Genomic DNA, 144,179 nt, shown 5'->3' with positions numbered 1-144,179 from the left:
ATCGTGCATCATGGTTAGATTGTAGACGGCGTTGGGTTGAAAAAGAAAATGTCAAAATGGGTATGTTGAAACAAAAGGCGAGAGTTAAATTGATTCTTGATGGGGATGAAATTTCAAAATTCTTTCACGCTTCAATTCGTCGGTAGTACAATAAAAGTAATTTTCGTCGTATTATGGTTGATGGTGTATGGGTTGAGCATCCGGGAGTTGTAAAAGACAATGTTTTTAATCATTTTCAGAAATTATTCTCTAAAAATTCAGCTTGTAAGCCTCAATAAACGCCACTGTTGGGCTAACACACTCCATTGTTGGGCCTGTTGGTATTGGCAGGCTCGGTAGTCATCATTCTGTCCAGCATGGTCTTCGATATTCTGACATTGGGACAGAATTTCGGCTAACAGAGGATGAATCTAAGGGTCCTGAGGTGATGTTTTCGGAAGAGGAAATATGGGGAGATATAAATGAATGCATGTGTAATAAAGCGTCCGATCCGGATGGATTTAATATGCGTTTTTTCAAAAAAAAAATTGGGCCATAATTCCAGAAGACCTAGTGGCGGCTTTAAATTGGTTTTGGTCAACGGGCGAAATTTCGGAAGGTTGCAATGCATCCTTTATCACGCTTACTCCTAAGAAGACGGATCCGGTGAGCTTACATGATTATAGACCTATTAGTTTGATTGGAAGTTATTACAAAATCATCGTGAAGTGGCTTTCATTGAGGATTAGGAAAGTAAGACCAAGCCTTGTAGGTTTTGAACAAAGCGCGTTTATTAGAGGTAGGAATATAATGGATGGTGCACTTATAGCAAACGAATCTTTTGAGTTTTTAAAAATAATCGCGTAAAAAGTATGTTGTTTAAAGTTGATTTTGAAAAGGCGTTCGATAGCCTTAGTTGGGAATTTTTAGATGATATCATGGGATTTATGGGGTTTGGTGTTAAATGGAGGGGTTGGATTGAATCGTGTTTAAAAACGGCTTCAATTTCGGTTTTGTTAATGGTTCTTCAACAAAAGAATTCAAACTCGGGAGTGATGTGAGACAAGGTGATCCTCTTTCGCCTTTTATAACAACCCTCACATTTCTATACTTGAATTGACTAATTTGCCCCTAGGGTTGTTATCCATACTTAATATATGATTAAATTCGATGTTGATTAAATATTTATTTTTTGTCGACACATTTTGTTAACTAAAATTTATACTAATTATATAAAATAACTTTAGTTAATATTAATATTAATGTGTATTATATATAAAACTATATGTAACATAATTATTAATTAAATGATAAGTTATTTTAATCATTATTTATAATTTTAGCTTACAAAAAAAAGAAATAAGATTTTTTTTATAAATTAAATAATGAGCCCATGAATTTTGATTAAATATTTTCAAAGACAAAACATATTAAAAACATTTTTAACATGTTTTCTTTTTTTGTCAAAATTGGCACCTTTATTTTATTTATATTTTTTCTTTTCACCAACCATTTTTTTCCTAAAAATACCCACTTCAATTTCATAAAAACTTGTATCAAATCTTTGGAAAAACTCTCTCACAAACTTGGGAAACTACTTGAGGTATTTTCTATATATTTTTATCGAATTGCTTTTATTTTTTTGTATATTCTTTATAAATTCGAAATTAATATATATAAATTATGTTTATATGTTATAATTAGTATTATAAGTATTATGATGTATAAAAATAATTTTGATAATTTATGGAATATTATTTATAATTAAATACGAATTATGTAGTATTTAAACGTAAAAACAATGTAAAATTTGTAATAAATATTTTTAACCAAAAATAAAATATATATAAATTTTTCCGAGTTTATAAAACTTATATAGATCTGAAAAAAATTATAAAAATAATTACTTGGGTTAAATTGATAATTATTATATAATTAAAATCTATTATTATGTAATTTGAAGGTAAATTAAGAATAAATATAAAATTATAAAAATATTTTTTTTTAAATATTTTTTCTACAGGTTATTAGACTGATAGAAACTTATAAAAATTATAAAAATAATTGTTTGGATTTATTTAGTAATTATGTAGAATAAAACTTGTTTTGTGAATAAATTAAGGGTAAAAACAAAAATAAATACAAAATATAATAAAAATGTTTTCTTAAAATTTTTTACTGATTTATATGATTAAATAAGACTATAAAAATTATGTATATAATTTTTAGATATTTAATTAAGTATTTAGACATTTTTTGATAATGTTTGGTTAATAAAACACTATTATCTTTGAAGTAATTTAGGTATTTATTTAAAGGTAATTATATTTAATATATATAATACATACTAAGGTATAACTAAATATTAAATAATACTTAGGTTATATAATCACATATATAATTATTAAGTACATTAATAATTCGTTGTGTGTATACACCTATAACGTGAAGGTTATAATTAAAAGATAACGTGCACTTTATACAAACCTCACCGCTACTTGTGGCCTAGGGTGATCCATGTTACCATTACGGGATGCTTGTGGATCTCGAATGCCAAGACTTAGATTCTGGTCAAGAGATCGTGGGCCGCTCGGTAACAATAGATCATTCGAGTGACTTGCATGTTAGCAATGAAGTTTGGGCGAGATTGTACAACGTCTTTGTCAAGGATTATAACCCGAACATTCTTAAACTAGAAGCTTACTATAAGTGGAAGCTTTCCATAAATAGTAGGTTTCCAAAAATAGAAACTTATGAGAAATAGGAACTTTTCTCGAAAACCGTCACTGTTAATATAGTTGCTATATTAATAAATAAACTTTATGTCTGTTAGACATTAATTAATCAAAGATTATATCTCTAGGTTAAGATCTCCGATCACTTACTCCGTTCATTCTTCTTTGCGTGGAATAACTTACTTGCTACTAAGGTGAACTTCATAGCCCCTTTTTTACTATTTCATAACTGTTTACAACTTGGGGTGAGACACATACTTGCTTTATAATTGTTTTACGCTTAGACACAAGTACTAAATTGTTAACTATGCTGTCATGCTTTGATTCATGCTAAATCCCTACCGTAATATCATCAATTTCTACGTTTAAATGCAAACTTAATTATTGTGAGTAGGCCTATTGAGAGTAACATCCCTAACCATTCGACCGTTGGTCTTTGGTTACACAATAATGATTCCACGATACTGACAGTACAAGGTGTCATAGGGTAAATTGTTTAGTAGCGATATTACAAACTGCAGCAACACTTTTAGATTGATATATCTATATTGATCAATTTTAAACTAAATCTTGTGGTCTAAAACTTTGGATATTATTTATAAACCTGTGAATTTCACTCAACTTTTTTGGTTGACAATTTAAGCATGTTTTGTCTCAGGTGATGATTGAGCTAGCTGTTTGCAACTTTGTGATGATAGATTTGATGCTTGCATGGAGTCCACATCGCATATTATATTTTAGTTCATAAACATTTATTTTACATTTTAATAATAATGTAAACATTTATTACTGCTTCCGCTGTTTTATTAAAAAAGGTTTTATTTAAATAGTCTCATATAGAGTCGTTCTCATTTATACAACTGTGTTATGATATGATTGGTCACAATTACCCCTGGTCCATTATGGGGGTGTGACAGATTGGTATTAGAGCAGTATTGTTGTAGAAAATCAGGATTGCATTTTAAGTGTGCCTTATATATTTAGGTACCTTAGCAATGTAGGACTACAACTTTCCTTCACCATAGTGCCTTTAATTGTTGCCTTTACTTGCCAAATGTTACACTATACTTTAGAAACTTTACTTATCCTAGAATGCCGAGCTAATCTAAGAACTCTGCTCATTCTCCTAAGTACTATTCAATTCCACCACCACATTTAAATGCGACACCGTTCTCGACATTCCTATGTCATCTATCATGGTTTTGTGTATTACATATGTATTACATGAAATATTATCCATGAATTTTTAAAACTCCTATATTTGTTACAATTCATAATCAAACGTATATAACTCCCTTTTATATCACGTACCTATATGCCTTATGCCTTTATGCATTGGTTTGCGAATCGGAAAATGTCATTGAGTTATCGAGAATCTCAAAGACATTATAATGTCATCACTACTCATATTCATTACTTTTAAATCTTTGATTTCTCGTTATTTTTTATCATTGAAGTTTCTTGACTGATGGAATCTACGAAACTCTAGAATGGAAGGGTTTGGATTACCGATTTAAAGGATCCTATAGCTCAAGCCCCTAGACCTGAATAGGCCATTACGAATTGAAAGTCTTTAATCATTATCTGATTACATACTTATCATTTTTTAATCTAGACACGTCATGTAACACCCCGTCAAAATCGCCATTGACGCGGATGTTAACTCTGGTCCCAGTGTTTGGCTTGACTTCTAAGTAACAGTAGAGTTCTACAGCGGAAGCAAAATATCTAAGTACCTGAGATAAAACATGCTTAAAGTGTCAACCAAAATGGTTAAGTGAACAACATAGGTTTATAATATATAGTTTTAGACCACAAGATTTAGTTATAAAGTTTAATCAGTTCGTTAGTAGTGCTGAGGTATATGATATCGAAACTAACCATAAGTTACCCTAAACACATCACGTTCGTGTCGTTGAATCATTATTATGTATCCATTGACCAGCGGTCATCCGGATAGAGATGTCACTCTCAATAGCGCTACTCACAATAACTAAGCTTGCCAAAATTCTAGCAACTAACGATATCATGGCAGGGATTTAGCATGAATCAAAGGATGTTAGCACAGTTTGAACTAATCAAAATAAAGTTTTCATGTACTCGTGTCTAAGAGTAAAACAGTTTAAAAGCAAGCATGTGTCTCACCCCAAAGTTATAAAACATCTAAGAAATAGTAAAAAGCGGGGCTATGAAGTTCACCTTAGTAGCAAGCAAGAAATTCCACGCAAGTAGTATGAACGGATTATGTAATTGGAGATCTCAACCTAGAGATGTAATGTTTAATTAGTTAATGTCTGATAGACATAAAGTTTGTTTATTAATATAGCAAACTATATTAACAGTGACCATTTTCGAGAAAAGTTACTATTTTTCAAAAGTTTCTATATTTGAAACTTACTATTTATGGAAAGCTTCCACTTATAGTAAGCTCCTAATTTAAGAATGTTCGGGCTATAATTCTTAACAAAGATGTTGTACAATCTCGCCCAAACTTCGTTGCTACCATGCAAGTCACTCGAATAATCTATTGTTACCGAGTGGCCCAGGATCTCTTGACCAGAATTTAAGTCTTGGCATTCGAGATCCACAAGCGTCCCATAATGGTACCAAGGATCACCCTAGGCCACAAGTAGTGATGATGTTTGTAGTCTTTGTACGCTATCTTTAATTATAACCTTCACATAACAAGTTATTAATATACTTATTTTATATATATATATATATATATATATATATATATATATATATATATATATATATATATATATATATATATAGGTGATAATATTACTTAGTGTACTTAAGGTGTTACCATATAGATAGGTGTATAAGTTATACTAATAATAGTATTATTATTTACTTTAATAATCAACTATTATGTTACATGTATGAATATACATATATGATAGATACATATATATCCTTTATTATTATTATACATATATGTGTTGATAAGTATATAATATATGTATATATTATATGTAAGAGTTACATATACATAAGTATAAGATGATACATATATATATATATATATATATATATATATATATATATATATATATATATATATATACACACACTTATTACTTCTCTTTTTATATTTAAACTAACCTTATATAATTACACAATACACACTCATACATACACACACACACGTACATATACATACATATATACTCATACATATACACGTATGTATACATCTAAACATATACACAAGCATATATCTACAATGTATACATGTACATACGTACGTATGCAGCATGCATGTATATCGTTATTATTACTACTTTACTAATTCAAAATATCATAACTTTTTATCATAAGTATAACCTAATAACATTATACTACATGATTAATCATTACATTAATATTTATCAACTCTAATCATAATCTTTTTATAGTTAAACCTTTTCAACCATGTTCATCTTATTTATTAATCATCAATCATAATATTGACTCATATTCATAATCTCTAACTTAATAATCTAGTTTTATGATCTACATAATTATTTATAGTTTATATTCATAACACCTTATTCATAATAATTAACTAGTTCAATATCATAATAACTTAACCATAATACTTATAATTCAACATTCTTAATCTTATTTATCATAATCATAATCTTTAACTATTTTTATCAAGTTCATGATCAATTTATAATCATACCTATTATCACAACATACCAACTTAAAAGTAATAGATTAAAAAGCAAGATCAAATTAGGATCCTAGATATACCTCAACAAGATTAGAATCAAGAAGAGGTGATGAACATGGACCGAAACAAACACGGAAATCCAGCAGCAAAACACGACCCAAACAGGAGGGTTTTTGGGTTGATTTGTCACGACAGAAACCAGCAGGTACAGCAGCAAAACCCAAAAAAATGCAGCAACAATTCAACCCAATTGGGGTCTATTTTGGCTCGTCAGAAACAGCACAGGCAGCAGCAACAATAGTCGACTTGGAGGGCTGTTGGGTGGTGGTTTTTCGGCTGAATAACAGGAGGTAAAAGGGCTGTTGAGTGGTGACTTTTACAGCTAAAATTAGCAGATGTTGTGGCTCGAGCAAGGCAGCAGAAAACAGGAGCTAGCAGCTATTTTTGGACTGCACAAAAGTGGCGAAATAGGGGCTGTTTTGTGAGGTGTTGTGAGTCGATGCAGGTGATAGTTTAGAAGGCTATTTTGGACGTCAAAAAGGATGGTGATGATGATAAAAAGGCTGCCGAATATAAGCACAAATGAGAGGATTTTTGGTGAGTTTATTTGTGATGCCAAATAAGAGAAAACATGATGCCTTTTTATAGATGTTTAACAAGACTTGTGATCATGTTAGGATTCTAGGGAAACTTGATAATCAAGGACTTGGATTTAGATTAGAATGCAAGTAATTAGAGTTAGGCTAGGATTAGTTGTTTTGATCGAGTTAATTTCCTATTTTTTTACAACTAGCCGATTTGTTTGTAATTTATATATATATATATATATATATATATATATATATATATATATATATATATATATATATATATATATATATATATATATATATATATATATATATATATATATATATATATATATATATATATATATGTATATATATATATTTAAACCGGCATTTACTTATTTATTTATATTTTTTTATTAAAGTTACATTTATTTAAATTACATTTTATTTAATTATTAGTCCCTAACTTATTAACTTTTAAATTTGGTTCTAATTAGTTTTTAATTTTATAAATGTCACCATTTAATATTATTACATATAGTTTATATTATTAATTTAGTATTAGGGTTAGGGTTTAATATTAAATATTAAATGATATTAGGGTTTAGCATTTAATGCATATGGTTAGGTTTAGGGTTTAAAATAATATCAGGGTTTTATTATTAATTACTTTATTTATTTTATCTGGATAACAACCCTAATGCTAATACACAGAGTATATGTAATACCCCGTCAAAATCCACTAACGGAATATTAACTCCTGGTCCCACAGTTTAGCGGTCACGCCCTCTATATGAGACGTTTCCGAAAAATATTCTCATTAATCATTAAAACAAAGTCATTTATTAAAGAAAATGTAACTGGAAACATTTGACGCCAATGACTAATGTAAATGAACCCAAACATCTTAAAGAAAAACTGTTTAAATGCGAATATATGTTCTTGAAATGAAAATGATAAACATGCTGGACGTCGTCCAGTTCTAGCAGCAAACAGCATATAACTTCAAATAAAGCGGAACCACTAGCTCTATGTACCTGAGATGAAACATGTAAATGTCAATGAAAAACATTGAGTGAATCTACAGGTTTAGTAAATCATTTCTTAAGTTAGGCCACAAGATTTTCTTAGAAAACATCATTGGAAAAGTATACATTATCATGAGCACTTAATTATAAAGCTTTAACCTTTGCGTGAGTCGAGCACACGTCTTTAGTTTACCCTATACTGGTGATACACCGATCAAGTGTACGTGTTACAACTACATAAGCACCTGTTTAACGTTGCGGTGAGGTTTGTCAAACCTAACGGTACCGTCCCTATAAGTCGAGCTTACAAAGTAATTAATATAATCAAGCTAAGGGATTTTTGATCTGAACTCATATGTATATTCTTAGTAAGTTACTTGTGCTAAACACGTAAAACATTTGTAAAAAGCATGCATCTCATCCTTGTAAAAACGTAGTAGGGACTGTAGACTCACCTTAGCAAAAGCACTCGTAAAGATCTAAGCAAATCGTACTGTTGTCGAAACTCTCTACTGAACAACGCAACCTAATCAAGTAAATCCTCTTAAGTATACACTAATAGGTCAAACTTCGTCAACCCATAGTGTACGCAAAGTCCTAGTGCTCAGACTGACTCAACGAACAAGTAAAAGTCAACTAATCCAAGCAAGTCAACCAAAGTCAAACCAAAAGTCAACTCGGTCAAAGTGGTCAACAAAAGTCAAACATCTCATTAGGTCATGCAAACATGGTCAATAAGTCAAACCTAAGTCATCTAACATGTTATAGCTCGTAGTTTAGCAAATCGCATTTTCCGCATCTTGTAACATACTCTAGAAATTCATACATCGTAAAGAGATACATCCATAACACATAGCACATAAATCATATAATTATGATCAACTTCAAATCATAACTAGACTTAAAATCGATTACAAAAAGTCCAGCCAAAGCCTCATACGATGATTAAAAGTTAGAAGTCAGAAGGGATCAAGTCTCAGTTCATTACATAAATTTCTGCTCACGCGTCAGTTTTTAAACATTTTTCAAAAAATATAGAAAATATATTTTGATGAACGGCCAATTGGTGTCATCTCAAAACATCTCAAAATTTAAGTGATAATATAATCAGAAGCATTGCTTTATCTAATTCGTACAGATTTTCAAAACATTACAGACTCATCAGTTTTTGACCATCAATCTGACATATCATTTAGACGACCATATATCTCATGGAAAATCACGTTCTCGTAAGTTCGCATACAAAAGAAACATGTCAAGTAACATATAAAATAACATATTCAAGAAGATCAAAGTCTAAATCAATTCCTAGTTCATTCTATAAATTTTTATTTGAACTTAAAAACTGATTCAGCATACTTTACAAATCAAATATTCGTTTTATCATATCGGGAGCATTACATTACATAACTTTTCACAAGGAATATAATAGTACACTTTATATAAGCTAAAACAAAAAGCATGCAACTCAAAAAATTCGGATATAATGCAAACCCTATCGAAAACTTCGATTAAGCATATCTTGAGCATACGATAACGAAATCACGCAAAATCGGAGTCTAAAATCAATAACTTTTCGATATCTTTCTAATTAAACATATTAAAAAGTCAGATCTTATACTAATTTAATCAGATCATCAATAAACAAATTCGTTTTTCGATCATACAACGTTAATTACGCAATCAATCAACAATTAACAACACTAGACATCATTAATTGAGTACTAGACTCTAATACACTATGTAATTGATCAAAAAACTGAATTCATAAGATTCGGGTTTCTAGTTATACCTCAAATGATTAAATCGAACACACTAACGTGTAGAGAATGACTAAAGGAACGTCTTTCGTGTACGGGGTTTCTTCAAAAATCAACTTTTGAGAGTGGTGGTGGTGATGTGGTGGCCGACGGCCAAAGAGAGGGAGAGGGGAGGGAGTAATCGGCCAAGAAAAAAATAATGGAGGTCTCTCAAGTGCTCTAGCCTTTAATATGTTGGGTTAGGGCCTTAATTTAATCCAACTAGTGACCCACTAATCAAAATTAGTCCACTAAGGGGGTTTGGGTATGGGTTCGGCCGAATGGCCCTTCTATGGGGTCTCGGGCTCAGTTTTGCTTAATCAATCGTACGCGCGTGGTCCGTTTCGGGTGCCGTCAATCGTACCGGGTCTCCGGAACATTAACTAGTCGTTGAAACGCAATCACCGAGTTTAATTCATTAAATAAATAATAAATTAAAAATAATTTTCTTAAAGTCAATAATTATCGAAAATAATTATTGTGTCGTTTTTCTGAGTTACGTAAACTGAAAAGCTTTATAGACGATAAACTTAATCGTAACGTTTCTAGTTATTTCGCTAAATAAGTTCGTAAATTAATAAAACATGTTAATTCAAACATTCCTCTAATAAGTATGTATTTAAGTCAATTAAACACACAAATCTGAGTAATCACCGTTAAATACTTAATGGACAATTAACGATAGTAAACGAAAAAAGTCGGGTTGTTACATTACCCACCTGTTATGAAAAATTTCGTCCCAAAATTTTAGTGGTCATCTGCCGTAGTCGTCTCCTCGGGAAGCAGTTGCGGATACTTAAGCCTCATCTGATCTTCACGCTCCCACGTGAATTCCGATCCTCTACGGGCATTTCATCTAACCTTTACCAGTGGAATTATGCTTTGCTTTAGTTGCTTAACTTCGTGACCCATAATCTCAGCAGGCTCTTCAATGAAATTAAGCTTAGGATCAATTTGCACTTCATCTAAAGGAATCACCAAACTTTCATCTGATAAGCACCTCTTCAAACTGGAAACATGAAAAGTATCGTGAATCTCGCTAAGTTCCTGCGATAGCTTCAATCTATACGCTACCGGTCCAATTCTGTCGGTAATCTCAAACGGTCCAATATACCTCGGACTTAACTTTCCTCTCTTTCCAAAGCGCACTACACCTTTCCAGGGTGACACTTTGAGCATAACCTTGTCTCTAACCTAAAATTCCAAATCTATCCTTTTAAGATCTGCATAGCTCTTTTGACGATCTCGTGGTATTTTCATTCTTTCTCGAATCTGCACGATTTTCTCAGTCGTTTCATGTACAATCTCAGGACCAGTTAACTGACTATCTCCTAACTCAGTCCAACATAAAGGTGATCTACACTTTCTGCCATACAGTACTTCAAAAGGTGCTGCCTTTATACTTGCGTGATAACTATTGTTATAGGAGAACTCTACTAACGGTAGATGTCAATCCCATCCAATTCCAAAATCAATCACACATGCTCTTAACATGTCGTCTAGTGTCTGAATCGTCCTCTCACTTTACCCATCAGTCTGCGGATTGTAGGCTGTACTCATGTCTAAACGAGTTCCCATGGCATCTTGCAAAGCTTGCCAAAATCTAGATGTAAATCTACTATCTCTGTCGGATATAATGGATAGCGGCACTCCATGTCGTGAAACTACTTCCTTTAAGTAAATCTGTGCCAACCTCTCCATCTTATCCGTTTCCTTAATCGGTAGAAAATGAGAAGACTTGGTAAGATGATCAACGATAACCCAAATCGTATCATAACCTCCTATCGTTTTAGGAAACTTAGTGATAAAATCCATTGTAATATTCTCCCATTTCCATAGGGGAATCTCTGGTTGTGTCAACAAACCTGACGGTTTCTGATGCTCTGCCTTAACTTTAGCACAAGTCAAGCACTTACCAACATAAGTAGCGATTTCAGCTTTCATATTAGGCCACCAATACAGTTCCTTAAGATCTTGGTACATCTTGTCGGATCCAGGGTGAATAGAATACCTCGTCTTATGTGCCTCTTCTACCACTAGTTCCCTTAATCCGTTAAACTTCGGTACCCATATCCTGTCAATAAAATACCAGGTTCCATCATCTCGAATAACAAACTTCTTATTAATTCCTCGAAGTGATTCAGTAGCAACGTTCTCTTCTTTCAACGCCTCTAGCTGTGCGTCACGTATCTGAGAAGTAAGGTTCCTTCGAATAGTCAAGTTCAACACTCTAACTCGAATAGGCTTAACTCTCTCCTTCCTACTCAAAGCATCTGCCACTACATTAGCCTTACCAGGATGACAGCTAATGTTGCAATCATAATCGTTCAACAATTCAATCCAACGTCTCTGTCTCATATTAAGTTGTTTCTGATCGAAAATATGATGCAGACTCTTGTGATCAGTGAATACAGTGAACTTAGTACCATACAAATAGTGTCTCCACATCTTCAGTGTAAAAACTACAGCACCAAGTTCAAGATCATGAGTCGTATAGTTCAACTCATGTATCTTCAATTGTTGGGATGCTTAAGCAATCACATTCGCACGTTGCATCAACACGCAACCAAAACCTTGTCGTAAAGCATCGCAGTAGACTACGAAACCCTTGGTTCCTTCGGGCAAAGACAAAATTAGCACAGTCGTTAACTTCTCTTTTAACAACTGGAATACAGCTTCATGCAACTCGGTCCATTCATACTTCTTACCATTGTGAGTCAATGCTGTTAATGGTCGGGCAATAGTAGAAAATCCCTCAATGAATCTTCTATAGTAACCAGCAAGACCTAAAAATTGTCGTATCTGCGTTGGCGACCTAGGAGTCTCCCATTGCTTTACTGTCTCTATCTTCACAGGATCAACTTGAATACCATTGACTCGTACGATATGACCTAAAATTTGCACTTCTTGCAGCCAAAAGTCATATTTAAAAAATTTCGCGCACAACTGCTCCTTCCCGAGCAACTCTAGTAACAAACGGAGATGTTGCTCATGCTCTTTCTCATTTTTAGAATATACCAATATATCATTGATAAACACTATAACAAACTTGTCTAGATATGGCTTACACACACGGTTCATGAGGTCCATGAACACAGTCGGTGCGTTCGTCAATCTAAATGGCATTACGGTAAATTCATGATGACCATAGCGTGTCCTAAACGCTGTCTTTGGTATATCTGCTTCCTTCACTCTCATCTGATGATAACCTAACCTTAGATTAATCTTATAATAACATGCTGATCCTTGCAATTGATCAAACAAGTCATCAATCCTCGGCACTATTCTTGATAGTCAACTTATTTTGTGACAACCCGGAAATTTCCAACCAAATTTAAACTTTAATCTTTATATGTTTCCGACACGATAAGCAATATTTGTTAAGTTAAATTTCAAGAATTTTAAACTATGTTCATACATTCATTCTACCTCGACCAAGTTCCAACGATTCACGAACCATTAAACGAATATGATTATATATGTATATGTGTATATATATTATAACTTGAAACGTAAACAAAATATTAGATTAAATACTTTATATGATTGTATCTGTTTCAAAATGTTTATCAATAGAATTAGAAGATAAGATCAAATGATTGAATTATCAGATATATTGAATTATGATTACAAGTCTCTGTTGAAAGGCCCAAGTTGATTTGAGAAATCTTTCCATTTTAACAATATTCGGAAAATGGTAAAGTGATTTATAAATAAGAACAAATTGTCAATCATTGAGAACTAGACAAAGTATAGTGGAAGATTGAATCGCATAAAGACTCGATTGATCTATTTAGTTTCAAACGTACAAAAACATTTTCAGTTTAAAAAGAACTTTATTATTAAAACGTATATAACTTTTATAAATATCTAGAACCACCTTTGACAACTCATTACTTAACTAGTATGATAAAGATAATGATATTTATATTTTATTTTATATATATAACGATTTAAATTAATATTATATATATTTATACGCGTATTATACGTACATAGTTTTATACTTTTACTATACTTAAACTTTACCTTTACTTTATTTTTACTTTACTTTAACTTTAATAATTCACTTTAATAATTCATACTTTAATAATTCACTTTAATAATTCATACTTTAATAATTTACTTTAATAATTCATACTTTAATAATTCACTTTAATAATTTATACTTTAATAATTCACTTTAATAATTCATACTTTAATAATTCACTTTAATAATTCAAAAATCTATTATAAATAGAATTCAATAGGTTTCATTATTTCATAGAAACTTGAAAATATTTTTCTCTAAACTCTCTCAATCGATTTACATATATATATTTACTCCGTATTATTTCAAGATATTATTAATATACATAAAATATTACGACGGAGTGCTGTCCGAGTGATTTCGAAATTGTTTTTCGAGTGGGATAGGATTAAGGAAATTATGGGTTATAGCTATGGAGGTGATTGAGTATGGTTCATAGGTATGCTCGTGAGGTCATATTGTGTTTATCATTTCCGTTGCGTCTACGTACCTTTCCTGCAATATTAAATCTCAATATTGATACGTGAGTACTCATAATTTAACTTTTACATACTAATAGTGTATCCCTGACTAGTGCTCGAGTATTTAGGATTATGCATGCTTGTACTTTTGATATTGCCCTTAGACAGGTTAGGTTGAATGTTGAATTAGTTACACTTGCGGTTGAGATAAGGTATAAGATATGCATGTCCTTGGAAAGCTAGCGAAAAATTAAGAACTTTTCCTTTAGATATCGAATGGTTTCGATGAACGGATTAGAAGTTATAATCAATTGAATTTTCGATATTTTTATTAAAAATGATTATTATTATCGTCGTTTTTATCGTCGTTCTAGTTTTATCTTATTATAATCATTATTATTATCTTTATCAATAAAAGGGATTTATCATTAAAAATTGTTATTGTTTTTATTATTACTATCGTTATTATCGTTAAAGTTATAATTAGTATTATTATTATTATTATCCAATTATTATTATTATTATTATTGGTATTATTATTATTATTATCATTATTAATATATATATATCATTATTTAAAAATGGTTATTGTTATTGTTATTATTATTATTACTATATTATCATTAAGATAATTATTACTATTATCGTTAATAATGTTATAGTAACTATCATTATTAATATTAGTGTAATTAAAACAAATATTTGTAACACCTAATTATTTTGATTACTATTATTATCATTATTATGAACACGATATAAAAGACGATTAAAAGTTATTAAACGAAACGATTAGGAAATAATGGGTAAGAGTATCATGATGAAATTAAAATATTATAAGATATTGATTTAGATAAAATTATCGTTCTTATTATTTTTATCATTACTATTATTATTAAAAGTATCGTTAGTATTAAAACTATCATTTTAACAAAAATTATCATTTTAATAGAAATGTCATTGTTACTATAAAATACCATTATTATTATTATTTTAAATAGAATTATTATTTTTAAGATAATATTAAAAATTATCGTAAATATTAAAGTTATCATAATTAGAATTATCGTTTTATCTAATGTCATCTTAGTAATTATAAATATTGATATTTTTATAATAATAATTATTATTACAAAATAATACAACTTTTACTTACTATCATTATAGATATTATTTTATCAAATAAATATGTGATACAAACATATTTTACTACGTGTAATAACTTACTTTAATAATACCTATCATATTATCTTTATGATATTAAATGAACCCTATAAATTTTATTACTTAATATATATAAAAGTATATTTTATTATATAAATTTAATATAAAATTTTATTTATTAATAAATAAATTATATTATTTACTCCAATAAATCTTTTAAAAATATAAAACAACGATATTTAAACTATATATTAATCATGTATAGATTTTTGGAAATTATTTTGAGTCAAATTTACTTTTGTTGACTTTTGCATATTAGTCTCGAGCATTAGGATTGTGGTACACTATGACTTGACCTAATTTGTTAGACAAATATTGACCAACACATAAATATATATAATTAATTTAGGTTCGTGAATCCGAGGCCAACCTTGCACTTGTTCAATGACGTTATATGTATTTTTACTACGAAATACAGTATGGTGAGTTTCATTTGCCTTTTTACCCTGTATATTTTTGGGACTGAGAATACATGCGCTTTTATAAATGTTTGACGAAATAGACACAAGTAATTGAAACTACATTCTATGGTTGAATTATCGAAATCGAATATGCTCCTTTTTATTAAAGTCTGGTAATCTAAGAATTAGGGAACAGACACCCTAATTGACGCGAATCCTAAAGATAGATCTATTGGGCCTAACAAACCCCATCCAAAGTACCGGATGCTTTAGTACTTCGAAATTTATATCATGTCCGAAGGAGGATCCCGGAATGATAGGGGATATTCTTATATGTATCTAGTTAATATCGGTTACCAGGTGTTCACCATATGAATGATTATTTTTGTCTCTATGCATGGGACGTATATTTATGAGAACTGGAAATGAAATTCTTGTGGTCTATTAAAATGATGGAAATAAATGATTATGATAAACTAATAAACTCACCAACCTTTTGGTTGACACTTTAAAGCATGTTTATTCTCAGGTGTTAAAGAAATCTTCCGCTATGCATTTGCTCATTTTAAAGATATTACTTGGAGTCTTTCATAGCATATTTCGAAGAACGTTGCATTCGAGTCATTGAGTTCATCAAAGATTATTATTAAATCAATTTATAGTTGGATAGTGGATATTATGAAATGGTATGCATGCCTGTCAATTTTCGTTGTAAAGAAAGATTGTCTTTTAAAAACGAATGCAATGTTTGTAAAATCTATCATATAGAGGTCAAATACCTCGCAATGTAATCAACTATTGTGAATCGTTTATAATGTATATGAACGGGTCCTTTCAGTTGGTATCAGAGCGGTGGTCTTAGCGAACCAGGTCTGCATTAGCGTGTCTAACTGATAAGTCGATAGGATGCATTAGTGAGTCTGGACTTCGACCGTGTCTGCATGTCAAAAGTTTTGCTTATCATTTTGTGTCGAAAATTAATTACTTATCATCCTCAGGAAATTACCTGCTTATCATTTTTAGTCTAAGACACGTCTTGCTGCATTGATTGCATGAATAGTGTATAGACAAAAATTCATATCTTAGTATATCTGCTAAATCATATCTTATCGTATCTGTTACTTTAAACTTTGCCTGACATATCCCACAAAGTCCTCCGTAATCTACGAAATCTTTTGATCTATATATATATATATATATATATATATATATATATATATATATATATATATATATATATATATATATATATATATATATATATATATATATATAATTAGAATACCATCCGTTAGCCAAAATCATTTCATAAAAAAAAAAAAAAAATATTCTTTATCCAATCGTACGAAATGGAATTCGTCATCAGTTCAAGTCACTCAGATTCCGAAATGGAATCCCATTCAAGCTCCGAAAGCAGTGTGACCGGAATAGATCAACCAATCAGTCATCACCTATTCTGGATGAATTGGGGATAGGTTCGTAGCCTCCTCAATCATTGAAGACAAGAAGAAGGTGATCCCTTCCATTCACCACATTGCCCTCTTGAGGAAGAACCTGAAGCACTTACCGGCGAACCTGTCCGAAACACCATGTTCTCGCTCATTTCCAGAGTATCTCGTCACAATTATATATTACATCAAATTTTAGATTTTATTTATCCGCTCGTCCGAACCGACAATCACCCCGGTGTAATAGAAGAAGTCAACGAGCTTCGCGCTCGGGTAGTGGCTTTGGAGAATATGGTGCAGAGATTACAAACACCAGCAGCAGCATCAGCAGCATAACCAGTACCACCATCATCAACGCCAACAGTACCATTACCACCTCCAATCACAACCGCGTTGTAAACCTCAACTTCACAATCTGTCCCACGAGCATCAACGTCATACGCACCATAGATACCAAGGAGTACCAACAACAATAACTGACGAAGTATTAATTCATAACGTCATTGGAGAAACATTCTGCGGCGATTATGTAATCTCTAAAGTCTTAGAGATTATCTAATCTAGCCCTAACCATAAATCAGTTAAGCGAACCAAAAATGATAGAAGGAAGAGTAGAAACCCTGACAAAAATGGTGTGTGATTAACAAGCTAAACTTGCTTTACCAACAGCATCAGCAGTACCGTCAGAGTTACCAGCATCGTCAGTACAGTCAACATCCGAATCAACAACACCGATAACATCACAAACTCCGTCAGTTCAAGAATCACTGTGGACATCATTACGAATCAATAACGTGTATATTATATCAACGAGTTATGAAGAATTAACTCATTCCCTCTCAAGAAATTATATGTATATTATATATATTTATTTTGAAATAAATCTTTCCGTACTAAACTATTGTGTGTGAATCTTAACTACTCGGTTAATTCATATTATAAATATGCAATAATGTACGTCCTTCGGCCGCAACTTAACCAGCGTTAACTACAATCTCTGTCGCAATTCAACAAATTCCAATTCATAATAAATCAAGTATATATTTGATTTTACACTTTCATCATCGATGTACCCGAAACTTTTCAGATAACATCATTCGTACTTTGCGAAATTCACAAGAATTCCACGAACCGAACATCATACATCAACAAATAACGAAGTATTGATTCATAATTTCAATGTCATTAAAGAAATACTGCGTAAAAGTTATGTACTTTTTAAAGCCTTTAGGGATTATTAAATTCTAGTTTCAACCGTAAATCAAATGAGTTTAATTTAACATTAACTCATTAAATCTATGTTACATCTGAAGAAAATATACATATATATATTTTCATAAAGACTGTAATAAAATTCTTTTGTACAAAATATTAATTGTGAAATTTTTTTTTAACGGGTAGGTAATACCCGAGAGATATATAAATTCACAAATAATATATTACATTCTTAGAATCTGATTCAGCAAATTATCCATTATACTCCCTACTTTCACAACAATATACATTCTTTTATAGAAATCAAAACAACCATACTCATTCAAAATTTAATTACATATTCTGATTTTGAAATCTCAAAATTCAACTCGAGATATGACCAAAATCATCACTCTTAGATCCTAACATCTTTCACAAGCTATATTTTGACTTCAAAACTGTGTTAGAACATCAAATGTATGTTAACGATTACAATCTGTGTTCAAACCCTTCGAAAATTTCTGAAGACACTTCGAATGATGAGCAATCGAGATGATGATCCAACCACATGTTACCCACAGTTATGTACCCGAAAAACTCTTGAAACCAAAGTAAAAGTTTAAACAACGTATCCGCGTCAGATTCTTTGGCATTTATTAGCAAAAATAACTTTGCGACTCATATTCAAAGTAGCCAGTTTTGTCACAGCTCCAGCAAGTCAACTTCGACTTTTCAGTCAGACTAACCTTATTATAACCTTGAGATATACACCATCGTTACCAGGGAACCTTTTACATTCCACCACATTATTAGCAGATGTACCAATAACTTCATTACCCTTTGACTTTAGCCTCTCCAAAAAGTCATTATAATTATTTATTGAAACCCCATCATTTACTCATTCGCATCTTGTAATGAGAATTGCCATACGAATCATTGGGAATTAGCAATCAGTATTTTAAAATCTTGCAGCATGTCTACGCCAACAGTTATATGTGTATATATAACGTCTATCTTCTGGACTTAATTTGAATGTGAAGTTTCTGAAAAACACTCCGAACTAAGAATTGGTTCTCCGAAAATGGAAAAAATGCTGATGAAGCAACAAAAACTAAAAACGACTTTAAACGGTAAAAGCTGAATGATAATGATGAAGTGTGCTGGCAAAGCGCAGAAAAAGAGAAGTTTTGGAACTGGAAAACGGATTGAGCAAAGTAGGAAGGAGGCTTTGGACAAATTACAAAGACTGAACCTGACTTCAAAGGATCCAAATGATTCAGTACCTGCTGAAGTCATTAACGAATACCTTGCTCCTGACTCTAAACCCCTGCGAACAATATTCTTCATCATCCTCTGATATTAGAAATTCTAAAATATCATCATATCTTTCATTATAAATATCCTCCATATTTCTGAATATATTTTCTTAATTTTTCTTATTTGAAATCATTTACCTATTCGCACTATCTGTATTACATCATAAAAGAAAGTATTTTAGTTTCTAAATTCTGAAACATTCAAGTTTAAAATAGGAATATTTTGAAGTAGTGTTGGGAACTGAAGCATGAATTAGTATAAGATAATGACACTTGATCAACGTGATTATATTACAGTAAGTCATGCTGAGTTTCTAAATGGAACGTGATGATTCACAGATCATAATATCATCATGTGCCATGTTATACGACTCTTGTATTCTATTTAACCTCTAAAATTGTAACATCCCGCCTTTTTCCATTTACTTTTCCGTTATACTAATATAAAGTCCGTTATATGTTTATAACATCTCCCGTTGATACGCGTTTTAAATTATCTCGTTTAGGTAATTCACGCACCCGAACGAAAGTTGAGGGACTAAACTTGACAAGGGATCAAACCCTTGACTAGGTCAAAGGGTCAAACCCCTTTCACTCATTCATTATCATCTCCATCTCTCTCTCTTTCTCTCTAGCAAGAACACACACACCATTACCAAAATCATTCAATCATCATCTAAATCCGATCTAGGAGGCTTACAAAAAAATAAATTACATATTCGTAATCCTCTCTTCATCCTCTTCATTTTGGTACCAACTTCATCTCGTTTGGGTAACATTTCTAAAACTCTAGATTTCTCTAAATTCGTGTTTTTGACTTGAAATGGTGTTAGTTAGTGTCTATGGCTCATTGTGATGTCGTGTGTGTAATTTATATGCTCGATCTCGTTGTTTTAGTGTAACTAGCATGAACTTGAATTTTGGTGTGTTGTTCTTGAATTTTGGATGATCATATGTTGTTAGATGTTAAAATTTCATGTTCTAATTGTGTTCCTAGTATCACTAGCTTCAATTTGATGTGTAGGTTGCTTGAGAAAACTCCATAAACTTGATTAGTGATTTTGGTGAATTCGGGTTAGGGTTTGATAAGCTTGAAATGAATATTTGATGCATTGAATGACATGAATTGTAGTTAGTAAGTAGTTAGTTGTATTGTATGCTCGATTACCTACAAAACGGCATGTTATATGTATGCATTAAATGCCCGAATCATAAATGTGCACTTATCAAATTTGTGTATTAAATGTGTGCATTAATTAATCATTTACTTTGGAAAGCCGATTGTTACAAATAACATTTTTGGTTGGTGAAATATATTTAGTTGTGTTCTTTGTCAAATTACCTTTCCAACGATATAAGGTGCGAGTTCTAAGAGTTAGCGGTTTGTAATTTATGCTTGAAAGAGTTTTGATTTGGGACTTGAACAATTGAGACTGACCAGGTACCAGCGCACGGCCAATGCCTCGGCGCGGCCAGCTTATGTCGCGGCGCGACATAAGCCGTGGTCAGGTTCTGACCTCCATGACCAAAATACGAAAAATGTTTGGCATACTACGGACCTCCGATTCACATGAAACTTGTTCTAACATACTCATATATGATTAAAAACCGCAGAAAAATAGTTCGGGACCCGACCCGAACATGTTGACTTTTTCGTTGACTTTGACCCGACCAAGTTGACTTTTAATCAAACTTAACCAAATGGTTGTGCAATCGTTCTAACATGCTTTTATACTTGTATCTTGCATGAAACGTGACAATTTGATTCACATGCTACATAATCAAGTCGTAAAGAGCCATAGGACTAATTGAACATCTTTGACCTATCGTGTTTACCGTTATTGATACAACCTATTGTTTAGGTCAAGATTAGCATTGTTCTTTGCACACGTTTACTTGTTGAAGTACTTTACTACTCGTGCACTCAAGGTGAGATCATAGTCCCACTTTTACTCTTTTTGAACTTACATTTGGGACGAGAAAACATAAACATTTCTTTACTAAGTGAACACAAGTACAGGAAAACAAACATTCTACATACGAGTTTAGAACAAAATCCTCAATTCGATTATCATTAGTTACACTTGCCGGGTGTAAGCGAGAACTTATGTTGTATGGATCCATATGGGTTTGACAAACCCTCATTCAAACGGTTCGCTACCGTTTACGAATGAAATATATTTTCGAGAAACAGTGTATGTTCTAGCACTAAGTGATGGGGTTTTATGGAAGGAATGTTAAGCATTGATAATTAGGTGCTCGTGAAACAAACTTTTGGAATGTATTACTATTATTTTATTGATGCAAATCTTGTGGTTCACTGGTACTTACTTACTTAAACCTATGATTTCACCAACGTTTTCGTTGACAGATTTCTATGTTTTTCTCAGGTCCTTGAACGATACATGATACATGCTTCCGCTCATTATTTTGATACTTGCATTGGGTGTCGAGTATATATGCATACATGGAGCGTCTTTTGGCTACTTTTAAATTGTGTCGCATAAGTTTCATTTGTACTTAAAACTTTGTATCGTAACTTGTGGTGGAACTATTCTTGTAAACTTTGAACAATCTTTACATTTGAAATGAATGCGACATATCTTTTGGTCAAACGTTGTTTTAAAGACTTATGACCACGTAACAGGACCTAAGTAAACGACGCCGTCAATGACGATTTTGTCGGGTCGCTACAGATGGTATCAGAGCGTTGGTTGTAGGGATTTAGAGTTCATTGGTGTCAACCTCGAGTCATAGGGTACATTGGTGAGTCTAGACTACAACCGGCATATAGACTTGAAGTAGGAATTACTTGACTACTTGTGCATTTATACTCGAACGCTTCTACTCATATCTACTCTTAGTTCATCTTAATATCACGTTGTTTAATTTGATTGACACGCCACCTTGACTTTATAGAATAATGTCGAATGCACATATGAATCAGGGTAATATAATTTCCGGGATTATATTACGGTGACTCATATGAACGTTCCGACATTATGGCATAAAGAATTTAAGGCGAGTCGAGGAAAAACTTCTCTTTATCTTTATTCTATATCACGGTTAGTATTATTGAGAATACTAATCAATGATATTCTTGTGTCTTGAAGGAACAATGGCTCCTCGTCGTGTACGCCGCAATGAAACTCCCGAACAAGCTCTCGAACGGATGATAGCTACCGCCGTAGATGCGGCCATGGCCGGTCACTCATCCAACAACAACAATAATAACAACCACAATAACAACAACAACAACAACAACAATGGGGCCGGAAACTCAAACGAGGGATGCTCCTATAAAGCTTTCATGGGGTGCAAACCTCACACTTTTGATGGAACTGGGGGACCGGTCGTGCTCACCCGATGGTTTGAGCAAACGGAAGCCGTCTTTAGCATAAGCGGTTGTCGGGACCAAGAAAAGGTCAAATACTCCATCACACCTTCGCCGGTGTCGCTCTTACATGGTGGAATACTTATGTACAATCGGTGGGTACCGATGAAGCTCACGCCCTCTCTTGGGCCGACTTGAGGGAAAAGATGATTGTCGAATATTTCCCTCGTGAAGAAACCCGAAGGCTCGAACAAGAGCTAAGAACTTTAAAGGTGATCGGAAATGATCTCAAGGCTTACAATCAACGATTTTCCGAACTAGCCTTGATGTGCCCAAATCTTGTGAACCCCGAAGCTTTAAGGGTTGAACTTTACATGGATGGTCTTCCAAAGAGTATCAAACACGGAGTAATGTCATCCAAACCCACTAATCATCAAGAAGCTTTGAACATGGCCCGCAAATTGATAGAAACGGTTGACGAAATCGTAGTTCCGGCATCTAAGGCCGAGGATAAATCGGGCGGCAACAAAAGAAAGTGGGAACCCTCCCAATCAAGCAACAACAACTTTGCTAAGAAGCCTTACACCTCCGACGGCAAGAAAGGTTATGCCGGGAACCTACCTCTTTGCAACAAATGCAACAAACATCACTTTGGCGAATGTAGTAAGTTAATTTGCCACCGGTGCCAAGGAGTTGGTCATAAGGCCAACGATTGTAAAAGTGCCACTCCCGTCGCTCGAAAGTGGCCCAATGCACCAAAGACGGGCACTTGTTACGAATGTGGCCAAACGGGTCATTATAGAAATGCATGCCCAAAGAAGAAAGATAACCCCAATACGCGCGGCCGAGCTTTCAAAATCAACACCGAGGAAGCCCGGGATGACACTGAACTAGTCACGGGTACGTTTCTTCTCAACAATTCTTATGTCTCTTGCTTATTCGATTCGGGTGCCGATAAATGCTTTGTATCCAAGACTTTGACTCATTCTTTTAGCACTCCACCTCTTCCATTAGATACCACTTATACCATTGAAGTGGCTAACGGGAAACTATTAAGTGCCGACACATATTACCGGGGGTGTACGATAAACATTTTGGGTAAAGAATTTGAAATTGACTTGATACCCATAGAACTTGGAAGCTTTGATGTAATAATCGGTATGAATTGGTTAGTCAAAATGAAATCTCACATCCTTTGTGATCTTAACGCAATCCGAATTCCTATCGAGAATGGTGAACCTTTGATTGTTTATGGCGATAAGAGTTGCACCAGACTCAACCTCGTTTCGTGCCTTAAAGTTAGAAAACTACTCCGTAAGGGTTGTTTTGCGATCCTTGCCCACGTTAAGAAAGTCGAGTCCGATGATAAGCATATCGATGATGTGCCAATTGTTAGTGACTTTTCCGATGTATTTCCCGACGAATTGCCGGGTCTTCCACCTCATCGACCGGTAGAATTCCAAATCGATCATATCCCGGGAGCCGCACCCGTAGCACGTGCACCATATAGACTCGCTCCATCCGAAATGCAAGAATTGCAAAGTCAAATCCAAGAACTACTCGATCGTGGTTTTATCCAACCTAGCCATTCACCTTGGGGCGCTCCGATTTTGTTTGTTAAAAAGAAAGACGGATCCCTACGAATGTGCATTGATTATCGTGAACTAAATAAATTGACAGTTAAGAACCGATATCCTCTTCCTCGCATCGATGACCTCTTTGATCAACTACAAGGGTCTTGTGTATATTCGAAAATCGATCTCCGCTCGGGTTATCATCAATTAAGGGTTAAGGGGGAAGATGTCTCCAAAACCACTTTCCGAACTCGTTATGGTAGTTACGAATTTCTTGTAATGCCATTTGGTCTCACTAACGCACCGGCGGTGTTCATGGATCTTATGAACCGCGTGTGTAAACCGTATCTTGACAAATTCGTTATCGTGTTCATCGATGATATTTTAGTCTATTCAAAAAGCGAAGAAGAACACGAGGAACACCTCCGACTTGTGCTTGAACTTTTAAGACAAGAACAACTCTATGCCAAATTCTCCAAGTGTGAATTTTGGTTAAAGGAAGTTCAATTTCTTGGTCATGTTGTAAGTGACCAAGGTATTAAAGTCGATCCAACGAAAACTGAAGCCATTAGCAAATGGGAGACTCCTACTACTCCTACTCACATTCGTCAATTCTTGGGTCTCGCCGGATACTACAGTAGATTCATCAAGGATTTTTCTTTGGTTGCTCGTCCTCTAATCGCTTTAACTCACAAGGGAAAGAAATTCATTTGGGCGACCGAGCAAGAATCCGCGTTTCAAATCTTGAAGACAAAGCTAACCACCGCTCCTATCTTGTCACTTCCCGAAGGCAATGATGATTTTGTTGTATATTGCGATGCCTTGAAACATGGTTTTGGATGTGTATTGATGCAACGGAAGAAAGTCATTTCTTATGCCTCTCGACAACTAAAAATTCATGAACGGAATTACACGACTCATGATCTCGAACTTGGAGCCGTTGTCTTTGCACTTAAAATGTGGAGACACTATCTTTATGGAACCAAAAGTACTATCTTTACCGACCACAAAAGTCTTCAACACATCTTCGATCAAAAGCAACTAAATATGAGACAACGAAGGTGGATTGAAACCTTAAACGATTACGATTGCGAGCTTCGTTACCATCCCGGGAAGGCAAATGTAGTAGCCGATGCCTTAAGTCGAAAAGAAAGAACGGTGCCTCTTCGTGTCCGAGCCTTAAACATCACCATCCACACAAACCTTAATAGCCAAATTCGGGTAGCCCAAGATGAGGCTCTCAAGGATGAAAACCTTTCACACAAGCTCTTGAACATTCTCGTCTCTCGATTCGAAATTAGGGAGACTGGACTCCGATATTACGCCGGAAGGATTTGGGTGCCTAGTTATGGGGACCTACGAAGCCTTATTTTAGACGAAGCCCATAAGTCACGATACTCGATTCACCCCGGTGCCAATAAGATGTACCACGACCTTAAGGAACAATATTGGTGGCCGAACATCAAAAGGGACGTAGCTACTTATGTTTCCAAGTGTTTGACATGTTCCAAAGTCAAAGCCGAACACCAAAGACCGTCCGGACTACTTCAACAACCCGAGATCCCGCAATGGAAGTGGGAAAGAATAACGATGGATTTTATCACCAAACTACCAAAAACGACGGGCGGTTATGATACCATTTGGGTTATTGTTGACCGTCTCACCAAATCCGCACACTTCCTTGCCATGAAAGAAACGGACAAAATGGAGCATTAAGGAGATCGTAGCCCGACACGGTGTACCTTTATCGATTATCTCCGACCGAGATGGCCGTTTCGTTTCTAGATTTTGGCGTAAATTGCAAGAAGCGTTGGGAACGCGTTTAGACATGAGCACCGCATATCATCCTCAAACCGATGGACAAAGCGAATGTACAATTCAAACCTTAGAGGACATGTTACGAACTTGCGTGGTTGATTTGGGAAAAGCTTGGGACAAGCACTTACCTCTCGCCGAGTTCTCTTACAACAATAGTTATCACGCGAGTATTAAAGTCGCACCTTTTGAAGCGCTATATGGCCGAAAATGTCGTCCACCTCTTTGTTGGGCCGAGGTAGGCGACGTGCAAATTACTGGACCCGAACTCATTCACGAAACCACCGAGAAAATCGTTCAAATCCGAGATAGGCTTAGGACGGCCAGAAGTCGTCAAAAGTGCTATACCGACAAAAGATGCAACGACCTTGAATTTCAAGTCGGGGACCGCGTCATGTTAAAAGTCGCACCTTGGAAGGGTGTAATCCGTTTTGGGAAACGCGGGAAGCTAAATCCGCGGTATATTGGTCCTTTCGAAATCTTGGAGCGTGTTGGAACCGTTGCTTATCGTTTAGATCTTCCGCCTCAACTGAGTTCCGTTCATCCTACCTTCCATGTATCTAACTTGAAAAAGTGTCTTGCCGAACCCGATATCGTCATTCCTCTCGAGGAACTTACTATTGATGACAAACTTCATTTTGTGGAGGAACCGGTTGAAATTGTGGACACCTCCGTCAAGACATTGAAACAAAGCCGAATCCCGATTGTTAAAGTCCGTTGGAACGCCAAAAGGGGACCCGAGTTTACTTGGGAAAGACAAGATCAAATGCAAAGGAAGTATCCTCATCTATTCGTGAATTCGGAAACGCAAGATCTCGAGGAAGAAATAACGACTACTACGCCTACTTAAATTTCGGGACGAAATTTCTTTTAAGGAGTAGGTAATGTAACATCCCGCCTTTTTCCATTTACTTTTCCGTTATACTAATATAAAGTCCGTTATATGTTTATAACATCTCCCGTTGATACGCGTTTTAAATTATCTCGTTTAGGTAATTCACGCACTCGAACGAAAGTTGAGGGACTAAACTTGACAAGGGATCAAACCCTTGACTAGGTCAAAGGGTCAAACCCCTTTCACTCATTCATTATCATCTCCATCTCTCTCTCTTTCTCTCTAGCAAGAACACACACACCATTACCAAAATCATTCAATCATCATCTAAATCCGATCTAGGAAGCTTACAAAAAAATAAATTACATATTCGTAATCCTCTCTTCATCCTCTTCATTTTGGTACCAACTTCATCTCGTTTGGGTAACATTTCTAAAACTCTAGATTTCTCTAAATTCGTGTTTTTGACTTGAAATGGTGTTAGTTAGTGTCTATGGCTCATTGTGATGTCGTGTGTGTAATTTATATGCTCGATCTCGTTGTTTTAGTGTAACTATCATGAACTTGAATTTTGGTGTGTTGTTCTTGAATTTTGGATGATCATATGTTGTTAGATGTTAAAAGTTCATGTTCTAATTGTGTTCCTAGTATCACTAGCTTCAATTTGATGTGTAGGTTGCTTGAGAAAACTCCATAAACTTGATTAGTGATTTTGGTGAATTCGGGTTAGGGTTTGATAAGCTTGAAATGAATATTTGATGCATTGAATGACATGAATTGTAGTTAGTAAGTAGTTAGTTGTATTGTATGCTCGATTACCTACAAAACGGCATGTTATATGTATGCATTAAATGCCCGAATCATAAATGTGCACTTATCAAATTTGTGTATTAAATGTGTGCATTAATTGATCATTTACTTTGGAAAGCCGATTGTTACAAATAACATTTTTGGTTGGTGAAATATATTTAGTTGTGTTCTTTGTCAAATTACCTTTCCAACGATATAAGGTGCGAGTTCTAAGAGTTAGCGGTTTGTAATTTATGCTTGAAAGAGTTTTGATTTGGGACTTGAACAATTGAGACTGACCAGGTACCAGCGCACGGCCAATGCCGCGGCGCGGCCAGCTTATGTCGCGGCGCGACATAAGCCGTGGTCAGGTTCTGACCTCCATGACCAAAATACGAAAAATGTTTGGCATACTACGGACCTCCGATTCACATGAAACTTGTTCTAACATGCTCATATATGATTAAAAACCTCAGAAAAATAGTTCGGGACCCGACCCGAACATGTTGACTTTTTCGTTGACTTTGACTCGACCAAGTTGACTTTTAATCAAACTTAACCAAATGGTTGTGCAATCGTTCTAACATGCTTTTATACTTGTATCTTGCATGAAACGTGACAATTTGATTCACATGCTACATAATCAAGTCGTAACGAGCCATAGGACTAATTGAACATCTTTGACCTATCGTGTTTACCGTTATTGATACAACCTATTGTTTAGGTCAAGATTAGCATTGTTCTTTGCACACGTTTACTTGTTGAAGTACTTTACTACTCGTGCACTCAAGGTGAGATCATAGTCCCACTTTTACTCTTTTTGAACTTACATTTGGGATGAGAAAACATAAACATTTCTTTACTAAGTGAACACAAGTACAGGAAAACAAACATTCTACATACGAGTTTAGAACAAAATCCTCAATTCGATTATCATTAGTTACACTTGCCGGGTGTAAGCGAGAACTTATGTTGTATGGATCCATATGGGTTTGACAAACCCTCATTCAAACGGTTCGCTACCGTTTACGAATGAAATATATTTTCGAGAAACAGTGTATGTTCTAGCACTAAGTGATGGGGTTCTATGGAAGGAATGTTAAGCATTGATAATTGGGTGCTCGTGAAACAAACTTTTGGAATGTATTACTATTATTTCATTGATGCAAATCTTGTGGTTCACTTCTACTTACTTATTTAAACCTATGATTTCACCAACATTTTCGTTGACAGATTTCTATGTTTTTCTCAGGTCCTTGAACGATACATGATACATGCTTCCGCTCATTATTTTGATACTTGCATTGGGTGTCGAGTATATATGCATACATGGAGCGTCTTTTGGCTACTTTTAAATTGTGTCGCATAAGTTTCATTTGTACTTAAAACTTTGTATCGTAACTTGTGGTGGAACTATTCTTGTAAACTTTGAACAATCTTTACATTTGAAATGAATGCGACATATCTTTTGGTCAAACGTTGTTTTAAAGACTTATGACCATGTAACGGGACCTAAGTAAACGGCGCCGTCAATGACGATTTTGTCGGGTCGCTACAAAAATATCAAGAAAATATTTCTTGATGATTCGGCCTTTTCCAAGGTATTCTAGTAATTTGACAAGTCAAGATCGTGCCATCACAATTTTCTTCCTAGAACATTAACAATGTTCATTCTGAAATTCATATCTGTGAATTCTGGACCATTACAAGCGGTGCTTAATCGCAAGAAGAAGAAACAAAAGGACAAAACTCCGAAATAAAAATTGGGGTATAAATTGCAGCAAATAAAAGAGAGCATTAACTGTTAATGATAATGATTATAGAAGACAGAAGCAGAGACTTTGAAATATAAGGGAACCTATAAAGCCCAACGATAAACCAGAAATTATAAACCATATATATCGATGCATATAGCAATATAAAGACACGGGAGAACTAGAAACACTATAAACCCAAGAGTATAGTAGAAGTAAATAGATTCTTCTGGCGGTAGATGAAAAAGAAGAATGACCGATATGAAAGTTAGAAGTATATCGAGAATCAGAACTGGATGGAGCATATTGATGAATACTTTAAAATATGAGTTGAGGGGAAAAGAATAGAAGGTGATGAAACATGACTAGGAACTTAGAAATCAACAGATTTAACTCACACAATGGCGGAATAAGTGAATCAAACCCTCTAGTGAATAGGTTAATTTTTTTTGATTAATTTAGTCAAACCACAACTAAATCAAGTGTGATTAGATCAACACCTAGAGCTATTATTCACCACCTGGGTGATTTGGACTGAGAGAAAATTGGAGGAGCTTACTAGATCTGAGTGTGTGTAACAAATGAGAGGCTTAACCTAAAATGAAGAACATAAGACTTTATATACCCCTGATGTTGACTCACCCATACGATTTATTCATCACATGTACCAGTTGGCTTCATCAGCCGTACGGGTGATCACCCACTCGTGTCTTCTCATTTAGGTTGTAATTGTGACTTAGCTCAGCATCAACCGTGCGTATGAGCCTGTCAGCCGTACTAGTGAGGCTTCACTCGTACGTCTAACTAAGTCTAACATAGTCAAACATCTAAATCTCGTTCCTGCAGTTCCTGTAACCACATACAAACACGTATAGGATAATAACGAGCAATCATGGTGGCCTGTAAACTGTTGTACCTGCAATGGACGTGGGTAGATGTCTAGGGACTTGCATAAAATGCATCAACAGAAGGTGTGAGTTGTAAGGAAACGAAGGAGGTGAATTTATAAGAAAATCTCCGACAGATCAATTAAAATGGACGATCGCATTTAAAGCGGATCCTAATTCCCTTGATTACCAGAGAGTCAAATCTTATTAAGAAGATTTTCTTCAAATCCCTTGAAATCTGGGAATCAGTCATATCTACGTCAAATGATAAGATGAATCTACTCTTACTCATTTCACTCTTCTATGTTAGCTTCATTCGTACTCTTCATATAAATGGATTGTTTATCCAAATTATTCGCTGATGATAAAACTCTAATTTTTAGCCCGTATGCATCATGAAAACATACTTATTATCATTCACGACCTTTCCACTCAAATTTCGGGACGAAATTTCTTTAACGGGTAGGTACTGTGACAACCCGGAAATTTCCAACCAAATTTAAACTTTAATCTTTATATGTTTCCGACACGATAAGCAATATTTGTTAAGTTAAATTTCAAGAATTTTAAACTATGTTCATACATTCATTCAACCTCGACCAAGTTCCAACGATTCACGAACCATTAAACGAATATGATTATATATGTATATGTGTATATATATTATAACTTGAAACGTAAACAAAATATTAGATTAAATACTTTATATGATTGTATATGTTTCAAAATGTTTATCAATGGAATTAGAAGATAAGATCAAATGATTGAATTATCAGATATATTGAATTATGATTACAAGTCTCTGTTGAAAGGCCCACGTTGATTTGAGAAATCTTTCCATTTTAACAATATTCGGAAAATGGTAAAGTGATTTATAAATAAGAACAAATTGTCAATCATTGAGAACTAGACAAAGTATAGTGGAAGATTGAATCTCATAAAGACTCGATTGATCTATTTAGTTTCAAACGTACAAAAACATTTTCAGTTTAAAAAGAACTTTATTATTAAAACGTATATAACTTTTATAAATATCTAGAACCACTTTTGACAACTCATTACTTAACTAGTATGATAAAGATAACGATATTTATATTTTATTTTATATATATAACTATTTAAATTAATATTATATATATTTATACGCGTATTATACGTACATAGTTTTATACTTTTACTATACTTAAACTTTACCTTTACTTTATTTTTACTTTACTTTAACTTTAATAATTCACTTTAATAATTCATACTTTAATAATTTACTTTAATAATTCATACTTTAATAATTCACTTTAATAATTCATACTTTAATAATTCACTTTAATAATTCATACTTTAATAATTCACTTTAATAATTCAAAAATCTATTATAAATAGAATTCAATAGGTTTCATTATTTCATAGAAACTTGAAAATATTTTTCTCTAAACTCTCTCAATCGATTTACATATATATATATACTCCGTATTATTTCAAGATATTATTAATATACATAAAATATTACGACGGAGTGCTGTCCGAGTGATTTCGAAATTGTTTTTCGAGTGGGATAGGATTAAGGAAATTATGGGTTATAGCTATGGAGGTGATTGAGTATGGTTCATGGGTATGCTCGTGAGGTCAATATAGTGTTTATCATTTCCGTTGCGTCTACGTACCTTTCCTGTAATATTGAATCTCAATATTGATACGTGAGTACTCATAATTTAACTTTTACATACTAATAGTGTATCCCTGACTAGTGCTCGAGTATTTAGGATTATGCATGCTTGTACTTTTGATATTGCCCTTAGACAAGTTAGGTTGAATGTTGAATTAGTTACACTTGCGGTTGAGATAAGGTATAAGATATGCATGTCCTTGGAAAGCTAGCGAAAAATTAAGAACTTTTCCTTTAGATATCGAATGGTTTCGATGAACGGATTAGAAGTTATAATCAATTGAATTTTCGATATTTTTATTAAAAATGATTGTTATTATCGTCGTTTTTATCGTCGTTCTAGTTTTATCTTATTATTATCATTATTATTATCTTTATCAATAAAAGGGATTTATCATTAAAAATTGTTATTTTTTTATTATTACTATCGTAATTATCGTTAAAGTTATAATTAGTATTATTATTATTATCCAATTATTATTATTATTGGTATTATTATTATTATTATCATTATTAATATATATATCATTATTTAAAAATGGTTATTGTTATTGTTATTATTATTATTACTATATTATCATTAAGATAATTATTAGTATTATCGTTAATAATGTTATAGTAACTATCATTATTAATATTAGTGTAATTAAAACAAATATTTGTAACACCTAATTATTTTGATTACTATTATTATCATTTTTATGAACACGATATAAAAGACGATTAAAAGCTATTAAACGAAACGATTAGGAAATAATGGGTAAGAGTATCATGATGAAATTAAAATATTATAAGATATTAATTTAGATAAAATTATCGTTCTTATTATTTTTATCATTACTATTACTATTATTATTAAAAGTATCGTTAGTATTAAAACTATCATTTTAACAAAAATTATCATTTTAATAGAAATGTCATTGTTACTATAAAATATCATTATTATTATTATTTTAAATAGAATTATTATTTTAAAGATAATATTAAAAATTATCGTAAATATTAAAGTTATCATAATTAGAATTATCGTTTTATCTAATGTCATCTTAGTAATTATAAATATTGATATTTTTATAATAATAATTATTATTACAAAATAATACAACTTTCACTTACTATCATTATAGATATTATTTTATCAAATAAATATGTGATACAAACATATTTTACTACGTGTAATAACTTACTTTAATAATACCTATCATATTATCTTTATGATATTAAATGAACCCTATAAATTTTATTACTTAATATATATAAAAGTATATTTTATTATATAAATTTAATATAAAATTTTATTTATTAATAAATAAATTATATTATTTACTCCAATAAATCTTTTAAAAATATTTAAAAATATAAAACAACGATATTTAAACTATATATTAATCATGTATAGATTTTTGGAAATTATTTTGAGTCAATTTTACTTTTGTTGACTTTTGCATATTAGTCTCGAGCATTAGGATTGTGGTACACTATGACTTGACCTAATTTGTTAGACAAATATTGACCAACACATAAATATATATAATTAATTTAGGTTCGTGAATCCGAGGCCAACCTTGCACTTGTTCAATTACGTTATATGTATTTTTACTACGAAATACAGTATGGTGAGTTTCATTTGCCTTTTTACCCTTTATATTTTTGGGACGGAGAATACATGCGCTTTTATAAATGTTTGACGAAATAGACACAAGTAATTGAAACTACATTCTATGGTTGAATTATCGAAATCGAATATGCCCCTTTTTATTAAAGTCTGGTAATCTAAAAATTAGGGAACAGACACCCTAATTGACGCGAATCCTAAAGATAGATCTATTGGGCCTAACAAACCCTATCCAAAGTACCGGATGCTTTAGTACTTCGAAATTTATATCATGTCCGAAGGAGGATCCCGGAATGATAGGGGATATTCTTATATGTATCTAGTTAATGTCGGTTACCAGGTGTTCACCATATGAATGATTATTTTTGTCTCTATGCATGGGACGTATATTTATGAGAACTGGAAATGAAATTCTTGTGGTCTATTAAAATGATGGAAATAAATGATTATGATAAACTAATGAACTCACCAACCTTTTGGTTGACACTTTAAAGCATGTTTATTCTCAGGTGTTAAAGAAATCTTCCGCTATGCATTTGCTCATTTTAAAGATATTACTTGGAGTCTTTAATAGCATATTTCGAAGAACGTTGCATTCGAGTCATTGAGTTCATCAAAGATTATTATTAAATCAATTTATAGTTGGATAGTGGATATTATGAAATGGTATGCATGCCTGTTAATTTTCGATGTAAAGAAAGATTGTCTTTTAAAAACGAATGCAATGTTTGTAAAATATATCATATAGAGGTCAAATACCTAGCAATGTAATCAACTATTGTGAATCGTTTATAATGTATATGAACGGGTCCTTTCATATTTAACTCCCTATAATCAATACAGAGTCTCATAGATCCATCCTTCTTCTTTAGAAACAGTACTGGAGCTCCCCATGGTGATGTGCTCGGTCGAATGAATCCTTTATCTAAAAGCTCTTGCAGCTGACTATATAACTCTTACAATTCGGGTGGTGCAAGTCTATACGGTGCACGCGCTACTGGCGCCGCTCCAGGAACTAAATCAATCTAGAACTCTACATCTCTAGGCGGAGGTAATCCGGGTAACTCATCTGGAAAAACAACGGGAAATTCTCTAACAATGGGCACATCTTCAAGTTTCTTGCCTTCAGATTCAGTTTTGCTTACATGAACACATAGCAAGACAACCCTTTCTCATGTGTTTCTGCACCTTCAAGCAGTTAATGAAATGTAACGGCGTACTGCTTCGCTCTCTATACACCATTAAAGGTTCACCTTCAGTAACAGGAATATGTATCGCTTTCTGATGACAAACAATGTCGGCTGTATTCTCGGCTAACCAGTCCATTCCAACCACAAGGTCAAAACTTCCTAGCTTAATCGGTATCACATCTATCTTAAATGACATTCAAACCAAAGTTAAAGTACAATCACGGTAAACCTTATCAGCACTCACTAGATTACCATTTCCTAGCTCTATAGAATATAAGTTTTCTAATGACGATACAACATTCTTAAGATTATGGCAAAAATCTCTAGACACAAAGCTTCTATCAGCTCCGAAATCAAAAAGTAAATAAACATGTTGATTATCGAGAAGAAACGTACCCGTGACTAGCTTAGGATCATCACGAGCTTCACTGGAGTTAATGTTGAAAGCTCTTCCTCTTACAGGTTCATTAGTCTTACTAGCAGTTGGGCAATCCTTCCAGAAATGACCTTCTTTTCCGCACCCATAACACATATTCATACCAGTCTTACACTAGGCAGCCAAATGTCCACTCCTCTTGCACTTATCACACTTTCTCAAACAATCCCCCGGATGATGCCTATTACACTTAGCACACAACGGGAACTTTACCTTATAACCAGAATTAGCATTTGGCATTGCAGCATTACTCTTAACAGTATCTTGTTTCTTAAAGGGCTGCTGACTGTAATTCTTCCCTGAGTTATTGTTATTGTTCCATTTCCTCTTATTATCATGAGTTTTAGTCTCAATTGAGGCGGGAGTCTTTCCTCGCTGTTCAACTTGATCGATTAACTCACTAGCCATCTTGACAGCTTCTTGTATAGTTCTCGATTTCAAAGTAGTTACACCGCTTTGAATCTTCTCGGTCAAACCGTTCTCATAATGAGTGATCTTGCGGTGTTCGGGAGTAACCATATGTGGACACATGAGAGCAAGCTCAAAGAATCTCTTATTGTAACTGGCCAGATCAGTACCTACTAGCTTCAAGTTTTGGAGTTCCTGCTCCATCTTAATAGTTTCAGTGTAGGGACAATACTCTTCTATCATCCGTCGTTTCAAATCCTCCCATGGAGTCTCAAAAGCCTGATCCATACCTACGGAATTTGCATAAGTATTCCACCATGTCAAGGCGCCATCTGATAACTTAGAAGTTGCAAACTTCGTTCTATCCGCATCTCTACAGCCATTGATACGGAAAACTGACTCAAGCTTCTTAAACCAACGAGTCAAACCAACTGGACATTCGGTGCCATTAAAGGAGCTTGGTTCACAACTCGAGAAAGTCTTATACGTACACCCTGCTTATCCATTATTCTGAGTATTGGTCGTATCCTGGTTTTGCTGATTCGTAGCATTCACATTGTTGCTATTGGTTCCATTACGGAGTTCTGCCACGACCTTGGTCAATCCTTCGGTAATCCACCGACGAACATCAGCTTGGGAAACTTGCTTGGGCGGCATTATGTTTCTGGTCAAGATAATACATTCGGTTAGTGTCAATGAAATCGATATATAAAATATACTAGCAACAGAACGATGCATAGTAACTAATATTAAATCGTAACGATTTTAGTAGCACTAGTGATATGTAGTAGCGATACATAGCGTTTAGTAGTAGCAGCAGTAAGAACAATGTACACTAGTAACATTATCACTAATTTGCAATAGTAGTAGCAACACTAAGCATAAATCATCATTAATAAACCAATACTTAAAGAAACAAACTTTTCGTTCAATAATCATGCATAACCAACGAAAGTAACATATTCCTCATGTCATAAGTAAAACCACATAAGTAAAGCCACATCTAATAATGTATGTGCGAACATCATATAATAGACAATAATAATCAAATAATGTTTAATAGTGTGAAACAAGTCTAGTCGAGCGATCTCTATTTGCGTTTCTGGAGTTCCTTCAACAGGTACTCGACCATTTTCTCAAAATTTTGGACTCGCAACGTGAGGTCACTAGGGTTGTTGTCATTAGCAGCAGCAGTAGGGGTACTAGGTTTATAAGTAGATGTAGAAGCATCATAGGGATGGTAACGGCGACACATCTCAAGTGACTGGTTATAATAGTGAAAACTCTTATAAAATGGGTTATTACGCCAAGCAGGTCCTTTCGGTAACTTACGGTAGCCTCTCGGTCCGTAGGGGTTAACATAATCAGGTTTAACAAAGGGTGAATGGGGTGAATCGGGTACATCAGGTTCGGATTCGGATTCGAGCTCCGATTATTCCTCGAAATCCTCTGCCGGTTCCTTTCCTTTAGGCTTATTCTCATGCTCGGTTTCCATCTCGGGATCCGATTCGGTATTTATATTGCTTTAAACATACATATATTTCGACGCAATATCATTTATATTTCATCGGCTTTACCGAAAGGAAGACATTCAAATGCATAATTCACGAGAAAAACGGCAAAAGTAAACGCGATCGTGAAGTTTGAAGAAATGATAATAAACGACGGGTTTTAACCAAATATATATCGAGATAACATTTATCCGAATGAAAGTCCAAGATGATCGAAGAGAAAGAGTTCAAATGAAAAGTTCCAAGTCAATATACGTCAACACGGGATCAACAAAGAACAAACGAAAAAAATAAAATTAAGAAAACTGTCGATTACTCCTACGCGGATCGTGTGGTGTTCTACACGAAACGCGTAGTATTTTTTTGCCTTACGCGAAACGTGTGGATGGTTACGCGAAACGCGTAATGTCAAGACCAGATTCAGATTCAATTTCACATGGGACGGCTGCTTTTGGATATACTATTACTACTTTTTCACTTTACAGAATGAAAAGAAGAATATTACAGATCAAGGGATCAAATTCTCAGATGATATAATACGGAGTACTAGTGCAAGGGAGATAGACAGATACAATACACAAGAACGTACACAAAATAAAGAGCAGAGAGAGATATCCAATTAATTTTACTAGTATCTTTATACACTGTAAAATTTAGTACAGTTACAATTAATTCTCAAGATTCAATATTTAGGATAGTTTCAATATTAAGGGTGTATTGTTCGTGATTAAGGGTATTATTGAGCAAGTGTAAGGGTATTTTTATTGTAATTTTTCTACCGTTTGAAGTAAATGAAAGTGAAGATTTTCGTAAGTATATTCTATTAAAATTATCATTATCAATTTTTATCGTTGTTATTATGTTTGTATGTTTATATTTTTATGTTTACCCTAGTATAATGAGTAGCTAAATTTCCCTAGTGTTTGCTTAGATGTAGAGCCCCTAGTGAAATGGATTGTTATCATTTGTAAAAATTAAAATGTAATTTAAGTATTTTTAATATTGAGCCTAATTAAAAGAACCATTATTATGTACTTGGACATTTAACCCTTATCACTTAATTTATTAGATTCAAATAACGAAAGTTACTTTAATTTATATAAATTAAGCTTCAACATTAAAAGTGATTTAGACGAACTTATGAATAATTTATTAACACTAAATTAGATATAAAGTTCGGTGGTTTGGGTAATATCATTAGGTTTATAATAGCGAAATTGTAAAAAGGGAAACCGTTATGATTTGGGTTTTGGCGAAAGTCAAAACTGGGTTGGGTCTCAATTTAAATACTTGGGGACTAGTAATTATCTAAATAAGATCAAATGAAAATTAGACTTAATTTAGCTAATTGGAACTTTATTTATTCGAAAGAAAAATATAAAGTTTTATACTAAACATTTTAATAGAGCTTAAATTTAAAACAATCCATGGATCTAGAGGTGACACATTTAAGTAAACATGCCTATTTATATATTGAAAATAATTATTATTATTGTTTTTACGTATTATTATTCAGCTAAAAATTAAAATTATATCTCAAATAAACTTCAGTTTATACGTACTGTTTTGTCACATCAAACATAACATATGCGGATCGCGTATAAATTCACACGAACCGCGTATCTTTTAAAGTATACGCGAAACGCGTATATCATTACGCGAAACGCGTATGTATAACACCAGTACTGTTACGAAATTAGTTAAAATCTAAGTATTAATTAAATCTTTTATTATTATTTTTAAAGTAATTAATTTATAATTAGTTTAATTATTATCTTTAATCCACCTTTAATTTAATTAAAACTTATTATTTAGTTACTTTAAGATAATTTGTATTCTATTTTATTGTTTAAGTTAATTTGTATTTTATTTTATTGTTTTAAATAAATTCTTATTCAATTAGTTTTGTAAAAATTATTGTTATGCTTATTACCATTTAATAAAATATTTCTATCACAATTAATATAGTTTCAATTAATTCACTTTTAAGTTAATAATTATAAATCATGTAATCTGATAATTTTAATTAATAGTTCAATTTAATTAAGATTAAGTTATATTTTATTATTATTATGCTAAATATAAATTCCTAATTCAAAACCTCCTTTAAATAAGTTTAACTTCAAAGACTAAAAAAAACCATTAAAACACTCCATCTCCCTGTGTAACGAACCGGATTTACCAACAAACTAAACTACGCGAATAGGACTAGTTGCCTATATATGTGTGAAATCAACCTGAATTCATTAAAACACCACATATACAATAAATCAATTCGTGTAACAAAATAACTCAAATCCGTTCATAAAATAAAGGTACTGTTTCAACGCATCAACTTTTTAGCGCCGCTGCCGGGGAATTGGGAGTTAAATAGATAGATAATTTTTCTGATTCATAGTAGTAGTTGGATTTGTACGTGGACTGGGTTATTGGAGCCAAACAGTACTCAATTATATTGGGACCAAATGAATCCTGCCCCTCTGCTGCATCTTTTGGCTATTCGAAACGTGAGCAAAATCAGAAGGAAAATCTGTTTGTTTAAAGGTTTTTATCATTGTTTTTATGTTATTCGATCCTTTTAAAGAAATTCAATTCTTAGAAAAACTTTAGGTGTTGTGATTCAATAATAAAAATTAATGCATTAATTTACGTTCTTCCAACACAGAATTAACTCCTTCATATCCTGAACCCGAAAGAGAACTTCACGAACGCTTAAGAGCTCAAGAAGTAGAATCTCTTGCTAAGGATTTAGAATTACTTTCATTGGATTCTAACTCTGAACCAGATATTCAACCAATCATAGAGCCATTTATTAAAGAAGAAGAAGAAGAAGAAGAGATGGCTGTTACAAATCAAACGATGGAAGCATTAATGAAGGCGACAAGAACAGGTTAAGGCCACGCAATTATTCAACCTACGATGACTGACGGCTTTGAAATAAAAGGTCAATTCCTTCACATGGTCACTAATACATGCCAATTCGGTGGAGCTCCAAATGAGGATGCTAATGAGCATCTTCGTAAGTTTGTAAGCATTTGTAAGCTATTCAAAATCAAAGATGTCTCCGATGAAGTCACATGTTTGAAAATCTTTCCATGGTCCCTAAAAGATGATGCAAGAGATTGGCTAGACTCATTACCAGAAGGTTATATTGAAGATTGGAATGACATGATGGACAAATTTTTGTCAGAATTCTTCCCTGCTTCAAAAGCAGCAAAATTGCAAAGTGATATAAATCACTTCAAGCAAAAGTTTAATGAGACTCTTTATGAAGCTTGGACCCGATTCAACAAAATGCTTAGGGTATGTCCTCAACACGGGTTGAATACATTCCAAAAAGTCCAAATATTCTATAAAGGAGTCAATGTGGCTACTCGAAAGGATATAAATGTTGCAGTAGGAGGATCAATCATGAAGAAAACACCGGAAGACGCTCACACAATCATTGCCGATATAGCAGCACATTCTCATAATTGGCATCAAGAGATAGAATTCTCTAGATCATCAACCGTTGCTAATATCAAAAGCAATGATGAAATTGCTTCTTTAAAAGTTCAAATGGCAAATCAAGTAAGGCAAATTGAGAAAGTAACCAAGGAAATGCATGCTATCAGGGTAGGATGTGAAGTGTGCCAAGGTCCCCATCTTACTAGAGATTGTGATAAAACAACGATGGAAGAGCAAGCGAATTTCTTAGGTTAATTGCGAAAAGGTGAAATGAACTTCAACGATTTTCTAGCGATAGAAGAAAATAACCAAAAATATCCTCCAATTAACAACTACCAAGTAGGAGGACCTTCAGGTTTAAACAATAATTACCAAGGAGAAAATCCGATTTACCAAAATAACCGGAATTTCCCAAATCAAAATCAAAGAAATGCACCACCAGGTTACAATAACCTAAACAACTGAAATTAACCTCAACGAATTTATCAAAATAATTTCCAACACAATCAACCACAACCACAAGCACTTATACAACCACAACCCGAGAAGAAATCTGGTTTAGAAGATCTCTTGAGAGATTTTATGGTTAAACACGATCAAACTACGGAAATTCAAACTCAGCAAATTCGAAATCAACAAGCTACGATACAGAATTTAGAAAGAGATGTTGGAAGGATCTCACAGTTACTATCAGAGAGGCCACCAGGCGCTCTCCCTTCAAATACTCAAGTGAATCCCAACAACAATCAAACAAGGAAGGAGCATGTAAATGCTATAACTACTAGAAGTGGTTTAACTGTTAACCCAGAAACTAGTAAGTCCTCAGAAGTTCCTTTGTCTCTTTCTATTTTACAAGTACCTGTTGGTATAGATGATCATGTTGAGAAAGAACAAGAGACAGATGATCCACCTGAGATCAAGTCAAAGAAAATTGAAGAACCACCAGTGAAGGTGCACAATGCACCTATTCCATACCCTAAGGCATTAAAGAAAGACAAACTCGCGAGCCAATATCAAAAATTTGCAGATATGATCAAGCAAATTAGCATTAACATGCCACTCGCTGAAGTTCTTAGGGGTATGCCAAATTATGGAAGGTTTATCAAGGATCTCATAGCCAATATGAAGAAGTTTCAACCACATTCCTCAATGAGGAATGCTCAGAAATTTTGCAAAAGCAAATGATGCCACCGAAACTTGGAGATCCTGGTAGTTTCATTATTCCGTGTCTGATGGGAGATTCAGTAATGTACGATGCATTAGCTGACTTAGGCGCAAGTATCAATCTTATGCCACACTCCTTGTATTTAAAACTAAACCTAGGAGATCTAAAACCAACTAGGATGTGTATATGCCTAGCTGATAGAACTTTTAACTATCCTATTAGTATTGCCGAAAACCTACCGGTTAAAGTTAATCATTTAATCTTTCCTGCCGATTTCGTTGTCCTTGAAATGGAAGAAGATAGTAAGGTTCCCCTAATTCTAGGGCGACCTTTTCTAAATACCACCGACGCAATGGTGCGTGTTAAAGATAAAAAACTTAGTCTAGGTGTAGAGGAAGATAGAGTTACCTTAAACATAGATAAAGCTATGAAACAACCTATCTCCTTCGATGACGAATGTTATAAGGTAGACATTGTTGATTGTTGTGTTGAAAAAGAATTGCAAGAATTACTAAATGTAGACACCTCGAACTTCACCCCAATGAGTGAAAGTGATGAATTTGATGTAGAGCTTGAACATGACGAATTGTTAAAAGTAGTCATCGATGAAGATTTCTGTGAGCAAGAAATTCCCAAGGAAGATGAACCCTTTGAAGAAATTACCGATGGTAACAGGTTCCGAATAAAATCTTCCTTGGAAGAACCACCAACCTTGGAACTTAAAGAACTCCCGGAACATTTGGAGTATGCTTATCTCCAAGGTACGTCACAATTACCGGTTATAATCTCATCAAAACTCTCCGATAACGAAAAGAGTAGGTTAATGTCCGTTCTAAAAACTCACAAGAAAGCAATTGCTTGGAAAACAACCGATATTCCAGGGATTAACCCTGCTTATTGTACTTATAAGATTCTAATGGAAGAAGATTTTAAACCCGTGGTACAAAGAAAACGAAGGTTAAACCCTAACATGAAAGAAGTTGTCAAAAAGGAGGTTATCAAGTTACTTGATGCCGGGTTAATATACCCTATATCCGATAGCCCATGGGTTAGTCCTGTTCAAGTAGTACCCAAAAAAGGGGGTACAACTGTAGTCCTTAATGATAAGAATGAACTCGTTCCTACAAGAACAGTCACTGGCTGGAGAGTCTGTATAGACCACCGTCGTTTAAACGACGCCACAAGGAAAGATCATTTCCCACTTCCTTATATTGACCAAATGCTAGAACATTTGGAAAAAGAGTACTATAGTTTCCTTGATGGATTCTCAGGTTATTTTCAAATTCCTATTGATCCAAAAGACCAAGACAAGACAACTTTTACTTGTCCATTTGGTACCTTCGCATACCGACGAATGACGTTCTGATTATGCAACGCGCCAGGCACCTTTCAAAGGTGTATGATGGTAATATTTCATGACATGATAGAAGGAAGTATGAAAGTCTTTATGGACAATTTCTCTTTTTTTGGAGACTCCTTCGATTCATGCCTTTCAAACCTCGAGCGAATGTTAATTCGTTGTGAGGAATCAAATCTTGTTTTAAATTGGGAAAAATGCCACTTCATGGTGAAGGAAGGCATTGTTTTAGGACATAAGATTTCTCGAAATGGAATGGAAGTAGACAAAGCTAAGATCGATGTAATCTCAAAGCTTCCTCCTCCAACTAACGTTAAAGGAATTCGTAGTTTCTTAGGTCATGCGGGATTCTATCGACGATTCATAAAGGACTTTTCCAAAATTGCTCGACCCATGACTAAACTTCTTGAGAAAGACAGTACATTCGACTTCAATGACGAATACTTACAAGCTTTCTCCATTCTAAAAGATAAACTTACGAATGCGCCTATCATAGTATCTCCCGATTGGTCCAAACCATTTGAACTGATGTGTGATGCTAGTGATTTCGCACTAGGAGCCATTTTATGACAATGCCAAGATAACAAATTTCAACCAATATATTATGCAAGTAAAACATTAACAGGAGCACAATTCAACTATACAACTACCGAAAAAGAACTCCTTGCAATTATATTTGCTTTTGATAAATTTAGATCATATCTTGTGCTATCCAAAATGATTGTTTTTACCGATCATTCAGCCCTAAAGTACTTGTTCAAGAAACAAGATGCAAAACCTAGATTGATACGTTGGATTCTTCTCTTACAAGAATTTGATATAGAAATCAAGGATAAAAAGGGTGCTAAAAATCTCGCTGCTGATCACTTGTCTCGTCTTGAGAATCCCGACCTAGAAAAACTAAATGAGTCAGTTATTCATGACACTTTTCCCGATGAGTTTCTAATGAGAATAGAAACCGAATTTGAAGTTCCATGATTTGCAAATTTTGCAAACTATCTCGCTGCAGGAGTATTAATTAAAAACCAAACGTACCAGCAAAAGAAGAAATTCTTTGCTGACTTAAAGTTTTACTTCTGGGAAAACCCTAATCTTTTTCGAATAGGAGCGGATCAAGTTATCCGCCGATGCGTATATGGTAAAGAAGCTCAACAAATCTTGGAGCACTGTCATCAAGGCCCAGCGGGTGGTCATTTCAGATCGAGCTATAACGCTAAGAAAGTCTTTGACCCAGGTTTTTATTGGCCAACCATTTTTAAAGATGCACACCACATGGTTAAAACATGTGATGCATGTCAAAGATCTGGTAACATCTCAAAAAGAGACGAAATGCCACAAAAAGGCATTCTTGTGTGTGAAGTATTTGACATTTGGGGTATTGACTTCATGGGTCCATATCCCGCATCGAATAAATGCAAATACATCCTTGTGACAGTTGACTATATTTCTAAATGGGCCGAAGCAAAATCTTTACCCACAAATGATGCCCGTGTTGTTGTGAACTTTCTTAAAAACATATTTTCACGTTTTGGGATTCCAAAAGCATTAATCAGTGATCGTGGAACTCATTTTACAAATCAATTACTCAAGAAAGTACTTAAAAAGTACGGAGTTAATCATCGTTTCTCAACTTCTTACCACCCTCAAACGAGTGGCCAAGTTGAAAACACAAATCGAGGTCTTAAACGAATTTTAGAAAGAACGGTTAAAAATAATCCAAAAATCTGGCATCAAAAGTTAGATGATGTGCTTTGGGCATTTAGACCTGAATTCAAAACGCCCATTGGTACTACTCCTTTCCGATTAATTTATGGTAAGGCGTGTCATTTACCTGTCGAAATTGAACACAAGGCATATTGGGCTCTAAGAGAATGTAACACCGACCTTGTGGAAGCCGGAAAAAACCGATTCTTACAACTTAATGAATTAGATGAATTAAGACTACAAGCTTATGAAAACTCTAAAACATACAAAGAAAAAACTAAGAGATGGCACGATGCGCGATTAAAAGAAAGAAAAGAATTCGAACAAGGGGATAAAGTATTAGTTTTCCAATCACGTTTTAAGTTTTCACCTGGGAAACTTAGATCCCGGTGGACTGGGCCATATATAATAAAACAAGTTTTTCCATCTGGATATGCAGAGTTATATAGCAAAGAAGGTGGAACTTTCAAGGTGAACGGTCATCGAATCAAGTTATACTTTGACGGAATCAACACTACGGAAAGAGACGAAGTCACATTCTACCCTAAGGACAAGTAAATTCGGGGTAACTGATAAGGCTAAAAAGGAACATATATTTCATAGCAAAATCCCCCAAGAAAGACAAGATTTTAGTTGCAATTGTTCCATTTTCAAGTGATATTCGTTTATATTAAATAAGTGCGAAGACAAAAGGCAAAAATGAAGATTTGAAGACGGAAAGGTCCAAAATGCTCAAATGTACAAGATACAATTAAAATGGTTCAAATTATTGATGAGGAACGTCTAAAAATAACAAGAGTACAAGTTACGAAACGCAAAGTACACGATATAAAATAGTACGCAAGGACGTCCGAAAATCCGGAACCGAGACCCGAGCCAAGAAGAAACGCCCGACGCAATGGACCAAAAATATCTAGTCTACTATGCACATAAATATAATATAATATATAAATAATTATTAAAATTATTTATATTTTATATATATTTAATAAATATGTCGACGAACAAGAAGACAAAAGATATGTGAGCTGTCCAGCGTGGCCATGCGAGTCGCATGGCAAATAGGCATAAACCCATGCGAGTCGCATGGCAGTAAAAATCTGGCCAAATGCCTATAAAAAGGCAGTTTATGCACGAACTCAAACACATCTTTCTTTTCCTTCTCTGTAAACATATAACATAAATAAATAATTATAATTTTAATTATAATTTTAATAATTATGATTTAGTTTAGTATTGTAACAAATGATTTACGGGTTTTAAGTCAAGACTCTGCCCGTGTAATACTACGATATTAATACCCACTGTAAGTTATGTCTTTCCTTTTTAATTTAATGTCTCGTAGCTAAGTTATTATTATGCTTATTTAAAACGAAGTAATCATGATGTTGGGCTAATTACTAAAATTGGGTAATTGGGCTTTGTACCATAATTAAGGTTTGGGCAAAAGACCGACACTTGTGGAAATTGGACTATTGACTATTAATAGATGGGGGGTATTGTCTAATTGAGTGACAACTCATTGGAGTCTGTCGAACCTATCTTCAAATTAATTATCCTAATAATTAATAATGATTATGGTTGTCCTATTTAGTGACGTTCATATGGAATCTATTATAATCATTTAATTAATTATTCGGGTTGGGTAATTGATTATTCAAACTGATCAAGTGGGTAAATTAATATTCATATCTAATCAAAACAGGGGTAGATTACATACAGTGATAACTGGTGTAATTGTTGACAGAAGTGATAACTGCGTCACAGTTTAAATCCTTAATTAGTTGGAATATTTGACTTCGGGTATAAGGGTAATTTGACGAGGACACTCGCACTTTATATTTATGACCGATGGACTATTATGGACAAAAACCAGATAGACGTATCAAATAAACCAGGACAAAGGACAATTAACCCATGGTAATAAATTAAAATCAACACGTCAAACATCATGATTACGGAAGTTTAAATAAGTATAATTGTTTTATTGTATTTTTCATCGCACTTTTATTTTCTGTCATTTTATTTTCTGTCATTTTATTTATCGCAATTTATTTTACGCACTTTAATTTTTGTCATTTATTTTTACGCTTAAAATCGACAAACCGGTCATTAAACGGTAAAACCCCCATTTTATAATAATACTACTACTTATTTATATATATATTTTTACAAATAAACTTAATAATATAGCGTTAACTTCACCAGCTCCCTGTGGAACGAACCGGACTTACTAAAAACTACACTACTCTACGATTAGGTACACTGCCTATAAGTGTTGTAGCAAGGTTTAGGTATATCCCATCCGTAAATTAATAAAACTTGTGTCATATTTTGTAGTATTTCCTAGTAAAAATAATACTATTTCGTACCCTCACGCTACAACATCAAGTTTTTGGCGCCGCTGCCGGGGAGTCGGCGAAATATTTATTTACATTTTTAGAAAAACAATATAAAATCTATAAAAAAAAAAAATTTAAAAATTTAAAAACCGAAAAAAAAATAATTGCTTTTATATATTTTTAAGATTTTTATTTATGAAAATATAAAATATTTCTATTTTTAGTTTTATAAAAATATAAGTTTTTATTTATTTTATATATATTTTACTTTAAATATAAAACAAAATAAAAATAAATAATAAATAATAAATAATACGAACTGACCTGTCATTTTTGAACCCTTCTTGAACTGAACCAGCAGGTCATGCGAGTCGCATGACCTTTTCTCTTAGACCCATGCGAGTCGCATGAGGGGTTCTGACAGGCCCACTCACTTGACCTAAAAACGCATTTATTACGTTTTATTTTATTATTATTATTATAACCCTAGTTTTTATTATTATTATTATTATTTTTAGATAATTTAATTTATATTTACTTTTAATTAGTTTTAAATTCATAAACTTAATACTTTTATAATATAAAATATAAAAATAATATTTTTATAAAACTAATAATTTTTATAAACTTTTTATTAACTTTTATATTTTGTATCTTTTATTTATTTTTAGCGTAATTTTTGTATTTTTATCATTCGTGCTTAGTTTTAAGTCTAGTTTTTGCCGTAGTTTCATTTTTATTTCTAGAATTTTTAGGCATTGCCGTAAAATCCCTTAAGTGCTTATTCCTTAGACTAAGATTTAGGTGCCTTAAAATTTTGCGACGCCATTTTTCGTGCTATTTTCTTATTTCGTATTTTTCGACGCCTTTTACCTATGTATCAATTACAATTCCAATAAGTGATCTCCATTTGTAGCTTTAATTTTAAGATAGTAATCGTTATAAGGTTGGATTAACCGCGTGTTTACAAACCACTCTTCGTCTTTTTCATTTTTCGACACTTTTCGACGCGCAATCTTTTTCTCTCTTATTTCTCGCCATTCTAGTTTTTAGGACTTAGAATTTTTTCTACTTCTTCTCTAAATTTCTTAAAATTACGAAAATTTATTTTAAGTGGTTAAATTGATAGACATCAAAATTTTCTGGTTCGTAGTAATAGTTGGATTTGTACGTGGACCGGGTTATTGGAGCCAAACAGTCCTCAATTATATTGAGACCAAACGAATCCTGCCCCTCTGCTGCATCTTTTGGCTATTCGAAACGTGGGCAAAATCAGAAAAGTCTATTAATTGGATAACTTATTATAATTTTTCTTTCCTTTTTAAAAACTAATAGGATATTCAGTGAATGCACCGAGCAAAACGTTCACCACCTTTCATACGTTCACCACCTGTAACTCGATCAAGACATCTAGCAAATATTGTCGCCGTTGATTTTTCTTTAGAATCGTCATCTAGTAATCCAAGAACTCCAACTCAAAATTCCGATAATCCATCTTTTGGACTCGATTTCACTACTAAGAACCCAGAGGATATTTAAGGACAATTCCAAGATCCTGAACCACTAATTATTCCTCCTGAACCACAAACCATTAAATCAGAAACCTCTAGTGATTCGGATACAACACTTCCTATCATGGAAAATCTAGAACCTCTAAGTATGGAAGATCGAATGAGAGCTACACGCACGGGCCAAGGTCACGCCATTATTAAGCCAAACGTTAATGCACCAGATTATGAAATCAAAGGACAAATTCTACATATGGTGACTAACCAATGCCAATTCAGTGGTGCGCCGAATGAAGATCCTAACGAACACCTTCGTACATTTAATAGAATTTGTACACTATTCAAAATCCGAGAAGTGGAAGATGAGCAGATCTATCTCATGTTGTTTCCCTGGACTTTAAAGGGAGAAGCCAAAGATTGGTTAGAATCGTTACCTGAAGGGGCGATTGACACATGGGATGTTTTAGTTGAAAAATTTCTTAAACGATTCTTTCCGGCATCCAAAGCCGTGAGACTTCAAGGAGAAATTGTTACGTTCGCGCAAAAGCCAAATGAAACATTATATGAGGCGTGGACAAGATTCGGAAGGATGTTGAGAGGATGTCCTCAACACGGTTTAGACACTTACCAAATAGTACAAATATTCTACCAAGGTGTCAACGTTGCTACACGAAAAGACATCGACATAACAGCTGGTGGTTCCATCATGAAGAAAACCGCAACTGAAGCTTACAAAATTATTGATAATACAGCCTCCCACTCGCATGAGTGGCACCAAGAAAAAGATATTTTTCGTTCATCTAAAGTGGCTAGAGCCGATTCTAGCCATGACTTTGATTCCGTTTCCGCAAAAATAGATGCTTTCGAAAGACGAATGGAAAAGATGAATAAAGATATTCACGCAATACGAATCAGTTGTGAGCAATGCGGTGGACCACACTTATTGAAAGATTGTCACATTGAACTAACGATGGAACAACGAGAGAATGTTTCCTATATGAACCAAAGGCCAGAAAATAATTATCTGAATAATTATCAACCGCCAAAGCTAAACTTTAATCGAAATCAAAACATTCTTTACAATCCAAAAGGACCCGAAAATAACTGGTATAACCAACAAGGTCCGAATAACCAACCAACTCAAAACAACACTTTCAATCAACAAAGACCTGGCTTATATAAACCACAACAACAAACTGAAGAGAAAAAGTCAAATATGGAAGACGTGGTATTCAAGCTAGTTGAATCTCGAACACAATTTATTGAAACTCAAACCCAAACGAACGAGAGGTTTGATCAGTCATTAAGAACTCAACAAGCTTCCATTTTTAATCTAGAAAAACACGTAGGTACTCTTGCTAGCATGATGAGTGAGAGGGAACAAGGAAAGCTACCGAGTAATACTGAAGTAAATCCTCGGAAAGAGAATGTTAATATGGTGTCAACAAATTCTGAAAAACCAGCTCCAGAAGATGGGAAGGTTTTAGATGTGAGTAACAATGAAGAAGTTACACCACCACCACCACCCGAGTATGTAAAGCCAGTGGTGACACCATACAAACCACCCATCCCGTTTCCAAGAAAAGGAGTTGAGTATGAGCAAGTAATAAGTAATAAAGATTGTGATACTTCTGGAAAGAAGAAGAAGAAAAAGAATAAGAAAGTACAAGAAACAAAAGCCGTAGAAGTAAACCCGGTGAATACAGTTCCACCAAAACCTCCACCTAGGGTAGGTGATCCGGGTGAATTTATTGTTCCTTGTCTACTTAGTGATTGTGTCATGTATGATGCACTAGCAGATTTAGGTGCAAGTGTAAGTGTTATGCCTCTTTCCTTATATAAGAGATTAGGTGTAGGTAAGTTAAGTCCAACGGATATGAGTGTTCGACTCTTTGATCAAACCATTAAGCACCCAGTTGGAATTGCTGACAACCTACCCATTCAAGTAGGTAATTTAACCTTTCTAGTCGAATTCATTGTCATTGACATAGAAGAGGACCCAAACATTCCTCTAATTTTAGGTCGACCATTCTTTGCGTCCACCGGGGCGTTATTTGATGTAGGAAATGGAAGAATGACACTTAGTAGTGGTAACAAATCGATCACCTTTATGATTCGAAAGTCTAAATGTCCACCAACCAAAACCATTGAACCAGCAAAAACGATTGGTAACAACCATGTTGTTTTACCAACTCCAACGGTAGTGCTTAATAATAATGAAACGCCTAAGTGTGGGGAAAATGAAGTAACACCTAATGATGACATGATAACAAAGAACCCCGTTGTTGATACGAAATTAAATGATCTCGTTATTAATAGTTCAATGAAAAAACTTATTAAACGGATTCGCGATGCTAGAACCAAGGGGAACTTTAAGTTATGTAACCGGTTAGTATCCAATCTATCACCTAAAGAAAAGGAGAAACTAGTTGAAATTGTGGATATTACACAGGAATCCGACCAATGGCTTAAAGAAAAAGTCACGGATATGCAAGTTGATTATGGACCAAGAGAAATTAACGATGAAGTTAATCACAATTTTGACACCACGGCTACCTAAGTGTGGGGAGATTCAAATGTTCTAAAAAGAAAATGCTATCTAGAGTTAGTTGTTCTGTTCTCGTGTAGTTCCGAGAATGGAACCCGATTGGTCTTTTCCGCTAGCAGACACTAAAGAACTAGTTTCCTCCCACCATTCTGAATTTTTTTTTTATTTTGTAGGTTTTATATAAAAATTAATATGCTTTTTAAATTTAAGTTTTGTGTGATTTTAAAAACAAAATTTACTTTATTTCATTAAGTTAAAAAAAAAAATTTGATTTCTAAAATTCGTCGTGAGTTGAAGACTAGGTCATAGAGCCGAAATAGCTTTACCCGAGAGCGGGGCGAAAAATTTTGTTATCATTATTTTTAATTTTATTGATCTAAAGTATGCCAAAAAAAAATATTATATTTTATAAATTTTTGAACGTGGGGAAATATACCCAACTTCAAAAATATGTATATATGTTTGTAGTTTATATCATGAACACAACAGGGTAAAACAATGCACTTTCAAAGACTGTCATTAAAGTTCAGCAAAAGGTACTAATTTTGACGACAAGACGCAAAACAACAAATATGATATAACAAATGAAGGAATGAACGATGAGGCGCCATCAATCATTCGACGAGCTTTGTAATTACAAACTCGGTATTTTTAATCACTTTTCTACACTAATCACCCTCATGAATTTATAATTATAGTCTGATTTCATGCAAATGAGGGCATTGCATGATCTCAAGTGTGGGGAAGGGTTATAAATTCTCTCGGGTTTATACTTAGTTTAATTGCCAAATTTCATGAAAATTTGAAAAATTTTCAACTAAAATACTAGTAACGCAGTAGTTGTATTAGAATCTAGTGCTCTCTGATAACAAGGAACAGCCCTAGTCTTATATACTGACTACCCACTTCTAGTAAAATTTTTCAAAATTTTCAATTAAATGAAGTCAAAATCATGTTTATACATATTTATGAACGATGAAAACTAGGTGTTAATACTGAAATTATCGTTACCTCGAGGACATAAATTGAGAAACAACCCAAAACGCTTGAATTCATTTAAAAAGGAATAAAGAAGAATAAAAAGGCAAAGAAAGAAACTAAGTGTGGGGAGAATGTACCAAGTTATTCAATTAAAAACTATCTATCACATGTTTCTGTAAAGTTATTGCAGGTGCTTTTGTTTTGGACTTAATTAACAGTTTTACCCGGTTTATTGTAATATATTTGAAAGAAAAGATGGATCTACACGATGAATCAATTCCATCATTAAAAGGAAGTAAAGTCTTCCGAAAAAGACACGCGCTTCTTGATTTAGGTCATGAAGTTGTCGTCCAGACCAGCTGTAGGTTGACGAAAAATCTAGAAAAGTCATCTCTAAAATCAGCAGGAAATCCACGGACCTCAGCATCAAACAGGGTCGCCAAGTGGTCAGATTTATCCTAACCATGAGAAGGATTTATCTCGTACAATGGGGGGGGCACCGTGCAAATTAGCTTGATAAGACTAATGAATCAGATCCCCAGAAAGGATAATCTCCTTAAAGATTAAAAATCAGCTTTTAAGCCTGATATTACTCAATCCTTGAGATTGACCTTAAAGATTGAGAATTCAAACTCATGGAATTCGATGATATCTAAACTCGAGCTTGAACGAGAAAATATTTTGATCAAAATTAAAACCGATTTGTTTTCTGAAAATCCATTTTCAATGCGTTCATTACCATTGAACGTAAAATCCTGGGAATTCAACAGAATTCATTAGGTCACCTGAACCAAATCGGGTGTCAACCGTAAGAACGGTAGTTGCATAGCATGGTCGGAGACAGGACCTTGTGCCAGACCGAAAAATCATAGGATGATCTTTACTATTGCTCCTACCAAGGATAGTACTAGCATCCGACACGTAATTAGACCATGAACAAATGCATGTCATTAGACATTGCCTTAACAGTTTCTTGTTCATCGCTTTCCTTTACAACCGGACGGTAGTTTACCGAAAGGTAATATACGGAACAAGTAAACTGGATGTGTGCTTCCGATACCGGGATAGCAGTGGATTACACGAACCTAAAAGTTTTAAGCCAAAATATTGATCCACAAATATATTTTGCAACACCGATGATGGATCAAATCAGAAAACTTGTCTATGGTAAAATCTAGCTTGAATTTTTAAAAGATCAAATGTTTTCATAAAGATCCAATTTCCTTAAGGATCTACATTTTTATAGTCATGTGGGACTGTAAACCACCTTTCAAATGTGCACTTTGCTTTGAAAACCGAAAGTAAATCGGCTATTTGATTGCAAGTGTCGTTGACCTAAACCCAAGGCAACTGTGGATGACACACCCACCTTTAACCATGGTTCTATTGTTAATATCATTGTTTATACCGCTCTATCAAAATCACTGATGTACAAAGTGTGAAGAATAAAGAAGTGATTCGTGTGATGTATTATATTATTTCAAGACTGTATTGCTTGAGGACAAGCAACGCTCAAGTGTGGGGATATTGATAAGGCTAAAAAGGAACATATATTTCATAGCAAAATCCCCCAAGAAAGACAAGATTTTAGTTGCAATTGTTCCATTTTCAAGTGATATTCGTTTATATTAAATAAGTGCGAAGACAAAAGGTAAAAATGAAGATTTGAAGACGGAAAGGTCCAAAATGCTCAAATGTACAAGATACAATTAAAATGGTTCAAATTATTGATGAGGAACGTCTAAAAATAACAAGAGTACAAGTTACGAAACGCAAAGTACACGATATAAAATAGTACGCAAGGACGTCCGAAAATCCGGAACCGAGACCCGAGCCAAGAAGAAACGCCCGACGCAATGGACCAAAAATATCTAGTCTACTATGCACATAAATATAATATAATATATAAATAATTATTAAAATTATTTATATTTTATATATATTTAATAAATATGTCGACGAACAAGAAGACAAAAGATATGTGAGCTGTCCAGCATGGCCATGCGAGTCGCATGGCAAATAGGCATAAACCCATGCGAGTCGCATGGCAGTAAAAATCTGGCCAAATGCCTATAAAAAGGCAGTTTATGCACGAACTCAAACACATCTTTCTTTTCCTTCTCTGTAAACATATAACATAAATAAATAATTATAATTTTAATTATAATTTTAATAATTATGATTTAGTTTAGTATTGTAACAAATGATTTACGGGTTTTAAGTCAAGACTCTGCCCGTGTAATACTACGATATTAATACCCACTGTAAGTTATGTCTTTCCTTTTTAATTTAATGTCTCGTAGCTAAGTTATTATTATGCTTATTTAAAACGAAGTAATCATGATGTTGGGCTAATTACTAAAATTGGGTAATTGGGCTTTGTACCATAATTAAGGTTTGGGCAAAAGATCGACACTTGTGGAAATTGGACTATTGACTATTAATAGATGGGGGGTATTGTCTAATTGAGTGACAACTCATTGGAGTCTGTCGAACCTATCTTCAAATTAATTATCCTAATAATTAATAATGATTATGGTTGTCCTATTTAGTGACGTTCATATGGAATCTATTATAATCATTTAATTAATTATTCGGGTTGGGTAATTGATTATTCAAACTGATCAAGTGGGTAAATTAATATTCATATCTAATCAAAACAGGGGTAGATTACATACAGTGATAACTGGTGTAATTGTTGACAGAAGTGATAACTGCGTCACAGTTTAAATCCTTAATTAGTTGGAATATTTGACTTCGGGTATAAGGGTAATTTGACGAGGACACTCGCACTTTATATTTATGACCGATGGACTATTATGGACAAAAACCAGATAGACGTATCAAATAAACCAGGACAAAGGACAATTAACCCATGGTAATAAATTAAAATCAACACGTCAAACATCATGATTACGGAAGTTTAAATAAGTATAATTGTTTTATTGTATTTTTCATCGCACTTTTATTTTCTGTCATTTTATTTTCTGTCATTTTATTTATCGCAATTTATTTTACGCACTTTAATTTTTGTCATTTATTTTTACGCTTAAAATCGACAAACCGGTCATTAAACGGTAAAACCCCCATTTTATAATAATACTACTACTTATTTATATATATATTTTTACAAATAAACTTAATAATATAGCGTTAACTTCACCAGCTCCCTGTAGAACGAACCGGACTTACTAAAAACTACACTACTCTACGATTAGGTACACTGCCTATAAGTGTTGTAGCAAGGTTTAGGTATATCCCATCCGTAAATTAATAAAACTTGTGTCATATTTTGTAGTATTTCCTAGTAAAAATAATACTATTTCGTACCCTCACGCTACAACATCAGTAACTTTAAGGTTTTCAACTCCATTCTCGATCTTTAGTTTTATCTTTAAGAGTGGGGTTTGTTCGGTCTTTCCCTAGCAGACACTAAAGAACTAGTCTTCTCCCTCCATTCTACCTTTTTTTTTCTTTTTTTTTTATTATTTATTTTCAAGATGCGCAATCAATATGTTTACAACCACTTCTTTTTGATGTGCGATAAAATTTTACCGAGAGATGTGGTATTAGATATAAAAAGAAGATGCGATCAGGCGAGTAAAGAAATGAGACAAGAACTTAATGAAAAAAATTATGCCAAAGGCAAATCAAAATCAGCTAAGAAGCGTCGAGCGCGTCATTTGAGAAAATGTGTAAAATGTGGAAAACCGACTCATTACGGAAATTGCCCAAAGAACCGGACAGACTCTAATTACGAGTACGTAACCTTGTGCCGAGAAGGACCTTTTAAATATTCAAAGGAAAACCTCTTAAACCAACGAGGTTACGCCTACGAAGCCATGGGGGGCGAAATGGTACGACTCTACTATGAGGCGAGTCAACGCGGTTTCACAATCTAATTCTTTTTCTCGCCAATTGTGTGTTTGTGCATTTTTGTGGTTTTGTGCATTTTTGTGTGTTTGTTAATTTTTGTGTGTTTATGTTTTGGTGTGTTTTAGTTTGTATTTTTTTGTTGTTTGTTTTTATTAAAAAAGGGTCTACTATTTAAAAATGATGAGCCTTGAGTTCAACCTGTTTTCATTGAAAATGATAATGTTAAGTGTAACAACTGAATTGTCGTTCTTCAAATTGCACGAAATTTATTGTTGGATTCATAATATATCTTTTAAATAGTAAATCACAAAAACAAAAGAAAAAAATTAAAACTACTAAAAATATACTTTTTTATCAATAACCGTAAAAATATATAATTTTTAAACTTTGTTGTGTGTAATGATAGGTGTAACAACCGAGATTATCTCTACCTAGTTGATAGGAAATAAAGTTTTAAGTTTGAAAATTAGTTGGTTTGAAAGTATATATATATAAAAAAAAAATTAGAGTGTATTTTAATTTCATTTAATTTTTATTTTTCATTTACTTGTTTTAAAATTTTAATATATTAATTTTATTTTAATTTTAAAAAAATTTAAAAAGAAAACAAAAATAGAGTGTTTTGTTTTATTTCTAAGTTATTTTCGAAAAATATTAAAAACTTTAATTTTTAAAGAATTAAATTTTATAAATTGAATTTGAAAATTTATAAACAAATAAAGACTAGGTATAACAACCGAAATTTCCGTTACAACAAATATAAATTTATAAAAAGATATTTTAAAAATTTGATTACTTATAAAGTTGAAAAAAAAGGGGGCCTAACACTTACGCGAAACGTGTTGTAATCCACGCGAACCGCGTACAATCAATAACTACCCGGAACGCGTAAGTCTAAGCGAAACGCGTAAGTCTAAGCGAAACGCGTAAGTTGAAATGTCAGATCCCTTAACTGATCGACCAGCACTTCACCTCCACACTTTATTTTTTTTCTTCCTCTTTTCTGTTTGCTGTGGACGAAGGAGATACCCAAAAACCACCAAAATCACACCCAAAATTTAAATAAACACTCTCAATCTCCTCCAATTCTTCCATATTTCAACATGCCTAGATTGGTAAGGGTCCTAAACCAGTTTTTACCACTTGTTTTTCAACTTTTTCATTTATTATTTTTATAGCTTTAATCCGAATTAATGCATGATATTGTTGAGTTTTGCTCGATTATTGCTATAACCATGTTGTTAGTGTGATGTTAAACCCGATTAGCATAAGAATTTAATGTTTAATTGATTATTTCAAAGTTAGGGTTTATACAAATTGGGGAAAATTGAGGAATTGCTATTGAAGTGTGTTATTTTGGTTATAATTAGCTATTTTTAACTGTTGTGATAGTGGTTAGAACCTTTGAACATGAGTTTGATTGTTTGATTTTGTGATTTTAATTTTAGTCTAAATTTAATAATTTTTGTTATTTTCATGAATCAAGTAATGAATTGTAATGATGATAAAGATTATTTGGAAGCTGGAATACACGCAATCTGATTGAATTGAATTGTATATGCTTAGTTCATTGAATGTTTTCACTTGTGAATTAAACTTTGTTTATGAAACTTGATTTATGATTATGAATTTTATTTGTTTATTTTTTGTTTTAATTTTTAGAAGTAAACCTTTAACTGTTGTTGATATATTAGTTCCGGTGGTGTTGAAAACAAGCTTGTATGATGATTATGAATTCTTTGCTAATATTAACATACCCAATTGGGACGATTTTCTTGTTTTAAAATGTTATGCAGGGATTATGTCGAATGAGGGCTGTAAACCAACAGCAAGATGAGGAACAAGTAACACCACAAATGGAACAACTCCTCCAAACCTTACACCCGAACCTGAGATTCCCTAATGATTTACCTCAACGGGTGCAAAAGGTTAAGGACTTACTTTCTCTGATCAATAGAAACACATCTCCAGTATATGTTGTGAACTGGGCTCCCTTAGGACACCCAGTCAACATAGATACACAAATAAGGGAAATTTTAAACCAAAGTTTCATAAACAAATTTGGGATGAATTTGGTTTTTAATGATTTTGAGAGGTTGTTTAGTTTAAATAGTCCTGTATATAGAGAATGGTGCTTAGAATTCTATTCTACTGTTAGAATGAGCATACACCCAGAAACTATCGATGATGATAATTTTCTACAGTTTAGGCTGGGTGGGGTAGATAGAAGAATGTCCCTAAGCAATGTGACTAACGAGTTGGGGATTTACACCATCGAGGAGATGTTGACTCCCGGATTTAGGGAGTATATTTTTACTGGGGCTAGGTATACAGGTAATTATGATTCTGGGAGGATTTGGCAATCTTTTACTGATAGAAATAGATATGAGGCCGGCCAAGAATCATACCTAAAGATCACTGATGTTCGGTTTAGGATAATTCATAAATTTATAGCGAACACAATAAACCAAAGGTCATTTGGTAATACAGATAAAATTAATTATATCGACCTTTGGTATTTAGATGTGATCAGAGATAGGGATACCTTTGTTAGTATACCCTATGGAGTTGCCTACTTTTTAGCTCATGTAGGTAAGGGTGCTAGAGGATCAAGTGACATGTCGGAGGGTCACTATATCACTTGTTTAGGAAACTGGTTCGGACTCGACACGAGTGAATCAGAACCTCCAATCATACCGGTGGATCAGGCCGTTAAAACTTTAGGATTGGATGTATATAAAACTGCAAAAGCTATACAAGTGAGGGGCAGGGTAATTAGTTTAAGACGACAAGAAGTTGTTGCTCCCGCTCCTATGGAGGAAGACAATGAACCTGAGCGAGATACTAGAAGAAGACGGAGACAACCAGATCAGGCTAGTTCGTCTAATGTGTGACAACCCGGAAATTTCCAACCAAATTTAAACTTTATCTTCATATGATTTAATATTTCCGACACGATAAGCAAAGGCTGTAATGTTGAAATCTCAAAAACTTGGAACTATGTTCATGTATTCATTTACCTTTTGACTGGTCTCGACGATTCACAAACAATTATGTGTAAATAGATATGTATGAATATATACATATGTGTGATTATTAAATTGAGAAATATTAATGAAACATTAAACGGTTTGATTAATATGAAAATAAGTTACGAAATCTATTATATGAATTGAGAATGTTAACAAGGTATTAGATGAATAATACTTTACATGAATGTAATTATTTCAAGATATTTTTCAACGGAATTAAAAGGTAATATCAAATGATTTATTAATCAGATACATTGTATGATTATGAGTCTCTATTGAAAGGTCCACTTTGATTTAGAAAACCTTTCCTTTTTAACGGTATTCGAAATGATTGGTAAAGTGATTTACAAGTAAGAACAAAATTGTCAATTAACGGTAACTGGACAAAAGTTAGTAGAGATTCCTGTTTAATTTTCAATGCATGCTTTACAATAACTTTCTCGTGACTCTTGATAAGTTAATTATTTAACTTTCATAAAATTAATAGTAAGAACATGAAATGTAAATGGATGTCGACAAGGTAAGCAAATGGATATGTTGATTTAAAACGATTTCATACGTTTAATTGTCCATTGGACTTAAACTTGCGATTTACGAATAAACTGTAAGTAAAAACTAGAAATCCATTATGACTTATATATTATATGATTTTATTTTATGAAATAAAAATGTTTTATGATATAACAATTTCTATTATTTAAACCTTTTAATAAAATGATATTGAATATAAGTAGTTTTGGAAAAACTAAACCTTATAGTATTATTTGATTTAGTTTCAAACGTACGAAAACGTTTTTATTCTTTCGATATAATAGAATTTGATTATAAAATGTTTTTATGGAATTTCAATGATATGAAAATAAAAATAAAGATAAAATAAAGATTTCTAATGGGCACCAAAAGACTATAACATTTCATCTCAAGATCGCAAGTTAAAATGATGGAAATCACTAAGCATGCGCACTTTAATGAGAAAAATCATAACTAAATCATACTGACTCGAAAAAGGTTGATTCCGGTGTCCAGACGTCCGTAACTCAAAAATCTACAACTTTCATGAAGACACCATACGCGGATCGCGTACCTATCTACACGAAACGCGTAATGTTATGTCAACATATTTTTGTGGCGGCTCACTATTTAACATGTTTTTTATTTATTTTAATATTATATTATATTATTATATTATTTATATACCTATATATATATGATCGATCATAATTGTTTTCTAACTACCTATCTCTCACACTCTCTCTATAATTATATTTATTATTATTATTAGTATTATTATTATTATTATTATTAGTATTATTATACATAAAATACTACGACGATGTCATGAGCGAGTTATTTTAAAACGGGTTTTTCGAGCGGGATAAAGCTAAGGAAATTATGGGTTATAGCTATGGAGGTTATGGGTATTGCTTGGGGGTTATGATCACGAGTCAAAGGTCAACCTAGTGTTTATCATCTCCGTCGCGTTTACGTACCTTTCCTGCAATATTGAATCTCAATATTGATACGTGAGTACTCATAAATTAACTTTTATATATTAATAGTGTATCCCTGACTAGTGCTCGAGTATATAGGATTATGCATGCTTGTACTTTTGATATTGCCATTAGATAGGTTATGTTAAATCCTGAATTAGTTACATATGCGGTTGAGATAAGGTATAAGATATGCATGTCGTCGGAAAGCTAGCGAAAAATTAAGAACTTTTCATTTAGGTATCGAACGGTTTCGATGAACGGATTAGAAGTTATAGTCAATTGAAGTTTGTATTTTATTAAAAAAAATGATTATTATTATCGTCGTTCTAGTTTTTATCTAATTATTATTATTACTATTATTATTATTATTATTATTATCAATATCAATAAAAAGTATTATCATTAAAAATTATTATTTTATTATTATTACTATCGTTAAAGTTATAATTAGTATTATTATTATTATCATCATTAACATAGTTATTAGTATTATCATCATAATATTTATTATCACTAATATTATTATAATTAAAACTAATATTAGTAACACCTAATTATTATGATTACTATTATTATCATTATTATGAATGCGATATAAAAGAGAACTAAAAGCTATTGAACAAATCGATCAGGAAATAATGAGTATGGGTATCATGATGAAATTAAAATATTGTAAGATATTGATTTAAGAGAAAAAATATCGATTTCATTATTTTTATCATTATTATTATTTCTAAAAATATCATTTATATTAAAACTATCATTTTTACTAAAATATCATGAAATATCATTACTATTATCATTTTAGTATTATTATGATAAAATAGAGTTATTATCTTATTATTAATATAGTTAATATTAAAAAGTATTGTTATTACTAATATTATCATGATTAGAATTATCAATTTTATTATAATAATTAGTAAATATAAACATTGTTATTATTATAATAATACTTATTATTATTACAAAATAATACTACTTTTACTTATTATTATTATTATCAATATTATTTTATCAAATAGATATGTGATACAATGATATTTTGACCACACGTAATATAATTACATTAATAATATGTACCACTATATTTTTATGATATTAAGTGAATTTTATAAATTTTATTACTTAAGACATAAAAGTATATTTTTATAATATATAAACTTTAATATAATTTTTATTTATTAACAAATGATTTATATTATTTACTTTAATAAAATTTACTAAATATTTAAATATATAAAATGACTATATTTAAGTTATATAATAATCATGTATAGATTTTGGAAATCATTTTGGATCAAGTTGACTTTTGCATGTTAGTCTCGAGCATTAGGATTGTGATATACTACAGTTTGACCTAAATTGCTAGACAGATATTGACCATCATATAAATATATATACTTAATATAGGTTCGTGAATCCGAGGCCAACCTTGCACCTGTTCAATGACGTCATATGTATTTTCACTACGAAATACAGTATTGTGAGTTTCATTTGCCCCCCTTTTACTCTTTACATTTTTAGGGCTGAGAATACATGCAAATGTTTTATTAACTGTTTTACAATAATTATATGCGTGAGTTTCATTTGCTCCCCTTTTACTCTTTACATTTTAGGGTTGAGAATACATGCAAATGTTTTATTAACTGTTTTACAATAATTATATGCGTGAGTTTCATTATTCCCCTTTTAAATGCTTTTGCAATATATATTTTTGGGACTGAGAATACATGAGCTGTTTTTATAACTGTTTTACGAAATAGACACAAGTACGTGAAACTACATTCTATGGTTGGATTATCTAATTGAATATGCCCTTTTTATTAAGTCTGGTAATCTAAGAATTAGGGAACAGACACCCTAATTGACGCGAATCCTAAAGATAGATCTATCGGGCCCAACAAGCCCCATTCAAAGTACCGGATGCTTTAGTACTTCGAAATTTATATCATGTCCGAAGGAGGATCCCAGAATGATGGGGATATTCTTATATGCATATTGTGAATGTCGGTTACCAGGTGTTCAATCCATATGAATGATTATTTTTGTCTCTATGCATGGGACGTATATTTATGAGAACTGGAAATGAAATTCTTGTGGTCTATTAAAATGATGGAAATAAATGATTATGATAAACTAATGAACTCACCAACCTTTTGGTTGACACTTTAAAGCATGTTTATTCTCAGGTGTTAAAGAAATCTTCCGCTGTGCATTTGCTCATTTTAAAGATATTACTTGGAGTCTTTCATAGCATATTTCAAAGAACGTTGCATTCGAGTCATTGAGTTCATTAAAGATTATTATTAAATCAATTTATTGTTGGATAGTGGATATTATGAAATGGTATGAATGCCTGTCAATTTTTGATGTAAAGAAAGTTTGCCTTTTAAAAACGAATGCAATGTTTGTAAAATGTATCATATAGAGGTCAAATACCTCGTAATGTAATCAACTATTGTGAATCGTTTATAATGTATATGAACGGGTCCTTTCAGTTGGTATCAGAGCGGTGGTCTTAGCGAACCAGGTCTGCATTAGTGTGTCTAACTGATAGGTCGATAGGATGCATTAGTGAGTCTGGACTTCGACCGTGTCTGCATGTCAAATGTTTTGCTTATCATTTTGTGTCAAAAATTAACTACTTATCATCCTCAGGAAATTACCTGCTTATCATTTTTAGTCTAAGACACGTCTTGCTGCATTGATTGCATGAATAGTGTATAGACAAAAATTCATATCTTAGCATATCTGCTAAATCATATCTTATCGTATCTGTTACTTTAAACTTTGCCTGACATATCCCGCAAAGTCCTCCGTAATCTACGAAATCTTTTGATCTATATATATATATATATATATATATATATATATATACATATATATATATATATATACACATATATATATATATATATATATATATATATATATATATATATATATATATATATATATATATATATATATATATATATATATATATATATATATATATATATATATTCTATGTAATTAGAATACCATCCGTTAGCCAAAATCATTTCATATCGAAAAAAAAAATCCTTTATCCAATCGTACGAAATGGAATTCGTCATCAGTTCAAGTCACTCAGATTCAGAAATGGAATCCCATTCAAGCTCCGAAAGCAGTGTGACCGGAATAGATCAACCAATCAGTCATCACCTATTCTGGATGAATTGGGGATGGGTTCGTAGCCTCCTCAATCATTGGAGACAAGAAGAAGGTAATCCCTTCCATCCACCACATTGCCCTCTTGACGAAGAACCTGAAGCACTTACCGGCGAACCTGTCCAAAACACCATTTTCTCGCTCATTGCCAGAGTATCTCGTCACGATTATATATTACATCAAATTTTAGATTTTATTTATCCGCTCGTCCGAACCGACAATCACCCCGGTGTAATAGAAGAAGTCAACGAGCTTCGCGCTCGGGTAGTGGCTTTGGAGAATATGGTGCAGAGATTACAAACACCAGTAGCAGCATCAACAGCATAACCAGTACCACCATCATCAACGCCAACAGTACCATTACCACCTCCAACCACAACCGCATCGTAAACCTCAACTTCACAATCTGTCCCACGAGCATCAACGTCATACGCACCATAGATACCAAGGAGTACCAACAACAATAACTGATGAAGTATTAATTCATAACTTCATTGGAGAAACATTCCGCTGCGATTATGTAATCTCTAAAGTCTTAGAGATTATCTAATCTAGCCCTAACCATAAATTAGTTAAGCGAACCAAAATGATAGAAGGAAGAGTAGAAACCCTGACAAAAATGGTGTGTGATTAACAAGCTAAACTTGCTTTACCAACAGCATCAACAGTACCGTCAGCGTTACCAACATCGTCAGTACAGTCAACATCCGAATCAACAACACCGATAACATCACAAACTTCGTCAGTTCAAGAATCACTGTGGACATCATTACGAATCAATAACGTGTATATTGTATCAACGAGTTATGAAGAATTAACTCATTTCCTCTGAAGAAATTATATGTATATTATATATATATATATATATATATATATATATATATATATATATATATATATATATATATATATATATATATATATATATTGAAATAAATCTTTCCGTGCTAAGCTATTGTGTGTGAATCTTAACTACTCGGTTAATTCATATTACAAATATGCAATAATGTACGTCCTTCGGCCGCAACTTAACCATCGTTAATTACAATCTCTGTCGCAATTCAAAAAATTTCAATTCATAATAAATCAAGTATATATTTGATTTTACACTTTCATCATCGATGTACCCGAAACTTTTCAGATAACATCATTCGTACTTTGCAAAATTCACAAGAATTCCACGAACCGAACATCATACATCAACAAATAACGAAGTATTGATTCATAATTTCAATGTCATTAAAGAAATACTGCGTAAAAGTTATGTACTTTTTAAAGCCTTTAGGGATTATTCAATTCTAGTTTCAACCGTAAATTAAATGAGTTTAATTTAACATTAACTCATTAAATCTATGTTACATCTGAAAAAAAAATATACATATATATATTTTCATAAAGACTGTAATAAAATTCTTTTGTACAAAATATTAATTGTGAAATTTTTTTTTAACGGGTAGGTATTACCCGAGAGATATATAAATTCACAATTAATATGTTACATTCTTCGAATCTGATTCAGCAAATCATCCATTATACTCCCTACTTTCACAACAACATACATTCTTCTATAGAAATCAAAACAACCATACTCATTCAATTTCAATTACATATTCTGAATTTGAAATCGCAAAAATCAATTCGAAATATAACCAGTATCATCACTCTTAGATTCCTATATCTTTCTAAGTTATACTTTGACTTCAAAACTGTGTTAGAACATCATACGATTACAATATACGTTCAAACCCTCCGAAATTCTTGAAGACACTTCAAATAATGAGCAATCGAGATGATGATCCAACCACATGTTACCCACAGATATACACCTGAAAAACTCTCGAAACCCAAAGCCATAGTTTAACCCGTAAATGTGTCAGACCCTTTGGCATTTATTAGCTAAAATAAATTTTCAATTCCATTTCAAAATAGACAGTTTTGTCACAGCTCCAGCAAGTCAACTTCGACTTCTCAATCAAAACAGTCTTATTATAACCTCAATCGATACGTTGCCTTTTGCCATCGCTATTGGGGAACCTTTCATATCTCGCCACATTAGTAGTAAACTTATTAACAACTTCACTGATCTTTAATTTTCCGAAAAATCTTTATATTTATCAAAACCCCATCATTTACTCATCTGCATCTTGTAACGAGAATTGCCATACGAATTATCGGGAATTAGCAATCAGTATTTTGAAATCTCGCGACGATCCTACGCCAACAATTATATATAACGTCTATCTCATGGACTTATATATTTCGAATGTGAGGTATCTGAAAAACACCCCAATCTACGATTTAGTTCTCCGAATTTTTGGAAAAACTGAATGAAGCAGCAGAAACCGTAGACAACCTTGACAGTAAAAAGTTTAATGATAAAAGAATAATGTATTGGCAAAGCTCAGAAAAAGAGAAGGTTGGAACTGGAAAACGGATTGAGCAAAGTATGAAGGAAGTTGTGGATAAATCATAAAGAATAAACCTGCCTTCAAAGAATCTAAATGATTCAGTATACGCTGAAGTCATTAATGAATACCTTGCTTCTGACTCTAAATCCTTGCAAACAATATTTTTCATTATCCTCTGATATTAGAAATTCTAAGATATCATCGTATCTTTCATTATAAATATCCTCCATATTTCTGGAGATATTTCCATAATTATTCTTATCATTTACCTCTTCGCGCTGTCTGTATTACATCGTAAAAGAAACTAGTTTAGTATCTAAATTCTGAAACTTTCGAGTTTAAAATAGGAATATTTTTGAAGTAGTGTTGGGAACTGAAGCATGAGTTAGTATAATATAATGACACTTGATCAACGTGATTATATTACAGTAAGTCATGCTGAGTTTCTAAAATGGAACATGATGATTCACAGATCATAACGTCATCATGTGCTATGTTACACGACTCTTGTATTCTATTTAACCTCTAAAATATCAAGAAAATATTTTCTTGATGATTCGGTCTTTTTCAGGATATTCTGGTAATTTAACAAATCAAAATCGTGCCATTACCATTTCTTTATTAGAACATTAACAATGTTCATTCCGAAAATCATATCTGCGAATTCTGGATCATTACAAGAGGTGCTTAATCGTAAGAAGAAGAAACGAAAGGACAAAACTCAGAAATAGAAATTGGTGTATAAATCGTAGCAAATAAAAGAGAGCATTAACTGGGGATGACAATGGTTATAGAAGACAGAAGCAGGGACATCAAAATATAAGGGAAGATATAAAACCCAACAACAACCCAGAAATTACAAACCGTATATATCGATGCATATAGCAATATAAAGATATGGGAGAACTAGAAACACTAAAAACCCAAGAGTATAGTAGAAGTAAATAGATTCTTCCGGTGGTAGATGAAAAAGAAGAATGACCGATATGAAAGTGAGGAGTATATCAAGAATCAGCACTGGATGAAACATATTGACGAACACTTTACAATATGAGTTGAGGGAGAAAGAATGAAAGGTGTGAGTTCTAAGGAAACAAAGGGGGTGGATTTATAGAAAAAAAAATATATTCGACAGAGCAATCAAAACAGATGATCGTATTTAAAGCGGATCCTAATTTCCTTGATTTCCGAAGAATCAAATCTTATTACGAAGATTTTCTCCAATTCCCTTGAACTCTGGAAATCAATCCGGTCTGTGTCAAAAGGTATGACGAATCTACACTTACTCGTTTCGCTCTTTTGTGATAGTTTCACTTGTACTCTACACAAAATCAAATGGTTTTTCTATATTACTCAATGATGATAAAACTCTAATTTTCAGCTTATATGAGTCATGAAAACCTACTTATTGTTAGCCATGACCATCCTAATCAAATTTCGAGACGGAATTTCTTTAACGGGTAGGTACTGTGACAACCCGGAAATTTCCAACCAAATTTAAACTTTATCTTCATATGATTTAATATTTCCGACACGATAAGCAAAGGATGTAATGTTGAAATCTCAAAAACTTTGAACTATGTTCATGTATTCATTTACCTTTTGACTGGTCTCGACGATTCACAAACAATTATGTGTAAATAGATATGTATGAATATATACATATGTGTGATTATTAAATTGAGAAATATTAATGAAACATTAAACGGTTTGATTAATATGAAAATAAGTTACGAAATCTATTATATGAATTGAGAATGTTAACAAGGTATTAGATGAATAATACTTTACATGAATGTAATTATTTCAAGATATTTTTCAACGGAATTAAAAGGTAATATCAAATGATTTATTAATCAGATACATTGTATGATTATGAGTCTCTGTTGAAAGGTCCACTTTGATTTAGAAAACCTTTCCTTTTTAACGGTATTCGAAATGATTGGTAAAGTGATTTACAAGTAAGAACAAAATTGTCAATTAACGGTAACTGGACAAAAGTTAGTAGAGATTCCTGTTTAATTTTCAATGCATGCTTTACAATAACTTTCTCGTGACTCTTGATAAGTTAATTATTTAACTTTCATAAAATTAATAGTAAGAACATGAAATGTAAATGGATGTCGACAAGGTAAGCAAATGGATATGTTGATTTAAAACGATTTCATACGTTTAATTGTCCATTGGACTTAAACCTGCGATTTACGAATAAACTGTAAGTAAAAACTAGAAATCCATTATGACTTATATATTATATGATTTTATTTTATGAAATAAAAATGTTTTATGATATAACAATTTCTATTATTTAAACCTTTTAATAAAATGATATTGAATATAAGTAGTTTTGGAAAAACTAAACCTTATAGTATTATTTGATTTAGTTTCAAACGTACGAAAACATTTTTATTCTTTCGATATAATAGAATTTGATTATAAAATGTTTTTATGGAATTTCAATGATATGAAAATAAAAATAAAGATAAATTAAAGATTTCTAATGGGCACCAAAAGACTATAACATTTCATCTCAAGATCGCAAGTTAAAATAATGGAAATCACTAAGCATGCGCACTTTCATGAGAAAAATCATAACTAAATCATACTGAATCGAAAAAGGTTGATTCCGGTGTCCAGACGTCCGTAACTCAAAAATCTACAACTTTCATGAAGACACCATACGCGGATCGCATACCTATCTACACGAAACGCGTAATGTTATGTCAACATATTTTTGTGGCGGCTCACTATTTAACATGTTTTTTATTTATTTTAATATTATATTATATTATTATATTATTTATATACCTATATATATATGATCGATCATAATTGTTTTCTAACTACCTATCTCTCACACTCTCTCTATAATTATATTTATTATTATTATTAGTATTATTATTATTATTATTATTAGTATTATTATACATAAAATACTACGACGATGTCATGAGCGAGTTATTTTAAAACGGGTTTTTCGAGCGGGATAAAGCTAAGGAAATTATGGGTTATAGCTATGGAGGTTATGGGTATTGCTTGGGGGTTATGATCACGAGTCAAAGGTCAACCTAGTGTTTATCATCTCCGTCGCGTTTACGTACCTTTCCTGCAATATTGAATCTCAATATTGATACGTGAGTACTCATAAATTAACTTTTATTTATTAATAGTGTATCCCTGACTAGTGCTCGAGTATATAGGATTATGCATGCTTGTACTTTTGATATTGCCATTAGATAGGTTATGTTAAATCCTGAATTAGTTACATATGCGGTTGAGATAAGGTATAAGATATGCATGTCGTCGGAAAGCTAGCGAAAAATTAAGAACTTTTCATTTAGGTATCGAACGGTTTCGATGAACGGATTAGAAGTTATAGTCAATTGAAGTTTGTATTTTATTAAAAAAATGATTATTATTATCGTCGTTATTATCGTCGTTCTAGTTTTTATCTAATTATTATTATTACTATTATTATTATTATTATTATCAATATCAATAAAAAGTATTATCATTAAAAATTATTATTTTATTATTATTACTATCGTTAAAGTTATAATTAGTATTATTATTATTATCATCATTAACATAGTTATTAGTATTATCATCATAATATTTATTATCACTAATATTATTATAATTAAAACTAATATTAGTAACCCCTAATTATTATGATTACTATTATTATCATTATTATGAATGCGATATAAAAGAGAACTAAAAGCTATTGAACAAATCGATCAGGAAATAATGAGTATGGGTATCATGATGAAATTAAAATATTGTAAGATATTGATTTAAGAGAAAAAATATCGATTTCATTATTTTTATCATTATTATTATTTCTAAAAATATCATTTATATTAAAACTATCATTTTTACTAAAATATCATGAAATATCATTACTATTATCATTTTAGTATTATTATGATAAAATAGAGTTATTATCTTATTATTAATATAGTTAATATTAAAAAGTATTGTTATTACTAATATTATCATGATTAGAATTATCAATTTTATTATAATAATTAGTAAATATAAACATTGTTATTATTATAATAATACTTATTATTATTACAAAATAATACTACTTTTACTTATTATTATTATTATCAATATTATTTTATCAAATAGATATGTGATACAATGATATTTTGACCACACGTAATATAATTACATTAATAATATGTACCACTATATTTTTATGATATTAAGTGAATTTTATAAATTTTATTACTTAAGACATAAAAGTATATTTTTATAATATATAAACTTTAATATAATTTTTATTTATTAACAAATGATTTATATTATTTACTTTAATAAAATTTACTAAATATTTAAATATATAAAATGACTATATTTAAGTTATATAATAATCATGTATAGATTTTGGAAATCATTTTGGATCAAGTTGACTTTTGCATGTTAGTCTCGAGCATTAGGATTGTGATACACTACAGTTTGACCTAAATTGCTAGACAGATATTGACCATCATATAAATATATATACTTAATATAGGTTCGTGAATCCGAGGCCAACCTTGCACCTGTTCAATGACGTCATATGTATTTTCACTACGAAATACAGTATTATGAGTTTCATTTGCCCCTCTTTTACTCTTTACATTTTTAGGGCTGAGAATACATGCAAATGTTTTATTAACTGTTTTACAATAATTATATGCGTGAGTTTCATTTGCTCCCCTTTTACTCTTTACATTTTTAGGGCTGAGAATACATGCAAATGTTTTATTAACTGTTTTACAATAATTATATGCGTGAGTTTCATTATTCCCCTTTTAAATGCTTTTGCAATATATATTTTTGGGACTGAGAATACATGAGCTGTTTTTAGAACTGTTTTACGAAATAGACACAAGTACGTGAAACTACATTCTATGGTTGGATTATCTAATCAAATATGCCCTTTTTATTAAGTCTGGTAATCTAAGAATTAGGGAACAGACACCCTAATTGACGCGAATCCTAAAGATAGATCTATCGGGCCCAACAAGCCCCATCCAAAGTACCGGATGCTTTAGTACTTCAAAATTTATATCATGTCCGAAGGAGGATCCCGGAATGATGGGGATATTCTTATATGCATATTGTGAATGTCGGTTACCAGGTGTTCAATCCATATGAATGATTATTTTTGTCTCTATGCATGGGACGTATATTTATGAGAACTGGAAATGAAATTCTTGTGGTCTATTAAAATGATGGAAATAAATGATTATGATAAACTAATGAACTCACCAACCTTTTGGTTGACACTTTAAAGCATGTTTATTCTCAGGTGTTAAAGAAATCTTCCGCTGTGCATTTGCTCATTTTAAAGATATTACTTGGAGTCTTTCATAGCATATTTCAAAGAACATTGCATTCGAGTCATTGAGTTCATCAAAGATTATTATTAAATCAATTTATTGTTGGATAGTGGATATTATGAAATGGTATGAATGCCTGTCAATTTTCGATGTAAAGAAAGTTTGCCTTTTAAAAACGAATGCAATGTTTGTAAAATGTATCATATAGAGGTCAAATACCTCGCAATGTAATCAACTATTGTGAATCGTTTATAATGTATATGAACGGGTCCTTTCATAATGTAGGTACCTCAGATTTCAATATGTTACAAAATTCGTTTAATTCATTGAGTTTAGATTTAAGGAACTCATATGATAATTGGGGACGGAGATCAGAAGACCAATACACTAGTTTATCTCCGCAAATAGGGGACATTAGGCATACCCAACTAGCTCAGGGTAATATGTTAGAAAACATTCGGTATGATCAAAGGGGCCAGGGAGCACAACTTGAGTGGGCACATCATCAAGCATATTTATACGCAGCTAACCCACAACATTACGCACCCTCAGTCTTTCCTTCATACGCCCCATGGCAAGCACCCGGTGATCCTCTACCTCCACCTTATGATCCCAACGCTGCTCTAGCTGCAAGTCAGGATGCTTATCGACGTTTTTACGAGGAACAACGCCAAAATGAACAGCGGCATCAACAACAACAGGAACAGGAAGATCAAGGAGGCCCTGTATGGCCATTTTTCTAGTTTTTAGTTTTTATTTTTTATTTTTTATTTTTTTATTTTTTATATTGTTTGTAAAAAATGATTTTTATGATGTGTTTTAAGTATTTACTTTTTCTTTTATATATTTTATATATACAAAAACTTTTAGTGTGGGGTAAAAATTTTTGTACTACTGAAGTACAACCCCATCTCGTGTGTGATTAACATATTTGTTGACAGGTACTTACGATGATGAGATTCGACATAACGAAACACGAAAGTATTATTGTGATATGAGGATTGGATACGTTCATACAATAAGCATTTTACAATGTCCAATTACTTAACAAAGGAAGTTCCATATACTTTACACTTTTTGTCCTCTCAAATTTATACATTTAATCTGATTTTATGTAATGAGGGCATTACATAATCTTAAGTGTGGGGTGGGAATATATAAATTCTCGATAACTTATAAATTAGAGGTTTTTATGAAAATCTTGAACATTTTTAAACAAATATATCTAGTCAATTTTTAAGGTAATTACGAGCAATTAAAGATTAGGTGTCAAAAACTGAAATTATTGTCTCTAGACATTTAAAATACATAAGATTATTTGATTAAAACCTATAAAAGAAAACCAAGTATAACAGAATTTATAAACCCATATTTTAGGAACCATTTATCACATGTTTCTATGAAGTTTATTGCAGATATCATTGCTTTGGAATGTATAAACCTGAATATCCCATTAAAGAAGTAAAGTCTTCCAAAATGACACACTTGCTAACCTATGTTAGAAGATGTAGTCCAGAACAGCTGTAGGTTGACAAAAAATCTTGAAAAGTCATCTCTATCATCGGCTGGAAATCCACCTCACCTCAGCATCAAACAGGGTTTTTGGTGGTCATACTTATCCTAACCATGAGATGAATCTGTCTCGTACAATGGGGGGCACATTGCAAATTAGCTTTTAAGACTAATGAATCTAATCCCCAGATGGATGATCTCCATAAAGATCAACCGCATCTATGTTTGACCGCGGTCAACATACATATGCCATAACAAATTGAGGTGTGCAAACTCATGGTTCACCGATGATATTTGGACACGATATAATTTTATTCTAAAACTTATGCTATTTTATGAATTATATTGTGTAAAACCATTTTTAGGATATTCGGTTTCAAGTGCCATGATACTTCAATTATGGGGGCGGATAGCTTGCTAATCGCCGACAGAGACTACGGTTTTCAGTTACCCTCGACCAGAATTTGAGGTTAAAACCGGAAAACGTCTCTAGTGTAAAAACTAGCATGACATTTTTATAAAATCATAAAACATTTTCCCAAGGTCCAATTTTCCCTAAGGATCCAAATTTTTAAACCTTAATCACGAGTTTCAACTTTGTTTCTGTTGTCAGAATTTCATTTCGTGTGGTGTGCGTGTGATCCAATAAATAATGTGTAGTGTTTCCAACTTATTCCATATAGCGTATGTTTTCATTTCGCGTAGCGTGTGTTGTGTGATTTAATTTCGACATGGAAAAATATGTAATGTTCCGATTCTATTTAGAAGATGTAATTGCTTGAGGACAAGCAACGTTCAAGTGTGGGGTATTTTGATATTGCTTTAAACATACATATATTTCAACGCAATATCATTTATATTTCATCGACTTTTACCGAAACGAAGACATTCAAATGCATAATTCACGAGAAAAACAGAAAAAGTAAACGCGAGCTTGAAGTTTGAAGAAATGATAATAAACGACGGGTTTTAACCAAATATATATCGAGATAATGTTTATCCGAATGAAAGTCCAAGATGATCGAAGAGAAAGAGTTCAAATGAAAAGTTCCAAGTCAATATACGTCAACACGGGATCAACAAAGAACAAACGAAAAAAATAAAATTAAGAAAACTGTCAATTACTCCTACGCGGATCGTGTGGTGTTCTACGCGAAACGCGTAGTATTTTTTTGCCTTACGCGAAATGTGTGGATGGTTACGCGAAACGCGTAATGTCAAGACCAGATTCAGATTCAATTTCACATGGGACGGCTGCTTTTGGATATACTATTACTACTTTTTCACTTTACAGAATGAAAAGAAGAATATTACAGATCAAGGGATCAACTTCTCAGATGATATAATACGGAGTACTAGTGCAAGGGAGATAGACAGATACAATACACAAGAACGTACACAAAATAGAGAGTAGAGAGATATCCAATTAATTTTACTAGTATCTTTATACACTGTATAATTTAGTACAGTTACAATTAATTCTCAAGATTCAATATTTAGGATAGTTTCAATATTAAGGGTGTATTGTTCGTGATTAAGGGTATTATTGTGCAAGTGCAAGGGTATTTTTATTGTAATTTTTCTACCGTTTGAAGTAAATGAAAGTGAAGATTTTCGTAAGTATATTCTATTAAAATTAACATTATCAATTTTTACCGTTGTTATTATGTTTGTATGTTTATATTTTTATGTTTACCCTAGTATAATGAGTAGCTAAATTTCCCTAGTGTTTGCTTAGATGTAGAGCCCCTAGTGAAATGGATTGTTATCATTTCTAAAAATTAAAATGTAATTTAAGTATTTTTAATATTGAGCCTAATTAAAAGAACCATTATTATGTACTTGGACATTTAACCCTTATCACTTAATTTATTAGATTCAAATAACGAAAGTTACTATAATTTATATAAATTAAGCTTCAACATTAAAAGTGATTTAGACGAACTTATGAATAATTTATTAACACTAAATTAGATATAAAGTTCGGTGGTTTGGGTAATATCATTAGGTTTATAATAGCGAAATTGTAAAAAGGGAAACCGTTATGATTTGGGTTTTGGCGAAAGTCAAAACTGAGTTGGGTCTCAATTTAAATACTTGGGGACTAGTAATTATCAAAATAAGATCAAATGAAAATTAGACTTAATTTAGCTAATTGAAGTTTATTTATTCGAAAGAAAAATATAAAGTTTTATACTAAACATTTTAATAGAGCTTAAATTTAAAACAATCCCTGGATCTAGAGGTGACATATTTAAGTAAACACGCATATTTATATATTGAAAATAATTATTATTATTGTTTTTACGTATTATTATTTAGCTAAAAATTAAAATTATATCTCAAATAAACTTCAGTTTATACGTACTATTTTGTCACATCAAACATAACATACGCGGATCGCGTATAAATTCACACGAACCGCATATCTTTTAAAGTATACGCAAAACGCTTATATCATTACGCGAAACGCGTATGTATAACACCAGTACTGTTACAAAATTAGTTAAAATCTAAGTATTAATTAAATCTTTTATTATTATTTTTAAAGTAATTAATTTATAATTAGTTTAATTATTATCTTTAATCCACCTTTAATTTAATTAAAACTTATTATTTAGTTACTTTAAGATAATTTGTTTTCTATTTTATTGTTTAAGTTAATTTGTATTTTATTTTATTGTTTTAAATAAATTCTTATTCAATTAGTTTTATAAAAATTATTGTTATGCTTATTACCATTTAATAAAATATTTCTATCACAATTAATATAGTTTCAATTAATTCACTTTTAAGTTAATAATTATAAATCATGTAATCTGATAATTTTAATTAATAGTTCAATTTAATTAAGATTAAGTTATATTTTATTATTATTATGCTAAATATAAATTCCTAATCCAAAACCCCCTTTAAATAAGTTTAACTTCAAAGACTAAAAAAAAAAAAAAACATTAAAACACTCCATCTCCCTGTGGAACGAACCGGATTTACCAACAAACTAAACTACGCGAATAGGACTAGTTGCCTATATATGTGTGAAATCAACCTGAATTCATTAAAACACCACATATACAATAAATCAATTCGTGCAACAAAATAACTCAAATCCGTTCATAAAATAAAGGTACTGTTTCAACGCATCAGGTATCATCCACAAACTCGAGTATCGTATTTCCTTGCGCTTGCACGGTCTCCTCGAATTCGGTGTCAGAGTCGGTAAGAATGATAGGATTGGAAGAAGTCATCTAGCACTCAAAGAAAAACACAAAGTTAGTCACTTAGTAATCATGCCATAATAGATACCAAGTAACATAGTAATTTATTTAAGTAGGGTTCATGTAACTTAACAAGTCTATGGTTACAGTCTAGACGCACTAGTTGTCCTAACGTTCGACTCTCTAATGCAGCCTAGTCCTAGGTAACCGATCTGCTCTGATACCAAATATAATACCCCTTCAGAATCCACTAACGGAATATTAACTCCTGGTCCCACAGTTTAGCGGTCACGCCCTCTATATGAGACGTTTCTGAAAAATATTCGCATTAATCATTAAAACAAAGTCATTTATTAAAGAAAATGTAACTGGAAACATTTGACACCAATGACTAATGTAAATGAACCCAAACATCTTAAAAGAAAACTGTTTAAATGCAAATATATGTTCTTGAAATGAAAATGATAAACATGCAGGACGCCGTCCAGTTCTAGCAGCAAACAGCATATAACTTCAAATAAAGCGGAAGCACTAGCTCTATGTACCTGAGATGAAACATGCAAAACGTCAACGAAAAACGTTGAGTGAATCTATAGGTTTAGTAAATCATTTCTTAAGTGAGGCCACAACATTTTCTTAGAAAACATCATTGGAAAAGTATACATTATCATGAGCGCTTGATTATAAAGCTTTAACCTTTGCGTGAGCTAAGCACACGTCTTTAGTTTACCCTATACTAGTGATACACTGATCAAGTGTACGTGTTACAACTACATAAGCACCTGTTTAACGTTGCGGTGAGGTTTGTCAAACCTAACGGTACCATCCCTATAAGCCGAGCTTACAAAGTAATTAATATAATCAAGCTAAGGGATTTTTGATCTGAACTCATATGTATATTCTTAGTAAGTTACTTGTGCCAAACACGTAAAACATTTGTAAAAAGCATGCATCTCATCCCTGTAAAAACGTAGTAGGGACTGTAGACTCACCTTAGCAAAAGCACTCGTAAAGATCTTAGCAAATCGTACTGTTATCGAAACTCTCGACTGAACAACGCAACCTAATCAAGTAAATCATCTTAAGTATACACTAATAGGTCAAACTTCATCAACCCATAGTGTACGCAAAGTCCTAGTGCTCAGACTGACTCAACGAACAAGTAAAAGTCAACTTATCCAAGAAAGTCAACAAAAGTCAACCAAAGTCAAACCAAAAGTCAACTCTGTCAAAGTGATCAACTAAAGTCAAACATATCAGTAGGTCATGCAAACATGGTCAATAAGTCAAACCTAAGTCATATAACATGTTATAGCTCGTAGTTTAGCAAATCGCATTTTTCGCATCTTGTAACATACTCTAGAAATTTGTACGTCGTAAAGAGATACATCCATAACACATAGCACATAAATCATATAATTATGATCAACTCCAGATCATAACTAGACTTAAAATAAATTCCAAAAAGTCTGGCCAAAGCCTCATATGATGATTAAAAGTCAGAAGTCAGAAGGGATCAAGTATGAGTTCATTACAGAAATTTCTGCTCGCGCGTCAGTTTTTAAACATTTTTCAAAAAATATTGAAAATATATTTTGATGAACAGACAATTGGTTTCATCTCAAAACATCTCAAAATTTAAGTGATAAAATAATCAGAAGCATTGCTTTGGTTGATTCTTACATATTTTCAAAACATTACAGACTCATCAGTTTTTGACCATCAATCGTACATATAATTTAGATGAGCATATATCTCATGGCAAATCATGTTCTCGCAAGTTTTCATACAAATGAAACATGTCAAGTAACATATAAAATAACATATTCCAGAATATCAAAGTCTAAATCAATTACTAGTTCATTCTAGAAATTTTTATTTCAACTTAAAAAATGATTCAGCATACTTTACAAATCAAATATTCGTTTTATCATATCGGGAGCATTACATAATCTTTCGACGCAAATATTTAGTCCAAATTGCATAAATTTTCACAAGGAATACAATAGTACACTTTATATAAGCTAAAACACAAAGCATGTAACTCAGAAATTTCGGATATCATGCAAACCCTAACGAAAACTTCGATTAAGCATATCTTGAGCATACGATAACGAAATCACGCAAAATCGGAGTCTAAAATCAATAACTTTTTGATATCTTTCTAATTAAACATATTACAAACTCATATCTTATATCAATTTAATCAGATCATCAATAAACAAATTCGTTTTTCTATCATACAACGTTAATTACGCAATCAATCAACAATTAACAACACTAGACATCATTAATTGAGCACTAGACTCTAATACACTATGTAATTGATCAAAAAACTGAATTCATAAGATTAGGGTTTCTAGTTATACCTCAAACAATTAAATTGAACACACTAACGTCTAGAGAACGACCAAAGGAATGTCTTTCGTGTACAGGGTTTCTTCAAAAATCAACTTTTGAGAGTGGTGGTGGTGATGTGGTGGCTGACGGCCAAAGAGAGGGAGAGGGGAGGGAGTAATCAGCCAAAAAAATAATAATGGGGGTTTCTCAAGTGCTCTAGCCTTTTATATGTCGGGTTAGGGCCTTAATTTAATCCAACTAGTGACCCACTAATCAAAATTAGTCCACTAAGGGGGTTTGGGTATGGGTTCGGCTGAATGGTCCTTCTATGGGGTGTCGGGCTCAGTTTTGCTTAATTACTCGTACGCGCGTGGTCCGTTTCGGGTGCCGTCAATCGTACCGGGTCTCCGGAACATTAACTACTCGTTGAAACGCAATCACCGAGTTTAATTCATTAAATAAATAATAAATGAAAAATAATTTTCTTAAAGTCAATAATTATCGAAAATAATTATTGTGTCGTTTTTCTGAGTTCCGTAAACTGAAAAGCTTTATAGACGATAAACTTAATCGTAACGTTTCTAGTTATTTCGCTACCCGAAATAAGTCCGTAAATTAATATAACATATTAATTCAAACATTCCTCTAATAAGTATGTATTTAAGTCAATTAAATACACAAATTTGAGTAATCACCGTTAAATACTTAACGGACAATTAACAATAGTAAACGGAAAAAGTCGGGTTGTTACAGTATGACATTGAAACCTTAAGGGCGATTTGATAAATTCATAAAGGAAAAGTGAGGTTTGTTATACATCATACTGCAATTATTGCATAAATGGAGTACAGACAAATCATATCTTATCATATCTATCCCAATAAACTTTGTCTAACACTTTTCCTAAATTTTCTCCGTAAATTACGGAAATCTTTTTGCTACATATACGTATTCAAGGGGACGAATACATCATTCAGTATTCAACACCCACTCGTATCAAAAACCCTAATTCCAATCACATAAGATGGATTTCTCACTTGATTCCTCGAACTCCTCGAGCTCCAATGGCAGCGTAACCGGAACAAACAAACCAATTAGCCATCATCTATTTTGGATGAATTGGGGATGGGTTCTTAGTCTACTTAATCAATGGAGAAGTGAAGAAGGTGATCCTTTTCACCCACCACATTGCCCTATTGGCGAAGAACCTGAAGCACTTACCGACGAATGAAATTTCCCGTTCATATTGATTATAAACGTTCCATATTAATTGATTTCGTTGCGAGGTTTTGATCTCTATATGAGACGTTTTTCAAAGAATGCATTCGTTTTTAAAACAAACCATAACCTTTATTTTATCGACAAGGTTTCAAGGACACCACCTAGATTATCAGAAATGATAATCTAAAAAAATATCACACTTACACACTACCAATACATATTGGTTTACAATATTAATATGTTACAACAAAGTAAATTTCGAATGCAGTTTTAAACAATATTATACAAGCATGCTGACTCCAAATCTTGTCCATATATTAGCATGCAACAACGGAAGCTCTTAATAATCATCTGAGAATAAACATGCTTTAAACGTCAACAAAAATGTTGGTGAGTTATAGGTTTAACCTATATATTTATCAAATCGCAATAATAGACCACAAGATTTCATATTTCAATACACATCCCATAAATAGAGATAAAAATCATTCATATGGTGAACACCTGGTAACCGACATTAACAAGATGCATATAATAATATCCCCTATCATTCTGGGACATCCATCGGACATGATAAAACAACATCGAAGTACTAAAGCATCCGCTACAATGGATGGGGTTTGGTGAGCCCAATAGATCTATCTTTAGGATTCGCGTCAATTAGTAGACTGGTTTACTAATTCTTAGGTTACCATGTAAAAAGGGGCATATTCGGCTTCGATCGTTCAACCATAGAAAGTAGTTTCATGTACTTGTGTCTATTTTGTAAAACATTTATAAAACTGCATGTATTCTCATCCCAAAATATTAGATTTTAAAAGTGGGACTATAACTCACTTTCACAGATTTTTACTTCGTCGGGAAGTAAGACTTGTCCACTGGTCGATTCACGAACTTATAACAAATATGTACATATATATATCAAAGTATGTTCAAAATATATTTACAATATTTTTAATGCGTTTTAATGTTTTAAGTTTATTAAGTCAGCTGTCCTCGTTAGTAACCTACAACTAGTTGTCCATAGTTAGATGTATAGAAATAAATTAATATATATTAGCTTGACCCAATCCACGACCCAGTGTATACACGTCTCAGGCTAGATCACAACTCAAAGTATATATATTTTTGGAATCAACCTCAACCCTGCATAGCTAACTCAAACATTACTGCATATAGAGTATCTATGATTGTTCCAAATAATATATATACATGGGTTGATATGATATGTCAAAACATTTGCATACGTGTCTATGGTATCTCAAGATTACATAATATATTAGAATACATGTATAATATAATATAAGTTAGCTAGGATATGATTTGTATAGAATTGTTACAATATTTCCCGTAGCTACAACAATCAAAAAATATCCAATCTTGTTTTACCCATAACTTCTTCGTTTTAAATCCGTTTTGAGTAAATCAAATTGCTATGGTTTCATATTAAACTCTATTTTATGAATCTAAACAGAAAAATTATAGGTTTATAGTCAGAAATATAAGTTACAAGTCATTTTTGTAAGAGGTAGTCATTTCAGTCGAAAGAACGACGTCTTGATGACCATTTTGAAAAACATACTTTCACTTTGAGTTTAACCATGATTTTTAGATATAGTTTCATGTTCATAAGTAAAATCATTTTCCCAGAAGAACAACTTTTAAATCAAAGTTTATCATAGTTTTTAATTATCAAACCCAAAACAGCCCGCGGTGTTACTACGACGGCGTATGTCCGGTTTTACGGTATTTTTCGTGTTTCCAGGTTTTAAATCATTAAGTTAGCATATCATATAGATATAGAACATGTGTTTAGTTGATTTTAAAAGTCAAGTTAGAAAGATTAACTTTTGTTTGCGAACAAGTTTAGAATTAACTAAACTATGTTCTAGTGATTTCAAGTTTAAACCTTCGAATAAGGTAGTTTTATATATATGAATCGAATGATGTTATGAACATCATTACTACCTCAAGTTTTGTGGATAAACCTACTGGAAATGAGAAAAATAGATCTAGCTTCAAAGAATCCTTGGATGGCTTGAAAGTTCTTGAAGCAGAATCATAACACGATAACAAGTTCAAGTAAGATTTCCACTCGAAATAAGATTGTTATAGTTATAGAAATTGAATCAAAGTTTGAATATGAGTATTACCTTGTATTAGAAAGATATCTTACTGTAAATAAGAAAGATTTCTTGAGGTTGGATGATCACTTTATAAGATTGGAAGTAAGCTAGCAAACTTGGAAGTATTCTTGATTTTATGAAACTAGAACTTATAGAATTTATGAAGAACACTTAGAAATTGAAGATAGAACTTGAGAGAGATCAATTAGATGAAGAAAATTGAAGAATGAAAGTGTTTGTAGGTGTTTTTGGTCGTTGGTATATGGATTAGATATAAAGGATGTGTAATTTTGTTAACATGTAAATAAGTCATGAATCATTACTAATATTTTTTTACTTTTATGAGATATTTCATGCTAGTTGCCAAATGATGGTTCCCACATGTATTAGATGACTCACATGGGCTGCTAAGAGCTGATCATTGGAGTGTATATACCAATAGTACATATATCTAAAAGCTGTGTATTGTACGAGTACAAATACGGGTGCATACGAGTAGAATTGTTGATGAAAATGAATGAGGATGTAATTTTAAGCATTTTTGTTAAGTGGAAGTACTTTGATAAGTGTCTTGAAGTCTTTCAGAAGTGTATGAATACATATTAAAACACTACATGTAAATACATTTTAACTGAGTCGTTAAGTCATCATTAGTCGTTACATGTAAATGTTGTTTTGAAACCTTTAGGTTAACGATCTTGTTAAATGTTGTTAACCCATTGTTTATTATATTTAAAGAGATGTTAAATTGTTACATTATCATGATATTATGATATATAATATATCTTAGTATGATATATATACAGTTAAATGTTGTTACAATGATAATCATTACATATGTCTCGATTCGAAATCATTAAGTTAGTAGTCTTGTTTTTACATATGTAGTTCATTGTTAATACACTTAATGACATGTTTGCTTATCATTTATCATGATTAAACATAGTCTATCAATATCTTAATATGATTCATATGTATTTAGTAAGACGTTGTTATAACGATAATCGTTATATATATCGTTTCGAGTTTCTTAATTCAATAAACTCAATTTTATGTATATAGCTCATTGTTAAAATACCTAATGAGATACTTAATTATCATAATATCATGTTAACTATATATATAATCATATATATGTCATCATATAGTTTTTACAAGTTTTAACGTTCATGAATCACCGGTCAACTTGGGTGGTCAATTGTCTATATGAAACCTATTTCAATTAATCAAGTCTTAACAAGTTTGATTGCTTAACATGTTGGAAACACTTAATCATGTAAATAACAATTTCATTTAATATATATAAACATGGAAAAGTTCGGGTCACTACAGCGAACCAATCTGGAACACCATTTTCACCCTCAATTCCAGGATATCTCGTCACGAGTATATAATATCTAAAATTCTAGATCTTATTCATCCCCTTATCTGAACCGCCAATCATCCCGGAATAATAGAAGAAGTCAACGAGCTTCGTGCTCGAGTAGTGGCTTTAGAAAATATGGTGCAAAACCTACGAGCACCAGCACCACCAGTACCATCAGCATCACCACCAACAGCCTCAGCTTCACCAACAACAACATCTGCATTCCACGCCTCAACATCACACTCAGTACCTCAAACATCAACATCATACGCCCCATAGATAGCAAGGAATATTAGTAATAATGAGTTAAGATGTATTGACTCATTCTTCTTGAAGAATTATATATATATATATATATATATATATATATATATATATATATATATATATATATATATATATATATATATATATATATATGGTTTGGAACAATAATAAATCTTTTCGTACTAAGCTATTACGTGTGAATCTTAACTAGTATGTACTACTTGGTTAATTCATATCACTAATATGCTATGATGTACATCCTTCATTAACGACTTAACCATCGTTAACTACAATCTCTGTTTCAACTCAATGAATTCCATTTCATAATAAACCAAGTGTATTATTCGAATACATGTTTGATTGTATATCTTCATTTTCGATGTACTCAAAACTTTTTAGAAAGCATTATTCATGCCTTGTGAATTTCACAAGAAATCTACGAGCACCAACATCATATACCAAGATATATCAATAACAATGAACGATGAAGTATTGATTCATAACTTCATTAGCGAAATATTTAGCGACAATTATGAAATCTCGAAGGTTTTGGAAATTATTAACTCTCATTTCAACCGTAAATCAAATGAGTTTAATATTATATTAACTCATTAAATCCATGATTACATCTGAAAGAAAATATATATGTACGTATATTTTCATAAAAATTGTAATTAAATATTCTGTTCTACAAACTGTTGACGGTGAAAATATTTATATCTCACATTAATATGTTACACCGTACATTCTTTAATTCTGATTCAACAATCATTAACTATACTACTTACATTTACAAGATATATGTATCCGTTCACTAAAGAATAACCATTTTCATACAAATTCAATTACATATTCTGATTTTGACATATCAGAATTCAAGTAATGTTTTAGCAGATGTTATGTTCCTAAAGATCACTACATTCATGAATTATATTCATTCGTATTCTATGATAAATTATCACATCAAACCACCTAAATTATCATTCATTACTTCTAAAATCAACAACGCCTATTCGTCAACCATTAGATCCGTTGACGATTACAACCAGCGTTTAATCATCTAAAAATGAAATTTCTTGAAACCATCTCGGATTGATAACCGATGATTCAAATATGGCTGCATTAAATGCAGAGGAAACAGCAAAATTGTAGATGTCCTAAATGGCCAGGAGTTTGATGACAAAGAATGGGGTATTGGGAACGCTCGATAGAAAATTTGGTGCTGAAAAATGGATTGATCAAACTATGAAGGAGACCGTGGACAAATCACAAGGACTAAACCTGTAATCAAAGAATCTAGATGATTCAATTTCTGATGATAACCACAAAAGATCTCCTTACGCATTCTAAATCGTTACAGAAGAATTTTCCTCGTTATCATTTGATCTTAGAAAATTCTAAGATATCATCGTATCTTTTGTTATAAATATCCTTTATATTTCTGAAGATACCTTCATAACTATTCTTGTCCGAAATTATTTATCACTTCGCACTATCTGTGTTACATAATAAAGGAAACTGTTTTAGTTTCTATATTTCTGTAACATACAAGTTTAAATTTTGAATGATTTGAAGTAGTGTTGAGAATTGAAGCATGAGTTAGTATAATATAATGACGTCAGGCCAACGTGATTATATTACAGTAAGTCATGCTAAATTTTTTTAATGGAAGATGATGATTCATAGACTTTATAATCATCATTTGGCATGTTACACGACTTTTACATTCTACTTAACCTCTGAACATATCAAGAACATATATTCTTGATAGGTCTATCCTTAGTAATTCTGGTAATTTGACAAATCAAATCGTGCTATTACTTTTCGTTCTGCTTTGTATATTATGATCATTCGAAACTCCATACCTACAAATTCTGGACCATTATTCGCTTGACTTGAAGTCGGGAAGGAAAAACAAGAGCATAGAGTTCCGACATATAAGGGAAAATATAAAGCCCGATAACAACACGGAAATTACAAACCGTGTATATCAATGCGTATAGCAACATAAAGACACGGGAGAATTAAAAACACTATAACCCCAAGGTAATTGTAGAAGTAAACAGATTCCTCTGGGGGAAAATGAAAAAGAAGAATGACATAAACGATAGCCAAAAAAATATCCAGGATAAGAACTGGATGGAGCATTTTCACAATCTTTGGAAGTATGAATCGAGAAATAAAGTATAGAACTGGTGAAGATAATGAAACAGAAGAAGCTAATTTATAGCAAAATTTCAGACACAGTAATCAAGGCAATTTTAATTTCCTTAATTACCGGAGAATCAAATCTTATACAGATTATAAAGATTTTCTTTAAATCCCTTGAATTTCGGAAACCAACTTTAATTACGTCAAAAGTTAAAACAAATCTTTATTTTCCTCATTTCAAATTTTTTTACGATAGCTTCACTCATACTCTTCACGTAATCGAATTGTTTTATTACTCAATAGTGATAAAAGTCTATTTTCCAACTCTTATCCATGAAAACATACTTATTGTCAACCATGACCATCTCTGTCAAATTTCGGGACAAAATTTCTTTAACGGGTAGGTACTATAACAACCCTCACATTTCCATTCTTGAATTGACTAATTTGCCCCTAGGGTTGTTATCCATACTTAATATATGATTAAATTCGACGTTGATTAAATATTTATTTTTTGTCGACACGTTTTGTTAACTAAAGTTTATACTAATTATATAAAATAACTTTAGTTAATATTAATATTAATGTGTATTATATATAAAACTATATGTAACATAATTATTAATTAAATGATAAGTTATTTTAATCATTATTTATATTTTTAGCTTATAAAAAAAAGAAATAAGATTGTTTTTATAAATTAAATAATGAGTCCATGAATTTTTTCTAAATATTTTCAAAGACAAAACATATTAAAAATATTTTTAACATGTTTTCTTTTTTTGTCAAAATTGGCACCTTTATTTTATTTATATTTTTTCTTTTCACTAACCATTTTTTTCCTATAAATACCCACTTTCATTTCATAAAAACTTGTATCAAATCTTTAGAAAAACTCTCTCACAAACTTGGGAATCTACTTGAGGTATTTTCTATATTTTTTTTATCGAATTGATTTTATTTTTTTGTATATTCTTTATAAATTTGAAATTAATATATCTAATTTTTGTTTATATGTTATAATTAGTATTATAAGTATTATGATGTATAAAAATAATTTTGATAATTTATGGCATATTATTTATAATTAAATATGAATTATGTAGTATTTATACACAAAAACAATGTAAAATTCGTAATAAATATTTTTTACCAAAAATAAAATATATAAAAATTTTCCGAATTTATAAAACTTAAATAGATCTGAAAAAAATTATAAAAATAATTACTTGGGTCAAATTGGTAATTATTATATAATTAAACTCTATTATTATGTAATTCGAAGGTAAATTAAGAATAAATATAAAATAATAAAAATATTTTTTAAATATTTTTTCTACAGGGTATTAGACTGATAGAAACTTATAAAAATTATAAAAATAATTGTTTGGGTTTATTTAGTAATTATGTAGAATTAAACTTTTTTATGAATAAATTAAGGGTAAAAACAAAAATAAATACAAAATATAATAAAAATGTTTTTTTTAATTTTTTTACTAATTTATATGATTAACTAAGATTATAAAAATTATGTATATAATTTTTAGATATTTAATTAAGTATTTAGACATTTTTGGATAATGTTTGATTAATAAAACACTATTATCTTTGAAGTAATTTAGGTATTTATTTAAAGGTAACTATATTTAATATATATAAGACATACTAAGGTATAAGTAAATATTAAATAATACTTAGGTTATATTATCACATATATAATTATTAAGTACATTAATAATTCGTTGTGTGTATACACCTATAACGTGAAGGTTATAATTAAAAGATAACGTGCACTTTATATAAACCTCACCGCTACTTGTGGCCTAGGGTGATCCTTGCTACCGTTACGGGACGCTTGTGGATCTCGAATACCAAGACTTAGATTCTGATCAAGAGATCCTGGCCCGCTCGGTAACAATAGATCATTCGAGTGACTTGCATCTTAGCAATGAAGTTTGGGCGAGATTGTACAATGTCTTTGTTGAGGATTATAACCCGAACATTCTTAAACTAGAAGCTTACTATAAGTTGAAGCTTTCCATAAATAGTACGTTTCCAAAAATAGAAACTTTTGAGAAATAGGAACTTTTCTCAAAAACCGTCACTGTTAATATAGTTGCTATATTAATAAACAAACTTTATGTCTGTTAGACATTAACTAATCAAAGATTATATCTCTAGGTTAAGATCTCCGATCACTTACTCCGTTCATTCTTCTTTGCGTGGAATAACTTACTTGCTACTAAAGTGAACTTCATAGCCCCTTTTTTTACTATTTTATAACTGTTTACAACTTGGGGTGAGACACATGCTTTCTTTATAACTGTTTTACGCTTAGACACAAGTACTAAATTGTTAACTATGCTGTCATGCTTTGATTCATGCTAAATCCCTACCGTAATATCGTTAATTGCTACGTTTAAATGCAAACTTAATTATTATGAGTAGGCCTATTGAGATTAACGTCCCTAACCATTCGACCGTTGGTCTTTGATTACATAATAATGATTCCACGATACTGACAGTACAAGGTGTCATAGGGTAAATTGTTTAGTCTCGATATTACAAACTGCAGCAACACTTTTAGATTGATATATCTATATTGATCAATTTTAAACTAAATCTTATGGTCTAAAACTTTAGATATTATTTATAAACCTTTGAATTTTACTCAACCTTTTTGGTTGACACTTTAAGCATGTTTTGTCTCAGGTGACGATTGAGCTAGCTGTTTGCAACTTTGTGTTGATAGATTTGATGCTTGCATGGAGTCCACATCGCATATTATATTTTAGTTCATAACCATTTATTTTACATTTTAATAATAATGTAAACATTTATTACTACTTCCGCTGTTTTATTAACATAGGTTTTATTTAAAAAGTCTCATATAGAGTCGTTTTCATTTATACAACTGTGTTATGATATGATTGGTCACAATTACCCCTGGTCCATTTTGGGGGTGTGACACCTTTTCTTTTCATTATTGCGGCGGAGGGTCTTAATTAATTAACAAAGTCGGCGGTATCGAATAATCTTTATTGTGGGGTAGAAATTGGTAATGATAAAATTCCAATTTGTCACCTACAATACGCGGACGATACTATATTTTTTAGTTCTCGGAGCTTGGATAATATTGAGAATTTAATGAAACCTTTAAAATGTTTTGAGTTGTGTTTCGGGTTAAAGGTTAACTACAACAAAAGTAACCTTTTTGGTGTGGGGGTTGAAAAGAATGATGTCGAGTTCATGGCTAATCTTTTTGGTTGTAAGGTTGGCTCATTCCCATTTATTTATCTCGACTTGCCTATTGGTGCTAAAATGAACAAATTCGCAAGTTGGAAACTGGTTATAGATAAGTTCGAGAAAAGGTTATCGGATTGGAAAGCACGTGCGATGTCTTTTAGTGGACGTTTAACACTCGTGAATTCGGTTCTAAATAGTTTGCCATTGTACTACTTTTCGCTCTTCCGTGCCCCGCCTAGCGTGCTTAAAAAACTCGAGTGTGTGAGAAGAAATTTTTTTTAGTGTAGGTCGGTAGACGAGTCAAAAATCTAGTGGGTTAAATGGGATGATGTTATCCGTCCTTGGGCGGATGGCGGACTTAATTTGGGTTCTCTTAATTGTAAAAACTTAGCGTTAATCGGCAAGTGGTGGTGGAGGTTTTTTACCAAACCCACTTCCTTGTGGGTTAAAGTTATCAAAAGTATTCATGGGACTTCGGGGTCATTTATTTCGGGTGGGGTCAATTCATTTTCATGTTCTAATCCTAATTCTACTTGGAGTAAAATTGTGAAAACAGGATTCGAGATAGATAGCTTCGGTGTTGACTTTTCCAAGTCATTTTCAAGGGTGCTACATAATGGAAACAATACAAAATTTTGGGAAGATGTGTGGGTCAAAGATAAATCTTTAAAAGATATTTTCAAATGATTGGTGCGGTTAGAGTCAAATCTGAATGCTTTGGTTGCGGATCGTGTTATTTAGGATGGACATTTATGCGTTCCAAGATGGTCATGTGAAACGACTCGTCCATATTACTATAAACGTGGTACGTTATTCATTGGTCCCATAGCGAGGTATTTGACCTCTATATTATACGTTTTAGAAAATATTGCATTCGTTTCATAAAAAGCACACTATTATTATACATAATGCATGTTTTAAACAATTAGGCGATTATTTAAGGAATAATCCCCATAATACATCGATTTTCAAATACTACACATGTGACATAACAGTCAAATATAATACATGACAAAGGTTTTATTGAATGCAACACTTTATTTAATTAAAAGCATGAGACTCCATGCACAGCTTGCTCAGATAATGCAACAACGGAAGACTTTCTTAAGGACCTGAGAATAAACATGCTTAAACAGTCAACACAAAGGTTGGTGAGATATATAAGTTTAGCATCGATATAAATATAGACCACAAGATTTCATAGTTATAAATATATGTACACTCGCAAGTGTATAAAAGTATTCTATAAGTTGTTGAGCGCTTCGGTAACCATACTTAACCATTAATGTAGCATATTCCCTTTATTATGAAATCTCCCTACACTATACCAAGTGTAGTAAAAACAAAGTACTATGCAACCGTTTACTATACTAGAGCGACTAGCCCAATTGGGGTTGTCAAACCTGATAGATCTATCAATAGAATTCGCGCTTACATGCTCTTACAACATGAAAATATTAGTTACCAAGCTATTAGGGAAAAATATGCAAAGTGGTACAACTCAACGTAGAATATATTTTAAGTACTTGTGTCCATGGCGTAAAACAAAAAATGCATGTATTCTCATCCCAAAATATTTTTAGAGTTTAAAAATGGGACTATATACTCACGGTAGTAAAAGTATATTAATAATAAGTTTTCAGCTTATTAAAAATATGGCCGTCGTCCTTGGATTCACGAACATATAACAATAATAATGATTCAGATAATAATACGACATGTGAATAAAATAAAACAAGTTCATAGAATTAATTTTTAACATTTTTATGTTAGTAGTCCTTTGTTAGTAGTCCAAAATAGTCCGAAATGTCCAACAGTCCAATAATCGGTATATATATATAATCTTAGAATTACCCCATAACGTATTGTATACGTATTATCTTTGCATCAATACAGAGACGTATTGTATACTTATTGTCTTAGAATTTATCAAGACGTATTGTATACGTATTGTCTTAGGATTTATCAAAACGTATTGTATACTTATTGTCATGGAATGTACCAAGATTATTATATATATATACAATCTCGAAATTAACTTAGATTATAATATTTTGTTATACTAATGATAACATGTCCAAATATATATAGGATATAGGAAAATTTAGCAAGGATATGGTTAATAAAGTTTTTACAATATAAATTTCGTCCATACAACGTTAATTTTAGTAGCTTTTGTTTTGCTCGCCAAATATTCATTACAACTCCGTTTAAAGTTAATCAAATTGCTATGGATTCCTTAAGAAGTTAATTTTTCAAAAAAAATTCTAAAATTTCAGCCCATGTATTAATATTCAGAGTTTTACCCTCTTTTTGTGCCGGTGGACAGATTTGGAAGAATCCCGGTACCCACTCAATATATGATTTTTGATAAAATACTTCCACTTTGTCTAAAATCATGAAAAAAATACTAGAAGTCTTATTTACATATATTAACATATTTCCAAAGTCTTAGCCTCGAACTCAAAGTCTAAGATATGTTTTTAATTCCCAACCCAAAACATCCCGCTTTTTACCGAATGGAGATTAAACGATATATGTTAAGTTTCAAGGTGCTATTCATATGTACAAGTTATAAGTTCTTATATTAACTTAATATAATATCATAATACATTTAAATAAGTGTTATTAGAGTTAAGTTAGAAATATTATATTAGTTTTTCAAATAAGTTTAGAATCAACTAAACTATGTTCTAGTTTATAAATTCTTATATAGATAGCTATAAACATATGAATTGAACAAGAATTTAGGCAAGGTTAATACCTTGATTTTGAAGCTTGAAATTTCTAGAAATAGATGAAGAACAAAGAAAAGGATACTAGAACTAGAGAGAGTATGTGTGTGTAAGTAAACATAAAGTAAAAATTAGAAAATGAAATGGTAAAAATTTGATCAAATATGGTGTCTTTATATACTAGTTGTAATTTGTCATTTTGTAAAAAATATCTAGTATAAGTTAAAAACCATTAGGTAATGCATGACATATTATTCCATTATTGAAAATTTCTATTGATATATACCAATTGTAAGTACTTCTAGAAGCTGTGTATAATACAGGTAAAAATACCGTATGAATGCGAGTAGAATTCTTGAGAAAATTGAATGGAAATACGAGTATAGCTATCCTTCATATGTATTGGTATATTATAAAGTATATTCAATACTTGTAAGGATGTATTTACACTCGTAATACATTATATGTAAATACATTTCAACATAAGTTAATTACGTCATTTAAATAGTAACATATATATTGTTCAAAAACTTTTTAAATTAGTAGTATGAAAATATATATATAATACTTTGTTAATATACTTAATGAGATATTTAATTATCATATTTTCAAGTTAAATATATATAAATTCATATATATACACAATAATTAAACAATTAAACAATTAAATCAAGTTATGACGTTCGTGAATCGTCGGAATAAAAGGGTGATCAAAAGCTTGTGTAAAAATATTTTCAGAGGTTCAAGACTTATTAAAATTCATTGCTTATCAAGTCGGAATTTTTAAATCATGTAAATAGTATAATCAAGTAGTCAGAAAAATCCGGGTCGTTACATCATGGGTCCGTGAGGTAACAGGCAGAACGCCGGGGGAGTTAGCTGAACTATCGTCAATTTGGTTAGTGATCGAGAAGGATGATACTTGGTCTTGGAATTTATGCGGATCCGGTATCTTTTCCAACTAAATCTCTAACAAAACATATCATGGTTAAATGCTTTCCTTCAAATGTATCTAATTTTTCAACTCAAAGAAATAAACTTGTTCCAATTAAAGTGGGTGTTTTCGTGTGGAGGGTAAGGCGGAATAGATTGTCCATTTTAGTCGAACTTGACAAACAGGGGTGTCCATTTTAGTCGAACTTGACAAACAGGGGATTGATCTCCATTCCATTCTTTATCCTTTATGCGGTGAGGTGGTGGAGAAGGTTGATCATGCATTATTCTCGTGTGATAAGGTTCGTGAAATTTGGGTTAAAGTTTTAAATTGGTGGGGTATTGTCTCGTCACAACACTATATCGACAATATTCTAAGTGGAAGTTATCCTTTACAATGTTCGGAAGTGGGTGAGAAGATTTGGTAAGCAATGGTGAGGACTAGCGCTTATCTCATTTGGAAAAATGGGAACCAAATGGTGTTTAAAAAATTGTGTTGGTCTCCTCCAGTTGCTTTAAATGACATTCAAGTAAAGAGCTACGAATGGGTCATGAAGAGATGTAAATCAAAAAATATCGAGTGGCTCAATTGGTTGCAAAATACATAAGTCTTTGTTTTGTAATTATTATTTTGAGATATTATTGTGAGTATTGTAGATGTTAGCATAGGATTCTAGCTCCGTATCGTTATGTTTAGCATCTTGTGAGAACTTTTGTATTGTTAGAGTTTTTAATATAATTTGTCGTTCAAAAGAAAAAAATTGAATACTAGTGTGCTTTGTGATTAAAGTGGGTTGTTATGATCAATGACATATTAACCAACCAATATGGATTTAGCAAATGTGTTAGTTACAAAAAAATATTATGACAAAATTGAGATTGCCTCAAATGATAATCATGACTTGTATTCAAGAATGTTAGACTTTCCACTTTAAGCATGACAAATCACTATCAAGGCAATATATCCAAGGTAAATGAACACTTAATGCATATAGTACTTGTATAGGATGTTGGGTATCTTTTGTAAGTGTTAAATGAAGAAAAGAGTCCAAAGATTAAAGTCCAAAACTGATTCAAACGGCTATACAACGGATAGGAATTTTGGACTGGACTGCGTGCGGTCGACCAACGGTCGACTGTGGTCCCAGCGCAGCAACGACTACTTTTTTTTATCTCTCCATATATATAGCAAGACTTGGAGAACTTTTACTACTTGGACCTCTTACATGCTACAACTCAAAATCATTAGAGAATCACAAGAACATAACACTTATACATATGTTTGTGATTAGAAAGAGAAGTTCTATTATCTCATAGATTATAGAAGGGGTTGTAAACTTACTATCAAATTACTATTTTTGTGAGTTTACATAGTGTTGTATTAACCCTTAGAATTGTCTTAGGATTGTCATCACTAGAAAGGGTGAGTCTTGTACTTTAAAACTAGAAGCATATGCTAGCTTAGCTATCATCTTCCTTAAAGGGAACTAGGGAGTTGATTAATTCTATTGGGAATTAATACTTGTCTAAGGTGAAGACAGGTTGATCTAAGTTAGAGGTAATCTTTCAAAGGGATAGAAGGACTATGTTTGTTGTCTAAGAAGAAGTACAAGGCTTGTAAATCGGATCTCCGCCGGATTTGAAGAAAGGTGCTTAGTGAAGCAAAACTCCCGATTAGTGAATCGAGGAGTGGATTAAGGTAGATTAGTTAACATTCACCCGAACCACTATAAATCCTTGTGTTTATATTATTTACTCTACATTCCGCACTACTACAAACATAAACACGACGCACATTAGTTTGAGTTGATTAAAGTGATCAAGGATTGTTCAAATCTTGTTGATCATCGAAAAAGTGTTAAAAATCATATTAAGTAACTATTCACCCCCAGTTACTTACAGTAGTTGTAATAGGTTTTTATGGTTTAGGTGTTGTAGTTGGTTCATTAAGTTTCAAACCACTCAGGGTAGAGATAGCATTGACATGCTCGTTTCGGGTTTGACCATTGTTGTTTTTGTTATTTGGGTTGACTTGTGTGTTTGATGAAAGAGTACTTGTTCATCTCTTCGATAAGAGGTTTGCAACACAACCTAAATCTCGTTCGAAGTTTTGAATACAGGCTTCATGGTTTCACATTTGTTGCTTGATCAACTCATTCTCTTGTTTCAACAATGCTTCATTGGTCTCCGCTTTCTTCATGTAACTTATTAGCACATCCTTAATAGATGATTTCTTCTCGAATTGTTGTTGCATAGGTGATTGGTATTAGTTGGATGTGTTCCGTTTTTGGTAGCTTTGGTTTTGGTTATAACTTTGGTTTTGGTGAAATTGTTGTTGATTGGATTGTGGGTAGTTTTCTTGGTTCGAGTTGTAGGGTTGTTGATTGTAACCTTGGTTTTAGGTGAAGTTGTTGTTTCGGTTGTTGTTGTTGAATCCGTCTCCTTGAAAATTAAAGGATACTTGCTCTTGACTTCCTTGATAGCCTTGGTTATTTTGAAAATTGTTGTTGTAGCCCGATGAACTACCCCTTTGGAAACCCATGTTTCCTTGATAACCTTGGTTTCTCAGAATATCGGTAATTGTCAAATCACCCTTCCTAACATATCCTGCATAGTTTGCTTAATCCTCCGTCATCATCGGTATATTATTCATGTTGACTTGAGTAACTAGATGACAATCTTTTGTAAGGTGAGGACCATCACACTTGTCACACCACACTTGCATTGCAACAGCCGTTTATTGCAACTTCTTGATTTGATTATCGAAGGTTTGGAATTGGTTAGAAAAGGATGCTAAGGTAACTCTCCCATACTCTTCACTATCAACATTTGCAACATTTTGCTTTGTGTTTTTTTGGGTATAAAGATCAAGAACTATTTAAAAGTAAATGATTTGAAATTGGGTGATGATGGAGGCGGTGGTGATGAGGATGGTGGTGGTGGTGGTGATTGGTGTGGTAATGGAGATGAATGAGGAACTTGTGGTGGTGTTCATGTTGTTGTTGGTGGTGATTGGTGTGGTACTAGCGATGAACGGGGTTGGTGTAGTGGTGGTGGTGATGGTAGTATCGAGCCAATATATGTATTGATGTTGTTGGTCTTGATGAACGGTGGTGCTTAATGCGTGATCTTGGTGGTGATTGGTGTGGTAGTGGTGATGATGCTTTTGGTGGTGGTGATAGAGGTACTGAGCCAAATCTGTATTGATGTTGTTGATGGTGGTGAATGGTGTGGTGTCTGGTCGTGGTTGTGATTGGTGTGGTGTTGGTGATGATGTTGGTGGTGGTGACAGTGGTATCGAGAAATTATCTGTATATATGTTCTTGGTGGTGGTGCTGTTAGTGGTAATGATGTTGGTTGTAGCGGTGGTGATGGTGGTAATTATGTTGTTGATGACGATGTCTGCTTCGGTCATTTTTTGCCTGTTAAGATCTTGAAAATCGAAAAAATCAGAGAAAAATGTAGAGAATCGTATCTTGAATATCCTATCTTATCATGTGCAACACACACCATGCACGAACCAACACACAGTGTGCGTGGTGAGCTTTGGGTGTTATGAGGGTATTACCAATAACGATGATCGGTGACAAGCACCATGCACGGGATTGCACGTCTCATGCGTGGTGCGTGATGGGTGTTTATGTCATAACCCGTCCTAATCCATCTAGAGGAAGTCATCAACATATGGTCCCATTGCGATGAACAACTCCAAGTAATGTCTTTAAAATGAGCAAATGCACAGCGGAAGATTTCTTTCAGACCTAAGAATAAACATGTTTTAAAAGTGTCAACCAAAAGGTTGGTGAGTTCATAGGTTTATCATAAACAATAAAATTCATCATTTTGATAGACCACAAGATTTAAATACAGTACACCTATCTCGTGTACTAAACCATTTTTCATAATGCTTGGCAGAGTAGATTCGTATCCTTTTCTCCCCCGTAGGTTGCCTTGCGATTTTTGAATAACCGTACACATATCTCGTGTACAAAAAAAATAATACACATAACCTGTGTATAAAAATCATACTCTCGTTACATAACATTCACTTTGCATTCATCGCTTAGCTTGGTAACTTCTATTATCATCATCATCATCTAATCCTAATAACGCTTATCGTTTTATTAATTTCTCTTCATCACGTTATCATTTTACTTGCCACCATACTCATCATCATATCATGACATCACGTTTTCATTATCGTCTATATCATGACCACGTTGATTATTTTATGTATCATTAATTTATCATTATCCTAATCATCATGTCATTCATCATCATCATGCTTAAAGATCATCATCACTTTAGTATCATCATCTTAATCCATTATCATCTTCATTATCAATATCATAATTATCATTTTCTAATTGGCATCCTATTTTACTCATCGTCATCAAACTATGTCATCATATATCATGATTATATTTATTCTCATTACATCACTTAATGATATCATTTTTTTTTATCACATTCACCATCGTTGTCATCCTTTATTATAATCATAATCATATAACAATAATATTTATAATTTATAATACAATATTAATAATAAGTATAATATACCTTAAAATAAAAAAATCAAGTGGCAGGTGAGTGATTGTTTCGGCTCATGATTTTCTCGGCCCAACAACAAGTACAAGCCCAAATGAAACAGTACGGCCCAACAGTAAAAACTCGGTTCACGACCCAATAATGTAACAGATTCACGGCCCAAGTATCAAACAGAAAATGGCAGCAGTCCAACAGCAATAATGTAGCTGGATCACAGCCCAAATGAAAAAGAGATTTCATGGCCCAATGAAAAAGAAACGGCCCAACAAATAAAATGGATATACTAGTTTCTCGATTCCATTTTATGCTACATGTATCAAATTGGATTGTGGGGTTACTTGCTAAATGTTGTCTGCCACCAATCAATCGATTAATCAATCCAAAAGTGGCTGGGAATTGTAATATATCATGCAAATAAAATAATCAAGTGGGTGGTGGGTTTCGTCTGGTACACAGAAACAACAAACACACGTTTTCTTCTTTACAACTCATCATCTTCATTGTATTTGGTTCGTGACTGTTTTTAAAAAAAAATGCAGTAGTAGCAGCAGGGAGCTTCAATAGTGATCAAAAGATGTTTGTTTTGGGTGGGTTCTCTGCTAATATAACAATCAAAAAGTAGCAACAACAGCTCGATGGTGCAGCTGCACATAAGCAGCCTGCTTGTTCGTTTAAGGCGAGCAGAAAAAACTGAAACTGTTGTTATGGCAGCGGTGTTTGTTTGGCGGTTTGATCAGAAAACAATAGTAGCTACAATAGTGGCTGTAGGTGGTGATTGTTCCAGTGGTTTTGTGGTGGTTGTAAACTGACAACACTTGCAGCATCTTATTTTTTTACGTGGTTGTTGGTGGGTTTATACTCACGATTTGAATTAGGATAAAGAGATATAACGAGAGAGAGAGAGAGAGAGAGAGAGAGAGAGAGAGAGAGAGAGAGAGAGAAAGATAATGAAGGCGATGGTGTTCAGTTATGGTTGTGAAGATGGTTGTGGTGGTGATGGATTGAGTGGTTTACAACAGTTGAGGTGACGATTTAAATGATGGTGGTGTAAGTTTCACGAAGGAATGAAAAAAACTGTAACGATGGTGATGGTGGTTATTCAGGGTGTTGAAGTGGCGAGTGATGGGAGGTGGTTGAGTGGTGGTTCAAGGTGTAAGGCGTACGGAAGTAGAAGCAAATTTGTAGCTAGTTGTAAATTATGTTAATGGTTTGTGGTCCTCATAGTTGGTTCGATAGAAAAAAAAATAGATAAATATTTGAGAGATGGTGGAATGAATGCAACATGTCTATGTATATATATATATATATATATATATATATATATATATATATATATATCTCATATATGATGTTAGTGGGTGTTGGTTTTTACACATGAAAGAAGCAAGGAATATGTCAAGTGATTCTTTGATCAAAAGAAAACAACAAATCTATTTCTAATTGTTTGACATAAATAACAGTAGCAAAGGAAAAATGGGTGATGTGGAGTTGTTTAATCATATGCACGTGAAGTCTGAATTTTTGGCAACTGAATATTTATCTTGTGTAAAGTAGTATACAATGACGCGTTAATTAGCAAAAATCACGGCAATTAATATTGACAAGTGGGGTACTTCAAAGGGGTTCTTTTCTTTTCTTTAACCTTGGATTGAATTGAATGTGTAGATTATATTTGAAGTTGTATAAGATTGACTAGAACCACTTTTAGAGAAAACGATAAACTTGGATGTGATTAAAGATGGATGTTTTAACTATTCTATTACTTTTGATAAACTATTAAGTATGAAAATGGAATGATGTGGCATAAATTAATCTATATCAGTTATTATTAATTAATATAATATGTATAATACTATTAGATTATTGTTTGTTATTAGATTATAGTAATAACTATTATTTATGTAATACATTATTTATTTATTTAATAACTTAAAAATTTTATAAACATCGTGTAAAGTGAAATTGGAAAATAGAAAGGTGATGTGAAAAGTTTGATAGATGTATTATTTGGTTAGATGTGAGGATATGGTAACAATTTTTTTGCAAAAAAATATATCTACAAATGTTGATCAAACCATTCTTGTGAATAGTGACTTTTTAATCTAACGGGTATTATAATCATTTAATAATTATACTTAATATACTTTATATATATATATATATATATATATATATATATATATATATATATATATATAGATTCATTTTAATAACATCTTTATTATTTAGCATATTATTTTACATAAATAATTTTTTTTAATAAAAACAACATATAATATTTAAACTTATATTTTCAATTACCGTTTATATACATACACACACACATCTATTTACAATCAATTGTTCATGAATCGTCGAAACTGCTCGATGTTAAATGAATATAATGAAAATAGTTCAAAAATTTTGAGACGCAACATAACGGACTTTGCTTATCTTGTCATAAATATAATATCGTTTCGAAAGTTTGATTTAAAATTAGTCAAAATTTTTCGGGTCGTCACAGTACCTACCCGTTAAAGAAATTTCGTCTCGAAATTTGATCGAGGTTGTCATGACTAACATTAAAAATGTTTTCACGACGAATATGAGTTGATAAATAGAATTTTATCATTATTGATTAATATAGATAAAATGATTCGATATTTTGTGATGCGTACGAGTGAAGCTATCACAAAAGAATGAAATGAATGAAATAAAGATTTGTCTTAACTGTTGACATAGTCACGGTTGAATTCCGGAATTCAAGGGATTTTAAAGAAAATCTTCGTAATCCATAAAAGATCTGATTTAAGAAATTTTGATTAAATGCGATAACCTGCCTCGATTTCTTTGTCTGATATTTTACTACAAATTCATCTCTTCCGTTCCATTATTTTCACCACTCCTATATTTTCTTCCTCAGTTCATACTTTCAAAAGATTTTGAAAATGCTAAATCCAGTTCTGATTCTTGATATTTTCCTGACTATCGCATCTGTCATTCTTCTTTTCCATTTACCACCGGAGGAATCTATTCACTTCTACTATTCCCTTGGGATTATAGTATTTCTAATTCTCCCGTGTCTTTATCTTGCTATTCGCATAGATATACACGGTTTGTAATTTATTTGTTTGTGATCGGCTTTATATTTTCTTTTATATTTCGGAGCTCTATGCTCTTGTTTTTCTCTTCCCGACTTCAAATCAAGCGAATAATGGTCCAGAATTCTTAGATATAGAGTTTCGAATGATTATAATGTTCTAAGCAGGAAGGAACGTAATATCACGATTTATTAGCAACTGTTGGAATTACAGAAGAACAGAAACATCAAGGAAATATTTCCGTGATATGCTTAGGGATTAAGTAGTATGAAAGAGTCGGGTAACATGGTACATGATGAGGGTGAAATCTGTGAATTTAGCATGACTTACTGTAATATAATCACATTGGTCGGGCGTCATTATATTATACTAAATCATGCTTCAATTCCCAACACTTCTCCAGAAATCATTCATAATTTAAACTTAAATTTTACAGAATGATAGAAACTAAAACAGTTTCTTTTATGATGTAACATAGATAGCATGAGGAGATAAATAACCTCAGAAAAGAATAGTTATGAATATATCTTCAGAAATATCGAAGATATTAATAATAAAAGATACGATGATATTTTAAATTTTTAAAATATCTAAAATTAAAAGATGATGCAGAAACTTTTCCGCAAGGATTTAAAATAGGCAAGGAGCAAGATATTCGCTAGAGATTTTGTCAGATACTGAATCGTCTGGATTCGTTAAGTACAATTTTAATCCTGGTGATTTGTCTACAGACTCCTTCATGGTTTGCTCAATCCATTTTTCAGTACCAAATTTTCTATTGAGTGTTTCCAACACTCCGTTCTTTATCATCAAACCTTTTGGTCATTAAGACCATCTACAACTTTTTCTGCTTCATCAGCATTCCATGTCACCATATTTGAATCATTGGTTATCAATCCGAAGTGTTTTCAAGAGTTTGAAGGGTTTGAATGAAGATTGTAATTGTCAAGATATAAATGATGTTTAAGATGAAATCAAGTGTCAAACTTGAGGAAATATTTAACTGTAGTAGATGTAACATATTAACAATATTTTAAATCAAAATGTGTTATAATTAATATTTCCTACTCTTTTAATACTTTTTAATTGTCCATGGTTAGTGTAGGTTTAAAGTTTTACGTAGTTAATTAATTGGTTACTAATAAATTTTATTTTGTCCATTATTTTCTTCATTATGCCACTTGTCAAATTTTGACTTGGATTCTGATCGGTCAAAATCCGAATATGAAATTGAATTTGAATGAAAATAGTTGTTCTTTGGTGAACGGATATGTATATATGTGGATTTGAGGAGTATTGTTAATGACTGCTGAATCTGAATTGAAGAATGTACAGTGTAACTTATTAATGTGAAATCTAAATATTTCTAGGTATTACCTACCCGTTAAAATATTCACATCATCAATAGTTTGTACAAGAGAACTTTTAATTATAATCTTTATGAAAATATATATACATATATATTTTATTCAGATGTAATCATGGATTTAACGAGTTAATATAATATTAAACTCATTTGATTTATTGTTAGAACTAGAATACATAATCTCTAAAACATTAGAGATTACATAATCGCCATGTCGAACGAAGATAAATGAGGTAGAACGATATGTAGAATGAAGATAATCGATGTAGAACGATATGTAGAACGAAGATTAAAGATTATAGATTTCGATTGTTAAATCGTTGATAAAAGATGTGAATGATAGCATATGTGAATTAAATATGATAAAAGCCCTTTAAAGCTTCTTTTATCTTTCTCGGGTATTACCTACCCGTTAAAAACAATTCACACATCATAGTTAATATGAAAAGAATTTTTTTATTACGATCTCGAGGTATACATAAACGTATATACGTATATCCTTTTAATCGTGAACCGAAAGTAATGAATTAATATTTCATAATTCATCATTCTCGGTACTCTTCGGTGTATGTGGTGCCTACGGAGCTTGTGGTGATTGCAGTGCTTGTGGTGCTGGAGAGGATGCTGGTACTGGTGGTGTCATTGTTGGTGTCGGTACTGCTTGTGGTACCTGCGCAGTAGATGCGAGTCTAGCTTCCAAATCGAACACCGTCACCTCCAGGTTTTCTACTTTACGCTCTAGTCTATGAATTAGTTCTACCTATTCTTCCGTAAGGTTTATCAATTCTTGATATTTAGTTCGAAGTCTTCTTACTTCTTCTAATAATCCTATCTGATTAGAATTCATGAGTAGAGGACGAATACTATCTTTAACTACATCGAGTCAACCTTCGAGGCAGAAAATCCTTGCGAAAAGAGTGAAAACGGTATTGCGAATAGGTTCGCCGGTAAGCGGATCGAGTACTCTGACATTAGGTGGTAAGTTCGGCTAGTGATATGGAGTACCTTCTTCATTTCTCCATAGGGTAAGTATTTCTCGAACCCATCCCCACTTTCTAAAGAAATCACGGTAGTTGATCGGTTGATGCGCTCCCGTCACGCTATCTTCGGAGCTGGAGGAACTTGGTCTATTCGAAGAGGCCATCTTACGCGATCACAGAAAGTTATGAAATGAATCTTGATATGAATTGAGGGCTGAATACTGGATGATATTTTCGTCTTCTCGAATACATTTATATAGCAAAAAGATTCCGTAATTTACGGAGGAAATTTCGGAAAGTGCCAAATAAGATCCACGGTAATAGATATGATAGGATATGATTCGTCTATACACCGTGCATGCAATAAATGCAAAAACACGTTTCAAGATTTAGGAATGATAAACATGAAAAAAAATTCACTAGGAATGATAAACTAAACTTATAATATGCAGCTAAGGTCGAAGTCCAGACTCACTAATGCATCCTAACGACTATCAGTTAGACACACTAATGCAAGACCTGGATCGCTAAGACCACCGCTCTGATACCACATGTCATAACCCGTCCTAATCCATCTGGACGAAGTCTTCAACATATGGTCCCATTACGATGAACGACTCCAAGTAATGTCTTTAAAATGAGCAAATGCACAGCGAAAGATTTCTTTCAGTCCTGAGAATAAACATGTTTTAAAAGTGTCAACCAAAAGGTTGGTGAGTTCATAGGTTTATCATAAACAATAAAATTCATCATTTTGATAGACCACAAGATTTAAATACAGTACACCTATCTCGTGTACTAAACCATTTTTCATAATGCTTGGCAGAGTAGGTTCGTATCCTTTTCTCCCCCGTAGGTTGCCTCGCGATTTTTAAATAACCGTACACATATCTCGTGCACAAAAAAATAATACACATAACCTGTGTATAAAAATCATTCTCTCGATACATAACATTCACTTTGTATTCATTGCTTGGCTTGGTAACCGACCTTAACATATAATGCGCATAAATAATATCCCCAAAACAGAACATCTCGTATGTATAATATATAAACTTCGAAGTACTAAACATCACGCCCACTAGCTCTTCCGTCTAGTGAACATTCTGGGTGGGGGTGTTAAACCCGGTAGCTACCTTTAGGATTCGAGTGAATTAGGGCCATACCCGTTTCCAATTCTTAGGTTACCAAGCAATAATAATCAGGGGAAATATTCACAACAATTAGTGACAATTATCACATCCAACTAATTCAATAATAATCCACAGAACTTCTGTCTGCATAATAATTCATTCGAGGAATGTTTTGCTTGTGTCTATCTCGTCAAACATTTATAAAAGCAGTTCATGTATTCTCAGTTCAAAATATATTTCAAAAGCATTTAGTAAAGCAGTTGTAAAAACAGCGCATGTATTCTCAGTCCCAAAATATAAAGAGTAAAAGGGAGCAAATGAACTCACGATACGATATTTTGTAGTAAAAATATGCATACGACAATACTGAACAAATGCAGGGTTGGCCTCGGATTCACGAACATTTAATCAATTATGTATATTAATACATGTAATGGTAATCGAACAATATATATATTATTAGTGATTTTATTTGTTATTTTAAATCATGTGTTTTATTAATAACTTAGTTAGATATATTTATCTTTATATAGATAATTAACATTTATTACAAAGTACTAATATGGTTAGGTTTTATGTCATAAATATATTTTTATATAGAAAATCTTCATTTGATATATTAATACTACTAATAATAATAATGATAAAAATAATACTAATTATGATAGAAATTATGATAATTCTAATAATAAAAATGATAATTTTATTATTAATGATAAAGATAGTACTAATAATAATAATGTTTGTAATGATAATACTAATAATTTATGATATAAATTTTATTAATGATAATAAGTAATCTAATAATAACAATAATAATAAAAATATTGATATCGAAAACTACCTTCTAAAGCTTTTCTAAAAAAAAAATGCCCCAGTCCGGGCTCGAACCCGAGACCTCCCGCTAACCCGATAACATCCGTAACCATTCCTCTGTTCTATCCTTTCTGTTATTATTAAGATTTTAATATCTTTTAACTCATTTTTCTGTTTTGAATCATCATCATCCCTAACTTCTATTATCATCATCATCATCTAATCCTAATCACGCTTATCGTTTTATTAATTTCTCTTCATCACCGTATCATTTTACTTGCCACCATACTCATCATCATATCATGACATCACGTTTTCATTATCGTCTATATCATGACCACGTTGATTATTTTATGTATCATTAATTTATCATTATCCTAATCCTTATGTCATTCATCATCATCGTGTTTAATGATCATCATCACTTTAGTATCATCATCTTAATCCATTATCAACTTCATTATCAATATTATAATTATCATTTTCTAATTGGCATCCTATTTTACTCATCATCGTCAAACTATGTCATCATATATCATGATTATATTTATTCTCATTACATCACTTAATGATATAGTTTTCTTTATCACATTCACCATCGTTGTCATCCTTTATCATAATCATAATCATATAACAATAATATTTATAATTTATAATACAATATTAATAATAAGTATAATATACCTTAAAATAAAAAAATCAAGTGGCAGGTGAGTGATTGTTTCGGCTCATGATTTTCTCGGCCCAACAACAAGTACAAGCCCAAATTAAACAGTACGGCCCAAAATCAAAAACTCGGTTCACGGCCCAATAATGTAACAGATTCACGGCCCAACTATCAAACAGAAAATGGCAGCAGTCCAACAGCAATAATGTAGCTGGATCACAGCCCAAATGAAAAAGAGATTTCACGGCCCAATGAAAAAGAAACGGCCCAACAAATAAAATGGATATACTAGTTTCTCGATTCCATTTTATGCTACACGTATCAAATTGGATTGTGGGGTTACTTGCTAAATGTTGTCTGCCACCAATCAATCGATTAATCAATCCAAAAGTGGCTGGGAATTGTAATATATCATGCGAATAAAATAATCAAGTGGGTGGTGGGTTTTGTCTGGTACACAGAAACAACAAACACGCGTTTTCTTCTTTACAACTCATCATCTTCATTGTATTTGGTTCGTGACTGTTTTTTTTTTTTTAAAAAATGCAGTAGTAGCAGCAGGGAGCTTCAATAGTGATCAAAAGATGTTTGTTTTGGGTGGGTTCTCAGCTAATATGACAATCAAAAAGTAGCAATAACAGCTCGATGGTGCAGCTGCACATAAGCAACCTGCTTGTTCATTTAAGGAGAGCAGAAAAAATTGAAACTGCTGTTATGGCAGTGGTGTTTGTTTGGCGGTTTGATCAGAAAAAAATAGCAGCTACAATAGTTGATGTAGGTGGTGATTGTTCTAGTGGTTTTGTAGTGGTTGTAAACCGACAACACTTGCAGCAGCTTATTTTTTTTACGTGGTTGTTGGTGGGTTTATACTCACGACTTGAATTAGGATAAAGAGATATAACGAGAGAGAGAGAGATAATGAAGGCGATGGTGTTCAGTTATGGTTGTGAAGATGGCTGTGGTGGTGATGGATTGAGTAGTTTACAACAGTTGAGGTGACGATTTGAATGATGGTGGTGTAAGTTTTACGAAGAAATGAAAAAAATGTAACAATTTTGATGGTGGTTATTCAGGGCGTTGAAGTGGCGAGTGATGGGAGGTGGTTGAGTGGTGGTTCAAGGTGTAAGGCGTACGGAAGTAGAAGCAAATTTGTAGCTAGTTGTAAATTATGTTAACGGTTTGTGGTCCTCATGGTTGGTTCGATAGAAAAAAAATAGATATATATTTGAGAGATGGTGGAATGAATGCAACATGTCTATGTATATATATATATATATATCATATATGTTGTTAGTGGGTGTCGGTTTTTACACAGGAAAGAAGCAAGGAATATGTCAAGTAATTCTTTGATCAAAAGAAAACAACAAATCTATTTTTAATTGATTGACATAAATTACAGTAGCAAAGGAAAAATGGGTGATGTGGGGTTGTTTAATCATATGCACATGAAGTTTGAATTTTTGGCAACCAAATATTTATCTTGTGTAAAGTAGTATACAATGACGCGTTAATTAGCAAAAATCACGGCAATTAATATTGATAAGTGGGGTAGTTCAAAGGGGTTCTTTTCTTTTCTTTAACCTTGGATTGAATTTAATGTGTAGATTATATTTGAAGTTGTATAAGATTGACTAGAACCACTTTTAGAGAAAACGATAAACTTGGATGTGATTAAAGATGGATGTTTTAACTATTCTATTACTTTTGATAAACTATTAAGTATGAAAGTGGAATGATGTGGCGTAAATTAATCTATATTAGTTATTATTAATTAATATAATATGTATAATACTATTAGATTATTGTTTGTTATTAGATTACAGTAATAACTATTATTTATGTAATACATTATTTATTTATTTAATAACTTAAAAATTTTATAAACATCCTGTAAAGTGAAATTGGAAAATTGAAAGGTGATGTGAAAAGTTTGATAGATGTATTATCTTGTTAGATGTGAGGATATGGTAACAATTTATTGGCAAAAAATATATCTACAAATTTTGATCAAACAGTTCTTGTGAATAGTTACTTTTTAATCTAACGGGTATTATAATCATTTAATAATTATACTTAATATACTTTATATATATATAGATTCATTTTAATAACATCTTTATTATTTCGCATATTATTTTACATAAATAATTTTTTTTTAATAACAACAACATATAATATTTAAACTTATATTTTCAATTACCGTTTATATATATATATATATATATATATATATATATATATATATATATACACACACACACACACATCTATTTACAATCAATTGTTCGTGAATCGTCGAAACTGGTCGATGTTAAAGGAATGTAATGAAAATAGTTCAAAAATTTTGAGACACAACATAACGGACTTTGCTTATCGTGTCATTAATATAATATCGTATCGAATGTTTGATTTAAAATTAGTCGAAATTTTCCGGGTCGTCACTGTTTAGAGGGAATTTTACAATTATGTTTTCTTGTGGGCATATTGTTAAACAAATTTTTGAAATAGGGGAATTTTTTACCAATTTTCCTCGATTGCTACTTCTGATGATTGCCGCTTGTTATTAGGCCTGAATGTAAAAATGGGTCGATGGTTGGTGTTATGGGGTAAAATAGTGCTGCTGGATTAAAAGGTTGTGGTTATGGGCCTTTGCTTTCTTCTAGTGGACAGGATGATAATAGGACTTATGTTTCTTTGGCTTCTGCAAGTTGTTGCAAACATTTCCAAGAGGTAAAACAAGAAGAATCATTAGAGGGTGATGACTTTTTTTTATCTCAGAGGTGAAGAGATTGATCCAGAGAGTGGAAGTCCATCGAAGACCTTTGAAGGTTTCTTTAAGAATATTATTAATCCCCTTATGGTCGAAGGGAAGTTAGTGGGTTCGTCGAAGGCTCCATCATTCGGATCACCTAAAACTTTCCCGTATGTGTCCCATTAGGGAAAATGCGGTGTCACAGTTGGATGGGAAGGTCTAGAAGTCGGGTGTGAGAGGTAAAAAAGTTTCTCATGCCGTAGATATTCTTGGTCGCCTTTAACTCGGTTTGTGATTTTTCCTGAGTTTTTGTGCTTTGATCGGCTTGTGTTCTTCAGTTGTGGTTTGTAGTTTGAAAGCATGTTGTCCGATTTATCGTTTCTTTGCTTGGCTTCCCTTTGTTAGGTTAGTTGTTAGGTATGCTTTTTAGAACTGTGACATGTCAAATTGCTTTCTTATAAGACTTGATTGGTTCTTTAATCGGTTGATGAAAAGATATGATAATAAAGTTTTAAGTTTTTTGCCGAAAAATAAAAATTAAATTTGTAATAATAAATACATAAAAGATAAATATTACATATAAATTAATAAATAGTTTTTTTTTTTTTGAAAAGCAAAGAATATTTTTATTTCACATATATCACAACACTTGCAACAAATCACACATCCCAGGCTCAAGTACACATATATACATCATGAGGCTCAAGAATATGATGTACAACATCTCACACAACATTCACGAACAATTTGATCTGGACTAATTTACAAGAAAACAATCTGCTACTCGACTAAATAACACGGACTATTGAATAGCCTGCTACAAACTATGACCCACGAAGATAACAATCGCCCATTGTATTCAGCCCACCCCAGCCCGAGGAGGTACCAATCCACACAGACTAGGCTGGATGAGCCACTGTTGCCACGAAAAGACATATTTTTTTGATCTTTTGGTAATCCATTCGAAGCTTTTGCTTTGGATTGCGAGTAGTATCACCGAACCAGGAGATGCTTTCTTACCAAAAGCCTTGTGGTTACGATTCTTCCAAATCAAATATCCACTCACCCATTTAACCACTTGCCATAAAATGCCATTTCCATTTGAAGATACGTATGGACTCGTGTCGTTGAAGATTTAATTAATTGACAATGTCGAAACACTACCCAATTGCCACCATTGGAATACTCGAGACCACACCTCCATTGCGGACTTACAAAACAGGATTGCGTGTTCTACCGTCTCTAGATCCTCATTGCACATAGGACACCTCACCAAGTATAGATCTATACATTTTTTGTCGAGATCCACCCGGGTTGGAATCCTTCTTCTGAGTGATCTCCAAGCGAAGATTTCCACTTTCTTCGGAGTTAACTTGTTTCTAATTGTTTCATGAGCCTGAAAGGAGTTATGCAACAACTTTTCATCTAACAAAGTAGCCATTACATAACTTTAAAATATGCCGCTGGTATCTAATTTCCACTTCCAATAGTCAGCTTCATTTGAGCAGAACCTCATCGACCCGAGCAGATTTTTTAGATGTTCTGATCGAGCTCTTCCAAACAAATTCCAATTCCACTGCCATAAGAAAGCTAAACCCGAATCTCCTTTGCACACTCTGTCACCAACATAAACATTTTTCGAGGTCTCTAGTTGATAGAGTCTTGGAAACTTATCCTTCAAACGTTGTTCCCCGAGCCAAAGGTCTTCTCAAAAAGGCGTGTCCCTACCATGTAGTGACCCGAACTTTTCCATGATTATATATTAAATGAAAACTATATTTGCATGATTAAATGTTTCCAACATGTTAAGCAATCAAACTTGTTAAGACTTGATTTATTGAAATGTGTTATGTAGTCAATTGGTCACCCAAATTGTCCGACGATTCACGAACATTAAAACTTGTAAAAACCGACATGATATATATATATATATATATATATATATATATATATATATATATATATATATATATATATATATATATATATATATATATATATATATATATATTATATATATATATAACATGTTATTATGATGAGTAAGTATCTCACCAAGTACAATAACAATAAGTAAGATACATAAAATGAAAGTAGTAAATTTAAGAAAACGCGAAACGATATATATAACGACTATCGTTATAACAATGTATTACTAAATACATATGTATCATGTTAAGATATTAATACACTATGTTTAACATGATAAAATGATAATTAAATATATCATTAAGTGTATTAACAAATGAACTACATATGTAAAACAAGACTACTAACATAAGGATTTCAAAACAAGCTATATATGTAACGATTATCGTTGTAACGACGTGTTTATATATATATATATATATATATATATATATATATATATATATATATATATATATATATATATATATATATATATATATATATATATATATATATATATAGTATTAAGATATATTCATACACCATGTTATCATGATAATATGATAATTTAACATCTCATTAGATATAATAAACAATGGGTTAACTACATTAAATGAGATCGTTAACTTAAAGGTTTCAAAAACAACACTTACATGTAACGACTAACGATGACTTAACGACTCAGTTAAAATGTATATACATGTATTGTATTAAGATGTATTAATACACTTTTGAAAAGCTTAAGGACATATATCAAAATACTTATACTTAACAAAAATGGTTACACTTACATTCCCATTCGTTTTTCATCACGAATTCTAGTCGTATTCATATCCGTATTATACACAGCTTCTAGACGTACTTACTATGGGTATATACAAATAGGAACTAGCATGGGATTCCACTCTTGATTATGTCATGCATGACTAATCAAGTTTAACTTCTACCATGAACTAGTCAACTAATAAGAACTCCTTTTAACCCCACTCACCACTCACCACTCACCATTCACTTCATTTCATTTCCATTTTCCTTTCTAATTCCCTCTCAACACACACATACACACACACACACACACACACACACATTAAGAACGAATTTTACAGTAATCTAATCATCATCTTCATCAAAAATTAATTCAATAATCAAGCTATAATCATCATAGGAAGAATACTTCAAAAATACTTCGAAAACCCTTTCAAGCTTACTAGATTACTTCCAATCTTGCAAATCCATTTCAAGTGATCATCCAACCTCAAGAAATCTTTCTTATTTACAGTAAGATATATTTTTAATTCAAGGTAATACTCATATTCAAACTTTGATTCAATTTCTATAACTATAACAATCTTAATTCGAATGATAATCTTACTTGAACTTGTTTTCGTGTCATGATTCTACTTCAAAAACTTTCAAGCCATCCAAGGATCCTTTGAAGCTAGATCATTTCTTGTCACTTATAGTAGGTTTACCTACTATATTTGAGGTGGTAATGATGTTCATAACATCATTCGATTCATATATATATATATATATATATATATATATATATATATATATATATATATATATATATATATATATATATATATATATATATATATAACTATCTTATTCGAAGATTTAAACTTGTAATCACTAAAACATAGTTTAGTTAATTCTAAACTTGTTTGCAAACAAACTTAATCCTTCTAACTTAACTTTTAAAATCAACTAAAAACATGTTATATATCTATATGATATGTTAACTTAATGATTTAAAACCTGGAAACACGAAGAACACCTTAAAACCAGACATACGCCGTTGTAGTAAAACCGGGGGCAGTTTTGGTTTGGATAATTAAAACCTATGATAAACTTTAATTTAAAAACTATACTTCTGGGAAAATTATTTTTCTTATGAACATGAAACTATATCCAAAAATCATGGTTAAACTCAAAGTGGAAGTATGTTTTTCAAAATGGTGATCAAGACGTCGTCCTTTCGACTGAAATGACTACCTCTACAAAAATGATTTGTAACCTGTAATTCCAACTATAAACCTATACTTTTTCTGTTCAGCTTAATAAACTAGAGTTTAATATGAAACCAAAACAATTTGAATCACTCAAAACGGATTTAAAACGAAGAAGTTATGGGTAAAACAAGATTGGATAATTTTTGCTTGTTGTAGCTACGTGAAACTTGTAACAAACTTATACAAATCATAACTTAACCAACTTACATTGTATTATACATGTATTCTAATATATATTATGTAATCTTGTGATACTATAGACACGTATACAATGTTTTGACATATAATATCGACCCATCTATATAATATATTTTGGAACAACCATAGACACTCTATATGCAGTAATGTTTGAGTTAGCTATACAGGGTTGAGGTTGATTCCAAAATAATATATATAGTTTGAGTTGTGATCTAGCCTGAGGCTTGTATACACTGGGTCATGGATTGATCCAAGATAATTTATATTGATTTATTTTTGTACATCTAACTATGGACAACTAGATGTAGGTTACTAACGAGGACTGCTGACTTAACAAACTCAAATCATTAAAAGGTAATAAAAAATGTTGTAAATATATTTTGATCATACTTTGATATATATGTACATATTTGTATAGGTTCGTGAATCGACCAGTGACCAAGTCTTATTTTCCAACAAAGTGAAAATACGTGAAAGTGAGTTATAGTCCCACTTTTGAAATCTATTATTTTTGGGATGAGAATACATGCAGTTTTACAAATGTTTTACAAAATAGACACAAGTGATCGAAATTACATTCTATGTTGAATTATCGAACCTAATATGGCCCTTTTTAGCTTGGTAGCCTAAGAATTGGTGTTTATGATAATTGCCACTAATTGATGCGAATCCAAAAGATAGATCTATTTGGCCCAACAAGCCTCATCCGAGTTACAGATGCTTTAGTACTTCGATTTATCATATCCGATGTGAGTTCCGGAATGATGGGGATATTCTATATGCATCTTGTTAATGTCAGTTACCAGGTGTTCATCATATGAATGATTTTTATGCAGATTGCATGTTATTGAGAAATGGAAATGGAAATCTTGTGATCTATTATTGCGATTTGATAAATATATAGGCTAAACCTATAACTCACCAACATTTTTGTTGACGTTTAAAGCATGTTTATTCTCAGGTGATTATTAAGAGTTTCTGCTGTTGCATGCTAATTTATGGACAAGAGTTGGAGTCAGCATGCTTGTATAATATTGTTTAAAAACTGCATTCGAAGACATATATTGTTGTGTAATATTATTGTAAACCATTATGTAATGGTCATGTGAAAACGCTATATTTTAGATTATCATTATTTGATAATCGTCGTAATATTTTAAAAGTTATGGTTTGTTTTAAAATTGAATGCAGTCTTTGAAAAACGTCTCATATAGAGGTCAAAACCTCTCAACGAAATCAATTAATATGGAACGTTTATAATCAATATGAACGGGACATTTCGGTTGGTATCTGAGCGTTGGTCTTAGAGAACCAGAAATTTGCATTAGTGTGTGTCTAACCGAGTTTGTTAGGATGCATTAGTGAGTCTGGACTTCGACCGTGTTTTCTTTAAAAACGATTGCTTAACATTTTTAGTTGGAAACTATATATTTTTACATGTAAATACTATGTGATATATTAATCTCTTAACGTATTCGATATTGTGTGATAGATGTCTACCATTAGTAAAATCCCATCGACTCACCTAATAATAATGAAGAGTCGAATATATATTGGGAAGATTCATAAGTTCCTGAAGAACCGGAAGAAGAGGAACCGGAAGAAGAAGAGGTTCCGGAGGGGGAAATATTAGGAACCACATAAAAACAGATAAATAAAAGAAAATCCTCAACCAACGGACCAAAGTTAATAATGGTCAATGGTGCTTCCGCCGAGGAAGCAAAATATTGGGAAGATTACCAATTTTCTGATGAATCGGATCCCGATGAGGATTCCGATGATGTTATAGAAATTACCTCGACCCAATTTAATAAAGCAAAAGAAAATAATAAGGGAAAAGGTATAAAGATAGAGAAACCTGATTCCAACCCCGATGAACTTTATATGTATCGGCAACATCCGTATTTCCTAAGTTGTAACAATAACCCGGGAACCTCTAAACCACCAGGTTTTTCTAAACCATTGTGGACAACGACGGCTCGTATTAGGGGAACACCATATACCCCTAGAAAATTAGGAAAACGAACCAAGTCCGAAGAAGAAGAAACCAGTGATTCAGATTAGAGGGTTGTAATCATGTTGTGTAATATATGTATGGAAGTGTGCTTGTACTTTTATGTTCAATGTAAAAATTGCTTGTATTGTTTGTTAATTTTTTTTTTTTTACGAATCTAATCCTTGTCTATTTTACAGTATAAAAACACAAAATGGATGTTAAGGGTAGACAACCGAATATTTTAGAAGACCTATCAGAGGATATGATTGAGGAAATCTTGTCTAGAGTCGGTCAGAATTCATCAGCACAATTAGTTATGGCGAAATTAACTTGTCAAACATTTGAAAGACTTTCCAGGAATGCCTTAGTTTATAAAAGGCTTTCCTTTGATAAATGGGGAATATCACATTGGGGAGACTTTAAGTTACGCCGTGTCTTCTTTAAGGCATTGAATGCGGGGAACCCAGATGTAATTTTACGCTACGGGTTGAGAACCTATTTTGACTCAACCTATCCCATCATAGGACTTCGTGCATTAGAAAGAGCTTCAAACATGCAAATTAAAGAAGCATGTTATGCTTACGGATTAGTAATGTTCGCTTCTCACCAAATTGAAAAAAAGATCATCGGATTACAACTGTTAAATAAAACATTCCCACAAGTGACAGATTCAGTAGTTGGGGTGAGAAACGAAGTTTTTAGATTGTTACAGGGCTGTTGGGCATTACGTAACCCTCGTCCTTTTGACGACGTTACAACATGCTGCCTAGCCAACGGCTACAACGGTTATTTTCCACAAGACCAAGGATGGGAAATAATATTAGTAAAACCAGAATGTATGACCTGTTTCTGGACATATGAATTACTTGTTTTTATTGCCTTTGCTGAACGACTTACGTATTAACTGGAATTGTCTTCGCAACTACCTTGTATCAAAGTTATTGTGTGCTATATTTCATGCTATATGTAAAATTGCGGTATTATACGTTTGTAAAATATTGTATAAAAGTTTGAGCGCGAAATATTATTATCAGTTTTTCATATAGAATTGTAGTAGTTGAATTGTATATTAGCTGCTAAGTATGAACTTAACGGGTAGGTACTACCCGAATTATAAATTATAAAACGCTAATATGAATAAAAAACTTTTATAAATGAGTTCATATCATGCTACGAAATACTATTAACTACTCTTAATATTCTGTATGATTAACTTGATTCATTTGATTATTATTTTTTTGAAGGAAATGGCACCAACTACTTGAAATACTCTGAATATGACCGAGGAAGACTTCTGTGTTTTCCTTGCTACAAATGTAGCCGCAGTTCAGGCTGCAATGCGAAATAACAACAATAACTCTGAAACTAGCAATGGATCTAACGCCACTAGAAATCGTGTAGGATGCTCCTACAAAGAATTCACTGCCTGCAAACCTTTGGAATTTGATGGAACCGAGGGTCCAATCGGATTGAAACGGTGGACCGAGAAGGTTGAATCGGTGTTTTCCATAAGTAAATGTATTGAAGAAGACAAAGTAAAGTACGCTACGCATACCTTCACAGGTACTGCGTTAACATGGTGGAATACCTATCTCGAGCAGGTAGGACAAGATACTGCTTACGCACTACCGTGGTCAGCATTCAAGCACTTGATAAACGAGCAGTATCGTCCCAGAAACGAGGTCAATAAGCTCAAGGTAGAGCTTCGAGAATTACGAACGCAAGGTTTCGATATCACCACGTACGAACGACGATTCACAGAGTTGCTCCTATTGTGTCCCAGAGCATTCGAAGACGAAGAAGAGAAGATCGACGCATTTGTAAAAGGGTTACCGGAAAGGATTCAAGAAGATGTGAGTTCACACGAGCCCGCCTCCATACAAAAGGCAAGTCGAATGGCTCACAAACTAGTGAACCAAATTGAGGGTAGGATTAAAGAGCAGGCGGCCGAAGAGGCTAAAATGAAGCAAGTCAAGAGAAAGTAGGAAGAAACTAGTGACAAGAGTCACCAATACAACAACAACAATCACAACCACAATCGCAACAACTATCCCAACAACCACAACATCAACTGCAACAACAACAATCGCAATCCCAACAACTACTACAACAAGCGTCCCAATAACAATAATTACAACAAACGCCCCAATAACAACAACAACAATCCCAACAACAATCTCAATAACAACAATGGCGAAAATAATCAGAAAACTACATGCTATAGGTGTGATGGATATCATCCGGATAAATAATGTAAGGTTGTATGTACCAAATATAAAAGACCGGGTCATGGTGCGACGAAATGTGAAACTTTCGGACCAACGACTGGAGGAACAAATAACGCCCACATTGTTTGTTTCGGATGCAGGAAGAAGGGCCACTTCAAAACTACGTGCCCAAATCAGGAGAATACTAATGGGCAAGGCCGCGGAAGAGTTTTCAATATTAATGCAGTAGAAGCGCAGGAAGACCCGAAGCTTGTTACGGGTACGTTTCTTATTGACAATAAACCTGCTTATGTTTTATTTGATTCGGGTACGGATAGAAGCTATATGAGTAGAGATTTTTGTGCTAAATTAAGTTGTCCAGTGACGCCTTTGGATAATAAATTTTTACTCGAATTAGCCAACGGCAAATTAATTTCAGCAGATAATATATGCCGAAATCGAGAAATTAAACTGGTTACCGAAACGTTTAAGATTGATTTGATACCAGTAGAGTTAGGGAGTTTTGATGTGATAATCGGCATGGACTGGTTGAGAGAAGTGAAAGTAGATATCATTTGTTATAAAAATGCAATTCAAATTGTACGAGAAAAAGAAAAATCCTTAATGGTGTACGGAGAAGAGAGCAACGCGAAGCTAAATCTTATTAGTAATTTGAAGGCGCGGAAACTAATAAGAAAAGGTTGCTATGCTGTTCTAGCACACGTCGAGAAAATCAATACCGAAGAAAAGGACATCAGTGATGTTCTCGTCGCAAAAGAATTTCCCGATGTATTTCCGAAAGAATTACCGGGACTACCTCCACACCGATCCGTTGAATTTCAAATAGATCTTGTACCAGGAGCTGCATCGATAGCTCGTGCTCCATACAGACTCGCACCCAGCGAAATGAAGGAACTCCAGAGCCAATTGCAAGAAATTTTAGAGCGTGGTTTCATTCTACCAAGCACATCACCGTGGGGAGCTCCTGTGTTGTTTGTCAAAAAGAAGGATGGTACATTTAGGTTGTGTATCGACTACAGAGAGTTGAACAAACTTACCATCAAAAACCGTTATCCACTACCGAGAATCGACGACTTATTTGATCAACTACAAGGCTCGTCGGTTTATTCAAAGATTGATTTACGTTATGGGTATCATCAAATGCGGGTGAAGGAAGATGATATTTCGAAGACTGCTTTTAGAACACGATATGGTCATGATGAGCTTATGGTTATGTCGTTTGGGTTAACTAACGCACCAGCTGTGTTCATGGACCTCATGAACCGAGTGTGTGGACCATACCTTGACAAGTTTGTCATTGTTTTCATCAATGACATACTTATTTACTCAAAGAATGATCAAGAGTACAAAGAACATTTGAGAAAAGTGCTAGAGTTGTTGAGGAAAGAAAAACTATACGCTAAGTTTTCAAAGTGTGCATTTTGGTTGAAAGAAGTTCAATTCTTCGGTCACATAGTGAACAAAGAAGGTATTCAGGTGGATCCGGCAAAGCTTGAAACCGTGGAAAAGTGAGAAACCCCGAAAACTCCGAAGCATATACGCCAATTTTTAGGACTGGCTGGTTACTACAGAAGATTCATCCAAGATTTTTACAAAATAGCAAAACCCTGGACTGCATTAATGCATAAAGGGAAGAAATTTGAATGGAAGGATGAACAAGAAAAAGCGTTTCAGTTACTGAAAAAAAAAGCTAACTACGGCACCTATATTGTGATTGCCTGAAGGGAATGATAATTTTGTGATTTATTGTGACGCATCAAAGCAAGGTCTCAGTTGTGTATTAATACAACGAACGAAGGTAATTACTTATGCGTCTAGACAATTGAAGATTCACGAGCAAAATTATACGACTCACGATTTGGAATTGGGTGCTGTTGTTTTTGCATTAAATACTTGGAGGCACTACTTATATGGGGTCAAAAGTATTATATATACTGACCACAAAAGTCTCCAACATATATTTGATCAGAAACAACTGAACATGAGGCAGCGCAGGTGGATTGAATTGTTGAATGATTACAACTTTGAGATTCGTTACCACCCGGGGAATGCAAATGTGGTAGCCGACGCCTTGAGCAGAAAGGACAGAGAATCTATTCGAGTAAAAGCTATGAATATTATGATTCACACAAACCTTACTACTCAAATAAAGGAGGCGCAACAAGGAGTTTTAAAAGAGGGAAATTTAAAGGATGAAATACCCAAAGGATCGGAGAAGCATCTTAATATTCGGGAAGACGGAACCCGGTATAGGGCTGAAAGAATTTGGGTACCAAAATTTGGAGATATGAGAGAAATGGTACTTAGAGAAGCTCATAAAACCATATACTCAATATATCCTGGAGCGGGGAAGATGTACAAGGATCTCAAGAAACATTTTTGGTGGCCGGGTATGAAAGTCGATGTTGCTAAATATGTAGGAGAATGTTTGACGTGTTCCAAGGTCAAAGCTGAGCATCAGAAACCATCAGGTCTACTTCAACAACCCGAAATCCCGGAATAGAAATGGGAAAACATTACCATGGATTTCATCACTAAATTGCCAAGGACTGCAAGTGGTTTTGATACTATTTGGGTAATAATTGATCGTCTCACCAAATCAGCACACTTTCTGCCAATAAGAGAAGATGACAAGATGGAGAAGTTAGCACGACTGTATTTGAAGGAAGTCGTCTCCAGACATGGAATACCAATCTCTATTATCTCTGATAGGGATGGCAGATTTATTTCAAGATTCTGGCAGACATTACAGCAAGCATTAGGAACTTGTCCAGACATGAGTGCTGCTTATCATCCACAAACCGATGGGCAGAGTGGAAGGACAATACAAACGCTTGAAGACATGCTGCGGGCATGTGTTATTAATTTTGGAAACGGTTGGGATCGACACCTACCGTTAGCAGAGTTTTCCTACAACAACAGTTACCACTCGAGTATTGAGATGGCACCATTTGAGGCACTTTATGGTAGAAAGTGCAGGTCTCTGATTTGTTGGAATGAAGTTGGGGATAGACAGATTACGGGTCCGGAGATAATTCAAGAAACTACCGAGAAGATCATCCAAATTCAACAACGGTTGAAAACCGCCCAAAGTCGACAAAAGAGTTACGAGGACAGTAAAAGAAAAGATATAGAATTTGAAATTGGGGATATGGTCATGCTTAAAGTTTCACCTTGGAAAGCCATTGTTCGATTTGGTAAACGAGGAAAATTAAATCCAAGGTACATTGGACCATTCAAGATTATTGATCGTGTCGGACCAGTAGCTTACCGACTTGAGTTACCTCAACAACTCGCTGCTGTACATAACACTTTCCACGTCTCGAATTTAAAGAAATGTTTTGCTAAAGAAGATCTCACTATTCCGTTAGACGAAATCCAAATTAACGAAAAACTTCAATTCATCGAAGAACCCGTCGAAATAATGGATCGTGAGGTTAAAAGACTTAAGCAAAACAAGATACCAATTGTTAAGGTTCGATGGAATGCTCGCAGAGGACCCGAGTTCACCTGGGAGCGGGAAGATCAGATAAAGAAGAAATACCCGCACCTATTTCCAGAAGATTCGTCAACACCTTTAACAGCTTAAAATTTTGGGGCGAAATTTATTTAACGGGTAGGTATTGTAGTGACCCGAACTTTTCCATGATTATATATTAAATGAAAACTATATTTGCATGATTAAATGTTTCCAACATGTTAAGCAATCAAACTTGTTAAGACTTGATTTATTGAAATGTGTTATGTAGTCAATTGGTCACCCAAATTGTTCGACGATTCACAAACATTAAAACTTGTAAAAACCGAAATGATACATAAAATGAAAGTTCACCAAGTACATTAACAATGAGTAAGATACATAAAATGAAAGTAGTAAATTTAAGAAAACGCGAAATGATATATATATAACGACTATCGTTATAACAACGTCTTACTAAATACATATGTATCGTGTTAAGATATTAATACAATATTTTTAACATGATAAAATTATAATTAAATATATCATTAAGTGTATTACCAAATGAACTACATATGTAAAACAAGACTACTAACATAAGGATTTCGAAACAAGCTATATATGTAACGATTATCATTTTAACAACGTGTTAATATATATATATATATAAATATAAATATATATATATATATATATATATATATATATATATATATATATATATATATATATATATATATATATATATATATATATATATATATATATATATATATAGTATTAAGATATATTCATACACCATGTTATCATGATAATATGATAATTTAACATCTCATTAGATATAATAAACAATGGGTTAACTACATTAAATGAGATCGTTAACTTAAAGGTTTCAAAAACAACACTTACATGTAACGACTAACGATGACTTAACGACTCAGTTAAAATGTATATACATGTATTGTATTAAGATGTATTAATACACTTTTGAAAGGCTTAAGGACATATATCAAAATACTTATACTTAACAAAAATGGTTACACTTACATTCCCATTCGTTTTTCATCAAGAATTCTAGTCGTATTCATACCCGTATTATACACAGCTTCTAGACGTACTTACTATGGGTATATACCAATAGGAACTAGCATGGGATTCCACTCTTGATTATGTCATGCATTACTAATCAATTTTAACTTCTACCATGAACTAGTCAACTAACAAGAACTCCTTTTAACCCCACTCACCACTCACCACTCACCATTCACTTCATTTCATTTCCATTTTCCTTTCTAATTCCCTCTCAACACACACACACATTAAAAACGAATTTTATAGTAATCTAATCATCATCTTCATCAAAAATTACTTCAAGAATCAAGCTATAATCATCATAGGAAGAACACTTCAAAAACACTTCGAAAACCCTTTCAAGCTTACTAGATTACTTCCAATATTGCAAATCCATTTCAAGTGATCATCCAACCTCAAGAAATCTTTGTTATTTACAGTAAGATATATTTTTAATTCAAGGTAATACTCATATTCAAACTTTGATTCAATTTCTATAACTATAACAATCTTAATTCGAGTGATAATCTTACTTGAACTTGTTTTCGTGTCATGATTCTACTTCAAGAACTTTCAAGCCATCCAAGGAACCTTTGAAGCTAGATCATTTCTTGTCACTTACAGTAGGTTTACCTACTATATTTGAGGTAGTAATGCTGTTTATAACATCATTCAATACACACACACAGACACACACACACACACACACACACACATATATATATATATATATATATATATATATATATATATATATATATATATATATATATATATATATATATATATATATATATATATATATATATATATAACTATCTTATTCGAAGATTTAAACTTGTAATCACTAGAACATAGTTTAGTTAATTCTAAACTTGTTCGCAAACAAAGTTAATTCTTCTAACTTAACTTTTATAATCAACTAAATACATGTTCTATATCTATATGATATGTTAACTTAATGATTTAAAACCTGGAAACACGAAGAACACCTTAAAACCGGACATACGCCATTGTAGTAAAACCGGGGGTTGTTTTGGTTTGGATAATTAAAAACTATGATAAACTTTGATTTAAAAACTATACTTCTGGGAAAATTATTTTTTCTTATGAACATGAAACTATTTTCAAAAATCATGGTTAAACTCAAAGTGGAAGTATGTTTTTCAAAATGGTCATCAAGATGTCGTTCTTTCGACTGAAATGACTACATCTACAAAAATAACTTGTAACCTGTAATTCCGACTATAAACCTATACTTTTTCTGTTCAATTTCATAAACTACAGTTTAATATGAAACCATAGCAATTTGAATCACTCAAAACGGATTTAAAACGAAGAAGTTATGGGTAAAACAAGATTGGATAATTTTTGCTTGTTGTAGCTACGTGAAACTTGTAACAAACTTATACAAATCATAACTTAACCAACTTACATTGTATTATACATGTATTCTAATATATATTATGTAATCTTGGGATACCATAGACACGTATACAATGTTTTGACATATCATATCGACCCATCTATATAATATATTTTGGACCATAGACACTCTATATGCAATAATGTTTGAGTTAGCTATACAGAGTTGAGGTTGATTCCAAAATAATATATATAGTTTGAGTTGTGATCTAGCCTGAGGCTTGTATACACTGGGTTGTGGATTGATCCAAGATAATTTATATTGATTTATTTCTATACATCTAACTGTGGACAACTCGCTGTAGGTTACTAACGAGGATTGCTGACTTAACAAACTCAAATCATTAAAACGTAATAAAAAATATTGTAAATATATTTTGATCATACTTTGATATATATGTAAATATTTGTATAGGTTCGTGAATCGACCAGTGGCCAAGTCTTATTTTCCAACAAAGTGAAAATACGTGAAAGTGAGTTATAGTCCCACTTTTGAAATCTATTATTTTTGGGATGAGAATACATGCAGTTTTATAAATATTTTACAAATTAGACACAAGTGATCGAAATTACATTCTATGTTGAATTATCGAACCGAATATGCCCCTTTTTAGCTTGGTAGCCTAAGAATTGGTGTTTATGATAATTGCCACCAATTGACGCGAATCCTAAAGATAGATCTTTTTGACCCAACAAGCCTCATCCTAGTTACGGATGCTTTAGTACTTCGATTTATCATATCCGATGTGAGTCCCGGAATGATGGGGATATTCTATATGCATCTTGTTAATGTCGGTTACCAGGTGTTCATCATATGAATGATTTTTATGCAGATTGCATGTTATTGAGAAATGAAAATGGAAATCTTGTGGTCTATTATTGCGATTTGATAAATATATAGGCTAAACCTATAACTCACCAACATTTTTATTGACGTTTAAAGCATGTTTATTCTCAGGTGATTATTAAGAGCTTCCGCTGTTGCATGCTAATTTATGGACAAGAGTTGGAGTCAGCATGCTTGTATAATATTGTTTAAAAACTGCATTCGAAGACATATATTGTTGTGTAATATTATTGTAAACCATTATGTAATGATCGTGTGAAAACGCTATATTTTAGATTATCATTATTTGATAATCGTCGTAATATTTTAAAGGTTATGGTTTGTTTTAAAATCGAATGCAGTCTTTGAAAAACGTCTCATATAGAGGTCAAAACCTCGCAACGAAATCAATTAATATGGAACGTTTATAATCAATATGAACGGGACATTTCATACCATTACCAATTTCTCTCACAAAAGATTGGTTAAAATCCATATCATGATTAGATATCATAGAACCAATCCGAATAATGTATGACCAAGTAGAACATGAATGCGAATATGAAAGATATCCCAACCCCCCTTCCCGACCATATAGACTTTTAATGACCTTAACCCAAAATGCATCATTTTCGACCCGAAATTGCCACCACCATTTGCTAACCAATGCCAAATTCTTGGCTTTCAATGGACTGATGTTTAATCCCCCCGCCCCGTAAGGTACAAGTATATTGTCCCATTTAACCCAAGCCAATTTATTGTTATCGCCCGACCCGCCCCAAAAGAACTTACGTCTCATACTCTCAAGGAGGTTGATGACACATGAAGGTGCACGGAAGAGTGAGAAGTAGTACACCGGTATGCTTGAGATAACCGATTTAATGAGAACCAAACTACCGCCGAACGACATAGACCTAGACTTCCATCCCGAAAATCTCTTTTGAAATTTTTCAACGACCGGTTTCCAATCATTACTCCTGTTCATTTTAAGTCCAACTGGAAGACCCAAGTATGTGATGGGTGAAGATCCGACAGTGCACCCTAATCGAGATGCAATTTCTAACGTTTCATTTTGGTTTACCCCAATACCGTACAATACACTTTTAGCCGCATTAATCTTTAACCCCGAGGATCGTTCAAAACATTCCAACAGCTTCATCACATTTCTCGTATTCCTCATACCCCATTCTCCGATAAAAATCGTATCGTCCGCATATTGTAAATGTGACACACGAACTTTATTCGCCCAATTTCTACCCCTTTTATGTCCCAGGTTACTCGCTGTGTTTGCCAGAAAATTTAACCCTTCCCCGGTAATTAAAAACAAAAAAGGGGACAGCGGGTCCCCCTGCCTTATACCCTTCTGAAGTGAAAATTCCGGGGTGGGGGATCCATTAACGAGTATCAATACATAGGCTGATTTGAGACACGCTTCAATCCACGTTCGCCATTTAACCTCAAATCCCATAAGTCTCATTGTATCAAGCAAATATTTTTAATTAACACTATCAAAGGTTTTCGCAAAATCAACTTTAAATATGAAACTCTTACATTTTTTTTCTTTTCAGCTCCTCGACTGCCTCATTTAGCACCAGGTTCCCGTCCAGTATAGATCTTCCTTTTATGAAAGCACTCTGTTCCGCTTCAATGATTTTCGAGATAACACTTTTAATACGATTGGCCAAAATCTTCGAAACTATCTTATAGTACGACCCTATCAAGCTAACGGGTCTATAGTCACCAAGGACGGACGGATCTTTTCTTTTTGGGACTAAAGTGATCAATAAGGCATTACACCCCTTGGAGATTTTCCCTATGTCCCAAAACCACATTAAAGCCTACATAAGATCTTTTATTAGCATCCAGTATCTTTTAATAAATATTAAATACATAGCGTGTTTTACATAATACAATATCATGTCGATTAGTTATATTTTTTAGGATAGATTTGATATTATTATGATTTAGGTAAGATTATGGAACTTGATTAGATATGTTAAAAGTGAGGTACGTGTTAGATGTAGTTTGTTTTTATGTATTCGTTGGTGGAGTTGGTCGACATAAAATATTGAAGATATATTGAAGCATTATGAGCCATGCATCTAAATCTTAAGAAGTACTCCGTTGTACAATTAGTCGACAATTGTAGGTGGCAATAATAGTATCAATCATAGTTGTTACATTAATCACAAGAAGAAAAGAAACACGTTCGCAAAGACAATAAGTAGAGGATAAGATTAATTATCTCTTCTATATAACTTTAAAAAGAATAATAATTCTTGATTTTAACCTTAATTAAGTAATAAAAAGTTGTAAGTTGTAAGGTGTTACCTGTTCGGGTTACCCGTGAAGGGCGAGTAATCCGACCCCATACTCTAGTGTACGCAGCCCGTCAGGAATACTCCCTGGCTGTTTCCAACCACTTGGGCTACCTTAGGATGGTTAATTAAGTAATAAAAATTTTATATAAATGCCATATTATTTTATCAAATTATCAAATATTGACATTTGAATTAAGTTTATAATTTTGATTTTCAATTAATGTTGAATTATATTGTAATATTTGTCTCTTCTCAAATCAACTAGAAGTGAATGCCCGTGCGTTCCACGACTTATCTCAGATCTCATTATTTTGAAATTCGTGTTCTGAATGGTTAGAGTCATGGCGGGAGTTGGTTGAAAACATATTAACCTTGAAGTGAAAGCTGATGTTGGTCCATTATGCAAGTAGTCAAGTAGAATTTTGTGCATATGTTTTGTTTGCCTCTATAGAAATCTGCACATGCGGGTCATATGTACTAACGTATGATGAAACTATATATAAACAAACGTTTACTAAAGGTGGTCAAATAAGTTAACAAATGATGTCAAAATACATTATAAAACTTACATATTGTAGTACGATTCATAATATTAAAACATATATTACCTATACAATTTACCATTAAATTGTTGAAGATCTCTCGTTATAACTTCATATGTGACAATAAGTAATTACATAATAATTGGAGCACATAAAAAAACTTTTATATATAAACATGAAGCGTTACGTATTACTACACCACATAATATAAAACTTGTGAATAGAATGAAATTGGATGTTCATAACATTGAATAACAATTGATATGAAATTTACTATTATTTATTAACTATTATAATAAATATATATATGTAACGTCACCAAGAGTAATAAATGTTATAAACTTTTCAATAACTATTATTTTTTTATTTTCCTTAATTTAAATTTAGTTATAAACATTCATTCATAATAAGTAAAATTTAAATCTCATAAATTTTATTATTAGTTTCAATCTTTTCACTTTCCTTATCATAATTTTTCATATTAACATTGATAGATATCGTTGCTCGAATAGCCCTTTTTTTGTTCGGTCGTGTCTCATTTTCGCTCGAATTTTACTTTTTTGCTCGAATTTCAGTGTATTTTTGAATTCTCAGGGTTCCCACACCAAAAAAGTTCTAATTTGATCCCTATATATATATATATATATATATATATATATATATATATATATATATATATATATATATATATATATATATCAATTAAATAAATATTATCTATATATTTACATATATATATATCATTTCTTTTTCTTTCCATCTTAAAAAAAAAATCAAGAATACAACATGAGTAATATGGTGTGCTTATTTGTATGATTGATATGGAATAATAGAATGGAGATGACAAATTTATAGGTTAAATAAGACAACTTACGTTACTTGGAATTTAACAATATATAGTTATTAATTAACAATATAAATAATAATTAATAATATAAATAATAATTATTTTTTATTGTTAGAATTTATTAATTTACAATTTATAATTATTAATTTCGTGAAGTCACAAATTATAACATAGTTAATCAATAAATCAAAATTAAAAAATGAAACTACCAACAAATATGATTTTATAACCTTTTTTTTAAAGGCACGGTAAATATAGATAAAATAATATCAAATCAAAGTATACAAGATAACTGCATAGAATATGCAACAACTAGTAATAAGCCTTTGCGTTACGACGGGTTTTGAATTATCGATATTTGCGTTTTGATAGATGTTTTGTGGTTCTTGTATAACTGGTTTGTTAATGGTTAGTTTTGCAATACAAACGTTTTAGACAGGTTGTAATTACATTATATATAGTAAGTGTGATACAAAATATGTTGCCGGTCAAGGCAGTGTGACAATGCTTCGACCAGATTACCTGCAAGTTAAAAATGTGGGAATAAAAATATGTTAGTTACTATTTTATAACAGAAAGCAGCATCACATGTTGGTTGTATATGCACAAAACAAATACTTAAAATGATTTGATACCTCAAAAGTCAGACATGTTTTATCTCGAACTGTATCGGTTATTCGTTATGTTAGTTTGCTTTTCCTAAAGTGAGAGCTGGTACATGTAGATCAAATAATTCGCGCAATGAATATTTTATATACATGTTTTGACTAAAAGCCCTTTAAATCACCAACCAAATCAAAGTCACAATCACTTGAAATCTTTAACTTAGTTGTCTAAATCACTTAATTGAGTTGAAGTATAAATTGAATCCTAATTCAAATCACTAAGCAATGGTTAACAATTTATATGATCAAATAAGCTTAAAACTCATATAGCAGTGGTTCTTCAATCAAAGCTCAACAATATAACTCTGTAAGTAACTAGAGGGGGTGAATAGTTACTTAGTGCGATTTTTAAACCTTTTTTCCGATTTAGAACTTGAGATTACTATAATGTGATTTAATTTGTTTGTTCACAAGTATGATAAATGTAAAGATAAGGGATAAGAGAACAAGCACGGAGATATATAGTGGTTCGGGAAGATGTTAACTAATCTTCCTTAATCCACTCCTCAATTCTAACGATTTGAGAGTTAGTTTCACTATGATGCTCCAAAATCGGTGGAGTATCCAGATACAACACTAGCTTCTCGATAAGCCGAAACTTATGAACTCTTACGTCCCTTTGAAGAATTCACAATCACCAAATGCTCTTACCACAAGATCCTAATGCTACCACTATGTGAAACCACACTTATCTTCTAGATCCCTTTAAGAAGATAGTTTACAAGTAACTTACAACTAAGTTTACAATCACTCTTGCTTGAATCACTCTAAATTTATTACAATAAAATTTGAATGATATCAGTAAATGTATGGAAATGTAAGTGCAAGAGGTGAGTCTTCAAGTGCTCAAAGGTTTGACTTTTATAAGCAAGAGAAATTCAAACTCGGACATCTGCGGCTCACCTCACGGTCGATCGTGGGTCGACCGTGCAGCCCTGACCTCTTAATTTTGTAGCTCTTTGAGATCTTTGACTTTGACTTTGTCTTTTTCCCTTATTGGATGGCTGCAATTAGATGCCAAAAACATCTGAAAAGACCTGCATTACCCCTTTTACCTTGAAAGCATTCTTTGAGGTTGAACTTGACTTGAAAGAGGAAAGTCACATTGTACTAGAAATGTGTCATTGATTTCCTTTTAAGGCAAATGCAGAATTTTGATCTCATGAGAACCACAAGCTTCCAAACTTCAAGTTACAAGTCTTAAATCCTTTTGTCAACATTAGTTTTGCAAGTATGTGCACTCATTGGCTACTTGCAATCTTCCAAATTAGACTAACTTGTTTTATAAGAAGACTTTTGGGAGTTTAAATTAAACTCTTATTAAGCATGTAATTAATGCTTAATGGTTAATCTAGTGGAGAGCATCTCTTTAATTGGGACATAATGAGTTTCTTAAATGTTTCATTACTTTTGATTTAGATTTAAAAAGATACCCTTTGAAAAAAAAATTAGCCATACTTGTGTGTTTAACATTAATCATAAGCTAAAATGTCATTAAGATGTCATTAACCAAGATTAGTGTTTTAGTGACCAAAACTCATTTGAATATGAAGGAGCAAACTATTTTTAGCATGTTTAAATAATTTTTGTAAATTATAGATGCCCCGAAGTAGTCAAACATTTTTCGATCAAAAAACCGGACAGAAGAAACTGCGGTGGACCCACAACTGACTGTGGAGTCGACCGTATACCTTGTTTCGTGAAACTAGGGTACAGGGCATCCCACGGTCAGACCCACGGTCGACCGTGGTACTAACGGTGCTTCTTCAGTATTTTTCACATGACTCTTTTGACTTAATGGTTTTGTGTATTGGTCATTTGCTAGAGATTGTGTAGGCTTGTGAAATTGTGTTGTTCTATACGTTGTTTAAACACACAAGACTTGGTGTCATTTTAAAACAAAGTGATTAACATTTGAATATTAATATTGGCCCACTAACCAACATTCTCCCCCTTTTTGATGATGATAAACCTATGTAAATGTGCTTAAGCGTATAGTACAACACATGTGTTAACATCACTTACCATACACTTTCTCCTCCTTTTGTCGAAGTAAAAAGGTTAGCTCCCCCTGAAACTAAGTGCGCCCTAGAGTAATGCTCCCATTGAATGTTACAAAGCGGTTGATGATATAGCTTCCCCTTAAAATGTGCCACATAAGACTCGTAGAAAAGATCATTAGTCCACAAATAAGTCATAATAAGAGTACATAATACATTACATAGCATAATTCTTAAACATAAACTAGGTTGAACAACCCGCCCTTAAATAATCCTAACCAACTGTGATGATCGCTCAAAATCCATATGGACGAATACGTAATTCATCGATTTCATTACGAGGTATTTGATCTCTATATGATATGTTTTATAAACATTGCATTCTTTTGAAAAGGTATACCATAAATGAATATTTAAACCCAAGGTTTTCGACATCTGATGATTTCTACATATAGACAATCACCGTAAATAATAGTTTACAATAATACTTCCGTTGACAATGTAGTCAAAATAGATGCATGATGATGGTTTTGTGAATGCAACATTTTTTTGAATAAAGCATGTATGACTCCATGCACAAAGCTTGTCTAACATATATGCAAACAGCGGAAGACTTCTAGGAACCTGAGAATAAACATGCTAACAAGTGTCAACACAAAGGTTGGTGAGTTCATAGTTTTAGTGTTTCGCATAATCTGTATATATAAAGGTGGATCACAAGATTTCAGTTGTTTCATCCAGAAACGTTTATCAAAATATTCTACAAGATTGAGCACCCTGGTAACTAAACTTTAACGTCTATATAATAAGTACCCCCGTTTTAACATACATGCAACCAACATGTACAATACACGCAAACCAACGTGTACTAAACTCTAATAGCATACGTCTGTTTTATAGTTCAAGCTAGGGTTTCTATACCTGGAACAGACGGGGATGTCAAGCCCTATGGTTCCATATACAACTACTTGCGCCCACCAGTTCTTATAACCGGCAATTACTAGTTACCAAAGCTAAGGGATTTTCGGTTCAAACTCAGTGTAGAATTTAGTATGTACTTGTATCCATTGCGTTTAAAATAAAGTGCATGTATTCTCAGCCCAAAAATATAGATTGCAAAAGCAATTAAAAAAGGAGCAAATGAAACTCACCTTAGCAGCATATAAAGTCGTTCACCAAAATGTGACTGAAACTCGGATTACCAAATAACCGTAGATCTCAACCTAGAGAACATATGTTGGTCAATAAATGTCTATCAAGCTAGGTCAGGTCATAGTGTACCATAATCCTAATGCTCGAGATTGACATACAAAAGTTATCAAAAGTCATTTCAAAAAGTCAATCTGATTCAATACTATAGTTGAATGATTATGATAATCGAAACATTTTAACATTTCACATAGTTTCCCAATTCTTGTAAAATTAGACTATAGTTTTTATAAAGCTTTAAAATATGATAAAATAATCAATTTTGACAATTGTTCAACAAAACAAGACGTGCCTTATATAAGGATTCATTTACTCGGCTGGTAATATTCAAAAATCTAAATTATCAATCTTACATGCAAGTTGTTTAAATATCAATTGCAGATTCAAAAGCAATTTTAATTAATGTCAATCATAATTCAGTTGATCATATCTTTTAATTCGTTCATCGAAATTACGCGATTTCTAAATGAAAAGTTATTGATTTTTCGTCAGCTTTCCAAAAACATGCATATCATATACCTTTTATCAGTAATATATGCATTTAATTCGTGATTCATCATAAACTGTTTAACGAAGAACTTAGCATACAAGCATGCATAAATATATATACTCGAGCACTAGACATGGATACACAATTAATATATAAAAGATAAGATATGAATGCTCACGTATCAATATTGTGATTCAATATTGCAGGAAAGTACGTAGACGCAACAGAGATGATAAACACTAGGTTTGACCTTTGACTCATGGTCATAACCCCCAAGAAATACCCATAACCTTCATAGCTATAACTCATAGTTTCCTTAGCTCTATCCCGCTCGAAAACCCATTTCAAAAGTGACCCGCTCATGGCCTCGTCGTAGTATATTATGTACTAATACAACTAATAATAATAAGATTAATAATAATATTAATCTTAATAATAATAATAATAATAATAATAATAATTATAATAATAATTATAATAATAATAATAATAATAATAATAATAATAATAATAATAATAATATAAATAATTTAAATGATACGTAGTAAAATGAATGGGGAAAGAAACTGGAACCAGATCGAGCTTTTATAGATGTCCTGAAATCCCCTGCCATGCGATCGCATGGCTAATGTGAGGGGATTCCATGCGATCGCATGGATCCCTTTTCCAGCTCACACATGTATTTTAACTCTTCCTCGTCGACATATTTATTTATTAATATGTAATATATATAATTTATATTAATTAATTATATATTATATTATATTCTCGTGCCTAGTTAACTTGTAATTTTTGTTCCGATAAGTCGTACGTCGTCACTCGACTTATGTCCCGGTTCCGGTTTTTCGAACGTCCTTTCGTACACTGAGAAAACTTTTACTTTACATTTCGTGAGTCGTACCTTTATCAAAAATTAAACTTAATCATTGATAAACTATGTCACTCGAAGTGTAGCTTTAATTAATTAAGTGTTTTGGTTATTTGCTTCTATAAAGCATCGTCTTGTAGTATATATATATATATATATATATATATATATATATATATATATATACATTTTCATTTTAAAATAGTGTTTTACTATAGCAAAGTTTTTTTTTACTGTAGCAAATAGTGATTTTCGAAAACACTATAGCTTTTCGGGTACTGTAGAAATTCGAAAATACTGTAGCAAATTAGTGTTTTACTGGTTCATCTTAAACGTTTTAGTTAACTTATCTAAATATCAATCGAATCAATAATCGAATGTTACTATCGTTTACTAAGTAACTTGAAATCATATATATATATATATATATATATATATATATATATATATATATATATATATATATATATATATATATATATATATATATATATATATATATGCACATTAAATTATATATATATATATATATTGTTCGTGAATCTTCGAGAACAGTCAAATAATAATTGATTACATGAATATAGTTCCAAAACTTTCGTGACTTAACATTAAAGACTTTGCTTATCGTATCGAAAACATTAAATCATTTAAAGATAAAGTTTAAATTTGGTCAAAAATTTCTGGGTTGTCACACTAACATTTTAAAGAAAATTGGCATTTGTGCTGACGGTATCCGAGATTTCCGAGTCCTTAGAGTCGGATGAGAGGATGGTGATAGGAGTGGCAATCCAAAAGGTAAGCGGAGTGGTTGACACGGAGCGAGGAATATCTAGAGGAGTTATCATACCTAGGTGTCGGAAAACGCGATTGAGAAGAATAGAATAGGAAAGTGGACGATTAGGAAGGTTACGAAGATTTCTCATTCTTTGAGTCACGAAAAAGGTTAAGTTTATGTCTTCATTTGATATAAAGGACCATAGGATGGCTACCACGGTTCCCGAGAGATGATCAACGGAAGTCTCCATATAAAAGATATTATGTCGCATGACGGTTAGAAGGAGTTGAAGATCATGACGAATCTCGGAGTCTCGAATAAGGATTCAGTGATTGAGATTGTAAGGTACATCTGAGTGAGTAATGATCAATAGTACTTCCTGTGTGGGGTAGTTTGGGTGCATAGATCTAAGGTTGATTCGAGGAGTGTAGAAATTTTTACCTTGTGAGGGAATTCTCACCACCGAGGCAAAGTATGAGAGAGGCCAAGTGTGAATTTTCTTACCGAGTTTAAATTTGACTTGATTTGGGTTGAAAAGTTTGAAGTTGGCATAAATTCTCGGATAAGAGGTGGATATATGACCTCATCTAAGTTTAAGGAAGAGAAACATTCTTTTTGAGTGAATGAAGGTTTGAAAATTCATCATAGTGAACAACTCTTTCTTCAAGAAGGGTTCGTGTTTCCATTTATTGTTGGTGATAAACCGCACATTGTCTTCTTGTGTTAGTCATTTCCTTTGAGGACCACTAGATGTTGGAGGGAAGAGAGACAATGAAATATGGAATCTAGTGGTTGGGTTTAAAGAAGAAGTGCGGTTGGTGAAAAAGTGGTTAAGATAATAAAGATGGTGAGGAAAAGACAAAACAGCCATCAGCTGTTGTGCGGTCGACTCCACGGTCGACCGTGGTTCGATGACACAGGTTTGGTAGATTTAATTAAGGTACAAGTTTCATCATACCCAACCCATTCCTAAGTTGAGTGAAGGTCTCCTTTTTCAGAGGCTTGGTGAAGATATTAGCAATATGTTCTATGGAGTCTACCTTATCAATCACAATATTACCTTTTTGGACATGATCACGTAAAAAGTTGTGCCTAATGTCTATGTGTTTAGTCCTAGAGTGTAATATTTGATTTTTAGATAGGCCTATAGCACTCTTATTATCACAACAACTAGGTATTTCAGAGGAGATGATACCGTAATCGATGAAGATTTGTTTCATCCACAGCACTTGTGCACATGCTCTTCCCACGGAAACATATTCCTCTTCGGTTGTAGATAGTGCAACGGAAGTTTGCTTCTTGGAGAACCATGATGTTAAGAAAAGTCCGACAAATGCACATATACCACTTGTTCTCTTTCTGAGACACCGCTAAATTTTTTTTTTATACGTGGCGGAAGCATAATATTAATTAAATACGATATCAACATTTGTACAAACCGATGTCACGTGCCATTAAAACAAATTACATATTAACAGGAAAAGACGTAAATACATTATGTTTTTAAGAGTACACGGTTCATATTCTAAAAGACCACATCAGAGTTAACCCTGTCAAACATAACATCACCATGCCCGTCTTCTCCCAAAAAACACTATCTACAAAAGCTATCAACCTACAGGGAGGAGATGGAGGGGAATTAGCACGGAGCTAAGTGAGTACGACTAACTACAAGCAATAGTATACATAAGTGTTATACTAATCATGTCACAATAGTCTAACACACAAACATTACCCAAGTGCCGTCTACAGAGACTCTGGCGGCTCGGCCAAACCATTAACCACCAGCTGATCGGAATGGGGCTTACCAGAGGTTCCTCCACCACCGTATGTATATACATAATCCACACGCGACGGACGTGTCATTCACATATATATACACCACAGTTGTCTAGGCTACCACAGAGGAACCCAACCCGTAGGTTGAGCTCTCCTACCGAGGCTACCACACAATAGGAACACACTGGGCTCCAGCAGACAAGCATCAACTAACATGCTGTCATCACAAGTACTAACTAACCACAACAATAAGTATATCTAACAAGCATGACAATCATAATATAACATGCTTCTATATACTATATTCTCCAGTTAGTCCCACTCACCAAATACTAGCAAACGAGAAGGTATTCAGCTATCTAATCACTGAACCTTCTCTTTCTCCTTTTCTCCTGAGAAAAACATATACACAAGTTAGTTTCTGTTCGTTAACATCAAATAACACAATATATAAATTTTTGAATCAAAAACTGTCTGCTAAAAATTTTTACTTAACACTTCTGCACTTTCAAAATTTACATCATAAACATCAAAATACAAACGGGCAGCATAACGACTAAAAATCAACACTTAGGTAAAATATTCTGCCGTGGACACTCAGTCGGTCGACTGACTCTTACAGTCGGTCGAGTGTCGACACAACCGGTCGACTGACCTTCCTAGTCGGTCAATTCATTTGGTATTACATCAATCGACCAAAGGTAAATCTCAGTCGGTCGGTTCACTCAACAGTCGGCCGGTTGTCTTTGTCAACCGGCCGGTTCAACCCTTAGTCGGTCGACTGTCGACCGACAGTCGGTCGACTGTGTTCATCTTCATCAGAGACTGAACAAAGGCTACGGACTTCACGATGAAATCGTCAAATCTCGATCTAGAGCTCGTTTTAAACACCAAAATCGACCACAACTTATTCACTACTTGTTATAGACTCAAAACCTACAACAATTTGACCATAACAACACTTAAATCACTTGTTTTGACACAAATTTACACTTTTATGAAAACTAACACAAAACCTTAAATTTCTCAAACATTAGAGCATGGAAGCTTGTGATTCTTACCTTAAAAGAATCAGTGAATCACAAGGAACACAAAGATATGAACAATTTGAGCTCTAGATAAAGATTAAGGATTAGGGTTTGATTGTAGGTGGAAGGGAAGGTACGGTGTGTGTGTGAGATGGTTCTGGAAAAAATGCAAGAGAGAGACAGCACTAGTCACTTAATTTAGGTTAATTTCCCACACTGTGCAACACACAGGTATTTATCAGTTATCTGATATCTTTCGTATGTCATTTGACAACCCAAACGGAGTCCAAATTAAATAAACAAACCTGTTCTGTGACCATTGTCACAAACTGGTCCTAAACACATCATTATTTAATAATAAATATTAAATAAAAATAAAAGCATATAATAACGCAATACAAACTTAAGGGCAATATAGTAATCTTACATCTAGGCCTGATTGAGGATGTTACAAATCTACCCCCTTAAAAAGATTCCGTCCTCGGAATCTGGTCAAGGTCAAACAACTGGGAATAGCGCGCCCTTATTAACTCCTCGGTTTCCCACGTCAAGTTAGAACCTAAACAGTGCCACCATTCCACTAACACCATAGGAATCTGTTTCTTTCTTAGCTTTGTGACCTTCTTGTCAACTATTCGAATTGGCTCTTCGACTAACTTCTTACTTAAATCTACTTTCAAATCCTTCAGCGGAAGAATCAAACTTTCATCGTCTACTTTACACTTTCTTAAATAACAAACACTGAACGTGTTGTGAATTCCTGCTAACTCTGAAAGAAGATCTAAAACAACAGTTTGATCGTTCAAAATTTCTATGATCGAAAATGGCCCAATAAACCTCGGAGATAGTTTACCACGTTTACCAAATCTGATCACTCCCTTCCATGGCGAAACTTTCAGATATACAAGATCACCTACATTAAATGTTAACGGACGTCTGCGCGGATCAGCATACATCTTTTGTCGATCTCTAGCTGCCTTTAATTTCTCACGTGCAATTTCAACTTTTTCTGCAGTTATCTGAACAATCTCGGGACCTGCAAATTATTTCTCACCTGCTTCTAACCAACACGTAGGAGTTCTGCATTTTCGACCATACAACATTTCATACGGTGGCATTCCGATACTCGAATGATATGAATTGTTGTAAGCAAACTCTATCAATGGAAGATGCGAATCCCAAGAACTACCATATTCTAAGACACACGCTCTCAACATGTCTTCTAATGTTTGAATCGTTCGTTCACTCTGACCGTCTGTTTGTGGATGATATGCTGTACTTAAATTCACACGCGTACCCAGATTCTGTTGTAAACTGTTCCAGAAGTTCGACACAAACCTAGTATCTCTATCGAAAACTATTGACAACGGTATACCATGTCGACTAACGATCTCTTTCAAGTACAATTCTGCCAAATCACTTAACGAAGCTGTTTCACGAGTAGCTAAAAAGTGAGCACTCTTTGCTAAACGATCCACAATCACCCAGATTATGTTATGTCCTTTCTGGGTTCAGGGTAACTTGGTTACAAAATCCATCGTTATATGATCCCATTTCCACTGAGGAATTTCTAACTGTGTTAGAGATCCATATGGTTTATGATGTTCTGCCTTAACTTGCACACAAATATGACATTTTTCGACAAAATTCGCAACATCTGTCTTCATTGTCGGCCACCAATACAATGTTTTCAAGTCTCTATACATCTTTGTACTACCTGGATGCACTGATAATCTCGATTTATGCGCTTTAGTAAGGATTAAATCCCTCAAATCTCCAAGCATAGGAACCCAAATTCGATCTTTATAGGTCTTTAATCCTCTAGAATCATTGCATAGGTCAAATTTTCTTTTAGTCATTTGTTCAGTCTTTAGGTTTTCATCATTCAAAGCTACTAACTGATCGGTTTTCAATCGATCAATCAAGTCTGAAACTATTTCAATTCTCATAAATCTAACATTTTCGATGGTTTTCTTGCGACTCAGAGCATCTGCGACCACATTTGCTTTACCCGAATGGTACTTAATCTCACAATCATAGTCTTTAATCAATTCTAAACATCGACGTTGACGCATATTCAATTCTTTCTGTGAAAAGATATATTGAAGACTCTTATGATCTGTATAGATTTCACAATGTGTACCATACAAATAATGTCTTCAAAGCTTCAAAGAAAACACAACTGCAGTTAACTCTAAATCGTGAGTAGGGTAGTTTCGTTCATGATTCTTCAACTGTCGTGAAGCATACGCTATAACTTTATTTCTCTGCATCAAAACACAACCCAGACCTACACGTGACGCATCGCAGTAGACCACAAAATCTTCTGTTCCCTCTGGTAAAGCTAAAACTGGCGCTTGACATAACAACTGTTTGAGAGTCTGAAAAGCCTTTTCTTGTTCATCAGTCCATCGAAAGGCTACATCTTTTCTAGTTAACTTATTCAACGGACCTGCTATTTTAGAGAAGTCTCTGATAAATCGGTGGTAATAACCTGCTAAACCCAGAAAACAATTGATTTCTGTCGGTGTTTTCGGTGAGTTCCAATTCATTACGGCCTCTATCTTAGACTGATCCAATTTAATACCCTGTTCACAAATCACATGACCCAGAAACTGTACTTCCCGCAACCAAAATTCACACTTAGAAAACTTAGCGTACAACTGTTCCTGTTTCAGAAGTTCTAATACCAATCTCAAATGTGTAGCATGATCTTTCTCGGTTTTCAAATATATCAAGATATCATCTATGAAGGCAATCACAAACTTGTCAAGATACTGACGACACACCCTGTTCATGAGATCCATAAACACTACTGGTGCGTTTGTTAACCCAAATGGCATAACTAAAAATTCATAATGACCATATCTAGTTCTGAACGCTATTTTCGGTATATCACTCTCTGCAACACGTACCTGATGATACCCTGAACGTAAATCAATCTTTGAAAAGTAGGAAGCACCCTATAACTGATCAAATAAGTCATCTATTCTTGGTAACGGATACTTATTCTTGATTGTTCTCTTATTTAAGTCGCGGTAATCTATACACATACGAAGCGATCCATCTTTCTTTTTCACAAACAAAACAGGAGCACCCCACGGTGAAGAACTTGTCGGATAAACCCCTTATCTAACTGTTCCTGAATCTGAGACATCATTTCTCGGATTTCTGACGGAGCTAATCTGTAAGGAGCTTTTGCAACTGGCGTAGCACCTGGAACCAAATCAATTTTATACTCTACTTCACGTACTGGAGGTAACCCTGGTAAATCATCTGGAAACACTTCGGGAAATTCTGACACAACGGGAATATCAATCACCTGCTTCTTTTCTTTCTTTACATCAATCACATAAGCTAAGAATGAATCACACCCTTTCGTTATTGCCTTCTGAGCTTTCATTAGGGAAACCATAGGGAAGTTAAATCCACTGCGCTCTCCCCTAGCTATCACTCGGGATCTGTCGGCCAAACGGAAAGAAATCATCTTCTTATCACACTTAATATTAGCCCTATTAGCTCTTAACCAATTCATACCTATGACTACATCAAAGCAAGGTATAAGCATCAACAAACAAGTTAAAGGGAAGGAATGGCCGTCGATTTCGATGGTAATTCCAGACACAGATGATGTTCATGGAACCATCTTACCATCAGCTACTTCTATTCCTAAAGGTGCATCTAACATCCTAACAGGCAACTTCAACTTATCACAGAAGCCTAAGGACATAAAAGAATAATTCGCTCCTGAATCAAACAACACACGAGCTGGCAAGGAATTAACCAAGAACATACCGGTAATGACGTTATCAGTAGCAGTTGCAGCGTCTACCGTCATCTGAAATGCCCTTGCCTCTGCTGTTGGAGGATTCTTTCTCTTCTGCACGGTAGTAGAAGCAGAAGATCCCCCAGAAGTTACTGACCTCGCCCCTGACCCTGCCCAGGAACCAGCTCTCGACGCAGATGGACAATTTGCAGATCTATGCCCCTCTTGATGGAAACTCCAACAAACATTAGACTTAAAAGAACAAGCGGTTGATTCATGACCTAACATTCCACCTTTTAAACATCTCCAGGTCATTGGAGAACATGGACCGCCATGAGTCGATTTACAAACATTACACCAACCAGACTGACTAGAACCCGATCCGCTCATACCAGACTTAATTTTCTGTTTAAACACAACTGACTTCTTACCACAAAATCCTGATTGCTTACTTGATTGCTGAACAGACTGACAACCTGTTTGACTTTCTGATTTTCCCCCAAAAGATCCACCTTTTGAACTTTCTCTTTTCGCAGCCATGATATCACCTTCAGTAACCTTCACCATCTCATGTTCCTGCGCCAATGTGGTTGCAAATCTCGCAACAGTTCTATACTCAGGCTTAATCACCCGCATAAAATGCTGGATCTTATCCTTCTCAGTTGGTACCCATTGCTGAATAAACCGTAGTTTCGATGTGAAGTCTCTGAAAACCTCATCAATTGTCATACTTTCTGTCATCTTCATACTCAGAAACTCGAGTTTCAATCTTTCCATCTCATACTCAGAACAATACTGCTCACGAACCTTAGCAGCAAACTGTTCCCAGGTTATCTGACTGATCTGTTCCTTGGGTAAATATGCAGTAATAGAATCCCACCACTCCATTGCTTCACATTTGAGAAGCCTACTAGCAAATAGTTCCATAGATTCAGGCTCACAGAAACATGCTTCTAATGCTCGTTCCACTTCTCTTAACCAATTGAGCGTCGCTGTGGGGTTTGTGTGACCATTCTACTCAGGAGGTTTGCAGTCCATAAACTGTTTATAGGTACACTTATTTCTTGTTTCGGGGACTAGAAATGGGTATATCATTTGATTTGGAAATGCCTGGTTAAACGGGAATTGCATTTGGGGGTTTTGATAGGTGGTTTGAGGAAACTGTGACTGAGAACTACCACCGGCTTGAATATGGTAATTTGGAGGAAAAGTTGTGTTCAACGTAGTGGTATTAGGGTGCCATTGCGCCCGTTCTTGTTCCAATTCCTTAATTTTCTTCTGAGCTTCTAGTAACCGACTTTGAAGTTCTATTACTTCTTGAGAAGTTTCTTCTTCTGAAGACACATGTCAATCTTCGTCAGGGGCTCTGAATGTACCAGTTCCAGGGGCAGCAGGGCCAGTAGCGTTAGCTTCGTTATCTGCCATTACTGCACTACCACAATACTCACACCAAAGCTTAGTATAAATTCTGTTAGTACTAACAACTAACACATATCCTGTCCTAATACTCACTTAACCCATCCCCAGCATGTTATGTTTGACATGACTCTTCTAAGTTTGGGAACATGACATGTAGATCACAATGCACATGCTGCCAAACTCAGCTCTGATACCAAATTGAGACACCGCTAAATTTTTTTTTATACGTGGCGGAAGCATAATATTAATTAAATACGATATCAACATTTGTACAAACCGATGTCACGTGCCATTAAAACAAATTACATATTAACAGGAAAAGATGTAAATACATTATGTTTTCAAGAGTACACGGTTCATATTCTAAAAGACCACATCAGAGTTAACCCTGTCAAACATAACATCACCATGCCCGTCTTCTCCCAAAAAACACTATCTACAAAAGCTATCAACCTGCAGGGAGGAGATGGAGGGGAATTAGCACGAAGCTTAGTGAGTACGACTAACTACAGGCCATAGCATACATAAGTATTATACTAATCATGTTACAATAGTCTAACACACAAACATCACCCAAGTGCCGTCTACAGAGACTCTGGCGGCTCGGCCAAACCATTAACCACCAGCTGATCGGAATGGGGCTTACCAGAGGTTCCTCCACCACCGTATGTATATACATAATCCACACGCGACGGACGCGTCATTCACATATATATACACCACAGTTGTCTAGGCTACCACAGAGGAACCCAACCCGTAGGTTGAGCTCTCCTACCGAGGCTACCACACAATAGGAACACACTGGGCTCCAGCAGACAAGCATCAACTAACATGCTGTCATCACAAGTACTAACTAACCACAACAATAAGTATATCTAACAAGCATGGCAATCATAATATAACATGATTCTATATACTATATTCTCCAGTTAGTCCCACTCACCAAATACTAGCAAACGAGAAGGTATTCAGCTATCTAATCACTGAACCTTCTCTTTCTCCTTTTCTCCTGAGAAAAACATATACACAAGTTAGTTTCTGTTCGTTAACATCAAATAACACAATATATAAATTTTTGAATCAAAAACTGTCTGCTAAAAATTTTTGCTTAACACTTCTGCACTTTCAAAATTTACATCATAAACATCAAAATACAAACGGGCAGCATAACGGCTAAAAATCAACACTTAGGTAAAATATTCTACCGTGGACACTCAGTAGGTCGACTGACTCTTACAATCGGTCGAGTGTCGACACAACCGGTCGACTGACCTTCCCAATCGGTCGATTCATTTGGTATTACATCAATCGGCTAAAGGTAAATCTCAGTCGGTCGGTTCACTCAATAGTCGGTCAGTTGTCTTCGTCAATCGGCCGGTTCAACCCTCAGTCGGTCGACTGTCGACCGACAGTCGGTCGACTGTGTTCATCTTCATCAGAAACTGAACAAAGGCTACGGACTTCACGATGAAATCCTCAAATCTCGATCTAGAGCTCTTTTTAAACACCAAAATCGACCACAACTTATTCACTACTTGTTATAGACTCAAAACCCACAACAATTTGACCATAACAACACTTAAATCACTTGTTTTGACACAAATTTACACTTTTATGAAAACCAACACAAAACCTTAAATTTCTCAAACATTAGAGCATGGAAGCTTGTGATTCTTACCTTAAAAGAATCAGTGAATCACAAGGAACACAAAGATATGAACAATTTGAGCTTTAGATAAAGATTAAGGTTTAGGGTTTGATTGTAGGTGGAAGGGAAGGTACGGTGTGTGTGTGAGATGGTAATGGAAAAAATTCAAGAGGGAGATAGCACTAGTCACTTAACTTAGGTTAATTTCCTACACTGTGCAACACACGGGTATTTATCAGTTATCTGATATCTTTCGTACGTCATTTGACAACCCAAACGGAGTCCAAACTAAATAAAAAAACCTGTTATGTGACCCTTGTCACAAACTGGTCCTAACCACATCATTATTTAATAATAAATATTAAATAAAAATAAAAACATATAATAACGCAATACAAACTTAAGGCAATCTAGTAATCTTACATCTTGGCCCGATTGAGGATGTTACACTTTCAATCAATCAACGATCCTCCATAGTCGGAATTCGCAAAGCACATAATGTCAAACCGTTGAACTTTGGATATCATAGACCAAGATGCATGGTACCTTTCAAGTATCTAAAGATTCGTTTGCCCACTTCTACGTGAGACATTTTGGGATTCTCTTGGAATCTTGCACACAAGCACACACTATACATAATATCAGGTCGGCTTATCATTAGGTATAGAAGAGATCCAATCATTACTCTATACTTAGTGCTATCGAATGAATCTCATTCTCCTTCAAGAGTAAGCTTGACATTGGTGGCCATAGGCTTTGAGTTTTCCATTCCAAACTTTTTGAGCATATCATGAATATACTTTTGTTGATTGATGAACGTTCCATCTTCTAGTTGCTTAATTTAGAGTCCAAGAAAGAACTTGAGTTCACTCATCATGCTCATTTCAAACTCATCATGCATTAACTTAGAAAACTCATTGCTAAGAGACTCGTTAGCAGAACCAAATACAATATCATCAACATATGTTTGAACAATAACCAAATCATTTTTATGGTTTTTGACGAATAATGTATTATCAATTTTTCTCTTTTCATATCCATGATAGATAAGGAAGGTTCTCTCATACCAAGCTCTAGGAGCTTATTTGAGTCCATATAGGGCTTTCTTGAGTTTAAACATATGATAAGGTTATTCAAAATCTTCAAAGCCCGGGGGTTGTGAAATAAATACTTTTTCATTA

The 144,179-nt window shown here is 32.9% G+C and overlaps 1 protein-coding gene across 1 annotated transcript in view; it reads left to right on the top strand.

The window, feature by feature from the left end:
* The window catches only part of LOC139875229 (uncharacterized), a 6,564-nt gene extending 5,718 nt beyond the window's left edge, over positions 1-846 (top strand). The window contains exons 4-5 of the mRNA XM_071862571.1: positions 1-60; positions 545-846. The exon at positions 1-60 is cut by the window's left edge and continues 83 nt beyond it. Coding sequence (XP_071718672.1) covers positions 1-60; positions 545-846 — 362 coding nt within the window. The remainder of the gene's footprint in view (positions 61-544) is intronic.
* The last annotated feature ends 143,333 nt before the right edge of the window (positions 847-144,179 follow it).

Source organism: Rutidosis leptorrhynchoides, chromosome 11, assembly GCF_046630445.1.
Source record: "Rutidosis leptorrhynchoides isolate AG116_Rl617_1_P2 chromosome 11, CSIRO_AGI_Rlap_v1, whole genome shotgun sequence".
Lineage (NCBI taxonomy): Eukaryota > Viridiplantae > Streptophyta > Magnoliopsida > Asterales > Asteraceae > Rutidosis > Rutidosis leptorrhynchoides.
Note: the sequence above shows the minus strand (reverse complement) of the source record. Positions and strands in the feature narration are given on the sequence as shown.